Source organism: Oncorhynchus mykiss, chromosome 24 (genome assembly GCF_013265735.2).
Source record: "Oncorhynchus mykiss isolate Arlee chromosome 24, USDA_OmykA_1.1, whole genome shotgun sequence".
NCBI lineage: Eukaryota > Metazoa > Chordata > Actinopteri > Salmoniformes > Salmonidae > Oncorhynchus > Oncorhynchus mykiss.
In genome coordinates, this window is record NC_048588.1 from 14,539,621 (window position 1) to 14,658,733 (window position 119,113).

The 119,113-nt window shown below is 44.2% G+C and overlaps 9 protein-coding genes and 1 non-coding gene across 19 annotated transcripts; 5 read left to right on the forward strand and 5 right to left on the reverse strand.

Moving 5' to 3' along the window:
- Window positions 1-4,567: 4,567 nt before the first annotated feature.
- On the forward strand, window positions 4,568-4,639 carry trnag-ucc. Its single transcript has one exon. It is a non-coding gene; the product is annotated as a tRNA-Gly (tRNA).
- Window positions 4,640-8,096: 3,457 nt separating this feature from the next.
- LOC110503815 (dual specificity protein phosphatase 14) lies at window positions 8,097-9,820 on the reverse strand. 2 transcript variants are annotated; one of them, XM_021582360.2, is made up of 2 exons: window positions 8,920-9,820; window positions 8,097-8,776 (listed from the first exon to the last, which is right to left on the reverse strand). In XM_021582360.2, coding segments are annotated over exons 1-2 (549 nt in total). In that variant the 5' UTR covers window positions 8,921-9,820; the 3' UTR covers window positions 8,097-8,228. The 2 variants fall into 2 exon arrangements, with proteins under 2 accessions (XP_021438035.1, XP_021438036.1); XM_021582361.2 differs by having other exon boundaries at window positions 8,875-9,288.
- Window positions 9,821-13,979: 4,159 nt separating this feature from the next.
- Window positions 13,980-23,026, forward strand: LOC110503813. 2 transcript variants are annotated; one of them, XM_021582356.2, is made up of 4 exons: window positions 13,980-14,127; window positions 20,550-21,609; window positions 21,879-22,128; window positions 22,355-23,026. In XM_021582356.2, exons 2-4 carry the CDS (start codon window positions 20,591-20,593, stop codon window positions 22,601-22,603), a joined length of 1,518 nt encoding a protein of 505 aa, XP_021438031.1. In that variant the 5' UTR covers window positions 13,980-14,127; window positions 20,550-20,590; the 3' UTR covers window positions 22,604-23,026. The 2 variants fall into 2 exon arrangements, with proteins under 2 accessions (XP_021438031.1, XP_021438032.1); XM_021582357.2 differs by lacking the exon at window positions 13,980-14,127 and having other exon boundaries at window positions 20,172-21,609.
- A 4,369-nt stretch (window positions 23,027-27,395) lies between these two features.
- Window positions 27,396-45,755, reverse strand: LOC110503814 (PHD finger protein 13). Its single transcript, XM_021582358.2, has 4 exons — window positions 44,957-45,755; window positions 30,134-30,220; window positions 27,948-28,860; window positions 27,396-27,671 (listed from the first exon to the last, which is right to left on the reverse strand). The coding sequence occupies exons 1-4, from the start codon at window positions 44,966-44,968 to the stop codon at window positions 27,442-27,444; spliced, it is 1,242 nt and encodes a 413-aa protein (XP_021438033.1). The 5' UTR covers window positions 44,969-45,755; the 3' UTR covers window positions 27,396-27,441.
- A 1,564-nt stretch (window positions 45,756-47,319) lies between these two features.
- Window positions 47,320-52,309, reverse strand: kbtbd3 (kelch repeat and BTB (POZ) domain containing 3). The gene is made up of 10 exons (XM_021582363.2): window positions 51,594-52,309; window positions 50,721-50,979; window positions 50,475-50,640; window positions 50,058-50,240; window positions 49,355-49,528; window positions 48,961-49,251; window positions 48,598-48,840; window positions 48,457-48,529; window positions 48,117-48,334; window positions 47,320-47,888 (listed from the first exon to the last, which is right to left on the reverse strand). Exons 2-10 carry the CDS (start codon window positions 50,963-50,965, stop codon window positions 47,613-47,615), a joined length of 1,869 nt encoding a protein of 622 aa, XP_021438038.1. The 5' UTR covers window positions 50,966-50,979; window positions 51,594-52,309; the 3' UTR covers window positions 47,320-47,612.
- Window positions 52,310-52,410: 101 nt separating this feature from the next.
- LOC110503819 (solute carrier family 35 member F2-like) lies at window positions 52,411-58,110 on the reverse strand. Its single transcript, XM_021582364.2, has 8 exons — window positions 57,353-58,110; window positions 56,751-56,926; window positions 56,197-56,324; window positions 55,034-55,193; window positions 54,731-54,887; window positions 54,565-54,617; window positions 53,281-53,435; window positions 52,411-52,865 (listed from the first exon to the last, which is right to left on the reverse strand). The coding sequence occupies exons 1-8, from the start codon at window positions 57,466-57,468 to the stop codon at window positions 52,599-52,601; spliced, it is 1,212 nt and encodes a 403-aa protein (XP_021438039.1). The 5' UTR covers window positions 57,469-58,110; the 3' UTR covers window positions 52,411-52,598.
- A 13-nt stretch (window positions 58,111-58,123) lies between these two features.
- LOC110503817 (cullin-5) lies at window positions 58,124-67,886 on the forward strand. 2 transcript variants are annotated; one of them, XM_021582362.2, is made up of 19 exons: window positions 58,124-58,266; window positions 59,189-59,298; window positions 59,384-59,483; window positions 59,693-59,869; window positions 60,011-60,152; window positions 60,262-60,407; window positions 60,525-60,605; window positions 60,714-60,807; window positions 60,908-61,038; window positions 61,314-61,421; window positions 61,672-61,736; window positions 62,078-62,210; window positions 62,456-62,587; window positions 62,686-62,809; window positions 63,003-63,178; window positions 63,331-63,492; window positions 63,634-63,752; window positions 64,226-64,349; window positions 64,560-67,886. In XM_021582362.2, the coding sequence occupies exons 1-19, from the start codon at window positions 58,243-58,245 to the stop codon at window positions 64,752-64,754; spliced, it is 2,343 nt and encodes a 780-aa protein (XP_021438037.1). In that variant the 5' UTR covers window positions 58,124-58,242; the 3' UTR covers window positions 64,755-67,886. The 2 variants fall into 2 exon arrangements, with proteins under 2 accessions (XP_021438037.1, XP_036817895.1); XM_036962000.1 differs by lacking the exon at window positions 58,124-58,266 and adding an exon at window positions 59,026-59,064.
- Window positions 67,887-68,206: 320 nt separating this feature from the next.
- On the forward strand, window positions 68,207-76,483 carry LOC110503820 (DCN1-like protein 5). 4 transcript variants are annotated; one of them, XM_021582366.2, is made up of 11 exons: window positions 68,266-68,544; window positions 70,737-70,808; window positions 71,013-71,055; window positions 71,151-71,253; window positions 72,152-72,243; window positions 74,863-74,933; window positions 75,056-75,147; window positions 75,256-75,364; window positions 75,511-75,615; window positions 75,777-75,879; window positions 75,979-76,483. In XM_021582366.2, the coding sequence occupies exons 4-11, from the start codon at window positions 71,183-71,185 to the stop codon at window positions 76,035-76,037; spliced, it is 702 nt and encodes a 233-aa protein (XP_021438041.1). In that variant the 5' UTR covers window positions 68,266-68,544; window positions 70,737-70,808; window positions 71,013-71,055; window positions 71,151-71,182; the 3' UTR covers window positions 76,038-76,483. The 4 variants fall into 4 exon arrangements, with proteins under 4 accessions (XP_021438043.1, XP_021438042.1, XP_021438041.1 ...); XM_021582367.2 differs by lacking the exon at window positions 71,013-71,055 and having other exon boundaries at window positions 68,265-68,544; XM_036962001.1 differs by lacking the exons at window positions 71,013-71,055; window positions 71,151-71,253 and having other exon boundaries at window positions 68,273-68,544.
- Window positions 76,484-82,518: 6,035 nt separating this feature from the next.
- Window positions 82,519-115,655, forward strand: LOC110503344 (calpain-5). 4 transcript variants are annotated; one of them, XM_036961335.1, is made up of 14 exons: window positions 82,530-82,718; window positions 91,088-91,128; window positions 93,328-93,490; window positions 98,279-98,410; window positions 110,671-110,879; window positions 111,010-111,202; window positions 111,280-111,473; window positions 113,276-113,353; window positions 113,476-113,671; window positions 113,757-113,879; window positions 113,957-114,153; window positions 114,231-114,352; window positions 114,534-114,670; window positions 114,817-115,655. In XM_036961335.1, the coding sequence occupies exons 3-14, from the start codon at window positions 93,335-93,337 to the stop codon at window positions 114,994-114,996; spliced, it is 1,917 nt and encodes a 638-aa protein (XP_036817230.1). In that variant the 5' UTR covers window positions 82,530-82,718; window positions 91,088-91,128; window positions 93,328-93,334; the 3' UTR covers window positions 114,997-115,655. The 4 variants fall into 4 exon arrangements, with proteins under 4 accessions (XP_036817232.1, XP_036817229.1, XP_036817230.1 ...); XM_036961337.1 differs by lacking the exon at window positions 91,088-91,128 and having other exon boundaries at window positions 82,519-82,718; window positions 114,304-114,352; XM_036961334.1 differs by lacking the exon at window positions 91,088-91,128 and having other exon boundaries at window positions 82,527-82,718.
- ompa (olfactory marker protein a) lies at window positions 100,188-103,793 on the reverse strand. Its single transcript, XM_021582371.2, has 2 exons — window positions 103,471-103,793; window positions 100,188-101,911 (listed from the first exon to the last, which is right to left on the reverse strand). The coding sequence occupies exons 1-2, from the start codon at window positions 103,561-103,563 to the stop codon at window positions 101,483-101,485; spliced, it is 522 nt and encodes a 173-aa protein (XP_021438046.1). The 5' UTR covers window positions 103,564-103,793; the 3' UTR covers window positions 100,188-101,482.
- Window positions 115,656-119,113: the final 3,458 nt, after the last annotated feature.

Here is a 119,113-nt window from a genome sequence, read left to right on the forward strand (position 1 = left end):
ATGTACCAGCATAATATTACTACCAGACTATGTACCAGCATACTATTACTACCAGACTATGTACCAGCATACTATTACTACCAGACTATGTACCAGCATACTATTACTACCAGGCTATGTACCAGCATACTATTACTACCAGGCTATGTACCAGCATACTATTACTACCAGGCTATGTACCAGCATACTATTACTACCAGGCTATTTACCAGCATACTATTACTACCAGGCAGAATACCTGACCACTGTGACTGACTCAAACTTAAGGAAAGCTTTGACTATGTACAGACTCAGTGAGTATAGCTTTGCTATTGAGAAAAGCCGCCGTAGGCAGATCTGGCTCTCAAGAGAAGACAGAGAGAAACACAGATGTACAGTATATATATATATATATATATATATATATATAGAGAGAGAGAGAGAGAGAGAGAGAGAGAGAGAGAGAGAGAGAGAGAGAGAGAGAGAGAGAGCTATATATATAGAGAGACAGACAGACACACAGAGAGACTTCAGCCTGCTCTAACAGATGCAGCTCTCTGTCAGGCTGGCTGGCTGATGGTGATTTAAGAGCAGAGTTATCTGAAGAATGATATGGTGATTTAAATCAACAGCCTGAGGCAAGCTATTGGAACATTCAGACTCTTCCATAAACACATCACGGCTTCAGGAGGAACACAGACAACGGGAAAAACAACTGTTCTGTTGGGGTCTGTGCTATCTTGGGACGTCCCTACAGTACCTCATTGAAGTTGACATGTAAAATGGTTAAGCTAAGGGTTATGGTATTAGTTAAGGTTAGAGTAGGGACGTCCCAAGGATCCCAGATAGCAATGACCGTTATGTCAGGGTACACACCATAGCCGTTTTCTATATCAATATGACATGCCATTTATGAACAGGCTATAGGCCTATAATGCAACTGGGAAATGGCAAGAGGTTACCTGACTGCTGACTTGTTTACCCCCTGGATCTGAACATTGTGTCCCTGTCCCTTAACCCTTTATTTGGGCCTCCGTTAGACGAGACGTGGACGGCAAGGGTGAGGAAGGTGCACATGGAGAGTGGATTGGACACGCTGTCATACACGTCAATCCAGAGCCTCCCAAACATGCTCAATAGTTGGCATGTCTGGTGAGTATGCAGGCCAGAAGAACTGGGACATTTTCAGCTTCCAGGAATTGTGTACAGATCCTTGCGGCATGGAGCCGTGCATTGTCATGCTGAAACACGACGTGACAGAGGCGGATGAATGTTATGACAATGTGCCTCAGGATCTCGTCACCGTACCTCTGTGCATTCAAATTGCCATCGCTAAAATGCAATTGTGTTCATAGTCCGTAGCTTATGGCTGTCCATAACATAACCCCACCGCAACCATGGGGCACTTTGTTCACGTTGACATCAGCAAACCGCTCACCCACACAATGCCATACACGTGGTCCGCGGTTGTGAGGTCGTTTGGACACACCGCCAAATATGTCCAACCGACATTGGAGGCGGCTTATGGTAGAGAAATGAACATTCAATTCTCTGGTGGGCATTCCTGCAGTCAGCATGCCAATTGCACACTCCCTCATCTGTGGCATTGTGTTGTGTGACAAAAGTAAACATTTTAGAGTGACCTTTTATTGTTCCCAGCACAAGGTTCACTTGTGTAATGATCATGCTGTTTAATCAACTTCTTGATATGGTGGATGGATTATCTTGGCAAAGGAGAAATGCTCACTAACAGGGCTGTAAACAAATTTGTGCACAAAATTTGAAAGAAATAAGCATTTTGTGCATGTAAAACATTTCTGGGATCATTTATTTCAGCTCATGAAACATTGGACCAACACTTTACATGTTGCATGTATATGTTTGTAGAGCGTAAATCTGCTGAGGCATACATAAAAAGACAAGCTGAAGATGTGTAGCTCTTTTTGATAGCATAACTCTGTCTTGCCCGTTGCAGGCCGTCATCATGAGTGAGGTTGAGAAACGGTTTGATAGCACCATCTAATGGCCAAACTCTTTCGTTACCATGGGAGAAAAATAGGCTATTGCTAGAGATGCGGTTCCCAAGTGTATCCCAGGTGTCCTACAAGTTGATATAATTTACTTTGTCCATGAGGGGAATTTTGTCTGGGATAAAGAGGGGCATCATGCAATGTGTCAAACAGGATTCCTTCTTAAATTCCTAATCAGATACAATAAAGCAAATCCTAATGTATGTTTATGATATGAACTTATAGGAGACTTGGGACAGAGGGAAGGGACCCTTTATTATCCAGGGTGGCGGGAACAGGGAGGAAGTTAGGAGTCCATTAAATGTAGACCAGCTTCCGATTGGATTATACATGTGTTGAATTTTTGGGACAATCTCTGAAATTATGTTCTGATCTACTTTATTAAAAGTACCCCAAAGAAAAATACACATTTAAGGCAAAAAAAACATGTGCACGAATTAGAAAAGACAATGTATTAGATAGAAAACAAAGCCCATTTAAATCAGGAGTCATCGGGATAAGCAGTACAGGGCACTACAGAGCATTAGGCCTTATTTACACACTACGCAAGTATTCAATACAAGCAATTAGCAATTGCATTGCTGTGAACAGTATACCCTACGCATGGAGTTAGAGATTACAACATCTTGTTTAAAATGAACGGTTGACCAACATGTCTGATGTTCATCTGTTGTGGGCAGTGTTGCTGGGAGTGGTGGGATCTGGTCATGTTTTAAGTTCTTTGAGCCACGGTGGACATATCACTCAGAGGCACGCAATGACGGGCCAGATTGGGTGTCTGTTGTTCAGAAGCTAACAGACACCAGTATGACGGAAACGTTGTCAGCACATCCTCGCTTCTCAACACTCCCATTCTGAAATTATAGAGAGAGAGAGAGAGAGAGAGAGAGAGAAAAAAAAGAGAGCCCATCAACACACCAACACAGAGCAGGTCAAGGATATCACTAGTACGAATCAAAGAGTATTTTTCCTTCATCAATCTGCATGCACTACCCCATAACGACAAAGCAAAAACAGGTTTTTAGAAATGTTTCTGCAAATGTATAAAAAAAAACGGAAATATCACATTCACATAAGTATTCAGACCCTTTACTCAGTATTTTGTTGAAGCACCTTTTGAAGCACCTTTGGCAGCGATTACAGCCTCGAGTCTTCTTGTATGACACAACAAGCTTGGCACACCTGTATTTGGGGAGTTTCTCCCATTCTTCTCTGCAGATCCTCTCAAGCTCAGTCAGGTTGGATGGGGAAAGTTGCTGCACAACTATTTTGGCTGTGTGCTTAGGGTTGTTGTGAACCTTCACCCCAGTCTGAGGTCCTGAGCGCTCTGGATCAGATTTTTATCAACAACCTCTCTGTACTTTGCTCCGTTCATCTTTCCCTTTCCCTGTCCCTTCCACCGAAAAACATCCCCACAGCATGCTGCCACCACCACCATGCCTCACCATAGGGTTTCCTCCTATGGTGACGCTTGGCATTCAGGCCATAGAGTTCAATCTTGGTTTCATCAGACCAGAGAATAATGTTTCTCATGTTCTGAGAGTCCTTTAGGTGCCTTTTGGAAAACTCCAAGTGGGCTGTCATGTGCCTTTAACTGAATGGTTTCCGTCTGGCCACTACCATAAAGGCCTGATTGGTGGAGTGCTGCAGAGATAATTGTTCTTCTGGAAGTTTCTCCCATCTCCACAGAGGAACTGGAGGTCTGTCAGTGACCATCTGATTTTTGTTCACCTCTCTGACCAAGGCCCTTCTCCCCCGATTGCTCAGTTTGGAAGCATCTTGGTGGTTCATCTTGCATCTTGCTTCAACTTTATGGCTTGGCTTTTCCTCTGACATGCACTGTCAACTGTAGGACCTTATAGAGACAGGTGTGTGCCTTTCCAAATCATGTCCAATCAATTGAATTTACTACAGGTGGACTCCAAATTGTAGAAACATCTCATGGATCAATGGAACCAGGATGTACCTGGGCTCAATTTCGAGTCTAGTTGCGAAGTGTCTGAATACTTATGTAAATAAGGTATTTCTGTTATTTTTTCGCTTCGTGGTATTGTGTGTAATCCATTTTAGAATAAGGCTGTAACGTAACAAAATGTGGAAAACTCAAGGGGTCTAAATACTTTACGAATGCACTGTAATACCACTAGAAATTAGAAACAAAACTGTTAGATAATATTTGTTCAGGTAATGTAAGCTAGCTAGTTAGATATGGAAGCTCTCTCCGTCTCTTTGCAAGCTGTCGACCTCAATTGGAAGTTATTGCGAACCAAAACCAAACCGTTACATAACTGGTTTAGCAGGGACGAGCTCAGTTAGCTGGATTAGCAAAATACAGTTAGCTGGATTGGCAAAATAATGTAATTTGATTACGACACTTTAAAACAAGCAACATTAGCACATCTGTATTATTTAACCGTGACCTATTTTTAGCTAATTATATGTATAATTATATATGTCTGGCCAAATAAAAAAAACGAAACTACACTTTTATCAGGTAATTACAGAAAACATTAAAATTGTTACTTTAAAGTTAGTCGTGTTTATTTTAAGTCATGTCAGCGTTGGTGGTATAGTGGTGAGCATAGCTGCCTTCCAAGCAGTTGACCCGGGTTCGATTCCCGGCCAACGCATATAGTTTTGTACTGTCTGAGCCTGCATTTTTGAAAAAGCATTTTGGCTATATACAAACAATTTTCTACGTGTTTTTTCTCTCCAAACAATGAACCGCAATGCAGCACTGAATGAAAATGGCGTTGTAATTTAATCGTCAACCACCTGGCGACACCCGACGACTTTCTCGCAGCGTTGCATAGTGCATTATGAAGTGCATTATGTTAAAAAATATAACTACATGGGGGGGGGGGGGATCTAAATAAAGATAATTACTACTTTACCAAAAAAAGACGGCCGGTCCTGACCCGACAAAAAAATACGTCCAAAAGACTTCGACCCTTGATGACTGGGGTGCAGCCTACAGTGTCCGCCTACAATGGAATTGTATGAATGTCCATCCATGTATTAAGCCCACCGTTTGTAAAACAGGCTGTTGCATTGCCTTTAATTGTCCAGATTCCTGTGACTAATCAATTTGGCTATTTAAACTTCTGAATATCAGCTACCTAACTTTTATCAGGAGTTATCCTGAATCTATTTCAAATGTGTTTACACAGAGGGAAATGCAAAATTATTTTATTTTTCGCTATGATCGACGGATACAAACTTGAAACCACTGACCATGACAAATATTTTGTATTTTACATGGATCTGCCCTGTTTTTAGGATATGTTGTTTGTTAACATACCAGCGAATGTTTTATTTGATTGGGCGCTATTAAAAAGTTAGGGTATTTAATCGGAGAAACCTGCTTGATGTAAAACGTGTCTTCATGACATTGTCATACATTTTATATCCAACCTGTAGGCTACAGGGAAGCCCACGAACACTTTCTACCATATACTATGTCTGCTACATGATTTATGTTAGACGATTTTTTTTAACGGAATTGGTGGAGCTCGGCAACGATGCGTCTCTCCAACAGCACCCTGGAGATGCGCGCTGAGAATGTACAAGCGAAATATTTGCATTTCACAAAGTGGGCATTGCTTATCACAGGGCGGCATCAGCGCTCACCTAAAAAGCTATATGCCACTGGTTGAGAGAAATTGTCATGGTTTTTGGGGAGAATTATTTGTTTTTATTTGTTGTTGGAGGTGCGTCTGGTCAGTTTAGCACAGAAAATGCCGCACTCTTCAATATGCCGCTTAATGAGCGAACCGGCCTTGCGATCTATTGACTCACGTAGTCTTTTACATATCCTAGGCTATTTTCCTATCGTCCCAATCTAAATGAAACCCAAAATCCTTACTCCTGTCTCGCATGAAAATTCCTAACTTTATTCGATAATCCATAGGTTGCATTGTCAATGCAAATCTGGTATATGCATGTCAAAATACAGCTATAACATTTTCCCAGCTTCTTTGCGCTGTCTGGTATTGCTGACCATATGAGAGCGTCAGTAGGGAATGTGTGATCAACAAACGGTATGAGAGTAGATAAAACAGAGTTGGTCCCTGTTAAGTAGCCCTAATGATAGAGTAGGCTTAACTTTGAGCTATTTTCAGGTCTCTCCAGAGATGTTCGATCTGGTTCAAGTCCAGGCTCTGGCTGGGCCACTCAAGGACATTCATAAACTTTTCCCAAAGCCACTCCTGTGTTGTCTTGGCTGTGTGCTTAGGGTCATTGTCCTGTTGGAAGGTCAACCTTCACCCCCAGTCTGAGGTCCTGAGCGCTCTGGAGCAGGTTTTCATCAAGGATCTGATGATGAGATGGTTATCCTTCTGGAAGGTTCTCCCATCTCCACAGAGGAACTCTGTCAGAGTGGCCATTGGGTTCTTGGTCACCTCCCTGACCAAGGCCCTTCTCCCCCGATTGCTCAGTTTGGCCAGGCAGCCAGTTCTAGGAAGAGTCTTGGTGATTCCAAACTTCTTCAATTTAAGAATATTGGAGGCCACTGTGTTCTTGGGGACGGACCTTCAATGCTGAAGACATTTTTTGGATCACAATCCTGTCTCGGAGCTCTAAATCAATTTTTATTGGTCACATACACGTGTTTAGCAGATGTTATTAAGGGTGTAGCTAAATGTTTGTGCTTCTAGCTCCGACAGTGCAGTAACATCTAACAATTTCACAACACACACAAATCTAAGTAAAGTAATGTAATTAAGACTATATAAATTGACACTTACTTCAACCTCATGGCTTGTTTTTTTTTTTTTTACATTGGAATTTTTTTTTAAACCCCACATTTAATGCTTAACGTTTAGACAAATATTTTTCATATATCGAATAAAATACTGGTTATTGACACTTTTCTACTATTACGTGGAGGACTTTGTGGCTTTTTATTTTACTGTAACGTTAGCTAGGAAGGTTAATTAATTCATTGTGACAAGCAGCATGGCGTCCAGAGGAGGAGGAAGCTTCTCAGTTACTTTTCCCGAAAGGTTCGTATCCCGCTTATTTATGATAACTAGATTGAATATAACGACTCACTGGAGGTATTTAGCTAGCTAACTATATTAACCACGTTAAAACACACCTGTGTTCTTCATAGAGTTCGAGAACGCGGAGACACTTCTAAACTCCGAGGTACAGATGCTTCTGGAGCATCGCAAGCAGCAGAACGAGAGTGCAGAGGACGAACAAGAGCTATCGGAGGTCTTCATGAAAAGTCTGAATTATACTGCACGTTTCAGCCGGTTCAAAAACAGAGAAACTATAGCCAGTGTCCGCAGGTCAGTGTAGCGGTTGTCACTATCACAACCAAAAACCAATGTCAATACCGTATAAAATACAATATGGTGGTAACTTTTCGTGATGACTGAAATTGCCCTGTATCGTATAGCTTGCTCTTACGGAAGAAGCTGCATAAATTTGAGCTGGCCAGTTTGGCCAACATGTGTCCAGAAGTAGCTAGGTAGCTCCTCATCCCTAGGTAGGACCTGTTGTTACTGCCTCCTCACATATCACCATACTCAGTCCTCTAACCCAGACTCTAAACCTTGTATCTATTTGGATAGCAGTCGGCTCTTGACCATGAAATCAGGCGTAAATGTTTATTATATATACATTTAGTGACAGTAGTTGTCTGTTTGTTCTGTCTAAAGTCTGGAGGGGCAGTTTGAGGATGAGGAGCTGCAGCAGATCCTTGATGACATCCAGACCAAGAGAAGTTTCCAATACTGAAGACAGTTCCTCCTCTGGCCTGTTCTAACCTAAACCCATCGTTATGTCAGAAAATACTGGGCTCTGCTACCCACCCAGAAGGACACTGTGCATCCTAAATGACATCCTATATAGTGAATAGGGTGCAGTTTGGGATGCAACCGGACTCTGACCATTCTCCCCAGGATGGGTACCTCCAAATTGGACTTGGGGGGTGTATCGACAGCCGAGGGGTGCGTCAGGCACCGCAGAGCTGTACATTCATTGCAGAGATGATACAGCTCCGTTAGAAGACCATACCAAGCTAGGATGAATACATACATTACTAAATGTAAATACTTTATAAATAAACAGATTTTAAAATATTTTTTATAGCAATTGGTTTTATTTTCTCATATACATTATGACAAATCCCAAATAGCACTCTTTTCAGTTTAGGCTCATCAAAAGTAATGCACTACATAAGGAATAGGGTGCCATTTGGGACACATACCATCAGCCATTCACACAGTAAATGGCCTCCTGTCCATCCAGAGCCTCAGGCAGCACACCACAGGAGGTAGCAGCCATCCTCACAGTATTCTTCCCATAGAGCCTCCTCTCATACTCCATCAGCTGCCTCCAGAAACCAGCATTGGGTCGGATATGAGGTCTGTACTTCAGGACCCACTCATGGGCCTGGCGCAGTGATACCCCCTCATACCGCATCAGGTAAGCCATGATCAGGGTAGGAGAACGGCTCCGGCCTGCAGTGCAGTGGACCAGCGTACTCCCTGAGTGGTTGTTATGGATACGTTCTGCAACAGCATCGAAGTAGCAGGCCAGGGGGGCGTGAGGCTGGTCCAGTACGGGTACCTGGAAACACTCCACCCCCTCATACTGAGGACAGGGGTGCTCTGCAGTGGCGTTGACAATCAGAGTTATGTTCCTACTGTAGAGACCGGTGGGCTTGAAGACTGTGTCCACACCACCCAGATACAAAGACTGGGTGATCTGGGAGAATGACATGGGGAATGGACATTGACAGCTGCCCGACTGTCTCACTACAGAGAAACACGATTAAATTGTAAAAAGATGCAGTCTAAGTCAGCACAAACATGTGAATATCTTTACTTAATTGCGATTTGCCTTAGAGACTTACCAGAAAAGAAGAGCCGAAACCAATATCGATTAACCTTAAACTTACTGTGTATTTTTATTTTCTGTTTTACGGCGGCCGTTTTTCCTGACGCATAGATTTGACGTATTGATCCACGTTCCGTCACGTGACTGGATTGTCATAGAGGTACATTTAATTAGCTTGAACGTTTGCTACGTTGCGGAACGGTTTATACTGAACGACTCGTTATCCGAAAATGTTCTTCTACGTTCTTGAGCAGACTTTGATGTACGTTTCCTCCCGTGTGGCTTGAAGCAATGAATGACGTATTTAAAGGGGCAGCGGACACGCTGACAGCATTCCACAACCTATGGTCGCGTTTGAGTGGTAAGGCCAAAGCAACCGACTGTAGACGAAAGTCGAGGGGAGGGGCATCTGTGACAGCCAAAAAGTCAGACACTAATGTGGTTTTCCAACAGCAAGGCTCAGATCAACATGGCTGTGTTAACGTTTTATTATAATAGGTTTTTATAATGTAGAAATATGTATCTAACCCCCATATCACACACTCAAACTGAAATCATAATATAATGTGTGTACACAGTGACAATTAGTGAGAGAGCCTCATCACTTGTGTGTACTGTATACCCACTGTACACAAGTTATAAATGTTTCAGTCATGTCTTTGGTCATGTTCGTGTGGGTCAAACAAAACACCCTAATGATTGGTTGACAATAGAACTTCTCACAATGCAGGAGATGGCTGCAGGATGATCAAAATCAACAACAAGTGTCAAAGCGCTGAATACAACCGGTGTCGACCTTACCATGAAATTCTTCCATTCAAGTTTTAAACCAATGTTGGTGAAGAGCAACTGCTGAAACTAGCAGTCAAAACTTTGACCTTTGATCACAATTGTTATAAAGTTTATGCAGTAGACATTTAGGTACAAGTTGGACAATTTTTATCCCCAGAATGCAAAACACGGTGGTGGCTGCGTTTCAAACTCATAGAAGACACCTTTGTTCACTTACCCTTGCCTTACGCCCTTGGGGGGGGGAATCCCGCGGCCATATTTGTCGTCGGTCCAAATTATTAGCCAAGCAGGGAAGTTTGCAACATGTAAATAAGTTAGAAATGGTGCTACTAATGCAAAAACATATCGTAAAAGTAATGTTTTTGTTTGGTTAGCTTTTGGAAATAGTATAAATAAAATATTTGTATTCTTCAGAGGTTCCAGCTAGGCAGGCTAACGTTAGTTAGCTAATTAATTTGCTAGCTATCACACAGGTGTATATTAATAATTATATAGTTCATATAAGTAGACATGCAATCATAATTGACTGTAGCGCATATAAAGAACCCACCCAGTTACCGGTAGCTGAAAACACAATCGTCGAATGATGAATTTTCGTGCAAGGGCGGTCCATTTAAAATTCATTCCCTCCTTCCTCGCCTGCAAGTGTAAACTTGTCCAACGTCATCAGAAGTGTCCACTTAATTTGAGGGCTGAGGGTGTGCCTTTCAAGTGTTTAAAATGCAGCCGGTGACCATCGACTTGACAAAATGGATGACGCCCAATGTATACATGCCCAAAACACCTCCCCGTTTTTCAACTGGTTGTTCTGTACAGTAGTTTCTGTTCAATTGAACGGTCCAGAACATAAAAACATACTGAACACAGACCCTTTTGATTGTTTCTTGGGCTGCATTCATAACATGTAAAATACACCCTCAGCCCTCATATTAAGTGGAAACTTCTAATGACTGTCATGCACGCCTCTAGGAAGAGGGAACACAACACCCTGCTTCAACTCAACCCTCCATGAAGTGAAAGAGGGACTGTAGGTGTGAGTAAGGATGACAAAGGCAGAGAAAGTGGTACCGTTTACAAGGAATTTATTCCGTCACACAGTAATATGGGGAAAAGGGGCTGGACGGAACCAAAGCAAAGAAAGTAAATCTCAAAGCCCCCTCTCCTACCTTACCTGCATACCCACTACTTACCTAATTTAGGTAAATACAAGGGGTGGTCCGCCCAGGTCTTACCTAGTGTGCCTAGACAGTGAATATACCACGGGTATATGTATGCCCGCAGGCCTCTTGCCTAAGCACTCCCTAGATGCCTTCCCCTCCCCCCTGGGAAAAAAATGAAACAGAATTATCCAAATGCAATTAAACAATTTCAAAAATCAAAAACACAGTTCTATTAGCACACACATACCTCAAATCAGCAGCTACAAAAATACTTAACAAAACCTGTCTCTGAGCCACAACCAAGACAGAACATCAAATCAGCTCTCTCAGCAACAACCACAGAACATAACCATCTCTGTTAGCAACAACCAACATAATGACCCCCAGCCATCAACCTCCTCTCTCAGCAATCCTCTCTCAGCAATGATTAGCCATGGAGTCGACCAATCAGCTGCTTGGGGGGGATATCAGGAAGCCATCCTGAAACACACACCTAACAAACCACAACACAGAAACTGGGGAACGTAACAATGACATGTCATGAGATGACACTTGCAGAGCAAGGGTGGAATTAATTAAATTAAATGGAACGCCCTTGCCTGTTATTAGTCATCATGGAACTATGGTAGTTGCACAATTTCTAACGTGTCTATATTGGTTTTTACTTACACTTGTATGTTGACTTCTCTCCATATTGATTTTGGTTTTAAGTTTTGGCTGACTTTTCTTAGCCAATGTACAATCATTGCAAATTGAATTATGGGGCTATCAGACCCCAGAGTGAACAGAATTGTACACTCGATCACAAACGAGGGCTGAGGGGCTTACTTGCCAACTTCCGTTGCTTGGATAATTGTTTGGACCAACGACGGCAAAGGTGGCCGCTGGGATTCCCCCAAGGGCGAGGGTAGTAGAGGAGGATGTATTTTACGTATTTGGAACGCAACCTTAAACCGAAAACTAAAAACCAGAACTGCCAACTCCCACGCATTGGCCGTGAGACACGCATTTGACCCTCTTTCCGCGCTCTCATGGCACACGTTTTATATCTCACGCATTTAAAAATACTGCATTTATTAGTCTGTGTGTAGTCCGCGCGTTAACTTTTCAACTGTGCTCCAAATCGTTTTGAAATCGGAGCATCTGCGCCTGCAATTTAACATCACGATCAGGAATCTCTATCATTGTGTTGCCACAGCACTGTGAGCCGCGGCACATTTAAGCATATGATTGTTCTAGTTTATGTAAAGGTTCAAGGTGCTTGGATGCGCGTTTAAAGAAACGCCCCTCAGGATTAGAGTGGAGCTGAATGGAGAGATCGTTCTCCACGGAGTTTATAAAACTGTAAAAAGAGCAGTACGGTAGCGTTGTTTTATGTACAATGTTGTTAACAATATTAGGTTGCGGTTACTCCCGTCCCTATTGCAGACATAATGCAGCCTTTTGACAGCATGTACTAAAATCGATATAATCCTCACTTCCATTAGTCCCCTCGTTTGGTGATTGGCATTTATACTGTGACAACGAAAAGGCATCAGACAGACCTACAACATGTTTTAGTAGGGGAATTGGGTAGGGAGACCTATGTGTCACTATGAAAATAATTTTGTCAAACAGATTGTGAACCCAAAAGTGTAAATTTGATTCTAGATGGGGTACAATACATATAAAACAATTTGGGTAGAGTGTAGGGGCAGATTTATGTCATATTTGACTCAGTAGATTTTATTAGCTATTTACTTTATTTAATCTGATCAGTGGAACAATTCTAATTCTTAACAATGGGCTAAAATATAGAGTAATTACTGTGATTCTCAGCAAGAACACTACGGTTATTCCCTACAATTATTTTATTATTCCACTTCTTCACAATTTTGCCAGAGTAATTTCATATTTGAAATCTGATGCATACTTGTGTCTTTGAATATTAATTATATGAGGCTAAGCATTTTTGCAGCCATTTATGGACAGTTTTGAATAAATCATACAAATAAGCACAGTATATTAAATGCTCCAGGTATCAAATGTAATTTTTTACATTTTAGTATTGTGCACATGCTAGACAGAGATGGTAGGAGGACTCACAACTCATAAACGCATCATATTTTGTCTATGTAGAGTAAGATGATGGCAAGGATCTTCAACTAGTAGACATAAACCACCTGAATATTGATATTCATTAGACTTTTCTTGAAGGCTGTGTGATCTTGAGAAATGAATTGTTATAACAAGAACATTTTCAAACACCCAGCACTTGGGAAACATAGATCTGGGGTGGCCAACCCTCCTGGAGAGCAAGCAGGATTTTCTTCCACTCCTATTTTAAAGAGAGAGTTTACCCAATGACAAAGTATAAAATGTTTGTGTCCTGACCTTGAAAGCAGTCTATGGACAAGAAGACTGCAATCTATGATTTGGTTCCCCACTGCCATCAACCATTAATATTTACAGTTCCTGTGCAGAGCCTTGTTGTAGAGGTAACACTCCCAGGTATGTGTCTCATACAACTTTCCACCTGAGAACAGAGATCAGTCCCTGCTTCCAACCTTCCCACTGTTTCTAGCATTTGCTTGTCTCCCTATCCCATTTCATTACTGTCTGAATAATGTGTCAAACCACCTAAAAAATATGAGCATAATTTTGAGTGCTCATTTAATGTTCAAAGCATCCTGAATACACCTAATAGTACTATGGTTATAGGCCTCAAAATACATTGATTTGCAGGAAATTGGCTTTAAAACAGTAAAATCTTCCTGGGGGAGGACCCCCAGTCTAGGGATTGTTCCAAGGGGCAATGAAATTCACAAAGCAAATCTCTATCCAAGCTTTCTTCAAAAGTTGGCAGCCCTGAAAAAACTTATTTTTTAAATAATTTATTCAGGAACATTAATTGTTTTTTAAAATCCTGTTATTCATAAGATGGTTAAGAGATGCAGTAATATTACATACATAAAGATGTATAGCCTAATACAGATTTACACAGGACTATGTATTTTGTCTCACTTGCTGCTTTCAAGACAACTTGGAACTCGGAAAAATAACGAGGTCATATCATTACTTCGGAAAGTCGGAGCTCTAGAAAGATGCCCAAAATTTCCGAGTTTCGAGTTGTTTTTAACGCGACTCTGACACTAGACATGTTCAGGGCATGCCCGACTCACACACGCACACACACCCACACACAGAGCAGCAGCAGCAGCAGCAGCAGCAGCAGCAAGCCAATAGGATGAATCTGACGTGTTTGTCATGAGATAGTGACTCATGCAGTAGATATTCAATTCCGCTTTTGAACTCTCGACTAGACAGAACTTCATCGGGTAAGCAACAATTTAATTTTGTGAAATACTATTCTGCCCAGTAATTTAGTAGAAAAGTAGAGTAGGACAACGATGACACAGGTCTGCTGTATTCTATCTAAAACTATTAGTTTGAAACGGCCAAACAACCCTTTAAACACACAATTATCTTGGATTATTCTATTCTATTATTCTATTCTATCACACCACTCCAGATAAATCAAGACCATTTAGCTCACCTGGCGGTCGAAAAATGAACATAATGTAATATGTGTATAGTTTCTGTTCCTCGACTCTTACACTCTTAGAAAAAGGGTACTATCTAGAACCTAAAGGTTCTTCGGCTGTCCCCATAGGAGAACCCTTTGAATAAACGTTTTGGTTCCAGGTAGAACTCTTGGGTTCTATGTAAAACCCTTTCTACAGAGGGTTCTACAGTGCCTTCAGAAAGTATTCATACCCTTTGATTTATTCCACATTTAGTTGTGTTACAGCTAGAATTCAGAATTGATTAAATATATATATATTTTACATTTTTTCAAATGTATTGAAAATTAAATAGAGAAATATCATACCCGTGAGTCAATACTTTGTAGAAGCACCTTTGGAAGTCTTACTGGGTAAATCTAAGAGCTTTCCACACCTGGATTGTGCAACATTTAGCCATTATTCCCCCCAAAAATATTTAAGCTCTGAATTTGACAGGTTGTTGATCATTGCTAGAAAAACATTTTCAGGTCTTGCCGTAGATTTTCAAGTAGATTTAACCCCCCTGCTGTGGTCGTTTCATGTTAATTAATTCTGTGTTCCCGGTCCAAAATGACCGCCCCATTATAGCGGATTATAAATCCATAATAATACATAAATTATCACCTAATGTTGTGTTAGATCTTTGTATCAACTTAAGTTCTTGTGAACATTACACGTTTTGAACTTCTATTAGCTATTTATGGCCTATAGGCCTCATTGACCTGAGCTCATACAACTCGTTTTTGAGTTTTAAAAAATCCATGGATTATGGATTTTGTTGACTATAACAAATACAGATTAAACATAGTGTGCTATTTATCACAGACTACTTCGTGTCAAAGTTTAACAAGGACTTTCCTCCTCGCCAGTGTCATGATCAAAGATATGATCAAGAGCCTCACATACAGTATATTGTTTGATCATTATGCTGTCACAGAATGAATTGTGAGCATGACCTCAAAAAAGCTTTATATACCAGAGCTGCAAGAAAAGTTAGATGTGTTATTGAAACAATGTTGCGATTGTTTGTGAGAATGCCAATAGGTGTGGTTCCCATGGGGGAAGATTCTATTGGGGAAAGGTTCCCCTGGGGGTTGACATGGAAGCCAAGAAGGAGAGTTAGGTGTGTGTGTGTGTGTGTGTGTGTGTATGTGTGTGTGTGTGTGTGTGTGTGCTCAAACACATGCATGTGGGGGTCTGGGAGAGGAAGTGTGTCCATCTGATGAATGGGCATGGGCCTGAACTAAATTTTATACACTAATTGTAGTCTCACCCATTCATTTCTAACACCAAAAATGTTATGAACATCATCAAAATGTACTTTGTGTGTTCAGATGTCCTGTGTGGACAAAGTCATGTAACCTTATTACAATCAGATTAAATGAACTAAGAGAGAACTTGTAAATCGGCCCAATTCGACCTGAACACAGCAGGTGTGGCCGGCTTTCCCTACTACATGCGTCTTGTGTCTGAGCCATTGAATTGCGACTCCAGTTTGTCCTTGTACTGTAGTTTTGCCTCGTTGATTGCCTTATGGAGGTCATAGCTGGTCTGTTTGTACACGTCCATGTTCCCAGTCACCTTGATGTAGTTAAATGCAGAGGTTTGTGCTTTCAGTTGTGTGAATGGTACCATCTATCCACGGTTTTGGTTTGGATAAGTTCTAATCGTCACAGTAGGAACAGAACGTCTTGTCCGCGTGATCAACATAGTCTTCAAGCATAGATGTGATTGGTCAGACCAACATTGAACAGTCCTTACCACGGGTGCTTCCTGCTTAAGTTTCTGCCTATAGGCGGGGAGGAGCAGGATGGAGGTGTGATCTGATTTGCCAAAGGGAAGGTGGGGGCGGTCCATGTAGCCGTTCTCACAGGGGAAAGTAACAATGGTCAAGCATATTCTCCCTGCGTGTAGCACAGATGTGTTGATAGAATTTCAGGAGCGTTTTCCTCAGGTTTCTTTTATTAATGTCCCCAGGTACAATAAATGTGGCCTCAGGATATGCAGTTTATAGTTTGCACAAAGTCCAGTGTAGTTATTTGAGAGCTGTCATGGTGTCTGCTTGGGTGACCTCTGGTCCCCGATCTTTGCCCGTTGAGCTCTGATGTCATCCAACACTGAAAGTGGCAACAAACATGGCCGCGATTTCGGCTGTCAATGGTGAGAATAGTTCTTGCGTTCCTTCGGAGCTCTGACCATGTGAACGCTCCAAGTCGTTCCTCCGAAGTAGACAAGTCGTTCCTCCATGACGTGAATGTGGCCTAAGCCTCTGTACTACCCAGTGAGTGTGTGGAGCTGTGCATTGCCATACAAATCTAAGTTATTATATTATTAGTTTAGCTCCACACATGATTTTGCCTCTCAGGCTCCCCTGCCTGGTCTGGGCAACTACACAGGCCTGCCTGGGGGAGGGATCGAGTATGGTTACATCCAAAATGGCATCCTATTACCTACAAAGGGCTCTAGTCAAAAAGTACAGTGTTAAAAAGGGAATAGGGTGCCATTTCAGATGAAATCTGAAAGATCTCTCCCAGGAAATGAACTACAGTGCCTTGCGAAAGTATTCGGCCCCCTTGAACTTTGCGACCTTTTGCCACATTTCAGGCTTCAAACATAAAGATATAAAACTGTATTTTTTTGTGAAGAATCAACAACAAGTGGGACACAATCATGAAGTGGAATGACATTTATTGGATATTTCAAACTTTTTTAACAAATCAAAAACTGAAAAATTGGGCGTGCAAAATTATTCAGCCCCTTTACTTTCAGTGCAGCAAACTCTCTCCAGAAGTTCAGTGAGGATCTCTGAATGGTCCAATGTTGACCTAAATGACTAATGATGATAAATACAATCCACCTGTGTGTAATCAAGTCTCCGTATAAATGCACCTGCACTGTGATAGTCTCAGAGGTCCGTTAAAAGCGCAGAGAGCATCATGAAGAACAAGGAACACACCAGGCAGGTCCGAGATACTGTTGTGAAGAAGTTTAAAGCCGGATTTGGATACAAAAATATTTCCCAAGCTTTAAACATCCCAAGGAGCACTGTGCAAGCGATAATATTGAAATGGAAGGAGTATCAGACCACTGCAAATCTACCAAGACCTGGCCGTCCCTCTAAACTTTCAGCTCATACAAGGAGAAGACTGATCAGAGATGCAGCCAAGCCACCCATGATCACTCTGGATGAACTGTAGAGATCTACAGCTGAGGTGGGAGACTCTGTCCATAGGACAACAATCAGTTGTATATTGCACAAATCTGGCCTTTATGGAAGAGTGGCAAGAAGAAAGCCATTTCTTAAAGATATCCATAAAAAGTGTTGTTTAAAGTTTGCCACAAGCCACCTGGGAGACACACCAAACATGTGGAAGAAAGTGCTCTGGTCAGATGAAACCAAAATTGAACTTTTTGGCAACAATGCAAACCGTTTGGCGTAAAAGCAACACAGCTGAACACACCATCCCCACTGTCAAACATGGTGGTGGCAGCATCATGGTTTGGGCCTGCTTTTCTTCAGCAGGGACAGGGAAGATGGTTAAAATTGATGGGAAGATGGATGGAGCCAAATACAGGACCATTCTGGAAGAAAACCTGATGGAGTCTGCAAAAGACCTGAGACTGGGACGGAGATTTGTCTTCCAACAAGACAATGATCCAAAGCATAAAGCAAAATCTACAATGGAATGGTTCAAAAATAAACATATCCAGGTGTTAGAATGGCCAAGTCAAAGTCCAGACCTGAATCCAATCGAGAATCTGTGGAAAGAACTGAAAACTGCTGTTCACAAATGCTCTCCATCCAACCTCACTGAGCTCGAGCTGTTTTGCAAGGAGGAATGGGAAAAAATGTCAGTCTCTCGATGTGCAAAACTGATAGAGACATACCCCAAGCGACTTACAGCTGTAATCGCAGCAAAAGGTGGCGCTACAAAGTATTAACTTAAGGGGGCTGAATAATTTTGCACGCCCAATTTTTCAGTTTTTGATTTGTTAAAAAAGTTTGAAATATCCAATAAGTGTCGTTCCACTTCATGATTGTGTCCCACTTGTTGTTGATTCTTCACAAAAAAATACAGTTTTATATCTTTATGTTTGAAGCCTGAAATGTGGCAAAAGGTCGCAAAGTTTAAGGGGGCCGAATACTTTCGCAAGGCACTGTAAGTCTACTACTACTTAGTCTGTACTATACTCGCAACCTGCTACCCATCAATGTCCTTACTCCCTATTAGTCCCTGTCTTAATTCTAGATTATGGTCATGCTTTTAGTAGGGCTCGTTTGTACGTCTGACTCTGAACCCTCACCCTTCTCTCCAACACTTCAGAATCCAGTAAATTCTGTTTCGTGGGCGGGGAGGAGCTAAGCAAAACCAGAAGACCATTAGAGCAGCAAACAGACAGTTGAACAAAAGCTAAAGTCAATGAGGCTCGTAATGATCAAACAAAGACATTTGGAGTATGTCAACAAAGACTCTCCCAAACCCCTCCCATAATCTTGTTCTCTGTCAGGATGGAGCAGATCCTCCCAGTGTCTAAGTTAGTTCCAAATGGCACTCTATTCTTTATGTAGTGCACTACTTTTGACCAGGGCCCTAATAGGGTGCAATTTGAGAAACAGCCTCTGTTGGGGTTGGCCCCCTAATACACTGTTGTTCTGAGAACAGTTGAAGTCACACAATAGGGGGTTTAAATACCTCCGTTGTGACTTCCATGTTCTCTCAACTCAGAGTTACTCAGTATGTAAATTGACTCTCTCTGTACCTCTGTGCATGCCTCATGTCTGGCCAGCTTGCTATAGGGTGAGTCTCATGTCCATTACCTACTTTGCATAGAAGTATGTTTGTTGCTTGTTTGGTCATTTCAGTTTAAATTCAAGCCATCAGGACTCGAGAGTCAGCCCCTCAACCGCAGAAATTCATCTTTGCGTCCCAAGTGGCACCCTATAATGTTATAGTGCACTACTTTTGGCCAGAGCCCTATAGGCCCTGATCAAAAGTAGTGCACTATAAAGGGAGTACGGTGCCAGTTGGGACACAGCCTACAAGTAGTCTCCTCACGTGCCGGCGGTGATGTGAACCCTGATCCCTCACCTGCAGAACTGTTCAGTTCAGGGAATGCATTCCCCATTACATAGCCCTAGTTTAACCCCCACTGTACACCACCTGCTACAGGATATTTACTGATCTGTGAACTGGGCAGTGGAGGGGCACTGTAAAAGAGGATCAGATCAAATTGTATTTGTCACATGCGCCGAATACAACAGGTGTAGGTAGACCTTACAGTGAAATGCTTACTTACAAGCCCTTAACCAACAATGCAGTTTTCAGAAAATACCTAAAAAAGTAAGAGCTAAGAAAAAAAATAATTAAGGAGCAGCAGTAAATAACAATAGCGGGGCTATAAACAGGGGGTACCAGTTCAGAGTCAATGTGCGGGTCACCGGTTTCGAGGTAATTTTGTACATGCAGGTTGGGTTATTAAAGTGGCTATGCGTAGATAATAACAGAGTAGCAGCAGCGTGGATGGGGGGGGGCTCTCATGGCTTTTAGAAGCCTCTTGAACCTAGATTTGGCACTCCGGTACCGCTTCCCGTGCAGTAGCAGAGAGAAGTCTATGACTAGTGTGGCTGGAGTCTTTGACAATGTTTAGGGACTGCCTCTGACACCGCCTGGTATAGAGGTCCTGGATGGCAGTGATGTACAGGTTCACAAGCTCTTTACGTTGTAAATGGATTACTCAATCACCACATATAGACTCGGAGGGAGGGAGGGAGGGAGGGAGGGAGGGAGGGAGGGAGGGAGGGAGGGAGGGAGGAAGAGAGAGAGAGAGAGAGAGAGATTAAATGGGTATCATTAGTTACAGACAGACTGTAAACCACTAAAACACTTGATAGCCCGTAGGGACCTAAATTTAATTCCCATTCAAAATCCTATTTTCCCTAAACCTTTACCCTAACCTGTAACTTAACCAAACCCTAATTCTAACCCTAATCGTAAACCTAACCCCTAAGATTAAAATAGCCTTTGTCCTCATGGGGATGTGGGAAATGTCCCCACAAGGGAGAACTATCCTTGTTTTACTATCCTTGTGGGGACTTTTGGGGATTTCAGGTCCACACACACACACACAACTTTAGGAATGGGACATATCATATTTTTATATGTAAAAGTATCTTACTGCTCTATTTTATTTAGAATTTACAGAATCCTTCTAACTTGTTGAAACTCGCCGAACAATGACTCCCACCAAGACAAGCCAGGACGGCTCTCACCGTGACAGCTCAGTGGTTGCATCTGTCTCAAATAGCCCCCCAACACAGATCACCCTAACCCCCTCTGATGGCTCAGGGGACTCAGAAGGGTGGTCAGCCACTGTGAAGACCCCAGCCTCCGGGACCACCAGAGCCACAGCCAGCCAGGCCAGGGGAGCAGGAGCAAAGACCACAGATACACGTTACGCCAAAAAGAACATCCCTACTGTCAGATATCATCCAGATATCATCCCAGAGAAGAACCCTGAGGCCCATCAGCATAGTCATAGCCCTGTCAAGAGCAGCCAGATCAGGGGTAAGCCTTTAGTCTCTCCCCCCAGGACCAACCAGGTTGGGGGGAGCTCCATGGTCTCTCCCCCCAGGACCAACCAGGTTGGGGAGAGCTCCGTGGTCTCTCCCCCCAGGACCAACCAGGTTGGGGGGAGCTCCGTGGTCTCTCCCCCCAGGACCACCCAGGTTGGGGGGAGCTCCATGGTCTCTCCCCCCAGGACCACCCAGGTTGGGGGGAGCTCTGTGGTCTCTCCCCCCAGGACCACCCAGGTTGGGGGGAGCTCCGTGGTCTCTCCCCCCAGGACCAACCAGGTTGGGGGGAGCTCCGTGGTCTCTCCCCCCAGGACCAACCAGGTTGGGGGGAGCTCCGTGGTCTCTCCCCCCAGGACCAACCAGGTTGGGGGGAGCTCCGTGGTCTCTCCCCCCAGGCCCGAAGCCATGCCTCTGGGGTTAGGTCAGAAGATGGAGGGTGGCGTTGTGGAGGCGGTGGAGCTCCAGACCCGGGGCCAGGGAGAGAACCCCAGTTGGTTCGCCTGGCGTCGGAACCGCATTACAGCGTCCATCGCTCACAGCCTCGCCCACAGCCGCTTCGTCACTGGCCAGAGCCAGACCCCGCCTGCTTCCTATCTGGCCGCCATCACCGGCCGTGGCACCAACGTCAAAACCTGCGCCATGAACTGGGGCATTGAGCGGGAGGCCGAGGCCGTGCGGAGGTATCAATTTATGTATTTACTGTAAATGTCCTGCGATTGTTTTAAATGGGTAGGGCGGCTCATAATAATTGCTGGAACGGCGCAAATGGAATGGCATAAAGCCATGTGTTTGATGTATTTTATCAATCCACCCATTCCACTCCAGTCATTACCACAAGCCCGTCCTTCCCAATTAAGGTCCACCGACCACCTGGGTTTTCTATGGCTGGAAGGATGACAAACTAATTTCCCCTCTGAGATGAATACATTACAATCTCATCTCTTTTCAGATATCAGAGCCTGAAGAGCAAGGCCCTGGGCCGGGCGGTGAGGGTGCAGGAGTGTGGCCTATTTATCGACCCCAAGCGCCCCTGGCTAGCAGGCAGCCCTGACGGCATTGTAGAGGACCAGAGGACCGGCCAACGGCTGCTCTGCCTGGAGGTCAAGTGTCCCTACAAGCACCGTCTGAACACTGTAGCCCAGGCCTGTAGAGAGGACCCAGCCTTCTGCCTGACGATACAGGACCTGGGCGTGGGACAGGTTGGTTAGGACATGTTTGTTGTATCATTGTACGCCCTGACGTAGGTTATGCCAAGATTTTTTTTTTTTGTTCTAACATACTATCATAATAAAGACATTTTAATTAAATGAAGAGTGCCCTGCCTTGTGACCAGTTAACCCCTTAACCAAAGAGCACCTTCAATCTATAAAGATCTACCTACTAGTGTATTCTAGCAGTGCTTCCCAATTCTTCTGTTCTCTACAGGTGAGGTACCATCTGAAACCAGACCACACCTACTACACCCAGATCCAGTGCCAGCTGGCGGTGACAGGGTTAACCCAGGCTGACCTAGTGGTGTTCACCCTGAAGGAAACAGCCATCATCCCTGTGACCTTTGACCCTACGTTCTGGGACGACACGCTGGTCAAGCTGGAGATGTTCTACACCGACGCTGTCCTGCCCTACGTCAGAGACAACGGACTGGACGTACCAGCCATGAGGCCAGAGGAGTAGCTAGCACTTAACACACAGGGGGTGGCTAGCTGGTTCGGGATGTCAGATATAGAAGTCCTGAGACAAACTGTAGTTTGTGGTGAAGGACTGGTCTGGGTAGGGTAAGTGGTAAAGGGCAATTGAGACTGCATAGATAAGTGGTGGAGGAACCTTCTGCTTTTGTCAGGTAGGCTTGGAGATTTGAACCTATCACTTTACTGTCAAATATTTGAATGTAAATAAACCATGCCTGCCTTAAGACATCTCAGATACCTGGAGCTGATTTCATGTGTGCAGAGATCAACCTATATGATCATCAGTAGTGTGGCAGCTGACCGGAACATAGAGTAGTTGTGCTGGAGATCGGCTGCTTAAATGGACACTAGAAGATTACATGCTTAATGATCGTGATGCTTTGCTCCATTAAAACAAGACCAAACCACATTATCTGGTCTGGTGACTGATGTTGTGTACAAGGTACTTGTGAAATGTAAACAGAATAACAATGAGACTAGCGAGTTAGTCCTTGACCTTTATTACTGCATGTGTCACATATAATAAACATCTTACTAAAGGTTTACCATCTGATATACAGTGTACAAAACATTATGAACACCTGCAATAGATTTAAGTGCCTTTGACTGGGCTATGGCAGTAGGTGCCAGGCACACCGGTTTGTGTCAAGAACTGCAACGCTGCTGGGTTTTTCATGCTCAACAGCAACTCAATATTAGGAAGGTGTTCTTAATGCTATGTGCACTGTGTACATAACGTGTTTGGAAGAGTGCCAGGCATCCACTGGGAACTGTATAATTATACAACTGACAGTCAAAGTCGCTGGCATGACAGCCTATTTTGAGAAAGCAGTCTTCAGAAACCTATCCATGTGTCTCAAATGGCACCCTATTCCTTACATAGTACAACACTAAGTAGTGAACATACTAGTGTAGATGAGCCAACGCAAGCCCTTTAGGTTCAGTGATGTACCAATGAAGAGATGGGTGGAGGGAGGGAGTAATGAAGGAAAGGGTGGATGGAGAGATGAAGGGACAGGTGGGGGTAAATGAGATTAGCATGTGAGAAGAAGTTATGTTCAGCAGATGGTTACCAACCACATCCATCTTTCACCCCTGCCCTCACTCCATCCCCCCCATTCCCTCTCCTGTAGCCCCTCATTCCTTCCTGAGAAGACATGATTGTCTGTGAATGGATGGACATTGTACAGTTCTGGAGACAGTGGTAGGATCTTACAATGCCTGGATAGGTATTTTTAGTATCAGCTAGCGACATCATGGGCCGGTTTCACAGACGGGCCTTAGATTAAGCTGGGAGTAGGCCTTAATGTGTACTAGTTAAACTAGGCCATTTAAGTAGCTTTCTTGAACGTAGCTTAAATTTGGCTTAGTAAGTCAGAGTCCTGGAGTAAGGTAAATAAGCCTAAATGAGAACACCTGGGTTAAGCGTGATTAGGTTAAGTATGAGCTCATGCTGTTGGTCTAATGGTGCCCATAAAACCCCCAGAATGGAATAGAAAACACCATTACTGGTGTGAATCTTCAGAAAAACAATGGCAGAGGCAAAATTAATTCGTTCAAAAAACTTTAGTGAGTATGAAAAAATGCTACTAAAACAAATTTTGTCAAACCATCCAGTTATTGAAAGTAAAAACCATATTACTGCTACTGAGCAAAATAAAGTATGGTTGGGTAGCAATTTTCAGTGAATTCAATGCAAAGTAAAATGTAATCACAAGAAGAGTACAACTTCAGGTGAGATATCGCCATTATTATCAGTATTTCACATTTCTCATATTCATATTTTTGTGACATCACTTATATGGAATGACATCTGCCTTTATCGACACTGTGGAAGAACCTTAAACTGGCTTTAGAATGTAGAGATCAGAAGAGAGTGATTTACTACTGGTGGTGGACCACCAAAAAAAAGACAAGACTGATGAATTTAGTGACTTGCTGTCTGGAATAATAGAGCACCAGCAACCTCTGGATGGTATACCAGATGATGACCAACCTCTGGATGGTATACCAGACGATGACCAACTTCTGGATGGTATACCAGACGATGACCAACCTCTGGATGGTATACCAGACGATGACCAACCTCTGGATGGTATACCAGACGATGACCAACCTCTGGATGGTATACCAGACGATGACCAACCTCTGGATGGTATACCAGACGATGACCAACCTCTGGATGGTATACCAGACGATGACCAACCTCTGGATGGTATACCAGACGATGACCAACCTCTGGATGGTATACCAGACGATGACCAACCTCTGGATGGTATACCAGACGATGACCAACCTCTGGATGGTATACCAGACGATGACCAACCTCTGGATGGTATACCAGACGATGACCAACCTCTGGATGGTATACCAGACGATGACCAACCTCTGGATGGTATACCAGACGATGACCAACCTCTGGATGGTATACCAGACGATGACCAACCTCTGGATGGTATACCAGATGACCATTTGGACAGTTCAGATGAAAAACTGAGCACAAATGGTACAGATACCAAGAAAGTAAATTGGTTACTTCCTTTGGTAAATATATTCCACTGTCTGTGTCAATCTAAGGACCATGTGAGTTTATTTGTGCTTCTAAACAGTGTTATTTTTCTAGAGGAAAGGAATGTGAACAGGTCGGAAGAGCCAGTGCACAGTGAGTGTGTACCCTCCACATCTGCTATAACATCCCTGAGAGAAGATGCCACCTTTCAGCAAAGAACAAAGAAGATGACCATGCATGAAAAGTTAACCAGAGAATTTCATGAGTATAACATGAAAAATCTGAAGGAATAACATGAAATGAAACTGAGAATTCTACAGGTTGAATTGGATATGAAGTTGGACGAGAGAGGTATGATTCAAAATAGATACAGTAACGAGACAATTGTGACTTACCAGCCATGGTGAACGATATGTAAAAAATAAATGTTTTGTCATTTGGATATTCATGAGTGCGTGTATTTTAATCACCACAAACTACATTTTAAACCAGCCTTGGTTTAGTCACTCATTTAATTTTGCTGCACACTATTTGAATTTTGTACAGAACAAACATTATCAAAGCAAAAATAAGCCACAATGAATACATTCCATATTTAAACGCATCTCATCTAGTTGAAGTGCTGCAATGTGAAAGCAACTCTGTGTGCAAGTCCTCGTTGGTCATTGCCTGCCTCAGCCATGGGCACATCTGCTTGATCAGTGGAGGATAAGGACAGCAATGCTACTTCAGGTAGTTGGGCAGCACAGCTGTAGCAATGACCACCTTGCAGCATCTTCTTGGCTTGAAACGAAGTGTATTGCGTAAACACCGGATTTGATTTTTCCACACTCCAAACATACGCTTGACCATCCCTCTCATGCGGATATGAGCTCTGTTGTATCTTTGCTGCTCAGCTGTTGTGGGATTTATGTATGGAGTGAATAAAAAGTTACACTGACCATATCCACTGTCACCAAGTAGTCCACTATGTTGTCCTTTCTGAAACAGCACACAATGAAGAGTTGCGAAAAATCCTTAATTGTGAGTTGCACTTTTCCAACGTGCAACAATGTTTGAAAACTCTAAATTACCCTGAACATTGATGGAAAACCAGTTCTTACTATTCCTGTACTCCTCAGCATCAGGAGTTGATGGACACTTGATGTGAACATGACATCCATCTATACAGCCAATCACTCCTGGGAAGTGCCCATATTCATAGAATTGTTCTTTATAGTTGGCTTGGCTAGCAGAATCAGGAAACTTGATGTGAAGACTGAACTATTCTACAGTTTCTTCACTGACACCACACAAATCACTAGTTTCATGATGAAAGATTCCAGATGCCAAAAACCTCAAAGTGATCAGAACTTGGAGAGAATTGGGTAAAGGTCTTCCTCTTTGAGATGGAGAGGAAAGTCTAGGATCAAGCAAAGATATTACCTCCAATGCATTTTCTTTGTACATAGGAAAAGCGGTCTCAAAAAGCTATTTCATCCAAGTAATTTAATGGATTACTCCTATCCACCAGTACTCGTCTGGCTGGCCTCTGTAGTGCAGGTTGGTCTTCATTTAGATCTACAACTATTTTAAAATAAGTATGTACAAGTCGCTTTGAGTTAAGACAGCTCAAACAGGCATTTTAGTCTGGGACTAAGTTTAAGCCTCGTCTGTGAAACCGGCCACATATGTTATAACGACACAGTTGATGTGGTACGCAACCATTGGTTGATGATTACAACGTCTGAGCAGAGGAACATGACCGTAGACTCATGGCTTGGTTGCTGATGGCAGTGTCCCGGGTCGTGTTCGTTAGGCACAAAACGGAAGAAAAAGGACTGAAACAGGGAGGACTACCTGGACTTGTTCAATAATTGACATGTTCTGTGCGTCTTACTGAACACAACCCTGGTGGCTGGAGGTGGTTTGTGCAGAGTATCAGAATGGACCAGCAAAGAACTTGATGCTCACTAGTGGTCAACATCCCAAATGGCACCCTATTCCCTACATAGGGCTCTGGTCAAAAGTAGTTCACTATAAAGGGAATAGGAAAGGGTGGTACCTAGTCAGTTACACAACTGAATGTATTTAACTGAAATGTGCATTTAACCCAACCCCTCTGAATCAGAAGTGCGGGGGGCTGCCTTAATGACATCAGTGCCCGGGGGGAGCAGTTGTTGTTGGGAATTAACTGCCTTGCTCAAGGGCAGAACAGCAGATTTTTCCACCTTGGGGATTCGAACCAGCAATGTTTTGGGTACTGGCCCAATGCTCTTAACCGCTAGGCTACCTGACACCAATTTGGACGCAGCCAATGAACCAGCTAGTGCCCTCTAGTCGCTGAAGCGTTTGCGGGAGGCGATCCGCGCCCGGTTGGACCGTCTGATGTTGGTCTTGGCATCTCGGCAGGGCTGGCAGGTGAAGACTTCAGGAACGTGGGTGCGGCGGATCTTAGCGCAGGACAGGTGCACCCAGGTGCCACACTCACTACACTCTATCATGGGCCGACCCGCGAACGGTTTCAGGCAGAAACAGGTGATCAGGTCCCACGAGTCGTCCTGATCTGAGAAGAGAGAAAATAGAAGAGAGACATTATATTAAACACAGCCTCTGTTTTATACTAGCAATGATGGTTGTAGAGAGTGATGAGGTATTGAGCGAGCTGCATCCAAAACGGCACCCTGTTCCCTATTACTTTTAACTAGAGCCCTACTACGGTCCTGATCAAAAGTAGTTCACTATATAGGGAATATGGGCCCTGGTCAAAATTAGTGCTACAGAGCAGAGCGTGCCATTTGGGACGCATCTTAAGTCTCAAGTGGGGTTCCTCTCTACTCACCCTCTATCTTGCTGTTGTCTGCAGATGTGTCCTCTCCATCGCTCCCTCCCTGGTCTGTCTGGTAGTTGCTCCCTCCATGGTCCCGGTCGGGGCTGCTTCCCTCCTCTGTGTGGTAGCCTGTCTCCTGGTCTTCAGTTAGCTGACCTCTCAACCTCCTGTCCATCACCATCCTCAGGATATCTGACCTCTGACCACTGTCTATCCTTCCTTCACTCCCAGACCCCTCCCAGCTCTCCCTCGTCACATTCTCTTCCTTTCTTCTCTTCTTTTCTCCGTCTCCCGGCCTATGAGGACAGCTCTTCCCCGTCTCACAGCTTGTCGTTGTCATGTCAACAGGCTGTTCGGTCACTTCCTGTTCCAGTTCTTCACTTCCTGTCTTCTGAGGGGTTGTAGAGTCATTCATTTTCCCAGCTGACCTGTTGGGGTCTGGCGTGTGTGTCTGACCGGTGTTGATCTTGTCCCTGTGGACAGACAGAGAGCTGCTGGAGGTGGCTTCAGGGAAGAGTTGAGTCAGGGAAGATTGGGAAAGTTTACAGTCATGGTCACATTTCGGAGCTATCAGAGGATGTGTTTTGTTGTCAGTAGGACAGCTGTTGAGGTTGGTCCGTTCAGACTGGGGCTGGTGCTGCTCATGGAGCTCTGGCATTCTGCTGACTGTTGATGTAGGGGCAGCCTGTTTGTTATTAGGAGACTTTTTGGCACTTCCTCCTCTAAGCTTCTTCTCCCCCTGGCCAGGCCCGGCTGGCTTCTTGTCTGACCTCCTCCTCTTCAACTCCTTCCCTTTCTCCTTCTGGCTCTGAGTGGAGGAGCCACAGTCTGAGTTAGGAGAGGACTGGTAGGCCCATGGACTGGTACTGTGACTGCTGCTGCAGGGGTTGCTGTCACTGGGCTTGCTGTCACTACACCACCAATCCTACAGGGGGATATATCACCATGGAAACAACAGCAGAACTGGAGACCTCATTCAACTGAACAAAAATATTAAAACACAACATGCAACAATTCCAAATACTTTACTGAGTTACAGTTCACATAAGGAAATCAGTCAATTGAAATTCATTAGGCCCTAATCTATTGATTTCACATGACTGGGAATACAGATATGCATCTGTTGGTCACAAATACCGTTTAAAAAAAGTAGGGGCGTAGATCAGAAAACCAGTCAGTATCTGGTGTGACCAGCATTTGCCTCATGCAGCGCGACATATCTCATTCACATAGAGTTGATGACTGTTGATTGTGGCCTGTGTAATGTTGTCCCACTCCTCTTCAATGGTTCTTCAATGGTTGTGAGAAGTTGCTGGCGGGAACACACTGTTGTACACGTCGACCCAGAGCATCCCAAACTTGATCAATGGATGAGTATCCAGGCCATGTAAGAACTGACACATTTTCCGCTTCCAGGAATTGTGTACAGATCTTTACGACATGAGGCTGTGCATTATCATGCTGAAACATGAGGTGATGACGGTGGATGAGTGGCACAACCATGGGCCTCAGGATCTCGTCATGGTATCTCTGTGCATTCAAATTGCCAGCTTATGCCTGCCCATACCATAACCCTAACCGGCACCATGGGGCACTCTGTTCACTTCAGCAAACCACCTGCTCACATGACGCCATACAAGTGGTCTGTGGTTGTGAGGCCGGTTGGACGTACTGCCAAATTCTCTAAAACAACGTTGGAGATGGCTTATGGCAGAGAAATTAACATTGAATTCTCTGGCAACAGCTCTGGTGGACATTCCTGCAGTCAGCATGCCAATTGCACGCTCCCTCAAAACTTGAGACCTGTGGCATTGTGTTTTGCGATAAAACTGCTCATTTTAGAGTGGCCTTTCATTGTCCCCTGCACAAGGTGCACCTGTGTAATAATCATGCTGTTTAATCAGCTTCTTGATATGCCACACCTGTCAGGTGGATGGATTATCTTGGCAAAGGAGAAATGATCACTAACAGGGATGTAAAAAAATTTGTGCACAAAATTTGAGAGAAAATAGCTTTTTTGTATGGAACATTTCTGGGATCTTTTATTTCAGCTCATGAAAAATGGGACCAACACTTTACATGTTGCGTTTATATTTTTGTTCAGTGTAGAAGCAATAAGACATCAATTAATTATAAGAGTGTTAATAAGCTACATCTCAGTTTTACTTGAACAGGAGAAAACTGTTTTATCAACCTACCTCTGTTTGATAGGGGATGTATCCAGCATAGGCCAACACAAAGGTGCAAAACTGGTTGAAGTCCTCCACAGTGCGTTTTCTCTTTCTCTGTGGAAACAAACAAACACCTCGTTATTTTAGAACATTAATAACCAAATGATAACGTGCTGAGTCCCTCCTGTCCATGCAGCTGGCCCATAGCGCCGAGTAGGCAGAGTGTGTGCATTTGAGACCATTCTATTGGCCTTGAAAGCAAACTCCGCCTACTCGGTGCACCCGGCGAGCTGAAACAAAACGCACCTAAGTGCAATAGTAAACTGCCGTGAGCAAAGCGCGGGAGGCATGTGTATGGAGCCTCGGTTGTTCTAGGAAAAATAAATACTTTGAAACAGAGACCATCGGCAAAATTTTCAGTTTTTGATTTGTTAAAAAAGTTTGAAATATCCAATAAATGTCGTTCCACTTCATGATTGTGTCCCACTTGTTGTTGATTCTTCACAAAAAAATACAGTTTTATATCTTTATGTTTGAAGCCTGAAATGTGTCAAAAGGTCGCAAAGTTCAAGGGGGCCGAATTCTTTCGCAAGGCACTGTATGTGCCCTCTGTTCACCATTGTTTTGGTTGGTTATTGTTCCCATGTCCGTTGGTCTTGTGAGTTCCTGTGCTTTGTTGTTTCAGCATTCGTGCTGGTGTATGGTGTACTAGTTGTTACGGGTCTCGTCCCTTGTATTTATTAGAGGTTTAACCTCGCTCTTTTGTTTGGGTTACATCCCTGTGTTTTTGGATACGTGTTTGTTTTGGGCTTCGTCCCCGTGCCTTTCATGGCATACATTATTGGGTCAAGAATTAAAACCCAATATTACATATTCCTGCACCTTTCTCCAATCCTTTATACCAGGTACCCCAAACTGGGGTACACACAATGTCGTCGGGGGTACGCCAAATAAAAATGAGATTCACATTCAAAAAATAAAATAAAGATATTCAAACAGTCCATTTATTTTCCAATGGGTCTATACATTTGGGTGAGGTCTTTTTCTCGCCTGAGTAGCCTCGTTTCACTGACAAAAATAACATTAAACCATCTAGTGTTCAGCGAAATAACAACACAATGTCAAATACAGGTAGCCTTGTCAAATAGTTAACATCCAATCACATTGACCGTTACTCTCTCGCAGGAATTCCACTAACGGTATGTAGTCAGTATGTAGCCAAACGTAGCTGCTGCTCATTCCGTTTGCTCGAAAATGGATAAATGGTTCAAAAAAAAGTAAGGCCCGCGTCCATAGAGACACATACTGTACCAGCTCTACTGGTAGTACTGCTACTACCAGCAGTACGACACCTGCACCTGTCGACGACACAAGTTGTTCTGCTTCCACAAGCACATCCAATGCTAGCATCAGTAATTCTACATTTGTTGTTAGCCCAACTAGCATGGACACTGACAGATGTGAATCTGATGCAGCTGAAGAGCTACTGCCCCCTTTACCCGGGAAGCACTGAACAACAGACAGGGACGTTGGACCATCAAAGAGGCACAAAAATGATGAACTATATTGATTTGGGGTTCACTTATATTGGGAGTAGGGCCTTTCCTCAGCCACAGTGTGTTATATGGGCAAAAGTACTATCTCACAACTCGATGAAACATTCACTCTTGCGCAGACATTTAGAAACTAAACATGCCGACGACTTTCGAGTAATAAGACATGTATAAAAGCAACAGATACCATTAATAAGAAGGGGTTAGAAGAGTCTTATATGGTGAGCTACCGAGTGGCTAGGACAGGCAAGCCCCATACTATTGTGGAGGACTTCATTCTTCCTGCTGTCGCGGGTATGGCTGGGACGGACAATGCTGGGGGAAAAGGCCCACAAAACTATACAGACAATGTCTTCATCAAACAACACTGTTTCATGACACATCAGTGACATGGCAGGAGATGTTTTGAAACAATTACTGCTTCGCATACAAGCCAGTGAATTCTATGCATTACAGATAGATGAGTCAACAGATGTGGCGGGCCTGGCACAGCTCCTGGTATATGTCTGTTACGTTTATGGGGGGTCAATTAAGGAAACCACTGGAAAACAGGACAGGATATTTTTAAAGTACTGGACAGCTTTCTGACATCAAATGGACTTCGGTGGTCAAGATGTGTTGGTATCTGTACTGATGGCGCAAAAGCCATGACAGGGAGACATAGTGGAGTGGTAACGCGTGCAAGCAGTTGCTCCCGACGCCACTTGGGTACACTACAGCATCCACCAAGAGGCTCTTGCTGCCAAGGGAATGCCTGACAGCTTGAAAGATGTTTTGGACACTACAATGAAAATGGTTAACTTTGTTAAAGGAAGGCCCCTGAACTCCAGTGTACTTACTACATTATGCAATGATATGGGCAGCGACCATGTAATGCTTTTACCACATACAGAAGTGAGCTGGTTATCAAGGGGCAAAGTACTGACATGTTTTTTTGAATTGAGAGACGAGCTTAAAGTTCTTTACTGACCATAATTTTCACTTGTCTGACAGCTTGCATGATGACGAGTTTCTCACATGATTGGGTGATGTTTTTTCTTGCCTGAATGATCTGAATCTAGGATTACAGGGACTCTCCGCAACTATATTCAATGTGGAGGACAAAATTGAGGCTATGATTAAGAAGTTGGAGCTCTTTTCTGTCTGCATTAACACAGACAATACACAGGTCTTTCCATCATTGTATGATTTTTTGTGTGCAAATGAACTCAAGGTTACAGACAATGTCAAATGTGATATAGTGATGCACCTGAGTGAGCTGGGTGCACAATTACGCAGGTACTTTCCCCGAAACGGACAACACAAACAACTGGATTCATTATATAACCCTTTCATGCCCTGCCTCCAGTCCACTTACCGATATCTGAACAAGAGAGCCTCATCGAAATTGCAACAAGCGGTTCTATGAAAATGTAATTTAATCAGAAGCCACTGACAGATTTCTGGATAGGAATGGGCGCAGATCGCGCTGTTAGGACACTGATGCCCTTTGCAACCACGTACCTATGTCAGAGTGGATTCTCAAGCCCTCACTAGCATGAAAACTAAAGACAGGCACAGACTGTGTGTGGAAAATGATTTAAGACTGAGACTCTCTCCAATACAACCCAACATTGCAGAGTTATGTACATCCTTAGAAGCACACCCTTCTCATTAACCTGTGGTGAGTTAGTCACCATTTTTGATGAACAAATAAGGTTTTATATGTAAGATGGCTAAATAAAGAGCAAAATTATTGATTATTATTATATTATTATTTGTGCCCTGGTTCTATATGAGCTTCCCACGAGCCGGGTTGTGACAAAAAACTCACACTCCTTCTTATGTTTAATAAATGTATCGTATATTCTGTGTGGCAAGCTTACAATGATGACAAAAAAACAACATTTGAGAGTGCGCTGACCCTGGTGCTAGAGGGGGTACGGAGGTTGAATGTTTGAAGGGGTAAGGGATTATAAAAAGTTTTGAACCATACACAAACATTAATACATTTATGTTCAGTAAATTCACAATGTTTCTTCTTATATAATTAACACTTAGCTCTAAGTATAAGCAAGTGCAAGCAAATGAGCTGTGATGAGGTAGGCCTATTCGTTCAGCTATTTCAAAAAGGACAGCGACAGAAATTCAGACAGATGTTGAGGCCTTAACTTTACTCTTCTTTAAGTCGAGAGAGAGAGAGAGAGAGAGAGAGAGAGAGAAAGGGAGAGAGAGAGAGAGAGAAAGAGAGAGAGAAGGAGAGAGACTTTTTGACTTTTGGTCTTTCTTTATTGAAACATTCTCAATTCATTTAAACCCCCCCCCCCCCCCCTCCCCTAAAATAAAAAATAAAAATATATCCTCTACCACATGATACAAATCACCATACACAAAAACCCTCTCCTACAACCGTATATCCAAAACATCTTCCCCAGCAATACAGACAGCCCCCCCAACACACCATATCTCCTCAAACATCTCCACACATTTGATCATTTTATAGAACTCAAACTCAACCCTAAGGCGCGCAGAGACCATCCCATTAAACAGTAGTAAAGGGTCTGTTATACCCCCACCTTTAACCCTGTTCCTCCTTGTTAGCCAAATAGCTAACTTTGCCTGAGCAAACAGAAAATTCAACAAAACACATTTTTCTTTCTCCTTACTCGAATACCTGTATCCCATTATAAACATCCCAACAGCAAAAACCACCCCCAACCTGTCACACAGACATTCCAACAGAGACATTAATGGCATTAACCTGGTGCACACAGAAAACACATGAATTACAGTTTCTTTCATTTGACAGAAAGGACACCCCTGCCCAATTCCCGGATCAACCCGTGCCAACCAGCTGTTAGTGGCCAGGGCTCCATGAAGAACCCTCCACTGGAGGTCCCCTGACCTCTTTGGTACTGGGGGTTTGTAGAGCGCCCTCCATCGAAAACCCACCATACTCTCCGCCCCACATACCCCCTGCCACTGATGTGCCTTCACTCCTGTTAGGCTTCTAATGCTCCTAACCTTAACGCAGAGGTTGTATAGGGCTTTACCTCCCACCCCCTCAAACTCCCCCAGGCTCGGAGTGTTAAAATCTAACAAGTCCTCCAGACCCCCTTGCCAGTCTCCAGTCTCTGCCGTCACCTGCAGTGGCGGGAACATTGGTGGCCCCTCTCCCTTTGGCCTCTCAAACACCCCCCTTACCGGCTCAGACAGTGCCTCCTGGACCTCCTCCAGGAATCTTTCCAGCAGCCTAAGAGACGTTATTCCTGTTTGTTGCGCCAAGACCTCCGGGGTTTTCCACCCCTCCTCTCCCAGCAGTCTCAGGTCACCCAGCCTTTGTAAACCTCCTGCCATCAGTTGCCTCTGCAGGGTGGCCGACTGAACCGATCTCAAAGGGATGGCTGGGTTGTGGAAGATAGGCTCCTCCCACACCCACTGCCCAGGCTCCACGCCCCCTTCTCGTGTGGGCCTTAGCAGCTGCCAGGCCCTCAGCACCGCAGAGTAAAACTCTGAGAGACCTGCTGTACTCAGCCTCTCCAGCTTCATGAGGAACAGCTGCCGGTCCAACCCTAATCCGCCAGCTCTCCTCAGCAGCGCGCATGCTGGTTCCCTCCAGCCAACATCAGTGTGGTACAGCAGTCTCTGCACCGCCTTTAGTCGGAAAGCAGCCATCCTGCTCTCCAGTTCCACCAAGCCCTGTCCTCCTTCGTGGACGGTCATGTACAAAACTGCTGCCTTCAGCCAGTGATGTCCCGACCAAAAGAAGTCCACCAGCTTGCGTTGCAGGTCTGCAAGCAGACCGGCGGGGGGGTTGAGGACAGCCAGTTTATGCCACAAGGAAGATGCCACCAGGTTGTTGATTATCAGCACCCTCCCTCTATATGACACTTGGGACAGGAGCCACCTCCACCTGGCCAGTCTTGACACCACTGCCTGTGACAGCCCCTCCCAGTTTTTGCTGACCCACCTCTCCGAGCCCAGGTACACCCCCAACACTTTAAGCCCTTCACAACCCCACTGCAAACCCCCTGGAAGCAGAGGAGGAGCCCTATCCCCCCATGCCCCACATAACAGAGCTTTGCTCTTGCCCCAGTTTACCTTAGCTGATGAAGCTCCCTCGTACACCTTCAGACTGGTCTCTAGTTCCTGCATATCTTGCCCATCCCTGACCATCACAGAAACATCATCTGCATATGCTGAGACTGCTATTCCTGTCACCACATCCATGCCTATCCAGCACACTCCCCGCAGTCTCCTGCGTAGCAGTCCTAAAAAAGGCTCAATGGCTAGTGTGTACAGCTGCCCAGATAGAGGGCATCCTTGTCTAATACCCCGTCTCACCCAGACTGGCCTACTGAGCCCCCCTCCCACCTTAACCATACATGACGCCCCAGCATACAACAGCTTCACACAGGTCACAAAACTCTTCCCAAACCCAAACACAGACATCACATTAAACAGATACTCATGATCCACTCTATCAAAAGCCTTCTCTTGATCTAAAGAGACCAGTCCAAAGTTCACATTAGAACCTCTCGACAAATCCAACATGTCCCTAATCAAGAACAAGTTGTCCGTGATTGAGCGTCCCGGTACACAATATGTCTGGTCCTTGTGTATTATAGAGTCCAGATGGGACTTCAGTCTGTTAGAGAGGACCTTGGCAAAAATCTTGTAGTCCGCACAGAGTAATGCCACAGGCCTCCAGTTCTTAAGTTCACACAAGTCCCCTTTTTTGGGCAGGAGAGTCAGAGCCGCCCGACGGCAGCTCATCGGCAACTCTCCTACCCTGACGCATTCACGCAACACGCAAAATAAATCCTGTCCAATTGTTCCCCAGAATTTTTTGTAAAATTCCACTGGAAGTCCATCGACCCCAGGTGCACGACCGGGGGACATCTGGGTTACTGCCTCTGCCAGTTCATGTGACAACAGAGGAATGTCCATTTCATCCCTCTGTGCCCGAGAGAGCTTAGGGAGTCCTGCGAACAAGACCTGAGCACACATAGGATCACACATTTCTGCCCTATACAATTCAGTATAAAACTCCACAGTCCGCTCCCGCATCTCCCCCACCACAGAGGTCACCCGCCCATCAGACAGCCGTAGACAATGCATACCCTTGGCTTCACTGCTCTGTCTTTCCAAACCAAAGAAGAAGGAGCTGGGAGCATCCATCTCCTTGAGCATGGAGAACCTAGCTCTTACAAGTGCTCCCTTTGCTTTAACCTGGAAAAAACTGCCCAGGTCCCTACGTAATTCGGCTAAGTTAGCCTGGAGGCCTACATTGCCTTGCCCCACCATCTCTACCTCCATCTCACTAATACACCGCTCTAGTTCCCCCAATACTCTCCTAGCCTCTGAGGATGAGAGAGCAGTATACTGTTGACAGAAAAGCCGAATTTGCACTTTCCCCACATCCCACCATTGACTCAGAGACTCATACTCCTCTCTTCGCTGCCCCCATCTTTCCCAAAAAGTCTGGAAACCTGAGCAAAAAGTGGCATCTTGTAAGAGCTTTACATTGAACTTCCAATAAGATGCCTGCCGGGGCCCTGGTGAAATAGACAGCCGAGCCATGGTTATGTGGTGATCCGAAAACCCCACTGGGAGAATGGTAGCACCCAGCAGCCTATTGCTCTGATTCCTGGACATGTAAAAGCGATCAAGTCGAGCTGCACTCACCCTAGCCCCAAAAACCTTCACCCACGTATACTGTCTTGTGTTTGGATGTTTAGTTCTCCAAACATCCACTAGGTCAAACTGATTAAAGATATCCCTTAACACTCCCACTGACACTGAATGAGGCTCTTCCCCATTTCTGTCTTTTGTAAAATCCATTGTACAGTTCCAGTCACCTCCGATCACCAGCGTCTCCTCAGGCGCTACTTGTGAGAGTTCCTGTCTAAGACTCCCAAATAGAACCCCTCTTTCTCTCCCTGTGTTAGGCGCATACACATTTATAAAGACAAAACACATGTTGTTAATTTCTGCTTTAACAACAAGCAACCTACCCCTACACACCTCCTTTGAGGAGCAAATTTTTACAGCCAGACCAGGTGCAAAAAGGACTGCCACCCCTGCACTAAGATTTGTCCCATGGCTCAACACACTTGCCCCTTTCCACCAGAGCCCCCAATCAACTTCATTCACCACATCACTATGCGTCTCCTGCAGAAACAACACCTGTACTTTTTTTTGTTTTACATATTCACCCAACACACTCCTCTTTCCCGCATCTCTGGCGCCATTTATATTGAGCGAGCCTACCCGAAGAGTCTCCATAAGAAGTGGGAGAAAAGCCAGCAGAGAAATAGACCAATAGCAAAGCTCAAAAAGCCCCAGTGTCAGTAAGAAATTAAACATCTAAACAGTGTCTGAAGGTAAACCTTTACGCACTGTTGTGACCCACTTCCTCAACCTAAACCGTTTCCTGGGTGAGAGGACACCATGCCCCTCATTTCTCATAGCATGTTGTACTGATCTTACAAACTTCCTAGGATCAGGAAAAAAAGCCTCAAGATTAACTTTTTTCCCCTTAGTCTCATTCAGGAACCTTGTCAGTTCTCTCAACGTGTACTTAGACCCCTCGGGTTGACTGGCTGTCAGCTCCGGGCCAATTGAAGAGGAGTCTGAAAAAAATAACTCCTCATCCTCTTCCTCAGACTCACTTTCCTCCTCTTCTCTATCTCCCACCCTGACCACCTGCCCTTTCTCTCTGGTTAGGGCCTCACCCACAGCAACAGGCAACATTTCCATGGTGCCTTTGTCCACACCCTTTTTCTTTTTCCTCTTGACACCCTCCTCCTCCCCCCCTAATCTCTTACACTTCCCCACTATACTCTCCTCATCCACTAGAATTACCTGACTAGACGCAGTATCATCTGCACCACCCTCCATAGCATGACTAGGGCCAGCCTCAGCTACACCACCCTCCATAGCATGACTAGGGCCAGCCTCAGCTACACCACCCTCCATAGCATGACTCGGCCCAGCATTATCTGCACCACCCTCCATAGCATGACTCTGCCCAGCATCATCTGCACCGCCCTCCATAGCATGTCTAGGCCCAGCCTCAGCTACCCCACCATCTCTAGCCTGACTAGACCCAGCCTCTGCTTCTCCACCATCTCTAGCCTGACTAGACCCAGCCTCCACTACCCTACCATCTCTAGCCTGACTAGACCCAGCCTCTGCTTCTCCACCATCTCTAGCCTGACTAGACCCAGCCTCCACTACCCTACCATCTCTAGCCTGACTAGGCCCAGCCTCATCTACACCACCATCTCTAGACTGACTAGGCCCAGCCTCTGCTATCTGCATCTCCTTACCCCCTGCATTTTGACCTCGATTTCCCCCACCTGCCGTTGTACCCTCACCTTGTCTATGGCCTTTATGTGGGCACGCAAAACTCTTGTGCCCCAAATCCCCACATTCAAAACACCGTAGACTATCTGTGCTGGCAAAACCGGCATAGAGCCCCTCCCCATGCCTCACTTTAAAATGCACATTTAGCTGTTGCTCATTATTGTTCAGAAACATAAACACTTGCCTCCTGAACGAAACAACGTGCTTAACGGCATCTGCCTGAAAACCTGCTGACAGTACACGGAAACCGCTAGCAAACTTACCAAAACGACTCAGCTCTTTCCTAATTTGATCATCCGTAATAAACGGAGGCAAATTTGCCACTACAACTCTTGTTGAAGGGGTAGAGAGAGGTGAAATTGACACCAACACATCCCTTACAAATATTCCGCTAGCAATTAGCCTACCGACCAAATTAGCCCTTTTCATGAACACAACCACAGCTTTGTTCATTCTAGAAGCAGAATGTATAAACTCAGCTCCTACCTGTTCACCGACCGCGAGCAGAACCTCCTCCACCTTAACTCCGTTCTCAGGAACACACCTGAATCCATGCTGTATCGACAGCGTCTCCTCCGCGCTAGGCTGAGAAGCCATTGCGCACACTACACCTTCCAACCCCCAGGAAAGTTACTCTGTCCTCTTCCACCCTAACTTTGAAAAAAAAACTTTGGATACCGCTAAAACAAATATTTAATTAACCCTCCACCATAGAAAATAACATGTAAATAAAAGAATCAAGAAAGTTAGTTAGGATAGAGCTTTCCACACCAAACACTCAAACTCCAAAAAACTCCCAGCATGCACCGAAAGAGAGAGAGAGAGAGAGAGAGAGAGAGAGAGAGAGAGAGAAGGAGAGAGAGAGAGAGAGAGAGAGAGAGAGAGAGAGAGAGAGAGAGAAGGAGAGAGAGAAAAAGAGAGAGAAGGAGAGAGAGAGAGAAAAAGAGAGAGAGAGAGAGAGAGAAAAATAGAGAGAGAGAGAGAGAAGGAGAGAGAGAGAAAAAGAGAGAGAGAGAGAGAGAGAGAGAAGGAGAGAGAGAGAAAAAGAGAGAGAGAAAGAGAGAGAGAAGGAGAGAGAGAGAAAAAGAGAGAGAGAAAGAGAGAGAGAGAGAGAGAGAGAGAGAGAGAGAAAGGGAGAGAGAGAGAGAGAGAAAAGAGAGAGAGAGAGAGAAAGAGAGAGAGAGAGAGAGAGAAAGGGAGAGAGAGAGAGAAAAGAGAGAGAGAGAGAGAGAGAGAGAAAAGAGAGAGAGAGAGAGAGAGAGAAAGAGAGAGAGAGAAAAATAGAGAGAGAGAGAAAGAGAGAGATAAGGAGAGAGAGAGAGAAAAAGAGAGAGAGAAAGAGAGAGAGAGAGAAAAATAGAGAGAGAGAGACTCAGCGGTTAGCCTACCATTTGAAGTATTTCATTAGGTCTATGTGGTCTAAAAAGGAAGGACAATACAATCACGAGGATCCACTTTTATAGACAATATACAGACCCACTGACAAGACAACCCTCCCACTATGAACTGGAATGGGTCTATTACTCAACTTTTTGTGGAATAGAAATATTAGAATGGAAGAGACTGTCACTGGCAAACATGGTTATGATGAGGGGATACTAAAATATAATGATGTTGGGTCTGTAACTTACCACCCTCCTTGTGGAGAAAAGCACCAGAGATAATTATAACACACAATGTAAGAAAAACAATTAAATGCATCATTCTAACATTGCCTAAAATTATTAATAAGATAGTAATGAGATAGACCTATATATGCAATATAACAATGTAGATGTACAAACTATGGCATAGATGATGATAAGCGGTTAAGAGGCAAGCCGTCATTTTGATTAAGACATGAGCGAGCTGAAACGGATGTAGCCTATATGCCGCCTATTCGTTCAGCACTTTGAAATGGACAGCGACATAATTCAGAACATGGGCCTTTCTTACAGTATTCTCTCTGTACACCAAGTCAGAACATTAGGCTAAATTAACAGGGTAAGCAGACAATGAAAGCTGTTAAAATATTCAAAGATGAGATTTCTCTAGAACAAGCTACATGTACACCAAGTCAGAACAGTAGGCTACGTTCCCTAGGGGGAAAGGGACCACATTATTAGGGTGAGACACATGGGCTACTAACTGTTTACTACACAACATACACTTGGTATTACTTTCTTAGCTACAGTATACATATCTCCCTGGCATATTACATCACTTACGCAGCAGCATACTAGACATATTTATGGACTCACCATTGTTGTGCTGTGCTCACTTGAACAGGAAGTTGGCATGGCGGTCCTTGTCATCAAAGTCTGGCATTGTCTGGATGAAGTGATGCTGGATTGACAGCATGGCCAATGCTTTTAACATTCTCTGGCCCATGGAGTTGCATGTGATGGTTTTATCCTTTAAGGGTGGAAAAGTTTCTCCCTGACTCTGCGGTTGTCATCGGAGTGGTGATGATGATTTTGAGAAGAGAGACAAGGCCTCCTGCAGGTTGTTCTCGTAGAGTGATTTCAATAGAGAAAGTGCTGTCTTTCCAGTGTGCAGCTCAGGATGCCGGTAGACAGTGAACAGTTCCCTTTTCAACTTCTCCTGTTTGCCCACAGGCCCCAGCTTGGTAGCGCACTGGAGTGCTGCGGTGCTGAAAGGAATGTACATACTGGGGGGGGGGAAATGAGCTGTCCACCAACTTTGCTGCAATTAAGTGGTCACTCTCACAAATCCTTTCTTGCACATGAGCAGTGATTGTGTTGCATGCTTCATTCAACATAGATGCAGTGTTAAGATTTCTCCGCCTTGGTTCAGTGGCATCAACATGTCCTTTGACCAGTGTATAAGATTACTCGCCAATGTTTTGAATGTTCACCTTGAAATTGTTGATTGCTCCAGCAATTCCTGCTGCATCAATGGTTCGTTTCGGCATTATTGTGTACAAAACATCCACCTCTGGCATGACCAAGGAAAATAACCATAAGCCTTGCTGATGGTGATCTCATCCCATCCAGGCTGCGTGCGGATGTCCTCCATGCACTGGGCCAGTGTCTCATGGTCCTCCCACACAGCATTGACGGTTCTGCTTGTGAAATTCCATCGTGTACCCGGTGGCCTGGGGACCTGTCTGTTTGTTGATTCCATGAGAGCGGAGAGTCTTTTGGGTGAGCCAGTAAAAAAGGAGGATAGGTCTGCAGAAAACACTAAGCAGGCTCACTCTCCCAGCACAAAGTTGCTGAAGTGTTAGATTCAGTTGGTGTGCATAACAGTGCACAAATTGCACGTTTGGGTAAGTCTCCTTCAGTACCGTTTGGACACCACGTACATTACCACTCATCACTGCTGCACCATCGTAGGTTTGTGCAAACAGCTTCTCCTTGACATTCAGTGGCGCTAGGACTCTCACACACACTGTTGTTTGGCGCTGAAGACGTGGATGTCGAATTAAGGCAGCCCCCCGCACCTCTCTGATTCAGAGGGGTTGGGTTAAATGCAGAAGACACATTTCAGTTGAATACATTCAGTTGGACAACTGACTAGGTATCCTCCTTTCCCTAACATGTAGCGCAGCACTATTACCATATGTGATTTACAGGAGACGTCGGTGGTCTCATCTACCTGTACAGATGCAAAAGGAGTCTCAGACATCTCCTTACCTATAGCTTCTCTGTACACTTCATACATACAATCCAAAAGTTTGTTTTGGATTGTGCTTGATGTACCCTTAAAAATGGGTTGGTCGTCATAATGCCTTTGTAGCCTGTAATCTCCTTCTCACATGGTCTCAAAAATACACCTGAAAACGCCTGGGTTCAAGGAGTCGGCCGACTCGTCATGGCCTCGCAGTGCTGTCCCACAATTGCCACAATTTAATACATGCTATAATTCTGTCAAGCACGTACCTATTCTCCTCCGTTTATTGGTTGTGAAGGTTGATGGCTCGTCTATATGTCTAGCTGAGCCACAACATTTGATTTCCCCAGTAATCCCAGTTTAACAGCGTTATGTGATGCACAATTCTCATGTATTCAGACCCTTTTCATACAGATGTTTTCTAATTTCCCTTCATATGACAAGGATTGAAAAGGATTTGCCAGTAGATTGTCAACGTGATTCATGATGATGACTGCTTGTCTAGCTTTCTAGCTAAGATTTTGAAAGTATGATGTTGACATGATCAGTCCAATCAAAGCTAGGGTAGATCAAATGGGATTTGACCCCATTTTATCTGTGGCCAATGACCCTGAGCCTTCTTCGATGGGCACTTCTAATATAACTCTATGGCAGCAACCAAGGGGCTTGAATTTTCAAGCTCTCCCCGTAGAATTTGCGGTGACATAATGTCCCCATGAGTGACAGAACACTGAGCCAATAACAGCGCAACTAGAAAACATTACCAACCATTCCGCTCTCTATTTTCCGCTGGGCGCTCCACCACCACAGAGAGCACTGAGCTAAGCTGAAACACCTGCATTTTGAAGTTGTCTTACTCAAGAAAGCAAAACAAGAGACCGTATTTGTATGCCGCATTATTAACTCAATGTTTTTTATTTTTTACATTGCTTCTCACTGACTATCGGCACTGATTATGGAATAGTTACACAATTGAAATAACTGCTGACCCTCATGGTCATTCTAGTTGTTATAGATTTCCGGTGTGCTGAGTGTTAATAGCTTAATCAGTTTTAGCAATAGAGAAAGTGGAAAAAATAATAATAATAATAAGTGTATGCAATACATCTAGAGTTGTGCTTTGAAAGAACACACAACTTTAGGCTAAGATTATCGAAATAAACTTTCAGAAGGCCTCACACTGGAATGACACAAAATGGACAGCCATTTCAAAAACGTGTAGCCAAATAGCCTACAAAGCAGGAGCAGTACCCTATAGTCCAAGAACGATTCGTGAATATTGCATATACCTGTGTTGATATACAGAGGCTATTGCAACACTTTTGCAACTTGCAACTCGATTGGACATTATGTATCACTTAATGGCAGCATTGTATCGGAGTGTTTAAAGCCGGAGCGGAAGGGCTAATGGGGGAGGGGTGGAAACGAGGGCTGAAACAGACTGTAGGCGAACGTATGACAGAAACACAGACAACGAAGCCGGGTTCGATGGTTTCTCCAAGCGGCAAAGGTAGCCTAGGCGTAATTTCAACAAGACATAACTTTTCGTGTAACGTTATAGGCTGGCTAGTCTTATTGTCATTACCATCCCATCCGAGACTTGACAGTCAGGAAAATATCGATTTCATGTCTGTACTCTACACAGGGGTCGTCTGCATAGGAACTGATCAACGCATAACGAGACAAACACGGTGCCCAAAATCACTTAAAATTACTTTTAAGGACAGGAGAGGATAATTTATCTAAAGATGGCGACGAAGATGATGCTTAATCGTAACCTGACTGATGGGCGGTCACCAAAGATTAATGACAGTGGGTTAGACTGTTGAAGTAGGCTAATAAAATGTAGCCTTCGCTTCTTCAAATAGTTTCTCTAAACTAGAGAGCTTGATCAAATGGCATCCTAGTCTACTCACTGATCTAATTTGTCATTCACTTAGTTGGGAATGTAAATCAATGAGCAGAGAACCAAATATTTCGGTGACACAATAGAATTCCTCCTGACATGGCTTCTGTAGTCTAGCCTAGACTACACACTCGATGCTGCGCAGTAATAAAATAAGTTGTGTCAACGATTTTTGGACACACAATAAACTACTGGATATGTTTCACACGAAGTCCATCGCTGATGCTTTCTTCGCTGACCATCATTTGAGGGGTTTGATTCTTTATGCTACGCTGAAAGAACATTGCCGTGTCCAAGTCGCGCGCCCTGGACAAACCACACACAGCAAGCGGCTAGCAGTTTACACGGAACCTGGTTTGTTCTTACCACGTTGGAAAGAATGTACCAAGAATGCATGCTAATAAGAATGTAATAAACCATACATACCTGGGTTAACATTGTTGTATGTCGCTGTAGATCAAATGCAAACAAAATGTATTGTCCTTGCTCGACTGCAGCCCTGTCCTGATTATCTTCAATCGACAAAATGGGGTATTTTAGGAAAATAAATGTCGACGTTCTAGTTTACAGCAAAGCGTACGTCACAAAGGTCAACATTTAGCTACTAGACATTATATCATTGTCACCCAGTTGAAATATAGCCAACTATGTTGTTCGATCCACAAAATGTTTAATGATAAACCATTGAGCAACTGTCCTAGAATGCAGACTAACAGCGAAAATGTACTTTTCTTTGATAGTCTCTCTACGAACAATCGTCTTTGTCCATGCGGAACAAGCTGTTTTATGATTAAAAAAGCAATGAAAAGTACACTGACTCGTGAGGGTGGGAGATTCGCGAAACGATCACATTCCATCAGTGACATCACTCCCCGGAGCAGGACAGGAACGCTTAACTCAAAAGAGGACAGCAACCCCCGTTTCGTTGATGGGGTGAAGGAATACTATCTAAATTAACAATAGGAGTATACGAAATATGCCTAATTGTAGCACAATATTATAATACTATAAAACATTTGCATGACACAACTAAAAACAAAACGTACAACATACAACGTATCTTATTGTGGAACACCCCTATCCAGTCAGATGGTTGAATCCGTCCGTCATCTAGTAGCCTACGACACGGAACAGTAGAATACCTTATAATATCTCCCGCGAAAACTCGGCAATAGATCATGGAGCACAGGTGCCCTCATTCAATTTGAACTGTTTTGAAGCTCCTTGTTTTTGTTTTTGAGAAAGTCAACAATGTGAGCTATGTAGAATCATAATTAAATTATGTTTATGTCAAATGGTTAGCCCTCTGCTCAAGTGTTTACAAATATTTCAACATCACAACGTGGTGTTTGGCTAGACAAGCCTACTCTGGCACAAAAACATTCCATAGTCTACCAGTAGAGGGAGTTGTAACACTTGTTACCTGGGACAGTGGCCTCTCACTGTCTCACTTTAAAATAGTAAAGGCAGGCCCAGTCCAGTTACACTGAAAACCTGCACACAGAAAAATGCAATTACAAAGTTCTTTAATAGATCCTGCACCACAATAGATGACATGTCAGCTGCAACAGCCTTAGTCAGGTAATCAGACATGTCCAGAAACAACAAAGATAAGTCTGTGGGCCAGTAGACTCAGAAACCTCTACTGTAGCTTTGAACCCAAATAGCATTATTGGAAATATAAAATGTTTCAATTAAGCAGGAAACAGCAGAGGGAGCACGCCCCGTTTCACTTCGACGGGACCGCAGTGGATGACAGTGAAAAGCTTCAAGTTCCTCTGCGTACACATCACTGACAATCTGAAATGGTCCACCCACACAGACAGTGTAGTGAAGAAGGCGCAACAGTGCCTCTTCAACCTCAGGAGGCTGAAGCAATTTGGTTTGGTCCCTAAGACCCTCACAAACTTCTACAGATGCACAATTGAGAGCATCCTGTCGGGCTGTATCACCGCCTGGCATGGCAACTGCACTGCGCGCAACCGCAAGGCTCTCCAGAGGGTGGTGCGGTCTGCCCAACACATCATCGGGGGCACACTGCCTGTCCTCCAGGACACCTACAGCACCCAACCCAATGTCACAGGAAGGCCAAAAAGATCAACAAGGACATCAATCACCCGATCCATTGCCTGTTCACCCCGCTACCATCCAGAAGGCAAGGTCAGTACAGGTACATCAAAGCTGGGACCGAGAGACTGAAAAACAGCTTCTATCTCAAGGCCATCAGACTGTTAAATAGCCATCACTAGCCGTCTAACACCCAGTTACTCAACCCTGCACCTCAGAGGCTGCTGCCCTATATACATAGACATGGAATCACTGGTCACTTTAATAATTTAACACTAGTCACTTTAATAATGTTTACATACTGCTTTACTCATTTCATATGTATATACTGTATTCTATTCTACTGTATTTGAGTCAATGCCACAAAGACATTGCTTGTCCAAATTATATATTTCTTACTTCCATTCTTTTACTTTTAGACTTGTATGTATTGTTGTGAATTGTTAGATAATACTGCACTGTTGGCGCTAGGAGCACAAGTATTTCGCTACACCCACAATAACATCTTCTAAATATGTGTATGTAACCAAAAACATTTTATTTTATTTGATAAGGCACGAGGGGTTGTGGTATATGGCCAATATACCATGGCTAAGGGCTGTTCTTAGGCATGACGCAACGTGGAGATACAGCCCTTAGCCGTGGTATATTGGCCATATACCACAAACCCCTAAGGTGCCTTATTGCTATTATAAACTGGTTACCAATGTAATTAGAGCAGTAAAAAATACATGTTTTGTCATACCCATGGTATAAGGTCTGATATACCATGGCTGCCAGACAATCAGCATTCAGGGCTCGACCACCCAGTTTATAAATAAATATATAACATAAAATGTAATAAAACGAATAAATACTTGAGGTATGACAAAACATAATTTATTTTATTGATGCGGAGTGCAGCTTTTAGTCCCCAGGTAGTGTGTGTGTGTGTGTGTGTGTGTGTGTGTGTGTGTGTGTGTGTGTGTGTGTGTGTGTGTGTGTGTGTGTGTGTGTGTGTGTGTGTGTGTGTGTGTTACATGTCCCTTCCTCCCCAGGGGTCTCTGTATCTGTTGAAGCTGATGACCTGACAGTGAAACTCTGTCAGGGGGCGTGGCATTGGTGTCACTTCCTCCCACTGGCCCCGCCCACTGTGGTACACTTGGACTTCGTCAGTGATCTCATCAGGTGAGTAGTCTCCTCCCAGGATGTAGATTCGGTTGGCCACGCCCACGGAGCCTGCGTTGAACCCGGCACACTCGAACGACCCCTCCCCTTGCCACACACACGTCTCTGGACAGAAACTGTACACCTGGACAGAACACAGAACACAGGACTCAGACTGGTCAGGTGTGGTGAGTTGGTGTTTTGTAGAATAGTTGTCAAGTTTGTTTTAATGACAAAGTCCCCATGTACTGTATCTATGTCAATAGGACCTGTCTGATTAAATGAAGGAGGAATAAATATAAAGACTTATAGATGGAGACTTCAATCAATCAAATAATCAATCAATCAACCAGTCAATCAACAAGTCAGTCACCTTATACGTCGACAAGTCACAGAGGTGTAAAATGTTGTTGACGGACACAGCCTTGACCAGGGTGGCGTGGAAAAACTGACCAAACTCTGCCACCAGGTGGCTCCACTGGTCAGAAACAGCATCGTAGCGCAGGAAACAGTCCAGCGAAGGGTTGAAGGAGTCCGATATCTCCACTGACGAACCCAGTGTGTAGATGATGCTGCCGCACGCACTGGCTTCTGGGTAATACGAGGACACAGGGAGGGTTAGAGGTATGTGTGTGGGGGTTTCTATATTTGTGTGTGGGTGTCTGTGTGTCTGTGTGCATTTGTGTATGTATGTTTCTGTGTGTGTTCCGTACCTGGGTAGTAGATAGCAGTGGGCAGAGGGCTGACGGAGGTCCAGGTTTTGGCCAGGGGGTCGTAGTACTCCACCTACAGACGTTCATCATCATCATCAGAACCATCATAATCATCATCCTCATCATCATCTTCATTCTCACCTCCATTAGGCTAGGAGTCCCCTCCCTTTCTCCTCTGGTCCTCCCTCCTAGCACATACAGTCTGTCCAGGGTGGTGATGGCTGTGTGCATGGTACGGGGTTTCCCCATGTCCGGGGCAGGGGTGCAGGTGTGTGTAACTGGGCAGTAGCACCAAACCTCTGCTGTCGCATCATGGAACGGCTCTGCCACGTGAAGACGCACCGTGCGACAACAGTTGCCCCGACAACCACCTGTCACAAACAACTTAAAGAGAGGAGAGGAGATATAAAATAATGACAGTTGATCGAAGCGTAAATTCAGTTGTACCACTCCACTATGTGTTACTGCCTGTGTGTGTGTGCATGTGTGTTTGTGTTTGTATACCTTCTCGGCGTAGCTGGTGAGGGAAGAGCCTGAGGGGTCAGGGGTCATACTAAAACCCACCCCCTGGCCCTGAGGTAGCTCTCTCCATTGGTCTGTGTCCAGGCAGTAACAGAAGCTGTGGTGTATATCTCCGTTCTCCTCTGTCTTGTGGATGTAGATGTAAGACTCTGTGGTGGCTGGTCTGGCGTCTGGCAGTAGACCACTGAGCTGTGTCTGTCTACTCACTGCATCACTGACCAGACTAACACAGAGTTGGTCCCCTGAGAGGAGATTCTCAGTCCGGGCCAGGGCCTGAACACACATACACAATACATTTTGACTGGTAAAAAGAACCATGCATATGTGTATGTGTGTGTGGGTGTGGGGGGGGGGGGTCCTGCATGCGTGTGTGTACCTGCAGGGTGTGTGTGGGTACGTGATGTAGCCGTAGCAGTGCTAGGAGCCGTGGCAACAGCCTCTGTCTGGTCTGGAGGTTGTGACTTGTCCACCTCAGGGATGACCTCACCGCCACCTCCTCACTGGGCACGCTCAGACTGTCTGAACCCAGACATAACTCGAGCACGCCCAACTGGGAGGACAGGAAGTAAATCAGTGCTTCCCAACGTTTTTATTTATTTAAAAAAAATATTTCACCTTTATTTAACCAGGTAGGCTAGTTGAAAACAAGTTCTCATTTACAACTGCAACCTGGCCAAGATAAAGCATAGCAGTGTGAACAGACAACAACACAGAGTTACACATGGAGTAAACAATAAACAAGTCAATAACAGAGTAGAAAAAAAGAAAAAAAGAGTCTATATACAACGTTAGTATTTAAAAGCAATCCAATGCTTTTAAATCCTTCAGGGGGAGTGGACCCTTGCACACTTCAGGAAGAAAAGGGTTTGGGGGAGTGACAGAGTGGATAGTGACTTTCTCAAAAGCTAAAGTGAGACACAGAGGGATGTATTTACCTTAGCACTAACACACCTAATTCAACTTGATGATGAGCTGATATGTTGAATCAGGTGTACTAGGGCCCTTTTATTTCAATGCACAAACGTATTTTTATGAGTCTCAATGAATGACAATGGAAACTTATCAGAGTGGCTCCTCACCGGCATATCCAGGAAGTCTGTAGTCATTGAGAGGTCGTGGAAGTTCTGAACTACAAACTCATTGGCCTGCTGGAGGAGGGAGGCAGAGCCATATCCCTCGGCGAGGGCCAATAGCATCAGGCAGTTGGAGAGCTCCAGGGTTCCTGTCAGGAAGTCACTGCATGCTCTGAAGAGCACAGACACCTGGGAAATGGAACACCGGTCAATATATCAATATCACCTCTCAAGTTTCTGAATGGATTTGACATACAGTATGCATCTGACCCAGATCTAGTATTTGTTCCAAATGGCACCCTCTTCCATTGATAGTGCACTACTTTTGACCATGGTCCATAGGGCTTTGGTCAAAAATAGTGCACTATGTAGGGCGTTGGGTAGGGTGCCGTTAGGGTAAGGGTTACCCCTGATGTAGTGTACCTGTAGGAAAGAGGCGAGCTGGAACAGCATGTCTACGTTTTCGTGGGTGACGACCATCTCTCCAGAGTAACAGAAGTCCAGGAAGCAGCGCACGGCTTCTGGGGACTGGTTACCCAGGGTTACCATCCTATCACCACACTCACGCATGTCCAACTCAAACATGGCCCTGCAGACAGAGAACCTTTAGAGCACACACACACACACGTACAGATGCACGCACACACAAACCCACACACACACGCCAACCTGAAGAAGTCGCTGCAGGCTGCCAGGACACAGCGGTGACAGGGGAAGGTCTGGTCCTGGACTGTTATAGTGAAGTCAAACAGTAGGCCTCGCTCTCTGAACGATCTGAGCATGCCCAGTAGCTGCTGGCTGTGAGCCTCTGACACACACAGCTCAGACCTGTGCTCCGGAACATAGGGAATACTGTTGGGAACGTAGTCAGTTCCCTCGGACCGGGGGTCGGATCCCTCAGACCGTGGGTCCATGATCACTCCAGAGTCTGGGACAGAATCAGAAAAACTTTATCAGTTTTATATTCTAAGGTTGTATATTATGCATACTAGGGGCATCAACTGAGTGAGAGAAGAGGAGGAAGGGAGGAGGAATGACTGATAGCAGCAGTGACTCTATTTAGTTATTAAGTGGAGATCTCGCAACAATCATTCTCATGATGGCACATTGGTAGTAGTCAGTGAAAAATATCAAAGCTAAATAGGCCTGGGTTTGGTTAAAACCCTGGATGGGAGACCAAGGCATAGCTGTAGATAAATCAACAGTTCAGTAAGAGGTTCTGCCCAGCCTTAACCATGGAAACTCATACTTGAACATTTATATGCAAATACTTTATTTTTCTCATAGTAATTGTCATGTTTTTATATGTTGACTTGTAAAAAACAATGTGAAACCTATTAAGAAAACATTTATTTTGTAAAGGTTACATTCTCAGAACATAATTCATATATTTTGTCTCAAATATGTCTTACAATATCTTTTTAGGAAATGCACCACAATAATGTATTCAATTGTGTATGTCATATAAGGCATATAAGTTAACACATATACAATACATAAACACATATACAATACAGCACTGACATATAAGGAAAAACATACATTTTACCAGATCCTTGTTAGATTACTTCTTAGATGTTTGTACAAATAATCTTCTTCTGCTTTACAATATTCTTATTTCATTTTCATGATTATTTTCCATATGGGGCCTGTGCAAGCTCTATAGCCTGGTAGTCTGTCTATCGGTCATTGCTGGTTAGACAGTTTAGGAGTCAGGGAAAAAGATGGATGATTGACAGAGGGAGAGGGTTAAGAAAAACATTTGCATGCAGTCTACCTTATTATATCTCAACTGTCTGTAAACGCACGGAGGAGGTGCCTACATGTAAATTATTATTTGTCCCAAAGTAGTTCAGTAGCATTGCTTCCGTGCCTTGTTTAGTATCATATATAGAGTGAATCACAAAGCAGACTATTAGTTCGCTAACTGTTTATAATAAAGTATTTGACTAGCACTAGCTCGGGAAAAACAAACGTTCTGTCCATAGATTTGATGAGCTGAGCTGATCAGATGCGATGTTTGTAAACAATATTGTGCGCGTGCTAATAACTGTTTCAGCACTACGGACAGCTCTCTACCTACCGGAAGAGCGAAGCAACGCGAGGACATGACGTGTAAATACTCAACGTGCGACCTCGTTCCAAAGATTTCAAGTATCAAGTATTTCTTCATTAAAAAAACGAGGGTCCCATTCTTCGATTGTGTTTTTTGTTTTGTTGTCTCAAATAATAATAATTTAATTAGGTAGTGTTGCACGCATTGAGCCCTGCATATAAAATATTTCTTAATTGGGTTTATGCTCCAACCAGGTTTGATATCAATGAAGACTCACTCATTAACTTGACACACCCCACAATTAATGTGGAATAAAACATTTATTATTCTTCCTGCCAAGTCAACTAGTGGACAAATATTACAACACACCTATACTGTACATATATACACCTGTCAATCTGTAGATGTATTAGAATGGCACAAATTAAAGAAAGGAGACAAGGAGTTTAACAGCTATAGACAGTTGGGAAGTGCTCGTCTAGTAGATCAGATCACATCTTGGTACTCCGTCCCTCTGCCGGTACTTCCTTATTCTGTGTTCTCTGATTCCATGACACCCCTGTGTGTTCACCCTCTTCCTCTTCCAAAACCGCCACCACCACTTCTTCGATGATGTCATCAGGGTTGTCGTAGCCGCCCTCCTCCCAGCCCCCGGAGGGGGCGATGGGGTCTGCAGGGTCAGGGGTCGTTGCCACGGTGTTGAATGCGATGAAGCCCACTAGGATGATCACCAGAGACACCATGTACAAACCTGAGAACTACACACACACCAGATGTGCTATATGAGATTACACATTAACAGTCATCAACACACTGAACAGGGTCACGGTGACCATTTCTCTTCAGGACTAAGATGTTTTAAAATAAGGACAGCGGTGTCCTGTGACAGGACAGCTCTAGGGGATGGATCCTGCTATCTCTGTTTCTGTTCTTATCACAACTGCCTCCTTGATCGCACAGGGATTAGATTAGACTAGTTTGAAAGAGATTACAGTGAGTACAGACATAGTACTGCAGCAATCAATCAATCTATCATCCATCATTGGAGTCATCAAATCATTGATTAACTGGTCTCTTTATCTATTGAGAAACACAATCAGCAACTGAACTGTCAAATGGCTCAACCTACTGTACCTACTATCCCCAGTGTGTGTGTGCCTTGTGTGTACTAACCGTGTATTGAAAGAGAAACAGGCCACAGAAGAGGCTGAGGAGGTCTGCAGTGAGCAGGGAGAGGTTGACTGCTGTAGCACTGGTCTTCTTGACCACTATGGGCATACAGCTGTACAGGGTGTACATACACAGGGCATAGCCAGCAAACAGCAGGCCTGGGGAGAGAAGAATTATACATGATAAAATGAACACTGTTTTCCCAGAGTATGGCAGACAACAGCATTTCTAATATTTGTTTCTTATCGCTCCTAATGTGCATCTGTCCTTTTAATATTTTATTATGTGTTCATATCTGAATATTATTGATCCTTGTCTGTGTAATCGTTGATGATGCTTGTGGTGATAAAACCATTTCCCAAGTTGGAATCAACAAAGTACTAATATCTTCTACTTATACACTGGGCATAGTCAGAGAACAATAGGCCTGAACAGAAAAACACAAACATTATACAGGGCAAAAATTATTATAAACAAGGAAGATCAACTTTTGCACAAGATAAAGAGCAGCAAAGAGCTGTGGAAACTGTTCTTCTGCAAGCTGACACAGCAGACATTCTGTACTCTCTGTAACCTTGCCACCACCACTTCTGTAATCCTAAGAGAGAGGTAATAACCGGTGGCCTGAGGTGGTCTAGTGGTTAACACTACCGAATCCCAGACCCACAGCTACTTTGTAACAAACCCTCTCCTTACTTTCCTTCTTTTACGCTGTCCTATCTGTTCAATAAAAAAATGCATACAAAATATCAACAAATGTACAGGTAACTGCCAAAATAAAGGCAACACTAACATAAAGTGTCTTAATAGGGCGTTGGGCCACCACGAGCTGCCACAACAGCTTCAGTGCGCATTATAATATATTCTACAAACATCTGGAACTATATAGGAGGGATACGACACCATTCTTCCATGAGAAATTACATAATTTGTTGTTTTGTTGATGGAAAATGCTGTGTTGGGTGCCGCTCCAGAATCTCCCATAAGTGTTCAATTGGATTGAGATTTGGTGACTGAGACACACAGCCTTTAAACCCCCTATGCTCCTTTCAGACCCCTCTTTCAGTCACTGAGATCTCTTCTTCTAGACATGGTAGGTAAAATAATGGGAAACTCTGCATTTTTATACATGACCTTAAGCATGATGGGACGTTAATTGCTTAATTAACATAGGAACCACACCTGGGTGGAAGAACCTGCTTTCAATATACTTTGAATCCCTAATTTACTAAAGTGTTTCCTTAATTTTGGCAGTTCCCTGTATATTTTATTTTATGTGGTACTAACCGATTCTCCAGTCCCATTGGATGTTTGCCACATTGTTATGCTCCAGAACGCCCCTGTAGCAACACAGCAGATCACTCAAATCAACCACATTCCCATTCTACTACCTTCTCCCCGAACATGCACACATATCCGATACATGCAGATACATGTGCACACACACACTTACAGTTGTATGCCACTGATGAGTGTGCCAAACAGGCCGACCATGCCTAGGAACTCCACTCTGCTGAGGTGTTTGACGGTGTACTCCTGACACACGTTAGACACAGCATATAGACTGGCACTGAGCAGGACCAAGCCATCACCTAGCAGAATGTCTGAGGCTAGGAGAGAGGGAGAAAAGGATAGAGGCAGGAGAGGAGATAGATAGAAGAGGAGGATGAGGAAAGAGATGAGGTCAATATGTTACTATTTATTATATGAACTGAGAGATTAAAGTAATGAATTAATGAATGGAGTGGGTTCTTACTGGATCCCAGGTCTCGTCCAGCCAGTAGGTCAGCTCCCACCATGGCCCCCACCCCCAGCAGACAGACACACACAGAGACGTAGTGGACAGGTCTGTAGCACGTCTTCAGGAACCAGCAGGAGAGTATCATCAACACAGGGATCACAAAACAGTCCAGCAGCTGGAAGACAGAGAGACACACCAGAATAGTCACATACATCCAGAAGGCGAGGTCAGTACAGGTGCATCAAAGCTGGGAACGAGAGACTGAAAAACAGCTTCTATCACAATGCCATCAGACTGTTAAACAGCCATCACTAAAATAGAGAAGCTGCTGCCTACATACAGCCTTGAAATCATTGGCCACTTTAATAAATGGATCACTAGTCACTTTAATAATGCCACTTTAATAATGTTTACACATCTTGCATTACTCACCTCATATGTATATACTGTATTTTATACCATCTATTGCATCTTGCCTATGCCGCTCTGTCATTGCTTATCCATATATTTAAATGTATATATTCTTATTCCATTCCTTTACTTAGATTTGTGTGTATTAGGTAATTGTTGTGGAATTGTTAGATTACATGTTAGATATTACTGCATTATCGGAACTAGAAGCACAAGCATTTCGTTACACTCGCAATCACATCTGCTAACCATGTGTATGTGACCAATAAAATGTTATTTTATTTGCCACGGATATACAGTGGGGCAAAAAAGTATTTAGTCAGCCACCAATTGTGCAAGTTCTCCCACTTAAAAAGATGAGAGAGGGCTGTAATTTTCATCATAGGTACACTTTAACTATGACAGACAAAATGAGAAAAAAAATCCAGAAAATCACATTGTAGGATTTTTAATGAATTTATTTGCAAATTATGGTGGAAAATAAGTACAGTGCCTTGCGAAAGTATTCGGCCCCCTTGAACTTTGCGACCTTTTGCCACATTTCAGGCTTCAAACATAAAGATATAAAACTGTATTTTTTTGTGAAGAATCAACAACAAGTGGGACACAATCATGAAGTGGAACAACATTTATTGGATATTTCAAACTTTTTTAACAAATCACACACACACACGCACGCATACACCCATACCCACAGGCAGGCAAGCAGGCACGCAAGCTCGCACACACACAAAACAAAAACATACACACACTCTTGTAGTTCTGACCTGTATACTGGTGAGTGTGGTGTACTGGTAAGCCTTAACCACAGTGTAGTTAGCCTCGACGTCCACCAAGCCTAGTAGGAGATACTTCCACCACCTCTTCTTTAAAATTGGAAACATATTTTCATCCCCTACAGCACGTTAGGAGAGGATAGCCTGGAGGTTATTGCACTGCTACACAATTATGACATTTTATAGAGTTGACAAATGTAATATTCTGATGTGTGTGAGAGAGACTACCTGTTCTTCAAAGCAGAACATTGGTGTGCGTGAGTGTGTGTGTGTGAGAGACTACCTGTTCTTCAGAACAGCACATTGGTGTGCCTGAGAGTATTTTTTTTTTTTTTTTTTTTACCTTTAGGCAAGTCAGTTAAGAACAAATTCTTATTTTCAATGACGGCCTAAGAACAGTGGGTTAACTGCCTGTTCAGGGGCAGAACGACAGGGGCAGAACGACAGTGTCAGCTCGGGGTTTGAACTTGCAACCTTCCGGTTACCAGTCCAACGCTCTAACCACTAGGCTACCCTGCCGCCCCAGTATGTGTATGTGTGTGTACCTGTTCTGAACAGCAGAGCGGTGGTGTAGGTGAGGCAGAGCAGTGTGTAGCTCATAAAGCTCTGAAGCATGGGCGTGTCCACGTGGTAGTCTGAAGCCAGGTACTGGGATGTTACTGCTGTGCCGCAGATGAGAGCAGCCAAACCCTGACCCATAGCAACTGTCTTCACCAGCTGCCTGTTAGGACAAAGGTATACGTGAAGAGGAAATTCAGCAACTCTTGGAAGACAGTGGACATTGATTAAGCTGTGTCTTTATTGGTAAAAGCAACATGTTTTGGCCCTATAGCCTTCATTAGGGTTTCAACACAACTCCGTCCTGGCTACTGTATGCTAGCTGCCAGGGACATACACAACTCGGACTAGGCTACTGGACAGTGGACACATTCTTGGACATTGAAAGACCTCCACTACATCACTACATCCACTACATCAAATGGCACCTCATTCCCTATATAGTGCTCTACTTTTGACCAGAGCCCATAGGGAGCTGGTTAAAAGTAGTGCACTATATAATGGATAGGGTGCCATATGGGATCCAGATCGTCACTATTATAACATCTCTCTCTCTTTCTAATTGAGTTTTCTCTCCCCATAGACTCACCACGTAAACACTTCTTTAGGGTTGAACTTCAGAAGCTTCCGGATAATAAGGCATTTTCTATCATCATTGTTGCTGGGGTCTGTAGCTATAATCCCCTCTGAGTCTTTCTCAGCCATGTTGTCTCACTGTAACAGTGGGGTACTGGGATGGGGAATACACTGCTGTGTGCTGCCTGGACTGAGGCTTTTTCCTTTCTACTGTGCTACCTGGGCTGAATGATTAACAGTGTTCTCTATTCAAAGTGCAAAGATCACTTAGTGCTTTCAGATGATAGGTGTTATAGTAGTGATGGAAGTGGCTGGTACAATGAATGATGGAAAGGAGAGGAAGGCTGTGGATTTAAACATATGAAAGTGGGTGGTACAAAGTGGGTGAAAGTGGGGTGTGTGAAACTGTGGGAGTTGGGTGGGGGGTATTTGGATCAGTGATTACTTCATTTCAGCCAGGTAATTACTCCAAGGAAGGAAAGGCTTGAATGAAGGAATGGAGAGGAAGGCTGTGTGGATTCAATCAGGGTCCATATCCCTTCTCTATGTTACTCACTTGTCTCCAAGTCACATAGCTAATGTACATACCACTGACCTGTAATAAAACTCAGTGGTTCCATGGCAGTCAAAAGCTAAATTTAGCACTGGTCCAGACACGGCAACTGTGGCCTACTGTATGCATTTTCCAACACCTGCAAAATCCTATTTGGTGCAATGTCTTAAGTGCAAAGAGCAGCACATAAACATGCAGATAACATGTCATGACACAATACTGTAAACTGGCCAAATATCTAGCCCTTTTTATCTACATTTTTATTGCGCTAAATAGGAAGCTCCATGACCTAATCCCCTCCAACCACACACTCGCGAGATTGCGCGAGGAGGGCACAAGTTGGAGGAAACATGGCGACGTCGAATTTGTTAAAGGTAAGAGCCTCTCATGTCAGCATTTTACCCGGATTTGAAGATTTAATTATGCGCCCGATGCCCATAGTCTGGATGTAAATAAGTTAATGAAGGAGTTTTTTTTTTAAACGACAACGGACACTGTTTGTCAGCTTTTATTTTTCAACTGAAGGAAACAGATATGTATTTCTTGCTAGTTAGCTAGCAAGGGATGCTAAGACTAGCTAGCCAGCCATCTGGCTAACGTGCAATTGAGTTGTCACCGGCATAACATTTCGTATTTTAAATTGACAGTTCATCAGTAATATCATACACAGTTCATTGTAGTAACTGTCCACGTCAAACTGTAAGAGAATATGCAGCAGGCTTGTCCAGGTGGTGGAACAATCAGCTGAATTGGCAAGCTAACATTAGTTCCGTTTGACAGCTCTCCAGCACAATAACGTTAGTGTTACTAGTTAGCTAACTAACTACATATTACAGTCTTGACTGTTACAGATTTATCAGAGTTGGGTGCAACTACACTGTTGACAATGTAGTCTGTAGCTAATGTTTTAGTTGAAGCAGGTTTTATTTTAGCGAACTGGATCATTGTAACGTTATGTTTTAAAATAATAGAATGATAAAAATTACTATTAAACATGCGTTCATTCTGAACAGCGTCAGGCAGTAGCAAGTTACTGAGTAATGGGTTAGTAAGTATGAACTGTGTTCGTTCTCTGGCGCTATCCAAAATGAATGGTTTTAGGTACTGGGTAGTGTGGTGGAGAATAGTGAGTACATGGTCATATTCATATGGCACGAGACAGAAGCAAACAGGTGTGTCTACTTGAAATTGTCCAAAAATAAACACTTGTTTTCATTTTCTGTTGCAAAACATTTTCGACAGTGTGCACTAATGAATACGACCCTGAGTAGTAACAGTAGTATCATCTCTCTTCAGAATAAAGGCTCCTTGCAGTTTGAGGACAAGTGGGACCTGATGAGGCCCATCGTTCTCAAGCTACTGAGACAGGAGGCTGTCACCAAGCAGCAGTGGTTTGACCTCTTCTCGTAAGACACACACACTGCATCACACCACACCAAACTGCAAAGCAGACACACACAAAAACCCTATGCTTATTATTGTGTGTTGCAGAGACGTCCATGCTGTGTGTCTGTGGGATGATAAGGGCCCAGCTAAGATCCACCAGGCGCTCAAAGAAGACATCCTAGACTTCATCAAACAAGCTCAGAATGTAAGTGGGAATGTGGGTTACAGGGGAAGGATTTTGGTAAGGGGTGAAATCACATTTGAGTTTGGAATGTGCTGTTCACACACACATGCATGCGTACACACACACACCCCCCTTTCCAGTACAGTGATGACAGTTGCAGGCAAGAGGCTACCCTTAAACTCCTGACCTCTACCTATGCAACATACCTCTGACCTGTGTTTCCATGGCAGCGTGTGTTGAGTCATCAGGATGACACAGCGTTACTGAAGGCCTACATTGTGGAGTGGCGAAAGTTCTTCACACAGTGTGACATCCTGCCCAAACCGTTCTGTCAGCTGGAGATTACACTGATGGGGAAGCAGGGCAGCAACAAGAAGTCTAACGTTGAGGACAGCATTGTACGCAAGGTGATGAGAGTGGGGAGAGGAGGAAGAGAGAGGGGAGAGATGGACAATGCTCTTCTTTTTGATAGCATGTGTCAATTGTCTCATCCTGCTTACTTACACTCTCTCTTTTCCTCTCTCTATACCCATCGGCTTCTCTTCTAGTTGATGTTGGACACATGGAACGAGTCGATCTTCTCCAACATAAAAAGCCGTCTTCAGGACAGTGCTATGAAGCTGGTTCACGCTGAGAGGCTGGGAGAGGCTTTTGACTCCCAGCTGGTTATAGGAGTACGAGAATCATACGGTAGGACATATACACACTGAGTGGCAAACCATCCACATATTTTATATGGCAAGTTTTTGTGAAGTATGGTATGTTGACTGTGTGTGTGTGTGTGTGTGTGTGTGTGTAGTCAACCTGTGCTCTAACCCTGAAGACAAGCTCCAGATCTACAGAGATAACTTTGAGAAGGCCTACCTGGACTCAACTGAGAGGTTTTACAGAACACAGGCCCCATCATACCTACAGCAGAATGGAGTCCAGAACTACATGAAATATGTAAGGACTGCTCTCTCTCTCTCTGTGTGTGTTGGAGAGAGTACGTGTCCGTATGTTGTTGTTGTGACCATTTCTTAGTGGGTGTGTATACATTCACTGATCGTGTGTGTCTTGCAGGCAGACACAAAGCTAAGGGAAGAGGAGAAGAGGGCAGTTCGATACCTCGAGACTCGTCGTGAATGTAACTCTGTCCAAGCAGTGAGTAGACAGACTGTTTACCCATGAGTCTGTATAGACTGGTTTAAACTTATATTCACAGTCAACAGATGAGGTAGATCAATGTCAGTCTCTAATGTCTCTTTCCAGCTGATGGAATGTTGTGTGAACGCTCTGGTGACGTCATTTAAAGAAACCATCCTGGCCGAATGTCCCGGCATGATCAAACGCAACGAGACAGACAGTGAGTAACACGTTACAGTACTACTTTTACCCACCAGCCTTGGGACCGGTTGTAGAGGAGGGGCCTTCTTTGTGTGACGTTAATGTCCTTCACCCTGCAGAGCTCCACCTGATGTTTTCCCTGATGGATAAGGTTCCTAGTGGGATAGAGCCCATGCTGAAAGATCTGGAGGATCACATCATGAACGCTGGGCTGGCTGATATGGTGGCTGCTGCAGAGACTATCACTTCTGTATGTACACACATACACAGATCTGTCTTACTATACTTGTGAGGACTTTTTGCAGACCAACAATTGATTCCCATTCAAAATCCTATTTTCCTTAACCCTAATTCTAATCCTAACCCTAACTGATATGCCTAAAATGTCCTCACTTCTCTGAATTTGAGTTGGTTACTATTCTTGTGAGGATTTCTGGTACTAGTAAAATATAGTATAGTAAAACATGTACGCTCAAAATCAGCTAGTATATCTGTATGTTTTTCTTCTTATTCCTGTGTGTGTAGGACTCTGAGAAGTACGTGGAGCAGCTGCTGATGTTGTTTAACCGTTTCAGTAAACTGGCGAAGGAGGCTTTTCAGGACGACCCTCGATTCCTCACTGCCAGAGACAAGGTAACACACACACACACACACACACAGTGAGAGAAAAGGGGGTGAAGGGAGAAGACTGAATGGAGGAGCAGAGAGAAAGGGGGGATGGGGAGGAGAAGGGATGGACGGAGGAGAAAAAAAGGGAGATGAGAGATGCAGCGAGAGAAAAGGGGGTGAATGGAGCAGCTGTAGAGAAAAGGGGGGTGGGGGTGGGCGGAGGAGGAGAAAAAGAGGAGAGCGGGAGGTTTGACAGTTCTGTGTTTCTCTCCAGGCCTACAAAGCTGTAGTGAACGATGCCACCATCTTTAAACTGGAGCTGCCCCTCAAACAGAAAGGGTAAGACAAACCTGGGTTTTATGTTTATATTTATTCCTTGGTTATGGGTTAGTATGGCTGCTGGTCCACCCATCATGGGAACTTTAGCTGCATCCTGATTCTTTACCCTTTTCTTTAGGGTGCATTTTCACACTCCCCATCATGGATTTAAAAGCATATGATTTGTGTAACAATTGGCTGGAGGTAGTTTCCATTATTGTCAAATTCACGCAAGAAAGTGTGCACGTGTAGACTTCGGAGAAAGGGTGAAGAATCGGGATGCATCCATAGACTTGAATGTAGATGCCTGTTTTAGTAATTCGATTTCTATGTGTACTATTCATATGTGTGTCTCTCTACAGGGTAGGTCTGAAAACCCAGCCAGAGTCGAAGTGTCCAGAGCTGCTAGCTAACTACTGTGACATGCTGCTGAGGAAAACCACCCTGAGCAAGAAACTCACCTCAGAGGAGATAGAACTCAAACTCAAAGAAGTGGTGAAGACTCTACCCTAGTACTGTAGAATGAGCCCCCATTCTCAAACACTTAGTCATGGATTTTAAAGCATTGGATTGGTGTAAACATTGGCTGTTGTAAAATCCATGACGAGAAGGGTGTAGAATTAGGATGCAGCCGTAGTCTTCTATCCTGTTCATCCCGAACTCTTCTAGCTGTTGGTGTTGAATTATGTTCAGAATAAGGATGTGTTTTCTCTCTCTCCCTCCCTCCCCTCTCTCTCTAGTTGCTGGTTTTGAAGTATGTTCAGAATAAGGATGTGTTTATGAGGTACCATAAAGCCCACCTGACCAGAAGACTGATCCTGGACATCTCAGCTGACAGTGAGATAGAAGAGAACATGGTGGAGTGGCTCAGGGTAAAAACACACACACACACTCTTTTTCTCTCTCTCTCTCTCTCTCTATACCCCCTTTTGATTGTGTTTTTTTCCCCCTGGGTCGTGTGTGTTTGTAGGAGGTGGGGATGCCTGCAGACTATGTGAATAAGCTGGCCAGGATGTTCCAGGACATTAAAGTATCGGACGATCTCAACCAGGTCTTCAAGGAAATGCACAAACACAACAAGCTGGCTCTACCAGGTAACGCACACTTGCTCTACGAGGTAACAAACACACAGACCTATGGCTTGAGCTTGTGTGATTATTAACCACGGCCTCCATACTCTTCCTGCTGGTGTACCATAGTAATGCACTAATACTCTCTGTCTCTCTGTTTCTCTCTCTCCTTCCTCTCTCTGTCTCCCCCCCCTTCTCTCTGTCTGTCTCTCTCTAGCTGACAGTGTGAATATAAAGATCCTGAATGCGGGGGCGTGGTCGAGGAGCAGTGAGAAGGTGTTTGTATCTCTGCCTACTGAGCTGGAGGATCTGATCCCAGAGGTAGAAGACTTCTACAAGAGGAACCACAGCGGGAGGAAATTACACTGGCACCACCTCATGTCCAATGGCATTGTGAGTGGGAAATACAGACAAATGCACACACACTCAGAAATATAACCCGTGGGAAAACTACTATCACCTCATGTCCAACGGAATAGTAATCTCCCTCCTCTCCCTGTGTGTGTGTGGGGGGTGTATGCCTGTGTGCGTGCATGTATGTTTAGATCACCTTCAAGAATGAAATGGGTCATTATGACCTTGAGGTCACAACCTTTCAGCTGGCTGTCCTATTCGCCTGGAACCAGCGGCCGCGGGAGCGAATCAGCTTTGAGAACCTTAAATTGGCTACCGAGCTGCCTGATGCTGAGCTACGACGCACACTCTGGGTAACACACACACACTCTCTGGGGTTGAAAAATGAAAGCACACATGCCAATATAAACGCAGTTCATACACAAAGAAGAGCCTGAGAGAACAAACAAATGACCTCTTTCTTTCCCTCTCTGCTGTCTCTTCTCTGTCTCTAGTCTCTGGTAGCGTTCCCTAAGCTGAAAAGACAGGTTTTGTCCTATGAGCCTTCAGTCTCCTCCCCTAAAGACTTCACTGACAGCACCCTGTTCTTCATCAACCAGGACTTTTCTCTCATGTACGTAGCGACAACACTAACTTTGAACCCACAAAAATGTGTTAGCCCCCAGAGCTAAATAAAGGCATTGAATGTACTTAGCATTACAACATTCTGGTAACTTGCCACAAATTCCCACGTTTTCAAAAAATTACTTATTGAAGCATTCTAGATTTTCCTGCTTTTTCCAACCTGATTCCAGGAATCTCTGGAATTTCTGGAAAACCTGGGATTTTGGGAAAGATGGGAGAGTTTTTCTACCTTAATTGCACCTCACTGCAACCGCTGTTGGTTTACCATGTTGATTCATGTTCTATTTAGTTAATGTAACTAACTGTATGTATTCTAACTCATCATTCATTTTGGAGACGTTTGAATGTTGATGAAAGCTATATTGTCATGGTTTCCTACTGAAGACCTGGATGGACTGTTGCGGAGCAGTTTCAGGTGTGATTTCTGATGGGATATTGAGTTCTTTAGTCTCTGTTTCTTAGTAAAAACTCCAAGGTCCAGAAAAGAGGCAAGATTAATCTGATTGGTCGATTGCAGCTGACCACGGAGCGAATGAGAGAGGAGGAGAACGAGGGCATTGTCCAGCTGAGAATATTAAGAACCCAGGTAATGTTACAAGTTTAAAGGTACAACTTGAGGAACCTGTAGTTTCAGCACTCCCCCCCCCCCCCCCTCCCAAAGACTTAAATGGCGCACTACTACCTTCCACCCTGCAAGCCTAGAGTGAAAATCATAACCACACCAGTTGAATGTGTAGTGCAACATTGAGTAAAGATATAATGCTGTACGTTGTTTGACCCACCCACCTCTCTCCAGGAGGCCATCATCCAGATTATGAAGATGAGGAAGAGGATCAGTAACGCCCAGCTACAGACAGAGCTGGTAGAGATCCTTAAGAACATGTTCCTGCCCCAGAAGAAGATGATCAAGGAACAGATCGAGTGGCTCATCGAACACAAATACATCAAACGGGACGAGACTGACATCAACACCTTTATCTACATGGCATAGAACCCACTTGACCTGGACTGGAACGACCTACCTACCTACTGCTTGACCTGGCTGGATCCTCACTGCTGCAGGAGGAAGAGGAAACACAGAAAGAGGAGGGAGGGAGCAGTGGTTGTTTCAGAAGACAGTCTCTCTGCGGGGGGAGGGGCAGGCCAGTTAGTTGTATGAGATAGATGGTGTAGTCTTCAGACTGTGGCGCCACCCGGGGGCCAGGAGGAGGAGGACAGTGGGGCTGACTGACAGTCTCAGTATCACAGTAGAGACATTATTAAATAAACAAACTCTCCCTGCCTTACCCTCCTTACGCAGTCCGCACAGAGACAGACAGACAGGAGGACTAATGGACTAGTAGTCTATCATTATGGAGTGGACATTGAGAGGAGTGTATTTTGCCAAATGTACTGTGTGTGTGTGTGTGTGTGTGTGTCTGCACCTTGACAGCTTGCTGCTCCTTAGAAGTCTTGCAATCATCTGAGGTCCCGTCACACGTGTGTGTGTGTGTCACTTTTCCCTCCAGCTCCACCCCCCCCCCCCAACTGCCACATCCCTCAGAGGTCATGGCTCCTCACGTATCAGCCAGTCGCAGGGTGAGAACAAACGAGACCATCACTTTTCTGTTTCCTACCTTGTAGGTCAGTGTGTCTGAATGGTTTTATATATCACTTTCATTTTTGTGAACATTTGTGTGTTGTTGTGTGTATCGTTTGTAAATGCTGCACAGCGTCGTCCGATCGATTGAAGTCACAAAGCTCTCTAGCGAACTTTGAGTCTCCTGTACCTCTCCTCTTCTTTCTCCCCCATCCATAGCCAGTGCATGATATGACAGGTGTATTGTTGTCAGACCAGAGTAGGTGTCATGACTGTTCATGACCCAGGTTTCTTCCCAAATGCCACCATATTCCCTAGGTACTGTATTAGGGTGGCAGGTAGCCTAGTGGATAACAAGCTGGGCCAGTAACCAAAAGGTTGCTGGATCAAATCCCCGAGCTGACAAGGTAAAAAACTGTCGTTCTGCCCCTGAACAAGGCACTGTTAACCCTAGGCCGTCATTGTAAATAAGAATTTGTTCTTAACTGACTTGCCTAGTTAAATAAAGGTTACATTTAAAAAATATAAATTAATACTTTTGGGGGCAAAAAGTAGTTTTACATTTCCTATAAAGGGAAAAGTAATTTGTTTCCTATATAGGAAAAAGTAGTTTATATTCTCCTTTTATATATAGAATAGTAGAATCCCTCCAGTGCAATATCTAGAGAGCCCCAACTGCTGGAGCACTTCCTGTGGTGAGAGGTCATGTTGCTAAAGCAATGGCATTGCAGTGTTGCTATTAATGTACCCTACCCACCACCTTTTACAGAAGATTGTGTGTTGCAGTATATGAGTGGGGTGAGGATGGAAGAACTAGAAAAGTGTTGGGGCCGTGTGTTGTTGACTTGTTTATTTATTTAATTTGTATCAATGGGGTTTGTTTGTATGAGATTGTATGCGAGTGTTTGATAAATAGGTCCGGTCTGTAGCGGGATACTAGGTGTACATAGCCACTTATTAATGTTACATGATGAAATGTATGAGATGACTTAATAACATTATCCCTCTTTGACTCTTTTTTTGTTTGAGTTTTACTATTGGCATTGGGATAATGTTGTAGTGTGGGAAATTAAATTGTGCCCCCTATTCCCTATATAGTGCACTAGTTTTGTAGGGAATATGGTGCTATTTGGGATGCGGGCTAGGTAGCAATTTCCTCTTTTCTCTCACTGAATTGAATGCAACCACATTGGAATCAATTTAGACACCTCAAGACAAAGTGATTGTCAGATGAGGGGAAACATTACTTGGGATTTAGCAGTTCTGAATTGTTTGGGCATGATGCCATGGCTTTACTTCATCCTACCATGTTTCATTCATACACACTACATATCTACCCAGTACTGTATAGTCCACTGTTCTACAGTGGAGGACACCTATGAGAAACACATGTACACACATAATGATTATTGCCAAATAGTTAATTGTTTATTCTATCAGGTGATGTAATGTGTGGATAACTCTTCTACTACCTGTAATCTGTTGGCAATAAGAGGCTCTCCACATGAGCTAGTTACATTTCTCAACAGACTGACTAGTTCAACTTTTGAACAGTTACTCTGAAGGATATCAGCGCTTTGTGAATAAAAAGTGTGTGTTAATATCATAATTGACAGTTTATGCATTTATATCGTCCACTGAATGACATTGTGTCCAGCAGGTAGACTGGTTTTAGTACCATTTTTGTTTTTCATGTCTTCCTTCCCTGGTATCTGACGTTAATGGTTATGCATCACTGCTGTAGTTGTTGCATCAAAACAACCTGGAGAAGAAGAGTGTGTCTCAATTGCCACCCTATTTCCTATTTAGTGTACCACTGTTTGACCAGGGCCAATATGGCTCTGGTCAAAAGTACTGCACTATATAAGGTGTCATTTGGAACGTTGGCAAAGTGTTATTACATTTTAGTAATTTAGCAGACACTCTTATCCAGAGTGACTTACAATTAGTGCATTCTTCTTAAGATATGTTATCAGAGTAATGTAATGTACTTAATGTAACTCATTCTGATACACTTAGCGCTTCTCTGGATTTTAGCCATGTTCAACAATGTTTTAAGATGACAATTTGTGCCACTTTATGAGTAACAACAAATGAACAGTATTAAACTAGGACATAAACTCAACTTTTGTTGTAATAATTCATGTTTTTCTCTCTGCACAGAAATGTCAGGTAGAGCAGGTCTTATTGTGTCAAGAGACTAGACTGACATCTTGCTTCAGTTTTAAGTGTGGTTGTGATGATGGTAGATGCATGTCTTATGATTACCCATCTATCTCTTCCTCTCCTTCCCTACTTGCATATCTGGAGCCTTGAGTAAAAACTAGGTTTTATTGATCATAACATTACCAGATGAATGTGTGTCCCTACTTTGAGAAAAAAAAATATATAATGCTGTACATTGTTTGAATGGGAGTATTCTGGCTTTTGGGCTCAACTTCTTTGATATGCTGCATTATTATTTTTTTGTTTTGTTCATGACTCTGCTTTTTAAAAATATAATTTATTTCCTGGCTAATAAAAACTGTACTGTAAAGAGAGTCATCTCCGCTGTTCTTGGTTCCCTTTGTCTTCTGATGATTTCTATAGACAGATGAACATGTGCTTCTTCCTGTCAGTGTACTTTGATAGTAGCCTTCCTGTATGTTAACATGTCATGGCCTCTTCCAAGAGGTCTGACACGTTATGGCACAGAAGATCATCTGTTATTGGCATTTTATTTATTCATAGTATATATTTTTTAACTAGGCAAGTCAGTTAAGAACAAATTCTTATTTACAATGACGCCAAACCTGGACGACGCTGGGCCAATTGTGCGCCACCCTATGGGACTCCCAATCACGGCCGGGTGTGATGCTGCCTGGATTCAAACCAGGTACTGCAGTGACGCCTCTTGCACTGAGATGCAGTGTCTTAGACCACCGCGCGACTCGGGAGTCTGAGTAATAATCCGTAGCTATATTTCTTTCGATATTTTAAATCAAACACGGTCAAATGTATATTCGAATAATTCGACCTGTAATGTGATTTATTTTCATAGCTCGTACGACTCAATCGCGCACCCCTTGAAATCAGGTGGTACGTTCCATAGCTCTCTGTTTCCCCGGAAGAAAGCGGTTTGCTTTTACCACTTGGGAAGTGATCAACCGTGAAAGTACATGATTTACTCGCATAAAAAGAAATACAACTCTTGGAATTCAAGGTTTGCATAAAATATTCACATAATTATAATATCCAAAACGGTGTTGTAACAGGTGGATGAACTGACGTAAACCTGTGGCAAATATTTAGCTAGCCAACAACGGCTAGTTTTCTGACTTCAAGTTCTGTTGAGAAACTAACTTCGCTAACGTTGCTAGTTAACATTCCAGCTAATCGTTTCCATTGTTTTGGTCGAATTCAACTGATCTCTGTACCCCATGTATTCTAGCTAGATGGTCCGACGTATTCGACTCTGTTGGCTTTTGAACATCATGACAGAAATAACCTGCGAACTGTTTAGCTTGATGTTAGCTACCCGCGTTAGTTGGCTAGTTAGCGAGCTAATTAGCTTACATTTTTAGCTAACTCTGGCTAGCTATGTCTTAATCTTGTTGATAACTACAAAGAAGCAAAGCCCCAGTCGTGTGTATTGTTGTGCTCTTTATACACATAACGTTAGTCACTTTTGTGGTTGATGATTAATTACATGTATAGATTTAGCCAGATCAAGATTATATTGCTCGTTTCACGTAACGTTAGCTAGTTAGTTAACGTTAATTGATTGCCAAATAACCTTCATCCGGTAAGTTAATGTGACATTTTAAAACCTGCATCGTTGGGATGGTTTGTAAGCAAGCATTTCGCTGTAAAGTCTACACCAGTTGTATTCGGGTCATGGGATGAATATAATTTGATTTGGAACATCAATGCATATGGTTAGCCTTTGCTTTGGCTTCGCAATCGCAGTTAACATTGCTAGTTAACCTTAGTACTCATGCTAGACCTGTCATACGAAATCTTGTATATTTTTTAATTGGTTTTGATAACAACCGTTCTTCCGTACTTTGGCATTGTACTATAGTTAATATTTAGACAAGCTATCTAGCTAGTTACCAGGTACAGTGGGTTTATGAATGTTTCTCTCCGTTCTGCATTACGGTGACGCAGTTATTCGGACCAGTGTTTAACGTTAGCTAGCACCTACGACAACAATTGCGAGAAACTCCTGCATGTGTGTCGATGAATATCGTTATTTGTTGTAGTTCTATGTACGTTAACTGGTTAGCTAGCTAGTAGAGTAGCGATCATTGATGTCACCCCCCTGTCAGAACAACCTCAATTCGTCGGGGCATGGACCCTACAAGGTGTCGAAAGCATTCCACATGGATGCTGGCCCATGTTGACGAAACAAACTGTTGAAAGCGTTGAGTGTGAGGGGAAAAAAACAGCAGTGGAGGCAGTTCTTGACAACAAACCTGTGAGCCTGGAACCCACTATAATACCCCATTCAAAGGCACTTAAATATTTTGTCTTGCCAATTCATCCTCTGAATGGCGCACATACACAATCCATGTCTGAATTGTCTCAAGGCTTAAAAATAATTATTTAACCTCTCTTTTCCCCTTCATCTACACGGATTGAAGTGGATTTAACAAGTGACATCAGTAAGAATTCAAATCCTTCACCTGGATTCACTTGGTCGGTCATGGAAAGAGTTCTTAATGTTTTGTACACTCAGTGTATTCACATGCACGCCACACACAGCCTAGTTTCAGCAAGAGCGTGCCTCTCAATTGGTTGTTACATGGAACAGCTCACAAAATAACGACAACGGTAGCCGGTAGGGTATGTAGGAAAGACGTTACTAACAGTAAATGCTAACTAAGGAAATAATGGGTATGCAAACCAGGTATTGAAAAAGTTTTGTCTAGTCTTGTTTGAATCTTTGCGATGTGCAATTCAGTCATCATGCGCTGTTTGAATTAACATTTCCTAAGGCCTTCCCTTTAATGTTGACTGCAAAGTAATCCTACCTGGCAGAAATATAGCGGATTTTTATCCATTTGGTTTTCAAACTGACATCACATGCACTGTACTGTAGGCCTACATTGTACAGAAACACAGAAAATGAGAGTATAACCACTTCTCCAGGCAGCACTACACCACTGCAGCTACTGTCTATTGAATGGGCTAAGGTCCACATTGGATGAGATCTGTTTGTTTAGGCTAGCTAGCTGCTTCAATATACAGCTAATTGGCTAACATTAAACATTGGAGTTATCTGATCTGTGGTTTACGCCTTGTCTGGCACACAACCGCGAAAACCACTTACACAAGACAAAGATAGCTTGCCAGTATATTAGCTAATATGTCATCTCCCCTCTCCCTCACTCTCTCTATCTGTTGCTGTAGGATAGTACACAGTGTTTCGGACTGGCTGAGGAGGCAGATCTACAGACAATATCACATACGCTGGACAGATTTGTAAGTTAACAGACTCATAAGTGAACTATTGGGATGGCCCAGTACTATAGCTAGTTGAGCCACTGCCAGAGTGGGGGCATTCTAAGAGTTGATTAGCTATGTGATGTGACCATACCGTCTTGTCTTTATGTATGCTTTATAATGTTATTGTACTATGTACATTCATCACATCAAGTCTCACTGTAAACTGTGTTTTTATTATAGAATCTTATAGATTTGAATGGACAAGGAGACCAGAAATACATAGGTACTTCTCCTATATACTATCTGTAAATAGTATACTGTTTATGGTATGGCTTTCGGCTGGGTGAGATGACATTCAGTGTGTGTGTGTGGACCCAGCCCAGCTAGTTAACCCGTGTGGTGACTCCGCGATGCCTGTGAAGAAGAAGAGGAAGTCTTCAGGGTCAGATGACCCGGGACTCAGGAAGTGTAAAATCACCTGGTGAGGAACACTACCCACTACCCGTCACCCCTGCTCCTCATCCACCACCCTGTCCTCCTTCTCCTCACCACCCCTCACCCACCAATTCTACCCTCCTTCTCCTCACCCACCTCTTCTGCTCCTCACCTCACCACTTTTCCCACCATCCTCCACTATTGGATGTTTGATATCTCCCCCCCCCCCCCACAGATACTGCTGTATTTAGAGCTGTAGTGGAACTCTGCCTCACCCAACCCTCCTCTTCACCCATTCCACCGTGTGTGTTGCAGCTGCTGCTTGCTGGCTTTGCTCTGTGCAGTGAGCCTGGCTGCTTGACTAAAAGAACTCAACACTCAGCACATATTTGTCCCCTTATGCAACACAGACCTCAGTCAGTCCACAGGAAAGTAGAGGGGGAGGAGTGTGTGTGACACTGAATATCCTGAGAACTCCTCTAATGCATTTGTCTGAGTCTGTTGAGTGACCATGTTCTATCCCGCGTTGTAGTTTTTGACTGTGTCCTATCCCGTGTTGTAGTTTCTGACTGTGTTCTATCCCGCGTTGTAGTTTCTGACTGTGTTCTATCCCGCGTTGTAGTTTCTGACTGTGTTCTATCCTGCGTTGTAGTTTCTGACTGTTCTATCCCGCGTTGTAGTTTCTGACTGTTCTATCCTGCGTTGTAGTTTCTGACTGTTCTATCCCGCGTTGTAGTTTCTGACTGTTCTATCCTGCGTTGTAGTTTCTGACTGTTCTATCCCGTGTGGTAGTTTCTGACTGTTCTATCCCGTGTGGTAGTTTCTGACTGTTCTATCCTGTATGTTGTAGTTTCTGACTGTTCTATCCTGTATGTTGTAGTTTCTGACTGTGTTCTATCCTGTATGTTGTAGTTTCTGACTGTGTTCTATCCTGTATGTTGTAGTTTCTGCAGACCCCAGGCTCCAGGCCGGTTGATCAGCCCAGAGGACCAGTTCTCCAATAAGAAATGTCTGGCCTGGTTCTACGAGTACACAGGTACAGTGCCTTCAGAAAGTATTCATACCCCTTGACTTATTTCTCACCCAGCTACACACAATACCCCATAATGACAAAGTGAATACATCTTTTTTTAAATATTAGCAAATTTACTGAAAATAAAACACAGAAATATCTCATTTACATAAGTATTCACACCCCTGAGTCAGTACATGTACACCTTTGGTAGTGATTACAGCTCTGGGCAATGTTCCCACAATTATTTTTTGGCACTGAGCAAATTTCTGGTCTGCTGAGCACAAACTTGAATATTGTGAAAATTCTGTGCAACTTGTGGCGGGCGGCGCGTTTACTGTGAACACTGAGGCTGTACCCGCTTTAAGGTTATAACAGTGGCCTAGTAGGCTACTGTGGCTATTTGATCATAATGTAAGTCTAGAAGAGTGGCCTACCATAACAAACAATGGAGAAAATGTATCCCAAAATGTATTCAGCCTACAGTAGCAGCCAATGTGTGGTGTTCAATGTAGGCCTACATTCTGAGACTTTTGAAAAAAACATTTAGGGATTGACACTAACCTGTTTATCCGCTTGTCCTTCAGACAGGGTGGCTGAACATGTTGTGGTGTTTGATGCAAGAAATCACTTTACAAAATAAAATGCATTGTTATTCCCTTACCAATATTACAGAGAATTGAGACAAATGATGCTACCCTCTGCCTATTGGTTACTTAGCTTATTCAAGACTCTCAAATTGCCCCTGAAAGACAGAAAAAAGCTATTTACCTGACTGGCATTTCAAAGATGGCTAGAAATGCACCCGTTTTGTGCTCTTGTAGGATGAAACCACTCCCCCATTACTGACTAGAAATGAGCTATAACTGAGCTAATAACTTACTTACTAGCAAAGAATATGAACAAATGTACATAACTGGCTACATGCAGCTTGTGCTTGTTTTGAGATCAAAGCAAATCTACTTGTGACCACTCATGCTCTAAACACAGTCCAGTTCAAAGTGAATGGCACAGATCCATATATGGCAATGGACTATTTGCATATAGGAAAACTGAAGCTCTGATTGGTTATGCTGCACCGGTCTGTGTAGAGTCATGACTGTCAATGCAATAGAATCTGTAGTTTGTTTCAGTATGTTGCATTGAAAGGGGATAATATTGCATTGATTTGATGATAATTCTTACAGTAGAGGAAAATTGGCTATAAGTCTTTCTGGTAAGTCTCTAAGAGCTTTGCACACCTGGATTGTACAGTATTTGCACATGATTATTTTTGAAATTCTTCAAACTCTTGTCAAGTTTGTTGTTGATCATGCCTAGACAGCATTTTCAAGTCTTGCCATAGATTAAGCCAATTTAAGTCAAAACTGTAACTAGGCCACTCGACATTCAATGGCATCTTGGTAAGCAAGTCCGGAGTATATTTGGTCTTGTGTTTTAGGTTATTGTCCTGCTGAAAGGTGAATTTGTCTCTGTGTTTGTTGGAAAGCAGACTGAACCAGATTTTCCAGTAGGATTTTGCCTGTGCTTAGCTCTATTCCGTTTTATTTTATCCTAAAAATAACTCCCTAATCCTTGCCGATGACAAGCATACTCATAACATGATGCAGCCACCACCATGCTTGAAAATATGAAGAGTGGTACTCAGTGATGTGTTGTTGGATTTGCCCCCAAACATCATGCACATCATGCTTTGTATTTAGGACATAAAGTTTATTTCTTTGCCAAATTCTTTTCAATTTTATTTTAGTATCTTATTGCATGTTTTGGAATATTTTTAATTCTGTTCTGACTTCCTTCTTTTTACTCTGCCATTTGTTAGTATTGTGGAGTAACTACAATGTTGTTGATCCATTTCTCTTATCACAGTCATTAAACTCTGTAACAGTTTTAAAGTCACCATGGTGAAATCCCTGAGCGGCTTCCTTCCTCTCCGGCAACTGAGTTGGGAAGGATGCCTGTAGCTTTGAGTGACTGGGTGTATTGATACACCATCCAAAGTGTAATTAATAACTTCACCATTCTCAAGGGGATATTAAATGTCTGTTTGTTCATTTTTAACCATCTACCAATAGGTGTCCTTCTTTGTGAGGCATTGAAAAACGTCCTTGGTCTTTGTGGTTGAATCTGTTTCAAATTCACTGCTCGACTGAGAGACCTTACAGATAATTGTATGCGTGAGGTACAGAGATGAGGTAGTCATTAAAAAATCATGTTAAACACTATTATTGCCTTAAGCACATGTTTACTCCTGAACTTTAGGCTTGCCATAACAAAGGGATTGAATACTTAATGACTCAAGACATTTCAGATTTTCATTTTTCATTCATTTGTAAACATTTCAAAAAATGTAATTCCACTTTGATATTGTGTGTAAGCCGATGACGCAATCTGTTTCATCAATTTTCAAACTAGGCTGTATCACAACAAAATTGGAAAAAGTCAAGGGGGTGTGAATACTTTCTGAAGGCACTATGTCATATCATGATGGTCATAGGTTGCTGTATTAACTTTTGATACAAACTCTGATTAGAACTCTTTAAGTCACAAGGAAAGCTCAAGTTGATTATTGGTCACTAAGTATTGAGTCATTTATACCATTCTATGTGTGTTTTGTGCATGCTTCCCGTGTGTGTGTGCCAGGTCCAGATGAGGTGTTGGGTCCAGAGGGGATGGAGAAGTTCTGTGAAGACATTGGTGTGGAACCAGAAAACGTTAGTCTTCCTCTTTTCTCTTCACCCACTCATCATCCATCGTTGATAATTATGATGCATATTCTCTCTCTCTTCCCCCCCCCTCTCTTTCTCCCCTCTCTCTGTCCCTCTCTCTTTTTCAGATAATCATGTTAGTTTTAGCCTGGAAACTAGAAGCACCAAATATGGGATTTTTCACTAAGGAGGAGTGGCTTAAGGGAATGACTTTACTACAGTGAGTAACCTTGATTTACCACATCGCATGTCTGTTTCTGACGCTTCTGATTCTATAGGTGTGACTGGGAAACCGTGTTTGTTTGTGACCCCCCCTCCTCCTCTATAGGTGTGACTGCATAGAGAGGTTACAGGGGAAACTGGACTACCTGCGCAATCAGCTCAACGACACAATCATCTTTAAAAACATCTACAGATACGCCTTCGACTTTGCCAGAGTGAGTCAGGAAATGGTTTGACTTCCTAAGGAGAGGGTCTGGATGGCAGATGTACTTGCATTATCTCTCCCTCTTTAACATCTCTCTTATCTCTCCATCTGCCTCTCCGCCTCTCCTTCTGCTCTTCTTCCCCTTCTCTCCCCCAGGATAAGGACCAGAGGAGTCTGGACATGGACACAGCTAAGTCCATGCTAGCGTTGCTACTGGGGAGAACATGGCCACTGTTCCCCGTCTTCAACCAGTTTCTGGAGGTAACACACCCTATGTTGAACACAGCTGTGTGGTTCCTGCATTGACTCGCTCCAAATATCAATCTCCTTCTCTTCTCTCTCTGTCCTCCTCCCTCCCCGCTTTTCTACACTCTTTTCCTTCACCCCCCCCCCCCCCCTCGCTTATCTCTCGTCCCCTGCAGCAGTCCAAGTACAAGGTGATGAATAAGGACCAGTGGTATAACGTCTTAGAGTTTAGTCGTACAGTCAGCACAGACCTCAGTAACTATGACGAGGATGGAGCCTGTGAGTACACACACTAAAACACACACAAAAAAACATTACACACACTAAAACCCATACATACACAGTCCCTCACGCTAACACTACTCTCTCTCTCTGCAGGGCCAGTGTTATTGGATGAGTTTGTGGAGTGCCAGAAAGCTCGGCTGGCAGCACTATAGAGGAGGACACTCGCCAAACCGCAGAAGAGGAGAAAGGGGGAGCAGGAAAGCGAGAGAGAAGCACACATGAGGATGTTCTGCCTCCATTTGAAATATACAGAAACGGCACACACACCTTTCATGGACTGTGCACACACACGCGTACAGTGTCACGGAGCGCACACACACTTCCAGTGATGGCCTCTGTGCTTCGTGGGACAAACAGTGAATTTCTCTCTGAAGAGACTTTTTCAGTGTTAATTTAAACAAGTTCAACAAGAAGAAAATAACTAAAGATGAACTATTTTTCATATGTATTGCATCTGTGGCCACAGTTCTCTAGCCAGTGTTGTTAAGATCGACTGGGGAATTTTTCTGTTTCATTTAACATTTTTTCCATTCATTTGAGTCTTACCTTGTTTATAGTATGTCTTCAGAACAAGAATAAAGAATGGAATTGTACCAAACCTGCTTCTAACCTCCTCGCTACAACCAAATATACTGGGCTGTGATTGGTTCTACCAAATGAATTTACCAGATACTTTTGTCTTATGGTCTGGTGGATCAAAATGTCAAACATGGCCTTCGTTAAAGGTCCAACGCAGCCGTTTTTATGTCGATATCAAATTAATTCAGGGTAACAATTAAGTATCTTACTGTGATTGTTTTAAATTAAGATGATAAAAAAGAAACAATTAACTTAGCAAATAGCGATTATTCAAGCAAGATTTCTGCTAGGACTGTCTGGGGGTGGGGAGGGGAAAACAAAATGTTATTGGCAGAGAGATTTGGAACTCTATCTTATTGGTCTATTAACAAATGTACTGCCTGATGATGTCACCAGACAGGCGAAAACCTCATCCCACCAAGACAGGCTGAAATTTCAGGCAGTCTTTGCAAACAGCTCTTACACTTAAAGGGCAGCATCATTTTCACAATTTCACAGTATTATTCCAACCTCAGTATGGAAATATACACGGAGTGTAAAAAGCATTAGGAACACCTTCCTAATATTGAGCTGCACCCTGTTTTGCCCTCAGAACAGCCTCCATGCCCTGACAAATTGACTATAAGGGGTTGAAAGCGTTCCACAGGGATGCTGACCCATGTTGACTCCAATGATTCCCACAGTTGTCAAGTTGGCTGGATGTCCTTTGGGTGGTGGACTATTGATGCACACGGAAAATGTTGAGCATGAAAAACCCAGCAGCGTTACAATTCTTGACACTGGTGCCGGTGAGCCTAGCAACTACTACCATCTTTTGTCTTGCCCATTCACCCTCTGAATGGCACACATACACAATCTATGTCTCAAAGCTTATTAATCCTTCTTTAACCTGTCTCCTCCCCTTCATCTGCACTGAAGTGGATTTAACAAGTGACATCAATAAGGGGTCATAGCTTTCACCTGCATTCGCCTGGTCAGTCTATGGAAAGAGCAGGTGTTCCCAATGTTTTGTACACTCGGTGTATATAAAATAGAGGGAAATGAACCCAATAGAAAGAACACGAACGAGTCCCAAATCATTAGCCATCAGCTTAATATTTAATCAATCGCCTCTGAACACTTCCTCCTGTATTGTCTACCTCTAATTTGTGTACCCCTGTCTTGCAGTTGTGATTCAGACAAATCATTATATTTTTGTTCACTCTAACATAGGCCAGACTATAGTTGTTATTCCAGGCGTATTAGTGCTATGTGCAATCATAACCTGTGGACAAGGTTAGAACCAAATACACAGGGACTAACTTTAAATTAACAATCAATCAAATGTATATATAAATCCCTTTTTACATGAGCCGATGTCACAAAGTGCTATACAGAAACCCAGCCTAAAACCCCAAACAGCAAACAATGCAGATGTAGGAGCACGGTGGCTAGGAAAAACTCCCTGGAAAGGCAGGAACCTAGGAAGAAACCTAGAGAGGAACCAGGCTCTGAGGGGTGGCCAGTCATATTCTGGCTGTGTCAGGTTAAGATTATAACAGTGCATGGCCAAGATGTTCAAATGTTCATAGATGAACAGCAGGGTCAAATAATAATAATCACAGTGGTTGTAGAGGGTGCAACAGGTCAGCAACACAATCATCCAAATAATAATAATCACAGTGGTTGTAGAGGGTGCAACAGGTCAGCAACACAATCATCCAAATAATAATAATCACAGTGGTTGTAGAGGGTGCAACAGGTCAACACAATCATCCAAATAATAATAATCACAGTGGTTGTAGAGGGTGCAACAGGTCAACACAATCATCCAAATAATAATAATCACAGTGGTTGTAGAAGGTGCAACAGGTCAGCAACCCAATCATCCAAATAATAATAATCACAGTGGTTGTAGAGGGTGCAACAGGTCTGCAACACAATCATCCAAATAATAATAATCACAGTGGTTATAGAGGGTGCAACAGGTCAACACAATCATCCAAATAATAATAATCACAGTGGTTGTTGAGGGTGCAACAGGTCAGCAACACAATCATCCAAATAATAATAATCACAGTGGTTGTAGAAGGTGCAACAGGTCAACACAATCATCCAAATAATAATAATCACAGTGGTTGTAGAGGGTGCAACAGGTCAGCAACACAATCATCCAAATAATAATAATCACAGTGGTTGTTGAGGGTGCAACAGGTCAGCAACACAATCATCCAAATAATAATAATCACAGTGGTTGTTGAGGGTGCAACAGGTCAGCAACACAATCATCCAAATTGAACATTTACTTGTAATGTTTTATTTCCAATTGCTTTTACAAAACAATAATGGAATCTGCTGGATGTGATGACAAGTCAAAATCTTAAGTGTGTCTAGGAATTTGTGTGTGAGAATTTGTGATTGAGAAAATGTTTCATAATGGAGTGAAATGCCAAGGCACTAACTGTTAAAATTATCCAGTAGGAAACACACATTTTTGTTTTCTGTTTCAAACCATTTTGGTACATTGTCTCTGTATGCCTGACTGAACATGACCCAGATCTTTTTGCTCGGGCTGCATCTATCAAGTTTAGGAGGGCTGATCTTGAACCAGTTTTGCCTTTTATATCATAATGATTAAGATTATATGGACAGGTTAGGACTGGATCATTTATCAGCAGCTCTACTCTGAGACACTTTATGTATACAGGCCTAGATCTTGTATGTCATATCTCCAGTTGAAAGACTGGTCTCTCCTGGCCCTGGGATGGGCTGGCTGGACTGGCTGTATCCCTCTCCTCAGGGTCTGAGTCCTGGGGGTCTGAGTCTCGGCCCAGGGGGTTCTGTGGGTCCATGGGGCTGGCGGTGGCAGCAGCCATGATGGTGTTGAGCCTGGTGAGGGACAGCGAGCGTTGCTTGGCCTGTGGAGCAGGGGAAGTACGTTCCATGGGGACGGGGTTTGGCAGGTGACTATAGCGATGCCCCTCCTCATCGTACTGGTACAGACGAATCACACGGCTCTGTCTGGCGGGCCGGGGAGGAGAAGACCTCTCTTCTCCAGCTGATCCCTCCCCCTGCCTCTCCACTCCCCCCTCTCTCACCCCAACAGACCCTTCTTCTGAATCACTGCTACTATCACCTCTAAATCCTCCCTCTTCAATCTTTCCATCACTCTCTGTCTCCTTACACTCTGTCCTCCCCTCCTTTCCCTCTCTCCCTTCCTCACTCTCTCTTCTTCCTTCCTCCCTGTCACTTTCATTCCTCCCCTCCTTTCCCTCTCTCCCTTCCTCACTGTCACTCCTTTCTTCCTCCCTCACTCTCCTGCTCTTCTCTTTTCCATCTGTGCTGCCTCCCACCTCCCTCCCCTCTTCTCCTCCCCTCTCCCTCCCTTCCTCTCCTCCCCTCTCCCTCCCTTCCTCTCCTCCCCTCTCCCTCCCTTCCTTTCCTCCCCTCTCCCTCCCTTCCTCTCCTCCCCTCTCCCTCCCTTCCTCTCCTCCCCTCTCCCTCCCTTCCTCTCCTCCCCTCTCCCTCCCTTCCTCTCCTCCCCTCTCCCTCCCTTCCTCTCCTCCCCTCTCTCTCCCCTCTTCTCCTCCCCTCTCCCTCCCTTCCTCTCCTCTCCCCTGGTAGCAGCCCTCCAGGTAAGCAGTCTCTTCATGATGTTTGCCCCTGAAGCTTCTCTGAGGTTTGGCTGGTGGAGATGGGCTTACATTCTCCATGGTAACGCTTGTCGTCGAGGCAGGGTAATCCTCATCCTCTTGTTCCACATCCTTCCGGAATACCACGCTGACTGTTTCACCATGGTTACGACGTTCCTGTCCTAGCGAACGCACCCAATTCACACACCTTAGAGAGGAGTTGTGGTAAAATATATCTGTATTTAATATTGATGCTGTTTAAATGGGGAGTTCAGTGTTTTACAGCTATACTACTGTCACGGAAAGCAGTCTATGGGCCAAGAGAAACGAATCCATGGTTCGGTTTTCTTTAAACAACCATTACAAGTTTCAACTAACCATGATTTAGTTTCTCCTGGCCCATATTCTACTTTCAGGGTGAGGACCCATCTAACATGAAGAAGATACTGAACTTCATCTTCATCGAATGTAAAATAAAGGGGAATAGATGTTGACTAACAGTTGAATAAATGTTTAATATAGGTAGACAAAGCAATGCACCTGTCCAGTAATGTCCTGCTCAAAGCTCCAGAGCTGAACCCCACCAGGAACGTCACCATTACTGATGCTGCCACCGCCGCCGCAAACACACCGTCAGAAACCACGGTAACATTCCTCTCCTCTGCATGACCACCCAGAATACTCCTGACCGCCCGCCTGTGTTCGACAGCATGGTCCTGTGAACTGCTGGCAGTCCTGAGGGAGGTAAAGAGTGAATGAATGTATGAGTCCCAAATGGCACCCTATTATATAGTGCACTACTGTATTAACACAACATGACTGCCTTACAACAGTGCTTACAGCAGGTAGGGTGTGAGTGTAGTTTGTCCTCCGGCCAGTAGGAGGCAGTAGTACAGCCCGCTGTGGTGAGGAGAAGCAATGTGGATCCGCAGGCTACCATCTCGTTGCATAGAAATCACATCCTTCTGGTTGGCATGAAGACTGCTGTTCTGGACCCGACCGAAAGGGGTGTGCCAGTACTGGACCACTCCTACACACACACACACACACACACACCAGTATAACAGGGGTACGTGGCATTCCACAAAGGTAGTCTTTTGTGTGTGTGTTTTATCTCACCTGCATGTGTTGTGTTCATGCAGGTCAGTGTGAGGCTCCTCCCTTTGTGAACTCTGACCCTAGAGGTGTGGCTTAGGGTTAGACTGACCACACCCATACAGAGGGCTGAGCCAATCAGCAGAGCTGCTGGTAGCAGAGACCCCAGAATTCTTCCCATTCCCACAACTCTACACACACACACACAATAAGGACAATGTTTCTCAGAATGCCACAAATACCTCATCAGATATGGACCGATGACAAGTAACATGTTTTTATATTCAACAAATAATAAAGCAATCAATCAATAAATCAATTAACCAATCAAACAAGTATTTGATATAGTTTCTCTTGGCATAGTCCTTCATTGAAACACATTGTGTGAATAAGTAATAGTCTTCTGGGAAAAATAATATTACAATACAATGATCCTCATCACAATATCATTATGACTTACTGTGTAGTTTGTTCTGTATATCTCCTTATACAACAAACCGTCTTAAATTAAATGAACAAGTTAGATGTTTCATGTCCATCTCCCCCGTTGTCGGATGTGAATGTTGTCTTTCTTCAGTTCAGTATAGTGTAAAGTGCAGTTTCTCACATGACTTTTCATATGTCCGGTGACTCCGGTACCTTGGGGTTAAACATTAATGACACAGCGTCACCTCGGTCACTGGCTCTACTCCACAGTACATTTCGCTGCTGTCGTTTCACCCAATGGCCACCGGAGGGCGCTGCAGTACTGTAAATACCACAGACGTGAAAAACATGTTGTTTCCAAACAAACTGTACTGGTTAGATGAAAGTTTTACATTGTTTCCAGAATGCCAAATTGACCGATCTGCTGCATAGTGGCTGCTGTATACTGGCTGCAATTAGATTTGTTCAAACAGACAGTTGGTGTAAAAAGATCAGAATTGGGCTGCTTGTGTAAACGCAGCCTAAGCGCATGCTACAGTGCAGGCATACATCTTCGAAAACATTGTACACCAACATTATATATTTATTTGTGCGTTTTGAAACGAATTAGACCTAATTCTGAAAAATATATATATTGGTTTGCGAAGTTGTTTTAGGAGTGGAAATTCTTTATGAAGAGTGAGGTGAGGCGTTTTGCCCACAATCTAACGGAAATGGGGTCCAAGTAAGATAAACGTCACACATTTTTTTTAAATGACTAGGCAAAAATAGACTATATTTATTCTCAAATGTTTTATATGAAAAACAGTTGGCTCCAGTTAATATTTAAGAGCTTTGATTTCAACTTCATCATGTCACTGGAGCAGTAGGCACTAAAATAAAACACCACATGTTTCGGATCAACATAGTCAGGGAACCAGAGTAGCTTGAGCTCAGCTCCAGCCGTTAAGACACCCTCCCCTGTGTGTGTGTGTGTGAGAGAGAGATAAAGAGACAGCAAGTGAGTCCCGAGGAGCTCATGCACCAGAAGAGCAGCCACCGGGAGGGAACAAGGGATCACTCCGACTGAAGCCCCAGTAGGACAGAAACGAATACGTCATCGAGGGAGTCAACTCTTCCAAGGTAAACTAGGCTAATTAAAGCAGACAGTCGGTTTGACGATGGATGAACATACTTCAACTTTTCTCGAGCATAGCCTACAGCAAATATGGATACATTTGAATGTGTGTAAACGTATCTGAACTTTTCTAGAGCATACGATTTTACCAACCGTCAGCCAAGTAAAATGATATTCCATGATGTAGGCCTACTTCACATCAACGGAGTTGAGCGTGGACTGGAGCTCGGGCGTAACCTAAAATCAAAAACAGGACTTTTTAAAAAATAAACGTGATTTTATGTGATGTCAGAACTCTAGTCCGCCCATACAAGTCGTTGTGCAACTCCGTTATTGTGAAGTACAGTACATCATGGAGTTTACTTTTACTTGGCCACCAACTGTGTTCAGCAAGTATAAAACACGTGTTTTCGCGCGTCATTTCAGTTAAATTGCCTACTATTCCCGTGTGTGTGTGTGTGGCTGGAGAGCAGAATACAAAAAATGATTGCAGTCAGAGTGCAGTGTAACTGCATCCAAAATTAATTATTTTTTTCCTCAGTAATTTATAAGTCTAACTGCAGCTGTTCTGCAATTACTGCTTCCAAAATACCATAGTGGACTGCAGGTACGGCACGTTTAATGCAGGTTCAAAACCGCAATCCTTTTTTAGTAAGAGTTTCCTCCCAGCAGCTGCAGCATCTGTACAATGTGTTTACAATTCCAGTAGTGTTTAGACTAACTGAGCAGAGCTACTACCTTTGGCCCAGGCTGTGGAGGTCTGTTATGAATCCTGACATTCTTTCTCTCTCCACCTCACTTCTCCTCAGAAGTTCTAAAGCCTGATGAGTCATGTAGGACTTCACTGTTCAATGGGACAGAACTGTGAACAAAGCCACGGTTGTAGTATAGTTTGTCTCTGCCAGTTCAGTCAGACTGCCATGTCTGTTACGGTGTTATGCCTGAAGAACACCCACACGTCGTGCCAGTCACAGCCTCGGCTAACATTGGGTTGGTGTTGTGGTTAGAGTAGCTAGCAGATTGTAATGGGCTAATGTGATGCTCCATTAGCCTCTACTGTTTGGCGTAGCACAGAGCATTTTAGACTTAACTTGGTGATACTATCTTCGTTCTCGGTTCAGCTAAACATGTATCTTCTAAAATGTTTAAGTCCAGTTGCAGGTGGTTCGTTTTGAATTTTAGAAAATGCTCCGTTATTAAATACATGTTTTGCTCCGTGATGTAATCCAACTATGAGTATGCTGCCATCTTGTCTATTTCAAATCTTCTCTCATTGATTGAGACAGGTGGATCATGATTAGGCTACTGTTGGTCTTTCTAGTGGTAAAGATAGATACAAAGAGTGATACATGATGAGTTTGGGATAGAACGAATGGAGAAAGAAAGGAAAGAGACTGACAGTGAGACAGAATGAAAACAAACAGGCGGCGCAAACGGGAAGAAGAATGTACGTAAAAGGACGAAGAGAATGAGCGCGATAGAGATGGATTTGGAGGGGACAGAGAGTAGTAGTGATTTTGACAGTACCCAATAGTCCCCTTCCCAGACAGAACCCACAGCTAGGCTGGCCATGTTCCATTCATACCCGTAGTCCCCTTCCCTAGTTCCTACTCCCTCAGATTTGTAAGGAAGAAATGGGTATAGGTAGTACCAGTGACAGCTCCATCTAGACCTCCAGTAGACTAAGTCCAACCAGTAGCAGTGCTTGACTGAACTGCATACAGTATTCCTGTAGTAGTATACACAGAACTAAATATAAATGCAACATGCAACAATTTCAAAGATTTTACTGAGTTACAGTTCATATAAGGAAATCAGTCAATTGAAATACATTCATGAGGCCCTAATCTATGGATTTCACATGACAGGGCAGAGATGCACCCACTGGGGAGCCAGGCCCAGCCAATCAGAATGAGTTTTTCTCCGCAAAAGACAGACAGAAATACTCCTCAGCACCCCCAACCCTCCTCAGACGATCCCACAGATGATGAAGCCGGGTGTGGAAGTCCTGGTCTGGCATGGTTACACGTGGTCTGCAGTAGTGATGCCAGTTGGACGTACTGCCTCTGTATACATTCTATATACATCAATGATGTCGCTCTTGCTGCTGGTGATTCTCTGATCCACCTATACACAGACGACACCATTCTGTATATTTCTGGCCCTTCTTTGGACACTGTGTTAGATAACCTCCAGACGCGCTTCAATGCCATACAACTCTCCTTCCGTGGCCTCCAACTGCTCTTAAATGCAAGTAAAATTAAATGCGTGCTCTTCAACCGATCGCTGCCCACACCTGCCCACCCGTCCAGCATCACTGCTCTGGACGGTTCTGACTTAGAATATGTGGACAACTACAAATACCTAGGTGTCTGGTTAGACTGTAAACTCTCCTTCCAGACTCGCATTTAAGCATATTCAATCCAAAATTAAATCTAGAATCGGCTTCCTATTTCGCAAACAAAGCACCCTTCACTCATGCTGCCAAACATACCCTCGTAAAACTGACTATCCTACCGATCCTTGACTTTGGCGATGTAATTTACAAAATAGCCTCCAACACTCTACTCAGCAAATTGGATGCAGTCTATCACAGTGCCATCCATTTTACCACCAAAACACCATATTCTACCGACCACTGCGACCTATATGCTCTCGTTGGCTGGCCCTCGCTTCATATTCGTTGCCAAACCCACTGGCTCCAGATCATCTATAAGTCTTTGCTAGGTAAAGCCCCGCCTTATCTCAGCTCACTGGTCACCATAGCAGCACCCACCCGTATTTATTTTGCTCCTTTGCACCCCAGTATCTCGACTTGCACATTCATCTTCTGCACATCTACCATTCCAGTGTTTAATTGCTATATTGTAATTACTTCACCACCATGGCCTATGTATTGCCTTACCTCCCTTATCCTACCTCATTTGCACACACTGTATATATATACTTTTTTTCTATTGTATTATTGACTGTATGTTTGTTTTTGTTGTTGTTTGTGTCGCACTGCTTTGCTTTATCTTGGCCAGGACGCAGTTGTAAATGAGAACTTGTTCTCAACTAACCTACCTGGTTAAATAAAGGTGAAATAGAAAATGTGGCTTTTTTTAAAACGTTTTTTTTTTTTAAACAATGTTGGAGGCAGCTTATGGTAGAGAAGTTAACATTCAATTATCTGGCAACAGCTCTGGTGGACATTCTTGCAGTCAGCATGCCAATTGTACTCTCCCTCAACTTGAGACGCCTGTGGCATTGTGTTGTGTGACAAAACTGCACATTTTAGAGTGGCCTTTTATTGTCCCCTGCACAAGGTGCACCTTGTGTAATGATCATGCTGTTTAATCAGCTTCTTGACATGCCAAACCTGTCAGGTGGATGGATTATCTTGGCAAAGGACAAATGCTCACCAACAGGGACGTAAAAAAATTAGTGACCCAAATTTGAGAGAAAAAGCTTTTTGTGCTTGTGGAACATTTCTGGGATTTTTTATTTTAGCTCATGAAACATGGGACTAACACTTTACATGTTCTGTTTATTTTTGTTCAGTGTAGTTAGTACTGCTAGCTGTTGTGAACTGACCACTCCCTTCATCCCTCTTCTTTCCCCTCTCTTCTCCAGGAGAGGTCTATGGTAAACCCTGTGTGTGTACTAGTGTGCATAGTGTTTGTCTGCATTGTGTAGTGTGTGTTCTGTCTCTAACAGGCTTGTCAAACACTAACATGATTACAGACTGCCTGACTTTGTCCAATAAGCATCTCCATGACTACCAGAGAGTCCTGTTGACTGTCAGACCAGTGAACTGTAGCAGTTTGTGTGTGTTTAGCAGACATACTCTATGCTAAGCACACTGCTAAAAGGTCTGGGAACCTCTGATCTAACATTAGAGGTGGATCGGGTTACTCCCAGTGATCCATGGGTAGACTAGGAGTGTCTCTTGTCTGAATGTGTCACATGATTGGAGAATTATGTTGTTATGGTGTGACTCATATGGTGTGTGTTGAATAAGAGGATATCCTTTAACAACCGTGCTTATTTTGCTCTACTTTCAATGGGAGGAGTCAGTGTACAATGTAGATAATAGGACTCTGTCTCACTCACACACACACGCACACACAAACCCCCTTCTCTTGTTTGCCTTCTTCTTGGCATAAATCTCATAGACTCCCCACCACAAAAATGTAGCCTTAAAGCTAAGGTATTTTTGTTCAGTGTAGTTAGTACTTCTAGCTGTTGCGAACCGACCACTCCCTTCTCCTTTCCCCTCCTCACTGGTGGCTGCGGGGGGAGAACGGCTCATAATAATTGCCGGAGCAAAACCATCAAAAACATGTTTGATACTATTCTGCTCCAGCCATTACCATGAGCCGTCCACCAACCTCCTGTGCTACCGATACCAGGGTTTCTTCTCGATCAAAAAGGGACTATCCTGTTATTTATCTAATTACCTAACTGTTTAATTGTTACCAAATTAATAATGTAACAATTAACTCATTAGGATCTGGGGCACCGCGAGAGCGGTTCTTTAACTTCTTATGGCTTGGGGGCAGTATTTCGACGTCTGGATGAAAAGCGTGCCCAAAGTAAATACACTGCTCAAAAAAATAAAGGGAACACTTAAACAACACAATGTAACTCTAAGTCAATCACACTTCTGTGAAATTAAACTGTCCACTTAGGAAGCAACACTGCTTGACAATAAATGTCACATGCTGTTGTGCAAATGGAATAGACAACAGGTGGAAATTATAGGCAATTAGCAAGACACCCCCAATAAAGGAGTGGTTCTGCAGGTGGTGACCACAGACCACTTCTCAGTTCCTATGCTTCCTGGCTGATGTTTTGGTCACTTGAATGCTGGCGGTGCTTTCACTCTAGTGGTAGCATGATATGGAGTCTACAACCCACACAAGTGGCTCAGGTAGTGCAGCTCATCCAGGATGGCACATCAATGCGAGCTGTGGCAAGAAGGTTTGCTGTGTCTGTCAGTGTAGTGTCCAGAGCATGGAGGCGCTACCAGGAGACAGGCCAGTACATCAGGAGACATGGAGGAGGCCTTAGGAGGGCAACAACCCAGCAGCAGGACCGCTACCTCCGCCTTTGTGCAAGGCGGAGCAGGACGAGCACTGCCAGAGCCCTGCAAAATGACCTCCAGCAGGCCACAAATGTCCATGTGTCTGCTCAAACGGTCAGAAACAGACTCCATGAGGGTGGTATGAGGGCCCGATGTCCACAGGTGGGGGTTGTGCTTACAGCCCAACACCGTGCAGGACGTTTGGCGTTTGCCAGAGAACACCAAGATTGGCAAATTCGCCACTGGCACCCTGTGCTCTTTACAGATGAAAGCAGGTTCACACTGAGCACATGTGACAGACGTGACAGTCTGGAGACGCTGTGGAGAACGTTCTGCTGCCTGCAACATCCTCCAGCATGACCGGTTTGGCAGTGTGTCAGTCATGGTGTGGGGTGGCATTTCTTTGGGGGGCCGCACAGCCCTCCATGTGCTCGCCAGAGGTAGCCTGACTGCCAATTACAGTGCCTTGCGAAAGTATTCGGCCCCCTTGAACTTTGCAACCTTTTGCCATATTTCAGGCTTCAAACGTAAATATATAGAACTGTATTTTTTTGTGAAGAATCAACAAGTGGGACACAATCATGAAGTGGAACGACATTTATTGGATATTTCAAACTTTTTTAACAAATCAAAAACTGAAAAATTGGGCGTGCAAAATTATTCAGCCCCTTTACTTTCAGTGCAGCAAACTCTCTCCAGAAGTTCAGTGAGGATCTCTGAATGATCCAATGTTGACCTAAATGACTAATGATGATAAATACAATCCACCTGTGTGTAATCAAGTCTCCGTATAAATGCACCTGCACTGTGATAGTCTCAGAGGTCCGTTAAAAGCGCAGAGAGCATCATGAAGAACAAGGAACACACCAGGCAGGTCCGAGATACTGTTGTGAAGAAGTTTAAAGCCGGATTTGGATACAAAAAGATTTCCCAAGCTTTAAACATCCCAAGGAGCACTGTGCAAGCGATAATATTGAAATGGAAGGAGTATCAGACCACTGCAAATCTACCAAGACCTGGCCGTCCCAACTTTCAGCTCATACAAGGAGAAGACTGATCAGAGATACAGCCAAGAGGCCCATGATCACTCTGGATGAACTGCAGAGATCTACAGCTGAGGTGGGAGACTCTGTCCATAGGACAACAATCAGTCGTATATTGCACAAATCTGGCCTTTATGGAAGAGTGGCAAGAAGAAAGCCATTTCTTAAAGATATCCATAAAAAGTGTTGTTTAAAGTTTGCCACAAGCCACCTGGGAGACACACCAAACATGTGGAAGAAGGTGCTCTGGTCAGAAGAAACCAAAATTGAACTTTTTGGCAACAATGCAAAACGTTATGTTTGGTGTAAAAGCAACACAGCTCATCACCCTGAACACACCATACCCACTGTCAAACATGGTGGTGGCAGCATCATGGTTTGGGCCTGCTTTTCTTCAGCAGGGACAGGGAAGATGGTTAAAATTGATGGGAAGATGGATGGAGCCAAATACAGGACCATTGTGGAAGAACCTGATGGAGTCTGCAAAAGACTTGAGACTTGGACGGAGATTTGTTTACCAACAAGACAATGATCCAAAACATAAAGCAACATCTACAATGGAATGGTTCAAAAATAAACATATCCAGGTGTTAGAAGGGCCAAGTCAAAGTCCAGACCTGAATCCAATCGAGAATCTGTGGAAAGAACTGAAAACTGCTGTTCACAAATGCTCTCCATCCAACCTCACTGAGCTCGAGCTGTTTTGCAAGGAGGAATGGGAAAAAATTTCAGTCTCTCGATGTGCAAAACTGATAGAGACATACCCCAAGCGACTTACAGCTGTAATCGCAGCAAAAGGTGGCGCTACAAAGTATTAACTTAAGGGGGCTGAATAATTTTGCACGCCCAATTTTTCAGTTTTTGATTTGTTAAAAAAGTTTGAAATATCCAATAAATGTCGTTCCACTTCATGATTGTGTCCCACTTGTTGTTGATTCTTCACAAAAAAATACAGTTTTATATCTTTATGTTTGAAGCCTGAAATGTGGCAAAAGGTCGCAAAGTTCAAGGGGGCCAAATACTTTCGCAGGGCACTGTAGGTACCAAGATGAGATCCTCAGACCCCTTGTGAGACCATATGCTGGTGCGGTTGGCCCTGGGTTCCTCCTAATGCAAGACGATGCTAGACCTCATGTGGCTGGAGTTTGTCAGCAGTTCCTGCAAGAGGAAGGCATTGATGCTATGGACTGGCCCGCCCGTTCCCCAGACCTGAATCCAATTGAGCACATCTGGGACATCATGTCTCGCTCCATCCACCAACGCCACATTTCACCACAGACTGTCCAGGAGTTGGATGCTTTAGTCCAGGTCTTGGAGGAGATCCCTCAGGAGACCATCTGCCACCTCATCAGGAGCATGCCCAGGCACTGTAGGGAGGTCATACAGGCACGTGGAGGCCACACACACACTACTGTACCTCATTTTGACTTGTTTTAAGGACATTACATCAAAGTTGGATCAGCCTGTAGTGTGGTTTTCCACTTTAATTTTGAGTGTGACTCCAAATCCAGACCTCCATGGGTTGATACATTTGATTTCCATTGATCATTTTTGTATGATTTTGTTGTCAGCACATTCAACTATGTAAAGAAAAAAGTAATCAATAAGAATATTTAATTCATTCAGATCTAGGATTGTGTTATTTTGGTGTTCCCTTTATTTTTTTTGAGCAGTGTATATAATTGGTAGATTAGGATAGAAAACACTAAAGTTTCCAAAACTGTTAAAATAATGTCTGTGAGTATAACAACTGATATGGCAACCTGAGGAAAATCCATCCAGGAGGTGGGATTTTTTTGATGTGGGTATTTTCAATTGAATGCCTATAGAGTATCTAATGGGTTAGGACCCAGATTGCAGTTCCTGTGGCTTCCACTAGACGTCAACTGTCTTTAGACATTGTTTCAGGCTTGTTTTCTGAAAAATGAAGAAGAATGAGACCCTTTCTCTCAGTGGACTGTAGAATCATGCAGTGCTGGTTTGCGCACGTGACCGAGTGCGCGCCCTTCATTGTTTTTCCTTTCTATTGCATACTCTATTGTCCGGTTGAAATATTATTGATTATTTAGACAATTGACAACCTGAGGATTAATTATAAACATCGTTTGACATGTTTCGACAAACTTTACCGGTACTATTAGGATGTATTTGTCTGCATGTTTTGACTGCCTTTGAGCCAGTGGATTACTGAACAAAACGCGCCAACAAAACTTTGGGATATAAAGAGGGACTTTATCTAACAAAACAACCATTTATTTTGTAGCTGGGACTCTTGTGACTGCAACCATATGAAGATCTTCAAAGGTAAGTGATTAATTTTATCGCTATTTCTGACTTTTGTAATTGCTTTACTTGGTTGTAAAATGTTTGTATGCTTTTGTAAGTGGGATGCTGTCCTCAGATAATCGCATGATATACTTTCGCCGTAAATCCTTTTTTTTAACAAGAAGTTAATCTTTAAGCTGATGTATAACACTTGTATTTTTTCTGAATGTTTATTATGACTATTTCTGTATTTTGAATTTGGCACTCTGCAATTTCACCTGATTTTGTCGAGGTGGGTCGCTAGCGGAACACCTAAGACCAGAAAGGCCTCTCTGGAATATGTGGGACGCTAGCCAAAAGCCAGAGAAAATGCAGAGCGCCAAATTCAAATAAATTACTATAAAAATCAAACTTTCATGCAATCACACATGTAAGATACCAAATTAAAGCTACACGTGTTGTGAATCCAGCCAACATGTCAGATTTCAAAAAGGCTTTTCGGCGAAAGCAAACAATGCTATTATCTGAGGATAGCACCTCCGTAAACAAAAGAGAGAACATATTTCAACCATGCAGGCGCGACACAAAACGCAGAAATAAAAATATAAATCATGCCTTACCTTAGACGAACTTCTTCTGTTGGCACTCCAATATGTCCCATAAACATCACAAATGGTCCTTTTGTTCGATTAATTCCGTTGATATATATCCAAAATGTCCATTTGTTTTCCGCGTTTGATCCAGAAAAACACTGGTTCCAACTTGCGCAACGTGACAAAATATCTCAAAAGTTACCTGTAAACTTTGCCAAAACATTTCAAACTACTTTTGTAATACAACTTATTTTATTTATTATTCCCCCCCCCCCCCCCCCCCCCCCTTTTAAAGTAAATAATCTATCTAATTGAAGACGGGATGATCTGTTCAATACAGGAAGAAGACAAACTGACGCTACTTTTCTGGTCATGCGCCTCTAACAAACTGTACACTTGAAGTGACCCTCGTTTTGAACAGGGCTACTTCTTCATTGCACAAAGGGAAAAACCTCAACCAATTTCTAAAGACTGGTGACATCCACTGGAAGCGGTAGGAACTGCAAGACGGTCCCTTAGAAATCTGGATTCCCAATGAAATTTAATTGAAAAGAGAGTGACCCCAAAAAAAGAAATCTGAATGGTTTTTCCTATGGGTTTCGCCTGCTACATAAGTTCTGTTATACTCACAGACATGATTCAAACAGTTTTATAAACTTCAGAGTGTTTTCTATCCAAATCTACTAATAATATGCATATCTTATCTTCTGGGGATGAGTAGCAGGCAGTTGAATTTGGGCATGCATTTCATCCGGACGTGAAAATACTGCCCCCTGTCACCAAGAAGTTAACCCATAATTTTATACAGCTGGTACGAAAGGGCGGTTCTGTCAGGCTGACATGCTCTCTGACCTCACTCAGGGTTGGGACTTGTCACTATGCAAAGTTAGTTGATTTACATTATCTCTTATGGCTCCTAAAATCACCCCCCCCCCCCCCCCCCCCCTCTTAACAAAAATACATTCATTTTTCATATTACATGGACAACACATATAGTGGGTATTCTTTCCAAGTTACAGTATTTCCTTTCTAACATTTTTAATGACATCACAAAATAACAAACAAAATGACATTAGTGTTCTATAGATCGCCTCTGACCATTCCCCACGTTCTATGTTAGAAATATTATTCCAGTATTTGCTTTTGAACGTGTTAGAGTTTCGGTGGGAAAAAGTATCTTGAAACAAAGGACATTCCTTTGGTGAATATTGGAGATGGAGATCTGAATCTTCTCAACTTGATTTACAACAGGACTTGAGTTGGTAATCCCCACCCCCACCCTGCGGGTGAGATAGGAAATTGGCTATCATTCTACACATTTCTCCATGGAACTGAGAAAAAATGTTGCAGTTTTAAAGCTAATTTCCTGCAATTCTATGCATTTTCTATGACTAATGCAGTGTTCTTCTGTTCAAACAATAACGAAGTCAATACTGCTAAAATCATTATTTCGGGATTTTTGAATTCTCCCTGGTTGTCAAGCTTTTCTTTAGGTGATTGTTAGTTGTCTCTTATTTTAAAATTTAACGTTATAGGTGCATTATAATTTCTACGTGCTTTTTCTGGTTTTAGTTGTTCAAGTTTCTGCTAGAAGTGTTTTTCCATCCCATGTGTGTGTATATAACTGTGTGTGTGTGTGTTCCAGCAGGGTGATGGTGGTGCCATATGAAAGCCAGGGCTATTCCTCCCTGCGTAGGGAGTGCCAGCAGCGTCGAGTCCTGTTTGAAGACTCTGTGTTTCCGGCTATGGACCAGTCTCTGTTCTACAAGACCAACCGCATAGGAACCATCACCTGGAAGAGACCTAAGGTACCACACACTGACTTGAGGGGTGGGTGTGTTTGTCCGGGGGAAATAGGAGAGTTAACTTTTCAACTTCATATGCATCATCTCCAGCACCAAACCAGTGTCTACAAATGTGAAAACAGTTTGTTACTATGATCTGTGGTTAAAAATATATGAAAGGTCCCCCCAAAATGATCTCTGACATCACAGGGTAGGATTAAAATTAATACAAAATAACAGATTTTCAAAACTTGTAATGAGTTTCTAGCCAGAGGGAGGGTATTTTCTTGCTCACCACATCACCGCGAATCTGGTAATCACTGTTTTTAAGAGTCCATGTTATCGCAGCAACGGCAACGGACTCAACCGCACGAATACCCGACCAACCCGTCTTCAGTCAGCTGTTTGTTATTTTATTGTCATGACGGTCTTCATCCAGAACCGTCAGTTACACGGTAATTGTGCCAGCCCTGGAGTTAAGGTGTTTGAATAAGCATCTGACTGAGGTATGTCATCTCACTGCTGTTCAAAGAAAGAGAGGTGGGTGGTGAGAGAAGGTGAAAGAGTGTGGGGCAGGGAATAATTAAGTGATAATTCCAGAGAAGCCGGTGTTTGGAGGATATATTGGCATGGGTGTTGTTAGGCCTGTGCCAAACACCGGCTTCGAGGGCATTATCACTTTTATACAACGGGTTACCAACATATTAAAAACAATTATTGACATTTTCATGAACGTTTATTTTGATTAATTTATTCATACTATTTCATCCTTCCACAAGATATAGTCCCAACACAAATGTAGGGTTGCTAGAGACGCGACCCAGTCGTTCTGTATTTATCTGCCATACTGGCTACCAACGTTCTTATCCCTTGCTTGCTATCTAGCCAACTACGGCTAACTTACACGTCAAAGTGCAGCCAGAATAATAACAGTAGCTGCATTTGCATTTGTTTAAGCTGTTTTCTAGTGACATTTATTTGGATACATCCATAACAATAAGCTAATGAGGCGCAATTTCGCCTGGCATAGTAAATGTGCTCACTTGTCAGGACACTGTTGTTCAGAGGAGCTAGCCAACAACACAGCTAACACAATCAATTCAGACTGGGAAGACTGCCAACTAGATGCACTTCATTTTGTTTGACCTTTTTTCTATTGACATTTTTTTGTATATATTCATAAAAATGATACCAGCTGAATCATGATTTAATCTGGCTGAGAAACGCTGCCTGTCTGTCTAGTCCCGACTTCTGACACGTTCATTACTATGGGACGACAGGAGGTCGAATTTGAATATTGATTTTTTTTTTTGCAAATGTTGGAGAGACAGACAGCAAGGTTTATACAAATCTCCACTGTTAAACTAAATGTTAGTCTAAAAGAAATGTGAGATCATGTCTAAATGCTTTTTATAGTGGAGATCAAGTTTTGAAGTTGCTGGGCTGGTGATTGCGCAGTAAGATGCAACAGAGTAAATAGGCATTTTAACGCCAGAGTTAGGCAAGAAGAAACAAATGAGTTGGAGGGCATTAGAGGTAGTGAGAGAGAGCAGGGTAGAGAGGTATGGGTAGAAATGGAGAAATAGAGAGCGATATGTAGAGAGAGAGTGGTATGGGTAGAAATAGAGAGCGATATGTAGAGAGAGAGCGGTATGGGTAGAAATAGAGAGCGATATGTAGAGAGAGAACGGTATGGGTAGAAATAGAGAGCAATATGTAGAGAGAGAGCGGTATGGGTAGAAATAGAGAGCAATATGTAGAGAGAGAGCGGTATGGGTAGAAATGGAGAGCGATATGTAGAGAGAGAGCGGTATGGGTAGAAATAGAGAGCGATATGTAGAGAGAGAGCGGTATGGGTAGAAATGGAGAGCGATATGTAGAGAGAGCGGTATGGGTAGAAATAGAAAGCGATATGTAGAGAGAGAGCGGTATGGGTAGAAATAGAGAGCGATATGTAGAGAGAGAGCGGTATGGGGAGAAATAGAGAGCGATATGTAGAGAGAGAGCGGTATGGGGAGAAATAGAGAGCGATATGTAGAGAGAGAGCGGTATGGGGAGAAATGGAGAAATAGAGAGCGATATGTAGAGAGAGAGCGGTATGGGTAGAAATAGAGAGCGATATGTAGAGAGAGCGGTATGGGTAGAAATAGAGAGCGATATGTAGAGAGAGAGCGGTATGGGGAGAAATAGAGAGCGATATGTAGAGAGAGAGCGGTATGGGGAGAAATAGAGAGCGATATGTAGAGAGAGAGCGGTATGGGTAGAAATGGAGAAATAGAGAGCGATATGTAGAGAGAGAGCGGTATGGGTAGAAATGGAGAGCGATATGTAGAGAGAGAGCGGTATGGGTAGAAATAGAGAGCGATATGTAGAGAGAGAGCGGTATGGGTAGAAATAGAGAGCGATATGTAGCTAGAGAGCGATATGTAGAGAGAGAGCGGTATGGGGAGAAATAGAGAGCGATATGTAGAGAGAGAGCGGTATGGGTAGAAATTGAGAAATAGAGAGAGATATGGGTAGAAATTGAGAAATAGAGAGCGATAGGTAGAGAGAGGTATGGGTAGAAATTGAGAAGTGTAGAGAGAGCATTTGAGGTGTAGATTAGACAGTCCGTCCTGGGGGAGAGTCATCATGACAGTCAGGTAAAACAAACAGCAACACTCTGGTGACTACCTACCTACCGTCTCTGACTGTCTGTCTGTTCTGATTCACAGCTGTGAGTGTGTGTATCTAGGTATGTTCAGTTATGAATCTGTTAGTTACAGTACATGCCGCTCCCATGATATAAGTTGTTCTAGGTTTTTTATAATCTGCTATTATTCTACAGCTATGGTTACAGTATGATTGTCCAGGTAAGAGAGGTTGTAACAGCAGACTGGTTGGACCAGTAAATAAAGTACTGGTGTACTGGTTGGACCAGTAAATCAAGTACTGGTGTACTGGTTGGACCAGTAAATAAAGCACTGGTGTACTGGTTGGACCAGTAAATAAAGTACTGGTTGGACCAGTAAATAAAGTACTGGTTGGACCAGTAAATAAAGCACTGGTGTACTGGTTGGACCAGTAAATAAAGCACTGGTGTACTGGTTGGACCAGTAAATAAAGTACTGGTTGGACCAGTAAATAAAGTACTGGTTGGACCAGTAAATAAAGTACTGGTTGGACCAGTAAATAAAGTACTGGTTGGACCAGTAAATAAAGCACTGGTGTACTGGTTGGACCAGTGAAAAAAGCACTGGTGTACTGGTTGGAACAGTAAATAAAGCACTGGTGTACTGGTTGGAACAGTAAATAAAGTACTGGTGTACTGGTTGGACCAGTAAATAAAGCACTGGTGTACTGGTTGGACCAGTAAATAAAGTACTGGTTGGACCAGTAAATAAAGTACTGGTGTACTGGTTGGACCAGTAAATAAAGCACTGGTGTACTGGTTGGTTCAGTAAATAAAGTACTGGTGTACTGGTTGGACCAGTAAATAAAGCACTGGTTGGAACAGTAAATAAAGCACTGGTGTACTGGTTGGAACAGTAAATAAAGCACTGGTGTACTGGTTGGAACAGTAAATAAAGTACTGGTGTACTGGTTGGACCAGTAAATAAAGCACTGGTGTACTGGTTGGACCAGTAAATAAAGTACTGGTTGGACCAGTAAATAAAGTACTGGTGTACTGGTTGGACCAGTAAATAAAGCACTGGTGTACTGGTTGGACCAGTAAATAAAGTACTGGTGTACTGGTTGGACCAGTAAATAAAGCACTGGTTGGAACAGTAAATAAAGCACTGGTGTACTGGTTGGACCAGTAAATAAAGGGCCTCCTGGTTCAGAGAAAGAGCAGCTAGTGGTGTGTGGTTACAGAAGGGAACCATAGAACAGGTTGAGAAAATATCCACCCTACAGTGTGTTAGACTTACTGATCTTCTTTGGGAGTGTACCAGAAGTTTTTGTCTTTCACAAGACCTCTGATCCCCCTGTTAACCTCTAGTTACAGTAGTGTCTGGCACAGTAGGGTCCCAAAGAGTAGCTTAGTGTGGTCAGACCTGCTTCTCCTCTTCCTCTGCCTCATCCTCTCCTGTTCCTGCTCTGGGGCCTATAGCACCACCACAGCCTAGTACTGTCCTACTGCACCCTGCCCAGAGAGCCTACTTTCTGCTGGGGCTGAGGGGTGGAGCGGGAAGGGCTGGAGAAGGGAGTTAATGATCTGTGGTTCTTCAGGTCCCAAATGGAACATATATTCCCTGCACAGTGCACTACTTTTGACAAGAGTGCTTTGGGCCCTGGTCATAAGTAGTGCACAATAGGGAATGGGGTGCAAGTTGGGACGCATCCAGACAGTTGGGAAACCCTCCCTCTGCCATTAGTGGTCAGCTCAGAGAGCGCAGCACAGCCACAAAACAGTCTGAGTGCAATTAATTAAGGATTGATGGATCGAGGGAGGAGAGGAAGAGAGAGACCTAATGGGTTTCTTGGCTTCTTCTTATAAGCATCTCAGAAACAATACCGGATCTCGTCTTCATCTTCCTCTCTGTCTCTCTCTCCCACCCTCCCCCTCTGTGTGTTAACCCCATGTTATCTTTCCCCCCTCTATAGGAGCTGTGTTCATTTCATTTACAATCTGATACAAGGGCACACAGTCCGACTGCTCTGAACTCAAATAGGAGCTGTGTGATAACCCCATGTTGTCTTCTTCTCTATAGGAGCTGTGTGATAACCCCAAGTTGTATTCTTCTCTATAGGAGGTGTGTGATAACCCCAAGTTGTCTTCTTCTCTGTAGGGAGCTGTGTGATAACCCCATGTTGTCTTCTTCTCTATAGGAGCTGTGTGATAACCCCAAGTTGTTTGTGAATGGTATCAGTGCTCATGACCTCCTCCAGGGCCAGCTGGGGAACTGTTGGTTCGTAGCTGCATGCTCCTCCCTGGCATCCAGAGAAACTCTGTGGCAAAAGGTAAGACTCTCTGGCTGTGTGCATGCTGTGTGCATGTTGTGCGTGGGTTTGCCTTGGGTGTGTGACGTGCAGTAGGAGGATGTGATTAGTGACCTGATCGAGAAGGATTTACAATTTTCCCCCACCACAAACACAAACCGGAATGATTTGGAGTTTATTATTGTTTCCGACTCCTATTTGGTGTGTGTGTGTGTGTGTGTGTGTGTGTTGGTGTGGCCCTTCTGAGATGGCAGTGTGTATTTTTTTCCACTGAGTTCATAGGGAATCATTAGCATTAGTCCCACTGCTCTTAACTTTCTGTGTTCAACTTTCCACCACTTCAGACTGGCTCTGCCTAGCTCCTTACCCCTAACCCCTAGCTACTAGTGTGAGGACGTCACTGTGTTGCTAACGGGTTCACATCCTCTACTGTCCCTGTCCGTACAATGGCTCAAAATAGTAGTCCTTTGCTTTGCAAGCCACGACTGCCTTGCTTGACGATTACTGCACTGCCGAAAAGTTACCAAGTGGGCAGCACCATTGGTGATACTTCAAGCTGTGGAGGGATCTTACTGACGTGATCTAACTCCATACCCCTATCTCACTGAATTATCACATTACAGAGAGGGCTCTGATCTGTCGTCTGAAACAAGGTTTATTATGTTCCTCCATTTCCTGGACAACAGAGGGTCTGTCACTGAGGAAACAGCTGCTGTTGGTTTGGAGAGCTAATTTCACCCCAGAGACAGAGCTGGCAGGAGAGCTAAATAGACCGGGTCGATGAAGAGTTCTAAGCTTTTTCTGTTCATTTCCCGGATGATTCTACACGTTGAATCGCCACTGTTAATCGACACCCAGAACGTGATCAACCACACACTATCGACCTTCATTATGGTGTGTCTTCCTCTTAACACAGGCTCTCTGGAGAAAGCTCTGTTCCTTGAGCTGGGACTGTTGACCAACTGAGTGTCCGGTACAAGACTGTGTTAGTCCGCTGAGCTAAAGCCTCAGGCAAGGTCACTTGTCTTCAATAAATTACCTCTGTTACACCTGCACCATATTGACTGATATTATTAGCTCCCATGGAATATCTTGTTGTTATGAGTAGTTGTGTGTGTGTGTGTGTGTGTGTAACCGATGTGAAATGGCTAGCTAGTTAGCGGTGGAGCGCGCTAATAGCATTTCAATCGGTGACGTCACTCGCTCTGAGACCTGAAGTAGTTGTTCCCCTTGCTCTGCAAGGGCCGGGGCTTTTGTGGCGCGATGGGTAATGATGCTTCGTGGGTGACTGTTGTCTGTGTGCAGAGGATCCCTGGTTCGAGCCCGGGTAGGGGCGAGGGGACGGATGAAAGCTAAACTGTTACGTGTGTGTGTGTGGACATAATTACCTGTTCTTTAGTTCCGGTGTTTATGCTATGTGTTCTAGAAGCAGTTCGTTAACACAGACACAGTAGAATGAATTGGACCAGACTGTACCTTTCTACTGTCCCCTCTACCCCAACCACACACACACATACACACCCTGTTATTAATCCTGTGGGAGGGTGATGTTATATCTGCTCAGGATCACTCTCATTAACACACTTTCTTTCTCTCTCGCTCTCTCTATCGAAAGTGTTACATTTCCCTTCTGGCATGTAGTCTACCACTTGTCCAGTGTGTTTGTGTGTGTGTGTGTGAGAGAGAGTGTATTGATTGCCCTATGAATGAAAAGCAACCAAAGCTACTGTAGCCTGGGGCTAAGCCATCTCTATCCTGTCCCCTGCCCTGACCATTAACACAAACACAGCAGGACAGAGTACCTACATCTCTTTATTGGACAGCAGTAGAGGACATGGCCAGTTTACAGTATATTGTTGTGATATTTCATGCAAAGTGAATATGGTAACTAGTATATCAGTGCAGGGTAATAGGAGAGTAATACAGTGTAGATTAGAGTAATAGTACCGCAGGTAGTTGGAGTTACACTGCAGCGTTGGTTCTCTAATATTTCCTATAAAGAAGGATCAGAAAGACCTATTCATTCATATCATTCAGGTTTTCAATATAAATGTACAGGTAACTGCCAAAATAAAGGAAACACTTGAGTAAATGAGGGATACAAAGTATATTGAAAGCAGCTGCTTCCACATAGGTATGGTTCCTGAGTTAATTAAGCAATTAATATCCCATCATACTTAAATATATAAATTCTGGAGCGGCTGAGACAGCGTTTTCCACCACCATCAACAAAACACCAAATTATGGAATTTCTTCTGGAAGAATGGTGCCGCAAACCTCCAATAGAGTTTCAGAAACATGTAGAATCTATGTCAAGGTGCATTGAAGCTGTTGTGGCAGCTCGTGGTGGCCCAACACCCTATTAAGACACTTTATGTTGGTGATTCCTTTATTTTGGCAGGTACCCGTATTTATAGGATTATAACCTAAAGTTAGTTATTCTGCAGCCTACTGTTACTACTGTGTAACTACTGTACCTCCAGAAGATGGTTTCTAGCAGATTGTTGACTGACATGCATAGATAGGTAGATGTTCAGGAAGGAAGTGCGCACACACTCAGATGAGAGATGGGACTCGTTGGTTTGTGTGGGCAGGGGGTGTAGAGAGACAGAGAGAGGTGTGTAGACTGGCCCAACCTAGAATGGCTGTAATAGAAGGCATCCCCTTAGAATGGAGAGAGGGAGACTAGAGGAGTAGAGGGAGACTAGAGGAGTAGAGGGAGACTAGAGGAGTAGAGGGAGACTAGAGGAGTAGAGGGAGACTAGAGGGAGACTAGAGGAGTAGAGGGAAGAGGAAGCAGTTAAAGGGATACTTCGGGATTTTGGCAATGAGGCCCTTTATGTACTTCCCCAGAGTCAGATGAACTCGTGGATACCATTTGTATGTCTATGTCCAGTATGAAGGAAGTTAGATGTAGTTTCACATAGTTTTGTGAGCCAATGCTAACTAGTGTTGGTATCATAATGGTATCATTAGCATTGGTTCGCAAAACTACCTCTATCTACCTTCATACTGGACACAGAGAAGCACACACTTCTGTGTCCAGAGGGCCTCATTGCCAAAATCCAAAAGTATCCCTTTAAGGTTTATAGGTCAGGCCTGATTAAACTCCACGGAGATGCTGACCTTGTCAGCCTCTGCCCCCTCCTTAAAGGCAAACAGGAAGTACATGACCTTGCGGACCTTGGCCAGCTCCGCGATTCGCTCCCCAAACTCCTGGATGTCCGCCTCCAGACACTTGAGGGGTGTGTCCTCCGGGTCGCCAGCGTTCCGCCAGAATGTTCCGACGGGTTCTAGAAGCTGCCGGGTCATCAGGTGTGTGAGGTCAGGGGTCCAGAGCTGGGAGATCCCCGTGACGGTCACTCTGCCATTGCCAATCAGAGACACCGACCAGTGGACGAACGTCAGCTCCTGATTGGCGAAGTCCAGACGGTAGACAGCCTCGTGGGGGAGGAGCAACCGCTCCCCCTCCTGTCGCTTCTGACCGCTCCGCTGCAGGGACTGGACACGTAGCCGCATCACCTAGCAACAATAATAACTATATTATTAATATTAATACTAATAATAATAGAACTATAATAGAACTTGCCTTTTGGCTACTCCACCGCTCCACTGGACTGGACACCCAGACGAATCACATTATAGAATAATAATACTTTTATAATAGTAAACTATAATATGCTGGACACCCAGACGAATCACATTATAGAATAATAATACTTTTATAATAGTAAACTATAATATGCTGGACACCCAGACAAATCACATTATAGAATAATAATACTTTTATAATAGTAAACTATAATATGCTGGACACCCAGACGAATCACATTATAGAATAATAATACTTTTATAATAGTAAACTATAATATGCTGGACACCCAGACGAATCACATTATAGAATAATAATACTTTTATAATAGTAAAACTATAATATGCTGGACACTCAGACGAATCACATTATAGAATAATAATACTTTTATAATAGTAAACTATAATATGCTGGACACCCAGACGAATCACATTATAGAATAATAATACTTTTATAATAGTAAAACTATAATATGCTGGACACCCAGACGAATCACATTATAGAATAATAATACTTTTATAATAGTAAACTATAATATGCTGGACACCCAGACGAATCACATTATAGAATAATAATACTTTTATAATAGTAAAACTATAATATGCTGGACACCCAGACGAATCACATTATAGAATAATAATACTTTTATAATAGTAAACTATAATATGCTGGACACTCAGACGAATCACATTATAGAATAATAATACTTTTATAATAGTAAAACTATAATATGCTGGACACCCAGACGAATCACATTATAGAATAATAATACTTTTATAATAGTAAACTATAATATGCTGGACACCCAGACGAATCACATTATAGAATAATAATACTTTTATAATAGTAAAACTATAATATGCTGGACACCCAGACGAATCACATTATAGAATAATAATACTTTTATAATAGTAAAACTATAATATGCTGGACACCCAGACGAATCACATTATAGAATAATAATACTTTTATAATAGTAAAACTATAATATGCTGGACACTCAGACGAATCACATTATAGAATAATAATACTTTTATAATAGTAAACTATAATATGCTGGACACTCAGACGAATCACATTATAGAATAATAATACTTTTATAATAGTAAACTATAATATGCTGGACACTCAGACGAATCACATTATAGAATAATAATACTTTTATAATAGTAAAACTATAATATGCTGGACACTCAGACGCAGGTACCAGTCAGTACAAGTCAACTCCTGGAAACTGTCCATTCATTTGTCGTCCGAATTTATATAGGCTACTTTGTTCCAGATGAGCACATATTTAAGACAGGACCAAACTACTACACATGGCAGAAGCCGATTTTTGAATTTTGTATATCTACTAGAAAATACTTTAGGCAAGGTGACTTACAGTAAATGCAAGAATCAAACTCACAACCAACTGAACCATCGATTGTGCTATTTCAACCACATATCAACCACCTCAACCTCATCTCAATCACGTTAAAAGTTTTACCTCAGTGAGAGAGGTGTCCTCTGTAAAGCGTAGCTCCAGGGCTGAGCCAGACGAGGGAGCCGCAGACAGCTCTGTGTACATCTGAGAGCTCATCTTTCTGTGCTGGGGAGCGAGGCCTGCCTGTCTGTCTGGATGGATATCTGTGTCTGTCTGTGCCTGCAGATAGTTTCGCTGTGGTCCTCTCCCACTCTCTCTGTCTCTTATGCCATCTCTTTCCCCTCCCTTTCCCAGAGGGTAGTATGGTTGAGTTGGTTCTCTGGTTGGAACTATTGATTGTGTGGCATGTACAGTGAGGGAGGGACGGCGAACAGAAGTGAGGATGGGGTGTGTGGTGGCGCTAGGCAACAGGAAGTGATGACATCAGAAGAGGAACCAGGGATTTTCCTGAAGGCTTCTGGGAGCTGGTTGGTCATAGCTGGATGGGCTGGTTATTAATACACACACTGGGATGGCTGGCTGTGTGGAAGTGTGTTTTTATGTGTGGGTATGCACCTATGTCTGTCTGTGGTGTGTATGTGTGTGTTGTTGGAGTTTGGTTGTTCTGATTCACTAGATGGTTGCTTGTTTTTTCTCCTGTTTTAATTAGCTGTGATTCGGGCTGTTACGGTGACCGCATTATCGCAAATTCCATGTGACCGTTTAGTCACGGTAATTAGGCTTCTGCGAGCGCTGATGCTGCTGCTGGTCATTAGTAGCCTACCAAACTTGCTAACTGCCTGGTACTCAGCACACTATTGTCCCTCTAAATCACTCTGACATCAATGCAAATGTGATCGAAAATCTAATCAAACACTTCATGAGAGCCCATGTTGCGCAGTATTTCTATAGGGTATGCAATTGCGGCCTCTATTAAAAAGAGGATGTCCCATATGCTTTCTATAGACTAGGCCTACTATATTTACTGTGCATTCGGAAAGTATTCAGACCCCTTGACTTCTTAGGACACAGCCTTATTCTAAACCGGATTAAGTTGTTTTTCCCCCTCATCAATCTACACACAATACCCCATAATGACAAAGATCAAGCTCTGTCAGGTTGGCTGGGGAGTGTTGCTGCACAAGCTATTTTCAGGTCTCTCCAGAGATGGCTCTGGCTGGATCACTCAAGGACATTCAGAGACTTGTCCCGAAGACACCTGCGTTGTCTTGGCTGTGTGCTTAGGGTCATCGTCCTGTGGAAGGTGAACCTTCGCCCCAGTCTGAGGTCCTGAGCGCTCTGGAGCAGGTGTTCATCAAGAACACTTTGTACTTTGCTCCGTTCGGTTTGGCCAGGCGGCCAGCTCTAGGAAGAGTCTTGGTGGTTCCAAACTTCTTTCACTTTACAAATGATGGAGGGCACTGTGTTCTTGTGGAACTACTATGCTGCAAACATTTTTGGTACCCTTTCCCAGATCTGTGCCTCGACACAATCCTGTCTCTGATCTCTGCAGGTCATTCCTTTGGCTTGTTTTTTGTTCTGACATGCACTGTCAACTGTGGGACCTTATATAGGTGTGCCTTTCCAAGTCATGTCAAATCAATTGAATTTACGACAGTCGAAACATCTCAAGGATGATCAATGGAAACAGGATGCACCTGAGCTCTATTTCGAGTCTCATAGCAAAGGGTCTGAATACTTCTGTAAATACGTTTTTTTTATCTTTAATAAATGTACCAACATTTCTAAAGACATGTTTTTGCTCTGTCATTATGGGGTATTGTGTGTAGATTACTGAAGATCTTTATTTATTGAATTACTTTTAGAATAAGGCTGTAACGTAACAAAATGTGGAAAACGTCAAGGGGTGTGAATACTTTCCGAAGACACTATTTCTCAACTTTCCTAATATGAAGCACATTGCTTCTCTTTACAACAGGAGGCTGGCATGAAAATGAACCACTGGAAAAGCATCCTCCATTCGCTATTTAAGTGCATAGATGACATGTATTATTTTCAGAGACAGATGCATGATGAATGGTCCATTCTAAATCAAAACATTTTTCACACATACACTACCGGTCAAGGGTTTTATTGAATAAAGACATCAGAACTATGAAGTGACACATGGAATCATGTAGTAGCCAAAAAAGTGTTAAACAAATCAAAATATATTTTATATTTGAGATTCTTCAAATAGCCACCCTTTGCCTTGATGACAGCTTTGCACACTCTTGGCATTCTCTGAACCAGCTTCATGATGTAGTCACCTGGAATGCTTTTCAATTAGCAGGTGTACTTTCTTAAAAGACAGAAATGGAAGACCCAGTTACCTCTGCTGCAGAGGATAAGTTCATTAGAGTTACCAGCCTCCAAAATTGCAGCCCAAATAAATGCTTCACAGAGTTCAAGTAACACACACCTCAACATCAACTGTTCAGAGGAGACTGCATGAATCAGGCCTTCATGGTCGAATTGCTGCAAAGAAACCCCTACTAAAGGACACCAATATGAAGAAAAGACTTGCTTGGCCCAAGAAACACGCGCAATGGACATTAAACCGTTGGAAATTTGTCCTTTTGTCTGGAGTCCAAATTGGGGATTTTTGGTTCCAACCGCCGTGTCTTTGTGAGACGCGGTGTGGGTGAATGGATAATCTCCACATGTGTATTTCCCACCGTAAAGCATGGAGGAGGAGGTGTGATGGTGTGGGGGTGCTTTGCTGGTGACACTGTCTGTATCACACTTAACCAGCATGGCTACCACAGCATTCTGCAGCTATACGCCATCCCATCTGGTTTGCGCTTAGTGGGACTATCATTTACCAAGAAGGAGAGTGATGGAGTGTGGCATCGGATGACCTGGCCTCTACAATCCCTCGATCTCAACCAAATTGAGATTTGGGATGAGTCGGACCACAGAGTGAAGGAAAAGCAGCCAACAAGTGCTCAGCATTTGTGGGAACTCCTTCAAGACTGAGAATGCAAAGCTGTTGTCACGCCCTGACCATAGAGAGCCCTTGGATCTCTATGGTGTAGTAGGTCAGGGCGTGACTAGGGGGTGTTCTAGTTCAATATTTCTATGTTGGTGTTTTGTATGGTTCCTGTCGGCAGTCTGGTGAGTCCTGTGCCAGCTCCCTGCAATCACTCTGAAGTGCGTGTCACCAGTCCGGTGCCACCTGTACCGGCTCCACGCATCAGGCCTCTAGTGCGCCTTCCCAGTCCGGTGCGTCCTGTGCCAGCTCCCCGCACTCGCCCTGAAGTGCATGTCACCAGTCTGGTGCTCCACGCACCAGGTCTCCAGCGCACCTCCCCAGTCCAGCTCCAAGGTCGGAGCCTTCCTCTGCGCCGATGCCAAGTCCAGGCACGGTGTCCAGTCCCGCTCCAGGGCAGGAGCCTTCCTCTGCGCCGGTGCCCAGTCCAGGCACGGCGTTCAGCCCGGCACCATGGCCGGATCCGGGGTCTGGGCGGGGGGGCTACGACCTGCACCAGAGCTGCCACCGTCACTAGTCACCCCCCCCCCCCCATTTGGTTTCAGGTTTTGCGGCCGGAGTCCGTACCTTTGGGGTGGGTACTGCCACGCCCTGACCATAGAGAGTCCTTGGTTCTCTATGGTGTAGTAGGTCAGGGCAAGACTAGAGGGTGTTCTAGTTCAATATTTCTATGTTGGTGTTTTGTATGGTTCCCAGTTAGAGGCAGCTGGTATTCATTGCCTCTAATTGGGGATCATATTCAGGTAGCCATTTTCCCACCTGTGTTTATGGGATATTATTTGTGTTTGTGCTTGTAGCACCACTGAGGTTACGTTTTGTTGCTTGTTTATTGTTATATGATAAGTTTCACTGCAAGTAAAGATGTGGAACTCAACACACGCTGCGCCTTGGTCCCGTCCTTATTACGAACGTGACAGCTGTCATCAAGGCAAAGGGTGGCTATTTGAAGAATCTCAAATGTAAAATCTATTTTGGTTTAACAATTTTTGATTACGACATGATTCCATATGTTATTTGATAGTAGTCTTCACTATTATTATACAATGTAGAAGTCTAAATAAAGAAATATTAGCCTATCACTTGTGAGTTATATATTATTACTTGTGAATGATGCACAGCTTGTGCAGTAAGACGAGAAATGCATGCCTTTTTTTCTGCGACTTTTTTAAAATCAGTCGCACACCTCATGTAGCCTAGCCCATAGGCCTAATATGTTTTGAAAAGCTTTGTTTCACAACTAAATTGATCAAATAACTTCTTAAAATGAAGCACATTAATCTGCTTTACAGCAGGTGTAGAGCCTAACTAGCATACATACATACATACATACATACATACATACATACATACATACAGTATATCACAAAAGTGAGTACACCCCTCACATTTTTGTAAATATTTGAGTATATCTTTTCATGTGACAACACTGAAGAAATGACACTTTGCTACAATGTAAAGTATAACAGTGTAAAACAGTGTAAATAACAGTGTAAATTTGCTGTCCCCTCAAAATAACTCAACACACAGCCATTAATGTCTAAACCGCTGGCAACAAAAGTGAAAATGTCCAAAATGGGCCCAGTGTCAATATTTTGTGTGGCCACCATCATTTTCCAGCACTGCCTTAACCCTCTTGGGCATGGAGTTCACCAGAGCTTCACAAGTAGCCACTGGAGTCCTCTTCCACTCCTCCATGACGACATCACGAAGCTGGTGGATGTTAGAGACCTTGCACTCCTCCACCTTCCATTTGAGGATGCCCCACAGATGCTCAATAGGGTTTAGGTCTGCTTGGCCAGTCCATCACCTTTACCCTCAGCTTCTTTAGCAAGGCAGTGGTCGTCTTGGAAGTGTGTTTGGAGTCGTTATCATGTTGGAATACTGCCCTGCGTCCCAGTCTCCGAAGGGAGGGGATCATGCTCTGCTTCAGTATGTCACAGTACATGTTGGCATTCATGGTTCCCTCAATGAACTGTAGCTCCCCAGTGCCGGCAGCACTCATGCAGCCCCAGACCATGACACTCCCACCACCATGCTTGACTGTAGGCAAGACACACTTGTCTTTGTACTCCTCACCTGGTTGCCGCCACACACTCGACACCATCTGAACCAAATAAGTTTATCTTGGTCTCATCAGACCACAGGACATGGTTCCAGTAATCCATGTCCTTAGTCTGCTTGTCTTCAGCAAACTGTTTGCGGGCTTTCTTGTGCATCATCTGTAGAAGAGGCTTCCTTCTGGGACGACAGCCATGCAGACCAATTTGATGCAGTGTACGGCGTATGGTCTGAGCACTGACAGGCTGACCCCCCCCCCCTCCCACCCCTTCAACCTCTGCAGCAATGCTGGCAGCACTCATACGTCTATTTCCCAAAGACAACCTCTGGATATGACGCTGAGCACGTGCTCTCAACTTCTTTGGTCGACCATGGCGAGGCCTGTTCTGAGTGGAACCTGTCCAGTTAAACCGCTGTATGGTCTTGGCCGTGCTGCAGCAGCCTACGCAAAAATACAAAGCAGAGCTCATGCCTTTCATGCAACTTTTCTCAAATCATCATTAGTGGCATCATGCATCCCTAGAAAGTATCAAACATCAAAACAAATAGCCCGACGTTTGTATCACAGCTAAAGTTACATACAGTAAATAACTCTAAATGAAGCATACAGGACTACCGGTTTCTTTGTTAACCGCTCAACACAGATTAGCCTCCTGTGCGCAAATCCTTTTGGAGAAAATATCCTTTCTATTTTATTCAGCTATGTTCAATTCTATTCTTCATACTACAAAATAACAAATAATTCTAAGCAAATCTTGTCTGCTAAATGAACTAGTGTAGCCCACAGCCATATGGCATAGCCAGATCAGGGCCTAACATAAGGACAACTCAGAGTATACTATTCTGTTCTTCTGAAATAGACTACATTTTCTTCATATCATGTTTCTTTAGATCTGTCTAAAATAAATAAGTGATTTATTGTGATGGTGTGGACTATATTTTTAAATGTATTTACTATACTTTTTAAAATGTAGATGTTCCAAGGTCTACATCAGTGGCCTGTAGGCTATGTGTGGAAGCCAGGAGATGCTAAAGACAGCAGCAGAAGACGTGTCCCGGAGGCTGCAGCATTACCGCTACACCAGCCAGGGCATACAGCTGTGACGTGTCCCGGAGGCTGCAGCATTACCGCTACACCAGCCAGGGCATACAGCTGTGACGTGTCCCGGAGGCTGCAGCATTACCGCTACACCAGCCAGGGCATACAGCTGTGACGTGTCCCAGGGGCTGCAACATTAGCGCTACACCAGCCAGGGCATACAGCTGTGACGTGTCCCGGAGGCTGCAGCATTACCGCTACACCAGCCAGGGCATACAGCTGTGACGTGTCCCGGAGGCTCCAGCATTACCGCTACACCAGCCAGGGCATACAGCTGTGACGAGTCCCGGAGGCTGCAGCATTACCGCTACACCAGCCAGGGCAAACAGCTGTGACGTGTGCCGGAGGCTGCAACATTAGCGCTACACCAGCCAGGGCATACAGCTGTGACGTGTCCCGGAGGCTGCAGCATTACCGCTACACCAGCCAGGGCATACAGCTGTGACGTGTCCCGGAGGCTGCAACATTAGCGCTACACCAGCCAGGGCATACAGCTGTGACGAGTCCCGGAGGCTGCAGCATTACCGCTACACCAGCCAGGGCATACAGCTGTGACGTGTGCCGGAGGCTGCAGCATTACCGCTACACCAGCCAGGGCATACAGCTGTGACGTGTCCCGGAGGCTGCAGCATTACCGCTACACCAGCCAGGGCATACAGCTGTGACGTGTCCCGGAGGCTGCAGCATTACCGCTACACCAGCCAGGGCATACAGCTGTGACGTGTGCCGGAGGCTGCAGCATTACCGCTACACCAGCCAGGGCATACAGCTGTGACGTGTCCCGGAGGCTGCAGCATTACCGCTACACCAGCCAGGGCATACAGCTGTGACGTGTCCCGGAGGCTCCAGCATTACCGCTACACCAGCCAGGGCATACAGCTGTGACGAGTCCCGGAGGCTGCAGCATTACCGCTACACCAGCCAGGGCATACAGCTGTGACGAGTCCCGGAGGCTGCAGCATTACCGCTACACCAGCCAGGGCATACAGCTGTGACGTGTCCCGGAGGCTCCAGCATTACCGCTACACCAGCCAGGGCATACAGCTGTGACGAGTCCCGGAGGCTGCAGCATTACCGCTACACCAGCCAGGGCATACAGCTGTGACGTGTTCTGAGCATCTTATCTCCCTCCCAGGTGATTCCGGATCATAAGGACCAGGAATGGGATGAGGAGAAGCCGGAATCTTATGCCGGAATTTTCCACTTCCGCTTCTGGCGCTTTGGAGAATGGATTGATGTTGTCATCGACGACCGGTTGCCCACTGCGAACGGCAACTTGGTGTATTGTCACTCCAGTGACAGCAACGAGTTCTGGAGCGCCCTGGTGGAGAAGGCTTATGCCAAGTTAGTACACACAAACACACACTGATTTGGTGAGGAAGGCTTACGCCAAGTTAATACTATAGTAGACTGTTGTGTTAATGTGTAGGATGTATTGCTTTTGCTGTTTGTGTGTGTGTGTGTGTGTGTGTAGGATGTATGGTTGTTACGAGGCATTGGACGGGGGCAACACAGCGGATGCGTTGGTGGATTTCACTGGTGGCGTCTCGGAGCCCTTGGACCTGCTGGAGGAAGGGTTGAGTACAGACGAGGAGAAACGCTCAGTGCTGTTCGACAGAGTCCTCAAGGTTCACAACAGAGGAGGCCTCATCAGCGCCTCCATACGGGTATAACACACACACACACACACACACACACACCTACCTACCTACCTATATTCCTGACCCTTCACCACTCCCTCCAGGCGGCCAGTTCAGCGGAGATGGAGGCTCGTCTGGCCTGTGGTCTGGTGAAGGGTCATGCCTACGCTGTGACAGACGTTAGAAAGGTCCGGCTGGGCCACGGCCTCATGGCTTACTTCAAGTCCGACAAACTCACAATGATACGACTCCGAAACCCCTGGGGAGAGAGCGAGTGGAAAGGAGCCTGGAGCGACAGGTAGGTTTTAAAGTGTTTGTTATTTACCTTTTAGTTATACAAGAAGTCCCACTGAGGTCAGATGACCTCTTTCACAAGGAAGACCTGGCCTGGTAGGAGGGGGGTGGAGGAGAGTGTGTGCAGGGGCATCAATTTGGTATGGCAGGGTATGGGAGTCGCCATACCCTAGCTGGTTCAACACCAACAATTTTTTAAATAGGCAACGAAAATCTTTCAAATCCCGATTTTAAAAGGCAAATGCAGTTTAGCGGCATTAGTCGTCTGGCTTTGGGACCATGCAGATGCCTGGGAGCGGAAGGGAACACTGTTTTTATGGCTGGCTGACTTTATGAAGAGCAGAGATCTGTATATAATGACGAGATGCTCATGTCTATGACTTAACAATGGGATTCGTTGTCCCAAAGGCAGGAAAGCAGGCGTCAAGCTGATGTCCAAAATAAGCCCATTGAAACACATTGGGCTTAAATTGGACAGATTTTTGCAAGAGTGAAACCTCTCGCTTCGCCTCTTCCTCTCTGTGGAAAGCACATCAACGCAGTTGCAGGGAACAGCGTGACTTTTTTCCAACACATTGTGGAGGTAAAGATGGCTGTAGTAGATGTCTTTTGCTAGGTAACTGCTTTTTGACTTGACATTAAACTAAACAAGAGATTTAATACCGGTTCTGAGCGAGCAGCTTTTATATTTTTATTTGACCTTTATTTAACTAGGCAAGTCAGTTAAGAACAAATTCTTATTTTCTTATTTTCAATGACGGCCTAGGAACACTGCCTGTTCAGGGGCAGAACGACAGATTTGTACCTTGGAGATTTGAACCTTCTGGTTACTAGTCCATCGCTCTAACCACTAGGCTACCCTGCTGCCCCAGCTAATGCTAGAGTAAATTTTGCTTGCTTTTTGTCTCCAAATTGCATTTTCTAGATTTTAAATTGTGTAGAAATGCAGTAAATGAGCATCTATCTTCTAATTAACAGAGTAAATAACTCACGGACACTAGTGAAGTTTAACCAAGTTTAATTCTTCCCAAAGGGTCGATCCAGCTGGATTCAGACAAAATACATTTTCACACAAGCACTGATATTTAACTGTTCCTCATAGGCTGAGTCTCCTCCAACCCATCTGTACAAACATAATTCTTTACTGCTAGGCAGGACACTAGTGATACGGGCCATAAACTTCTATTTCTCCCCTAAGGTGACCTGACCTGACCTCAACCCCCCTGCCCCCCCCATCACTAATCCATGGCTCTCTCCCCTTATCAATGCCTGCCACATGTAATCACTTCCCTGCACTCAACACATTCCAAGCTTTGTTGCACCCACTATATACCTTCCTCCTATAACCCTTCTGGTGTAGATCCTCTAAACCTCAGCACTCCCTCAGTGACATGAATAAGTATATTTCATTTTCTCAAAACCCAACAATATTTTTTTTAAATACTTGGAGGAACGCCCCTGCGTGGTTGGGCGGGCGGGGTGTGTGTGTGTATATAGACCTGTTCACGACTCACTCCCTCTGCTGGTGGAGAGAGGTAGCGTAGGCCAACAGGGAAACAGAGACCTGTAGCACAGATGGATGGTTCATTCCTGTTAGAATGTTTGTTTAATTTATATCCTGTATTGTAGGAAAATTCCATAGAGGATCTCGGCACCAAAAGGTCTGGGGAAAACTGCATGTTTGCTGTCCATGTCTCAGAACCTTGAATTCCTACTCTGTCAGTTCTGTTAGCATTATTTCACTCTACACAGCACACCCTTCAGACAAACACTGAGCGATAGAGAACTTCTCTCTCTCTCTTTCAGCTCAGAGGAGTGGGGGAAGGTGAGTAAGAGTGAAAGAGAGAAGATCGGAATGACGGTGCAGGATGATGGAGAATTCTGGTGAGTTCTAACCCTTGACATATGACCCCTAGCCTTTCCTCCACACGGCTGAGAAAATGGATGACCATAGGATGATGAAGCTTGATGACTTCCCTTTCTCCCCCCATTCCTCCCCCCTCCAGGATGACATTTGATGACTTCTGTCAGTACTTCAGTGATTTGATCATGTGTCGTCTGATCAACACTTCCTACCTGTCTCTCCACAAGACCTGGGAGGAGGGCTCTCTAAAGGGCGCCTGGCGGAACCATGACGACCCGCTCAGCAACCGCGCCGGGGGCTGCACCAACAACAAACACACCTTCCTACAGAACCCACAGGTAGGGGTGGGGATGGAGGGGGGCATTTGTGTGTGTTTATCTATGTGTGTATTAATGTATAGGGTGTGTGTGTCTCTCCCTGCAGTATGTGTTCAACGTGAAGAAGCCAGAGGATGAGGTGCTGGTATGTCTACAGCAGACAGACAGAAGAGCCAGACCTAAAGAGGGGAAAGGAGAAAACCTGGCTATAGGCTTCGAGATACACCGGGTGAGAGGTGTGTGTGCGTGTGTTCATCACCTCATTGTGTGTGTGTAAGTGTTATTAATGTGTGTATTAATGTGTAGGTGGAGTTAAACAGGCAGTACCGTATGCACACTCGGCAGCAGAAGGTGTGTGGGAGTGTGTACATCAACTCCAGGTGTGTGTTCCTACGCTGTGTCTTGATGGAGGGTCGTTACGTTGTCATACCCACGACCTTTGACCCCGCTCTGGAAGGAGACTTCCTGTTACGCATCTTCACTGACGTCCCCGCCGACTGCAGGTACACACACACACAAGCGTACACACTCACTCGTACACATTCTATCACTCACTCTTCCCCCCCCCCCCCCCTCATAGAGAGTTAACCCTTGATGAGCCAGCCCAGACGTGTTGGTCAGGACTGTGTGGTTTCCCTTCCCTGGTCACTCAGATCCATGTCCACAGAGCAGATGGACTGGCTGGACAAGACTCTGATGGAGGTATACAAACCTTCTCTCCCTTCTCTGTCCGTTTTCTTTCCTGGTCTGGTCTTCTTCTCCTATTCACTGTGTGTGTGTGTGCCTGTGTGTGTGTGTGTGTGTGTGTGTGTGTGTGTGTGTGTGTGTGTGTGTGTGTGTGTGTGTGTGTGTGTGTGTGTGTGTGTGTGTGTGTGTGTGGCAGCATCAGATCCATATGTCATCATTCGTTGTGAGGGGGAGAAGGTTTGTTCTCCGGTCTATAAAGACACCCGCAGCCCAACCTTTGACACCAAGGCTCTATTCTACAGGAAGAAAACTAACCAGCCTATACTGATAGAGGTAAGGAGACTGGGCTGGGTGTTGGGTTCTGTGTGTGTGTGTGCTCCTGTGGCTTAAAGAGGAGTTGGTGACCATTACAATTTGGGTTGTTTCTGTATGTAACCGTTCTCTCAATTAAATTCAATACAACTTTATTCATCCCCCAGGTGTATAACAACAACGTGTTGATGGATTCCTTCCTGGGTCAGGTCAGTTTGACCTCTGACCCCGGCGACCCCCAGCAGGTTACCGTCCACCTGAGGGACAAGGGTAATCACCAAGACAATGACCTCCCGGGTACGCTCACCGTCTCCATGGTGACCAGCAACATTCTCACTAACATCTGACTAACCGTCAACCAATCTATCAATCAGTGCCTTACTCCCTCCGTCCAATAGGAGAGAGAAGCCATAAAAATATATTAATTTGCCATAAAACATATCTGTTGAGGGACCAAAGTTAGCCTTCCAGACGATATAGTGTTGTTTTTACTGGGTGTAGTACTAACTCCAACCACATAGGGGCAACAGAGGACAGATAATCTCCTAGTTCTTCTTTCTCATTTTATAACCACTTTAACTTGTGCCATTACTGATATATAAATGCATGTCCAGTATTTCAGCAGTATATGTTGTCCTGTTTACATTTATTCCCATGTTTTACATTTCAGTCAGCTTTGTACTAGTCTCTCTCAAGAAACTGAGTTGATCTGGGTGCTGAGAGCGGCTACTGACATTTCTAGTCTTTCAATAAGACACTTATTTTTGTTAACTTCATAATTCAACTTTTAAAAAATTAGATTTCTGTCTTGCTCTACTTTGTATCACATTGATTTTCCAGTGGGAGGCCAAATACTCAGTAGCGACACATCATTCAGGGCATTTGAGCCTCACCTGTTTAGCATGTTATTTTGGCATTCATTCATACGTGTCACATATTAGTTGGCAAACAATGTAACAAAAAAATAAATACATCTAATACTGAGTTAATAAAGCTGTATAACAAACATGGTCTCTTTTTTGCTTTCTTGAGTAAGGCAGCCCCAAAATGTAGGTGTTTTAGTCGAGATCAGTTCTTTCTGTGGTGGTGGGGCAGCCAGCAGAAACACAAAGCGTTGGGGTTGGTAATATTCTCTAGTTGCGCCGTGATTGGCTCAGTGTTCTGTCACTCATGGGAACACTACATCACTGCAAAATCTACAGGGAGAGCTCGAAAACTCAAGTCCCTTGGGTGCTGCCATAGAGTTACAATAAAAGTGCCCATCCAAGAAGGCTAAAGGTCATTGGCCACAGATAAAATAACATCAAATCACATATGTACAGTAGCGTTTATTGTCAACATCATATTTAAAAATTCTTAGTCAGCAAGCCTGCAGTCATCATCATGAATCAAGTCGACAATCTACTGGCAAATGCTTTTCAGTCTTTGTCATATGAAGAGAAATTAGAGATAAAATGTCTCGGTGCTCATTGGCCTTTGGACATAAAAATTACTCAAATCAGAAATCGCAAATTCAACAATGAGTGGTTTGGAAGGAAGCAGTGGTAAACTGCAAGCATTATTTTGCTTCCCCTGCCTGCTTTTCAGTGGAGAGGGTGTGTGGTCTGGGATGGGATTAATACATGATTAATACATGTGTAACGGTTTTCAGTATGAGAAGGAGAGTCGGACCAAAATGCGGCGTGTAGATTGCGATCCATGTTTATTGTGACTATAGCAACATGAATCTAAATACAAACAGTACAAAATAATAAACGTAATGAAAACCGAAACAGCCTAAACTGGTGCAAACTAACACTAAGGACAATCACCCACAAACACACAGTGAAACCCAGGCTACCTAAATATGGTTCCCAATCAGAGACAATGACTAACACCTGCCTCTGATTGAGAACCATATCAGGCCGGACATAGAAATAGACAAACAAGACATCCAACATAGAATGCCCACCCAGTTCACGTCCTGACCAACACTAAAACAAGGAAAACACACACGAACGATGGTCAGAACGTGACAGTACCCCCCCTCCAAGGTGCGGACTCCGGACGCACAACTTAAACCTATGGGGGAGGGTGTGGGTGGGCATCTGTCCGCGGTGGCGGCTCTGGCGCTGGACGTGGACCCCACTCCATAACAGTTTTAGTCCACCTCCTTAGCGTCCCTAGATAGGTGACCCTTCTTAATGACAGCTCGGGACAGAGGGTCAGCTCGAGACAGAGGGGCAGCTCGGGACAGAAGTAGCTCGGGACTGATGGGTAGCACAGCACTGAGAGGAAGCTCAGGCAGGTAGTTAGATCCGGCAGATCCTGGCTGGCTGGCGGTTCTGGCAGATCCTGGCTGACTGGCAGATCTGGAAGAGTCTGGCCGACTGGCAGATCTGGAAGAGTCTGGCCGACTGGCAGATCTGGAAGAGTCTGGCCGACTGGCAGATCTGGAAGAGTCTGGTCGACTGGCAGATCTGGAAGAGTCTGGTCGACTGGCAGATCTGGAAGAGTCTGGTCGACTGGCAGATCTGGAAGAGTCTGGTCGACTGGCAGATCTGGAAGAGTCTGGTCGACTGGCAGATCTGGAAGAGTCTGGTCGACTGGCAGATCTGGAAGAGTCTGGTCGACTGGCAGATCTGGAAGAGTCTGGTCGACTGGCAGATCTGGAAGAGTCTGGTCGACTGGCAGATCTGGAAGAGTCTGGTCGACTGGCAGATCTGGAAGAGTCTGGTCGACTGGCAGATCTGGAAGAGTCTGGTCGACTGGCAGATCTGGAAGAGTCTGGTCGACTGGCAGATCTGGAAGAGTCTGGTCGACTGGCAGATCTGGAAGAGTCTGGTCGACTGGCAGATCTGGAAGAGTCTGGTCGACTGGCAGATCTGGCTGCTCCATGCTGACTGGCTGCTCCATGATGACTGGCAGCTCTGGCTGCTCCATGCTGACTGGCTGCTCCATGCTGACTGGCAGCTCTGGCTGCTCCATGCTGACAGGCTGCTCCATGCTGACTGGCAGCTCTGGCTGCTCCATGCTGACTGGCTGCTCCATGCTGACTGGCGGCCCTGGCTGCTCCATGCTGACTGGCGGCCCTGGCTGCTCCATGCTGACTGGCGGCCCTGGCTGCTCCATGCTAACTGGCAGCTCCTTGCAGACTAGCAGCTCTGGCGGCTCCTTGCAGACTGGCAGCTTTGGCGGCATCCTGCAGACAGGCAGCTCTGGCGGCTCCTTGCAGACTGGCAGCTCCTTGCAGACTGGCAGCTCTATGCAGACTGGCAGCTCCTTGCAGACTGGCAGCTCCTTGCAGACTGGCAGCTCCTTGCAGACTGGCAGCTCCTTGCAGACTGGCAGTTCTGAACAGGCGGGAGACTCCGGCAGCGCTGTAGAGGAGGAAGGCTCTAACAGCGCTAGACAGGCGGGAGACTCCAACAGCGCTGGAGAGGAGGAGGGCTCCGACAGCGCTGGACAGGCGAGGCGCACTGTAGGCCTGATGCGTGGTGCTGGCACTGGTGGTACTGGGCCGAGGACACGCACAGGAAGCCTGGTGCGGGGAGCTGCTACCGGAGGGCTGGGGTGTGGAGGTGGTACTGGAAAAACCGGACCGTGCAGGCGCACTGGAGCTCTTGAGCACCGAGCCTGCCCAACCTTACCTGGTTGAATGCTCACGGTCGCCCTGCCAGTGCGGCGAGGTGGAATAGCCCGCACTGGGCTATGCAGGCGAACCGGAGACACCGAGCGCAAGGCTGGTGCCATGTAAGCCGGCCCAAGGAGACGCACTGGGGACCAGCTGCGTAGAGCCGGCTTCATGGCATTAGGCTCGACGCTCAATCTAGCCCGGCCAACACGTGGAGCTGGAATATACCGCACCGGGCTATGCACCCGCACTGGAGACACCGTGCGCACCACTGCATAACACGGTGCCTGTCCGGTCTCTCTAGCCCCCCGGTAAGCACAGGGAGTCTGCCCAGGTCTCCTACCTGGCGTAGCCATACTCCCTGTTAGCCCCCCCCCAAGAAATTTTTGGGGCTGCTTCTCAGGCTTCCATCCGCTACGTCGTGCTGCCTCCTCATATCTGCGCCTCTCCGCTTTCGCCGCCTCCAGTTCTTCTTTGGGGCGGCGATATTCTCCTGGCTGAGCCCAGGGTCCTCTTCCTTCTAATTCGTCCTCCCATGTCCATACCTCCTCTTTGGGCTGCTCCTTTGGGCGGCTACACTCCCCTGGTTTAGCCCAGGGTCCTCTCCCGTCGAGGATTTCCTCCCATGTCCAGAAATCCTTATTGCGCGTCTCCTCGCGCTGCTCCTGCCTGTTGACACGCTGCTTGGTCCTTTTGTGGTGGGTGATTCTGTAACGGTTTTCAGTATGAGAAGGAGAGTCGGACCAAAATGCGGCGTGTAGATTGCGATCCATGTTTATTGTGACTATAGCAACATGAATCTAAATACAAACAGTACAAAATAATAAACGTAATGAAAACCGAAACAGCCT

Coding starts and splice junctions, on each gene's coding strand:
- LOC110503814 (XM_021582358.2), bottom strand. Junction 28,861..30,133: donor ACATCCCCTATCAAACAGAG/GTAGGTTGATAA, acceptor ATCCCCCTGTAG/GATTGGTGGTGTAGTGACAG. Junction 27,672..27,947: donor AGACAACAGCAAGATAGAGG/GTGAGTAGAGAG, acceptor CTCTCTTCTCAG/ATCAGGACGACTCGTGGGAC.
- ompa (XM_021582371.2), bottom strand. CDS start 103,563: ATGAGCTCTCAGATGTACACAGAGCTGTCTGCGGCTCCCTCGTCTGGC. Junction 101,912..103,470: donor AGGACACCTCTCTCACTGAG/GTAAAACTTTTA, acceptor TATTGTTGCTAG/GTGATGCGGCTACGTGTCCA.
- kbtbd3 (XM_021582363.2), bottom strand. CDS start 50,965: ATGGACCCACGGTCTGAGGGATCCGACCCCCGGTCCGAGGGAACTGAC. Junction 50,241..50,474: donor AGCTCGCCTCTTTCCTACAG/GTACACTACATC, acceptor TCCATTTCCCAG/GTGTCTGTGCTCTTCAGAGC. Junction 48,530..48,597: donor GGACTCCTAGCCTAATGGAG/GTGAGAATGAAG, acceptor GAACGTCTGTAG/GTGGAGTACTACGACCCCCT.
- LOC110503813 (XM_021582356.2), top strand. CDS start 20,591: ATGACTCCCACCAAGACAAGCCAGGACGGCTCTCACCGTGACAGCTCA. Junction 21,610..21,878: donor GAGGCCGAGGCCGTGCGGAG/GTATCAATTTAT, acceptor ATCTCTTTTCAG/ATATCAGAGCCTGAAGAGCA. Junction 22,129..22,354: donor AGGACCTGGGCGTGGGACAG/GTTGGTTAGGAC, acceptor TGTTCTCTACAG/GTGAGGTACCATCTGAAACC.
- LOC110503344 (XM_036961334.1), top strand. CDS start 93,335: ATGGTGGTGCCATATGAAAGCCAGGGCTATTCCTCCCTGCGTAGGGAG. Junction 111,474..113,275: donor AAAGGAGCCTGGAGCGACAG/GTAGGTTTTAAA, acceptor TCTCTCTTTCAG/CTCAGAGGAGTGGGGGAAGG. Junction 114,671..114,816: donor ACCAGCCTATACTGATAGAG/GTAAGGAGACTG, acceptor TTCATCCCCCAG/GTGTATAACAACAACGTGTT.
- LOC110503817 (XM_021582362.2), top strand. CDS start 58,243: ATGGCGACGTCGAATTTGTTAAAG. Junction 62,588..62,685: donor ACATGGTGGAGTGGCTCAGG/GTAAAAACACAC, acceptor GTGTGTTTGTAG/GAGGTGGGGATGCCTGCAGA. Junction 63,493..63,633: donor AGCTACGACGCACACTCTGG/GTAACACACACA, acceptor CTCTGTCTCTAG/TCTCTGGTAGCGTTCCCTAA.
- LOC110503820 (XM_036962001.1), top strand. CDS start 68,501: ATGATTTACTCGCATAAAAAGAAATACAACTCTTGGAATTCAAG. Junction 75,365..75,510: donor ACGCCTTCGACTTTGCCAGA/GTGAGTCAGGAA, acceptor TCTCTCCCCCAG/GATAAGGACCAGAGGAGTCT. Junction 75,616..75,776: donor TCTTCAACCAGTTTCTGGAG/GTAACACACCCT, acceptor CGTCCCCTGCAG/CAGTCCAAGTACAAGGTGAT.
- LOC110503819 (XM_021582364.2), bottom strand. CDS start 57,468: ATGGCTGAGAAAGACTCAGAGGGGATTATAGCTACAGACCCCAGCAAC. Junction 55,194..56,196: donor CCACACTCACCAGTATACAG/GTCAGAACTACA, acceptor TCTGTCTTCCAG/CTGCTGGACTGTTTTGTGAT. Junction 53,436..54,564: donor CCAATGGGACTGGAGAATCG/GTTAGTACCACA, acceptor TTCTCTCCCCAG/GCCTGCTGTTTGCTGGCTAT.